Source organism: Myodes glareolus, chromosome 6, assembly GCF_982192425.1.
Source record: "Myodes glareolus chromosome 6, mMyoGla1.1, whole genome shotgun sequence".
NCBI lineage: Eukaryota > Metazoa > Chordata > Mammalia > Rodentia > Cricetidae > Myodes > Myodes glareolus.
Genome location: NC_142031.1, coordinates 26137403 through 26259298, shown reverse-complemented (window position 1 = coordinate 26259298; position 121896 = coordinate 26137403). Strand labels below are relative to the sequence as shown.

At 37.7% G+C, this 121896-nt stretch overlaps 1 protein-coding gene and 1 non-coding gene across 16 annotated transcripts; both read right to left on the bottom strand.

Moving 5' to 3' along the window:
* Positions 1-1164: 1164 nt before the first annotated feature.
* Znf638 (zinc finger protein 638) lies at positions 1165-74587 on the bottom strand. Of its 15 annotated transcripts, none has more exons than XM_085690542.2 (29): positions 74433-74587; positions 59546-60573; positions 59061-59347; positions 53772-53833; positions 48132-48170; positions 46109-46410; positions 44306-44580; positions 42543-42695; positions 40805-40927; positions 37552-37610; positions 37321-37373; positions 35870-35920; positions 32783-32851; positions 31917-32000; positions 31250-31318; positions 30444-30481; positions 28211-28333; positions 24963-25091; positions 23926-23967; positions 23250-23384; positions 21549-21671; positions 18734-18771; positions 8850-10065; positions 8185-8250; positions 6360-7284; positions 4540-4647; positions 3833-3931; positions 3088-3206; positions 1165-1480 (listed from the first exon to the last, which is right to left on the bottom strand). In XM_085690542.2, exons 2-29 carry the CDS (start codon positions 60369-60371, stop codon positions 1415-1417), a joined length of 5679 nt encoding a protein of 1892 aa, XP_085546668.2. In that variant the 5' UTR covers positions 60372-60573; positions 74433-74587; the 3' UTR covers positions 1165-1414. The 15 variants fall into 15 exon arrangements, with proteins under 15 accessions (XP_085546668.2, XP_048272458.3, XP_048272456.3 ...); XM_048416501.3 differs by adding an exon at positions 60675-60889 and having other exon boundaries at positions 59061-60573; positions 74433-74544; XM_048416499.3 differs by having other exon boundaries at positions 59061-60573.
* A 42719-nt stretch (positions 74588-117306) lies between these two features.
* On the bottom strand, positions 117307-117412 carry LOC125388570 (U6 spliceosomal RNA). Its single transcript, XR_007228284.2, has one exon. It is a non-coding gene; the product is annotated as a U6 spliceosomal RNA (small nuclear RNA).
* Between the last annotated feature and the right edge of the window lie 4484 nt (positions 117413-121896).

The window sequence follows — 121896 nt, the reverse complement described above, 5'->3', positions numbered from 1 at the left end:
ATTATATGCATATAGATGTGAGTGTTTTTGTTTTTTTAAAAAACAACCTTACAAAAAAATCTTCTGCGTCTAGAATCCCAGATGGGAAATTATTTGTGACACATAATAGTCATTATTGCCAGGCAGTAGTGGCAACACCTTTAATCCCAGTACTTGGAAGGCAGAGGCAGATGAATCTCTGTGAATTTGAGGCCAGCCTGGTCTACAAGAGCTAGTTCTAGGACAGGTCCCAAAGTTACAGAGAAACCCTGTCTCGAAAAGTCCCCCCCAAAACAACAAGAAGAAAACAAAAAAGTCATTATTGGTCATTAGAATTAAATAGCCCCTCCTCATCACTTTTATGCTTTAGCAGTTCCTTTTACTCTAAAGTGAGATTGTCTGAGCTGCTGCTTCTTCCACTCATCATTTTCCTTAATGTTAGTTATACAGGAGAGCTGAGGAATCAGACACCAAACTAACTTCAAGTCAGCAAGTATGTCTGAAGTATGGGCTAATTAGGCAGGAAGGGGTCTAGCACCTATTTAGAAAACACTCAGTTTTTAGTGCCTTTACAATTTCTTACACATTACTCAGATGGTTTAATAATTATATCTGAAAGTTCATTAAAAGTTAAAACTGCTCTGTATATCTAAACTTCCAGAATTTGGCAGGTGCTTTTTACAAACAGGAAAAAAAAAATCCTTCAATTACATTTAAAAATTAAGCCAGGTGGCACACACCTTTAAAAATCCCAGCACCTGGGAGGCAAAAGCAGAATTTTATAACAGAGAAAGTCGTACAATTCTAGGATTTTATTGCAAGATGGCTAGCTCAGTTGGCAAAGATCTCTGTGAGGTTGAGGCCAGTTTGATTCACAAAATGAGTTCCAGGACAGTCAGAGATACACAGAGAAATCATGTCTTAAAAACTAAAAAAAAAAAAAAAAGGGGGGGGGGGGGAGAGGCAGGATTTTACTCAAACTTACCTTGACCAAACATAAAAAACTGAACATATAAGAATCTGGCCTGCATACATGGAAAGCGGAGACAAAGTACCACATCATGCTATTACTTCCAGTAACACATGAAGAACTGCCAAATATTCTAAATCACAGGTTGTAGAGAAGTGCCCTGTCTGTAACTAGAGGCAAGCAAGACTTTACAAATCAACACAAACACAAAAGAGTTGAAATATACAGTAGGAACATTTATTTTAACACTTCTAAAAGGTATCTTTCCATGCCTGATGATTTGATATAAAAATCAAACCCATCATATACTTTTCCCATCAGTTTCTCTACATCAAGGGCGATCAGAAATTTGTACAACATGAATATGTTTCTGAAACAGAAATTACAAATTAAATGATAACAAAAATACACAAATCAACTGGACCCTAAATGAATTTCTAATGAATTTTCTTCTCCTTTTTCCCATCACCTAGAGCTTCTTTCTTCCGTCTCATTCTGCTCCTTTTCCTTTCTTTGCTTGGCCATGAACTTCTGTTAAAAGCAATTTTCAATATGAAACATTTTTTTTAGATGTTGTTTGCTGTATGTGCAATCCTAAATGAATCTAATTATATTTATAATCTAAAGCAGTGTCTTAATTAACATTCATTCCTTTCACTAATCATCCTTCTGATAGTCAATGCTATGTCAGACAGAGTTTATGGCTTGGAGAATTAGTAGTAGACAAGACCAATAAGGTATTTCCCTAAGTGCTAACACTGTAATAAAGGAACTGAAGAGAAGAACAATTGAAATCACTAATAATTACTCGAAAATTATATCAATAATAAAGGAGTGTGGTCATGTGTCTGTTCTTGGGTTTGATCCTTAAACATCACAAAATTAAAACTGTAACTGTGGAACTAGGAAGGTTCATCTTTTTGTACATGTAGGATGGAGTTTGCTTTATTTTTGGTTTCATGAGAAAGTTTCTCTCTATGCAGTCCTGGCTGACCTGAATCACCATATAAACCTGGCTGTCTTCTAACTCACACAGATCTACCGACCTCTGCCTCTCAAGAGCTGAAACTGAAGGCGTGTGCTACCCAAATGGCTTTGGAGTTTGCTTTCTTAAGCAAAGGTCTTTCTTAGCAGTTAATATTTAAGTAGAGACCAAAAGATAGGAAAAACTGGCCACTTGAAAGGTTTGGGAGGGGCACAGAAATAGTAATTAAGGCAATGGCACAATGGTAGTTGAGATCTCAGGTACAAAGTTGCAAACAGTAATGAGAGATTTCAGAGACACAGAAAAGAAGCAGGCCATGCAGCCTTACAGAGCCAGAGTCAGTATGGCTATTATTCCAAGTGCCATATGAAATAGTTGCAAGATTTTAAGTTTTTTTCTAAGACAAGGTCTCACTATATGGCCCCATCTAACTTGGAACTCTGTAGGAAGACCACCCTCAAATTCAAGAGATCTGCCTGCCTCTGCCCCCAGACTGATGGGATTAAAGATGTATGCTACCACATCTGGATCCAGTTGCAAGATTTTAAATGGGGGGTGGGGGGAGTAAAAAGTAGGATCTAACAAGTTAAAGGTACAGAGAAGGTAAAATATGTGAGGGATTAGACATAGAATTAAACTAGCTGGCTGGAAACCCAAGATCTGCTACTAACTAGCTTGGATTTTAGAAATTCATTGCAAAGAATATATGAAACAACCTTAGACATTCAGGAGTAAGAATTACCGATTCCCATGGCTAACAGTAACTCTCTAGAGCAGTATCTCCTTAAACATATACATGAAAAAGGAAGGCCTGTGACTCAATCAGTTTAAGAAACTGACATTTTCTTCTGACTACAAATTTAGAAATCTTAATATGTTAACATGCACAGCAATTTGCAATGGAATATTACGATAAGCAGAGTCTTATATTTTAAAGGAGGTCCACAAGATACTACTGTTTACAAATCTATTCTAGAGAATGCTATTGCTCCAGGAAAAGGAGTAGGGTTACATACTGTGACACGGAAAACCAGGGATTTTGGACTTAAGAGCAATGAACTGGAATAAATACCTAAGTTCTCATAAAGGAAAAGAAACATAAACGTTGGGAAGACTCTTTAAATCAAAAGACAGTGGCATTTTTATGCGTTACCTCTGTATTTTGTTTATGACGTTTGCTCTTGCAGTGATTTGCCATTGCTTTTTCATCTGAGTAGAAGAGGGAGCAAATTGGGCAGAAAAATCCAGCCTTTGGAACAAGGAAGTCCAAATCTAGAAAACAAGAAGAAAGAGAATAATCCACCAACAGTATGTCAATCACTTTTATCATATGTCAATCAAATTTATCTAAATTTGAAGATTGAACCTAGGGCCTCAAACATGTTAGTCAAGTACTCTACCACTTGGTTATAATCCTCCAGTAGTACAAAATATTTATCTTTACTTAAGAATATGCAATATGTATTCCAAAGCCTCCAGAGAAGCCAGAATGCTACTGTCCTGCTGGCTGAAGACTGAGAACAGAAAACAAATATCTTAGAAATACCCTATTAAAGTAGAAGATGGAAAAACAGAAAGATGGGCTGCTAAATAACTAAAAAATTCCCAACTCAGCTCAGTGGTCACGAGAAAAGTTTGCTATGAAAGCTTTTTAGCTTGTTTTGCCTAATTGGAATTTCTGTTTGGGGAAGTATAAATCAGTTTTTATCATGGCAGTAATTAAAAGTACATGAAAGAAAAAAAGAAAGCATATCCCAGCCTTCAAGAATGAAATAAAATATTCGTGCCAGATTAAAAAAAAAAAACCTAGATAAGCTGTATTCAAAATACCAAGCAAGGTTAACTTGTTCACTTTTTATTTCAGAGGAACAAGAAAGAGGAGTATCATTTTACTTTACCTCCCGGCACATCAGGTGACACTGATTTGCCTACAGGAGAGTCTTCGGTCTTCTTGCGTTTTTCATCAGGCTCTGAATCGTTTAATTCAGCTTCTTCAACTAAAGTCATTAAAAAGTTCAAGCAAAAACATGAAGCTATTTAAAATAAATTTGTAGACTTTGTGACGGTAATGTTGGATACTTTCTGATTTCTAAAACTAACTTAAAACTCATGGAACTATACCTTAGTTAATAATGACTCCTTGATCTAAGAAGTAAATGGGTAAATGTTTAGATATATTCAATGGATTTAAAAGAAATAGGGCTAAAGCCATTATAAAATTTTATAGCCAACAACAGGGAGGATACTGAATACAATGACAAGTATATATTGTATGACAATGTTCATGTTCCTTATTTGTATCAACTTATTACTAATGCTGTTCAGACATTGTTTAATTTACTGGCTGGCTGCCTGGAAGCAAACAAAAAACAGTTAATAGATTATTGTTCCCTGATACTGTAACATAGTCACAAATGCCTCTTGCGAATAATTTCCACAAATATCTCTTGTTCTAATGTCACTGTTCCAAAACCTCTCTAAGTTATGAAGAAGGATCTTATATGCCTGCCTTCTGCCTTTCTAGTTTCTTGGCTGGTTATCTGTGAAATTTCTACCATCATCTCACGTTATGTAGTTTTCGTCCCCACCCAAACTGCCCCTTTACCTCCTTCATTCATTTGGAAGGCTTCTTTGCCTTTTGCTGGTTCTGCCATTACAGCTTTTTGTGAGGGTGATGCTTTCCCAATTCTAACTCTCTTCATTGGTGTTTTAGCTTTAAAAAGAAAGCCTAATTTATTGCTCCAATAACAGTACTTAAATTGCTTTAAATTTAACATATTAAACTAGTAATTCTAATATTTGTTCTAAAAACTACCTAAATTTGGGGAGAATGCCTTTTTGTTATATTTCTGAGACAGGAATCTGCTTATGTAGTTGAAGCTGAGTGTTGGATTATAGGTATGTGCCAGCACACCCGGTCAAGAAACCTATTCCTACATAGAAATCTATTTATTTTATTTTATTTTATTTTACTTTATGTGCATTGGTGTTTTGCCTGAATATATGTCTGTGTGAGGGTGTTGGATCCCCTGGAATTGGAGTTATAGACAGTTGTGAGCTGCCAGGTGGGTGTTAGAAATTGAACCCAGGTCTTCTGAAAAAGTAACCAGTGCTCCTAACCGCCCAGCCCCTTAGAAATCTATTTTAAAAAGCAGTTCATTCAAAATAATCTATGTTTCCATTTGTGTTCTGAACACAAATTATTCCTTCCTATTCTTTTTGCAGAGTGGCTATACATTTTTCCCTGAATTGTTATCAATCCAGTGAGATGTTCCTAGTATTCCATTCTTAGTCTGGTTAAAATTTTCAAGGTTTTTCTTTTTTGTTATTGTTTTGCCTCCCCCTACTTCCCACCCAAGACAAGGGTTCTCTGTATAACAGCCTTGGCTGTCCTGAAATTTGCTTTATATATCAGGCTGGTCTTGAACTCAGAGAGATTCACCTGCCTCTGCTGAGAGCTGGGATTAAAGACATGCAGCACACAACACCTAGCTTTCTTTTTTAAAAACTTTGCAAAGTAGATATTCATTAATGCATTGAGTAATTTCATTTGTAACATCTAAGGGAACAAAATAAACTACTATTTGAATTCACTCATAAAGGTGACTTTATTCTATAACAGTGTGTCAACTGGGTTCACAGTTTTCTTAATGGAAACTATTTTTGTCTCATATACTGCAAGCAAGTAAGCTGCTCTATTATTCCAAACAACCAAAATATTACACTATGCCAGATGTGGTGACTCTCACCTGTAATGTTGGCACCTGGGAGGCAAGAATATCGCATGATCAAGGCAACATTTTGAGTTCTAGGCCAAAAAGGGCTACAGTCAGACCTCATCTCAAAAGACCAACATCTGTCAGCTGTGGTTGTTCACACCGTTAATTCCAGGACACAGGAAGCAGACATAAGCTGATCTCTATGAGCTCAAAACTGCCTGGTCTACATAAGAAATTCCAGGCCACAAAGGGTCACACAATGAGACCCTAACTTAAAAGAATATATATAAATAAATAAAGTCGAACAGTACCTCGATAATTTGTTCTCCTGCTTGTTTTATTCTAAACCCAAGTTTAAGCCAGAAGTAGGAGGCAGTGTAATGTGCACACTGGTCTGCTCTTTAAAAGCTTGTTTCCCCATTCATACACACTGTTTTCACTGTGGCTCTGCATTGGCTGCTTCGGTTTGTTTCCTGGTTTTGCCATCCTTTCTTGAGGTATAACAACTTGGGACAACCTGTACTCTGCAAACTAAGAGAAATGTGTGCAACCTGTACTTGTTTCTATGGAAAACTTGAGTGATTATAACTGCTGGCTTACAGAAGGAACATCAGCACGATGATATTACTCCTACTGCGGCACTGTGTTCAAACCAGTTTTAAATGTAATTTCATGAAACAGAAAAATGAACACTTCAAGTATCTACCTGCCGTAGGTCTTTCAATCATGGTTTTCAGATCTTTTGTAACAGTCTCACTTCCTGGACCTACTTGGGAGAAAGATTCAAGTTTTGTCTTCTTTGGGTCCACAGCTCTCCTCTTTCTATTTCCTTTTTTATCTGTATGGTGATCAATTTTGCCTTGTGCTAACTCAACTTTTGAATCATTGTCTCCATCCTCTTCATCTCCAACTTCATCCACAGTAACAAAATTAAGTTCTTCTTTAAGATTTTTAAAATCAGCCAGAGAATCTTCATCCTCTTCTGTTACTTCATCCAAAGTCACTAAATGAAAATCACTTCTGTCATCTTGTATTTCATCTACAGTAACTAAAGTAGAAGGGTCTTCAGGCACCTGGGAAGAAATGAACCCAATAGAGTCCCTTACAGTAGTTCCTTCATCTCTTTTCGAATTTAAAGTAGCAAAAGTTATGTCTGCTGATTCTTCTACTTCTCCAATTTCATCCACAGTTACCAAGCGTTCCTGTTGAAGATCTTGTTCTTCGGCCATGGACAGAACAGTAACATCTTTAGATTCACTGTGGGAAATGCAATCATCTTGGTCAATTAGTTCATCTAAGGTAAGAAGGGAGTTAGAATTTTTTACCATTTCTTCCACATTGAGCTCTTCTTCATCAATGACTTCATCCACAGTGACTAAAGCTTGTGCAGCTGCATCTTCTTCTTCCCCAATTTCATCTAGCGTTACAAAGGACAGTTCTCCCTCAACACTGTGAGGGACAGAGGTTTCCCCCTTTTTCTTTTTTAAGTTAAGTTCGGGGGAAGGAGAAATTTTGAGAGCTTCTTTTCTTTTTCCCTTTAATGGGTTCTGCTTGGCTTGAGAAGGAGTTACTTCTTCTATGACTTCATCCACAGTAACAAATTCATCCAAATTAAATGTAAATAATGGTTCCTGTTGGAAAGTTAAGAAGCAGTACTATAAACTTTGACTGACTGGGCATTATTAGTCACAGTAAACTAATATGCGAATCATCCATGAGAATTTCTCTGTAAAGCCATTTCCTAAGACTAAAATAAATTTAATGTTATATTTCAAAGGGTTCCAAAGTGATAAGACTAGTAAGACAGCTCAGTCGGTAAAGGTGCCTGTCACCAAGCCCAACAACCTGAGTTTGATACCAAGAACTAATGGTATAAGGAGAGAAGTGACTCACGCAAATTGTCCTCTCATCTCCATGTAAGAGCACATACATGTGAGAATATGCATATATAGCACACAAATAATTTAAAAAATAATTTACACTTTGAAACTACATTTAAAGCACTTGTCAAAACACTGTCATACAAAGAATCTACTATTTCACACGTTAAGTATCAAGCAAGTGTTTACTTACTAGACTTCTAAAAGCACCTCAAACAAAAAGGTAAATAATTAACCATATCAATCAGTTTATATATAATATGTATTTTGACTTATAGAATGTTATGAAAGTTTGAAAGTTTTATATTGATAAAATTATCTGAAAAGATTACTAAAACTTAACAGCTGATATAGCTGTTTTTGAAAAAATCATTTTAAAACTGGTACCATAGTAAATAAATTTCCAGTAAGTTTCTGGATTTTATATGCTGTCAATGACCCAAGACTAGTACACACAGCAAGAAAACTATTTAGTCTACCTCAGTGACAACACCAGAATACAACAAGAAGCACTTCACTCCTTATCCTATGCCCTGTATGTTTCACTCTCAACTTCCAGGTTAACTATGAAAAGATAAGTGCAAGCATGGAAGATAGGTAGACACTGCTATGGAAGGACTGATATAGAGAATGTGGATATTTTCCTTTTACCTCTTTCGATTTGGAACTTCTACCAGTAGTACTTTTAGAATTCTTAGTGTTCTGCAAAGCCAATGCCTAAAATATTAAGAAATACAGAAAAACAGAGTTTATACCCAGATTATTAATGTTCTTTAAAAAAGAGAAAAGATAATCAGCAAATATCCAAATATGACCAATTATGCAAATACTTAGCAAATATATAAAACTAAGTCAATAATTATTTAATAGTATAGGCACAGTCAATCTCTAAAAGTTAGAGCTAAATTCAGCTTCCAAAGTCTTTTTTCCTCTTTGACCACAATGTCTAAGTAGGTGCTCAGTGAACTGATAAAAGTTTCAATTTTAGAGGAATAAGAATGCCAAATCATCATCCTAGGAGCCACTACAGACCTTTCCTTCAAATCAGTTATATTTCCGACCAAATTTTAGTTCAGCTACATTTGTGATCAAGTAAGACTTTCTTTCCAAGCATGTGAATAAATGGGAACTTTGAGCTCAACACTCCAAATGTCTACCGGCTTAAATCAATGGAATTGTTTCAGAAAGGGAAACAGAAGCTTGGGACTAGAGTGAAGAGATGAAACTATGAGTCAAACTACACTTCCTACTTCACAGCTATAGCAGCAGAGCTACGAACTTCAAAGACACAAGAGTCATTCTTCTACTCTCCTCACCTTATTGTTGCTGTCATCCCGTTTCATGGAGGGAGGTTTGGTCTCTGTTTCCTGAGACTGTTTTGCTATGTCCTTGTAATCCAGTTTAGAATCCTTGCATTGAAGGGCTGCGATCCTTCCTCTGCTAACACCACTCTGAGTGGGTTTGGATTTACTGTTGCTTTCTGCCAAGTCTGATCTGGTATTTTTAAGCAAACCAAATTCCTTGGCTGAAACTTTCTTTTCAGCAATTATTTGATCTCTAAGCACAGGTTTTGGAAAATTTTTCTGACTTTCAGTTTTTGAAGTTGTATTTTTTGCTTTAGTGGAAGACACCACAGTAGCCTTGATGCTTGTTTTACTATTACATACATTTGATACAGTCGGCACATTAGTTTTACCAGTTTCATCAGGATTACTGCTCTCACCCACTCCTTTATCTGGGTCTGCCTTGAGTACAGCACTTTCTACTGGCTTTTCTCTTATTGCTGCTATAATCTTCTCCAATTTTTCTACAAACGTGTCAGCTTCATTCTTCTCAGTTTTCTCTGTTTCTACTTGTAAATCCATTCTGGTTTCCTCAGTATTGAATTCATTTTCCTCCTTGTCATCCATGCTAATTTTTTCAGAAGTATCCTTTTTGCTCACAACCTTCTCATCCTCAATGTAACTTCCTGGTTCTTGGGTCACAACACAAGCAGATGGCAGTACTTCTGAAACAGTTTCATGTTTGTTCACTTCAGCTATGGCTTCTACTGTGGGTTGTGCAATTCCAGAAAACGATTTATCTGCTTCAGATGGAGAATCTTCTAGAATTCCCTTGATGTTCTTTTCTTCTAAGACACTGTCAGATATTGATAATTCTGTTTCAGGGTTTGTAACTTCTGTCTCTTCCTTCGCAAAGTCACTGGTGTGCATCTGCTGATTTAAGGCAGATTCCTCCATATTTTCGCTGAATAACTCAGTTTTAGCTGGAGTGGATGCTACAAGAGGAATTTCTATGCTGACCTCTGCTCCTTGAGCTTCCAGGTCCAGTGTTTCAATTGCAAAGTCAGACTCATACAAGGCTTGTTTGGGTTCTTCCTTACCAAGTTCTTCCTGCTGCACTGAAGTTTCTGTTTCAATATTGCAAGTAGTTTCTTCTTCAATCTCACTAGGTTTAACAGAGGGACTATCGGCTGCTGTTTGTACCTCACTTTCATCAACAGGACTGTTTTTCAAGTCAGGGCTAAAAGTACTTAAAAACAAACAAAAAGAACACAAAAACAAACAAAAATCAAACTATGATGAGAATTCAACCACTGTAAAATAATCCTGTTGATGCCAACTGTAAAGGTTTTCTGATGCACAAATACTAAGCACTGGGAAATCCAGTCAATCAACATTAAACTGGCTAAGATATTCTGATGGAAATCAGAAGGTAAAAGATCTAAGAGATCATCCACCTTTTTAATTCAAAGGAAGTAATAGCAAAATTAGGAGTGTTGATATCTTCCTTTTACTTGTGCAAATTAAGTGTTTTTTCACTCGTTTCAAGTTTGGACTTGAAAAGGCTGAACAAAAAGACCTCAAATTATTATTAGGCTCTATACTCATGACAGTAACTAAACAAAATGTGCACAGTTCTACAATAAAGCTAGTGATCCTTTCATGGAAATTTAAAAATGTATAGATGAACTTTCATAAAAAGAAAATTGGGATTGCTATGAAGGATAATGCCATTTAAATATTTTGGGTACAAAAGACCTACTTTTAACTTTTTAAAAAAATGTACTTATGGATGATAATACTTCAAGGAAACTTTTCTTTAGAAGGACCTACATAGCTTTTGGAGACTTACAATTTTAAGTAAAACTGTTAGAACCACCTTAACATGAACATACAATCTAACTACCCATAAATTGCTCACTTAGTTATTATATAATATTTTGATTATTCAGAAGAAATGAAGAAAATGAATGGACATTAATTATTTTATGTCATGGTCTTCCCAAACCCACAAAAGTCTATAATTTTATAATTCAGTAACGTTCACAGAAGCAGAACCGGAATAAACTATTTTAAATTAACATTCCACATCAAAAGTTGTCTTGGAAGAAAAGAGTTTTTCTGAAGACTATGTCTAACACAGTCTAAAAATACATTCCCATACTTTTGTTACTAGCAGCAGGTTAGAGAAAGAAACTAGAAAGTGATTATATCACATTAACACATCGTAACAATCTTAACTCATTTTCTTATTTCCAATAAAAGAAAGGATAAGCTGTCATCTCTGACATGCTTCTCAGAGGATGGCCACATATGCTATAGTTCACAATACTAGATAATGTCTAGCTCTGTCCTGAGAAAATACTTTTATTTCAAAGATTTGGAAAAGGTGCTAACTGCGTCCCGCTGGGATCTAGTCATTTCATTAAATAAACTGGTTCTCCCAGAAGAATAACTGTAAGTTATGAGAAATTTATGAACACCAAGGAATCATAGATCCTAATAACAATACATTCTAATTTCTGTGTAAGATATGCAGTATATTGAAATACTTCTATTTGAAATTATTAACATCTCTAGCATTGAAGATACTAGGGGCTCATATTAGGTATCCCAAATTCTTGGAACTAAAGTAGAATCTGTGGTCAGGAACAATATGTCAAAGAAATAACCATGACATTCATACTTATATGGATATTTCTCAAAATACAAACTTTTGAAATTATAAGATTCATATCAATAATAAAGAATAAATTCGAACTCCTGCTTCATTACTGAGTTATATATTAATCCTAAAAATTGATAAATTTAACTACACAGAAACATTTGAGGCTGAACAAACACAAAGATTTTTTAATCTCATCTGAAAGATGTTACAAGACTTTCTCATTTACCACATTTAAAATTTATAAACACTTATTATCATTCAGCCAAAGAGTAACTATTGCAGCTCTACATTTGAAACAGAACACAGGCCTGTTTGTAAAGATGGCTCGATTTCATACTTCTGTACAATTATTTTAAAATTTATTGTTAATTTGCGTGTGTGTGTGTGTGTGCATGCACCCCGTGCCTCCTTGAGTTTATGTGCATTATGTTAGTACAAGAGGCCCTTGAAGGCCAGAGAACAAACAGCACTGGGCCACTGGAGTCAGAACCACAGGCAGTTGTGAGCCTCCATGTGGGTATTGGTAATAGAACCTGGGTTCTTTTCTGCAAGGACAGCAAGTACTCTTAACTGCTGAGCCACCTTTCCAGCCCCACTGTGTATCAGTCTTTAAGAATTATAGTATTTTTTCCAAAGAAATTGTTTTAACAATAAGTATCTGTTTATTGGCTAGAATGAAGGAAAGTTTCAAAGTTGATTTAGTTTGGAATGCCACTGAGAGCTCAAATAAATGACACTAATACCATAAATAAAACGGCAATTTTTGTTTTTCTTTTAAAGAGATCAAAAGAAAACAGTTACATTCTGAGAAACAACACACAAGCAATTCCAGAAAGTACACAGGTATCTAATATCCCATTCCCAATCAGACCAACTGAGAATTTCACAAAAGGCATACAATAGAAGTTAGGCATGAGCATAAAGGATGACACCATAACACACACATCTCAAGACATTTTAGGATGAGATTTAACAATACCAAAATTTAGTATTTATTTGAGAATTCCACCAGATATTTATCAATATTAATGAATAAGGGAAATTTCATCTAGCATCCTTACTTAAAGTCTTAATCAAATTGCAAATAAAAAGGATATGCATGAGGAGAATGAAGGATAATGTAAGTTATTACTAAACTATAATGTGAAGTCTCCTCTAAGCAATCTACAATTAGAATTTACATTAATTAGAAACAAAAGAATCACACTTCAAGATGAACTGGCAAAAACATTTTTAAAAAACTCAACAAAATTTTTGATTTTTTATTGTTGTTGTTTTTAAAGCAAAACAAACACGACCACCGGTTTTCTTTCTTTTTTTTTTTTTTTTGGCGTAAGTTTACTCCAAAAGTAATGTTGTATACTCTGGTTATATCCCACATAATTTTATTCTTATTTTTTTTTCTCTGTAATACAAGTCAGAAAAAAGTGAGAGCAAAATTGGAAGAGGTTTTAAAAAATTAATTTAACAAGACTAGAAACTATCTGTTAACATGTCAATATTTTAAGTCTTGAAAAGAAAAACAAAACAGACAACAAGCATTGTTTCTGATAAAATCTTATAAAATAGAATACACAAAAACAAATTTTGTGGGAAATCTATTTCTTGTGACCAATAGAGAAAACTGTAGGTCTATCCATAGGACCTACATGTGACATTGTTATTTATTAAGCTCTCTGTAGACTTGTAAGTGAGTACTATTGGTTTAAAAATGAACTTTAAGAATTTTTGGTTGTGAGCCTAGCCTTTAACAGCTGAGCCATTAGCTAGGCGGTGTACACCTTTAATCCTAGCCCTCCAGAAGAAGAGGCAGGTCTCTGAGTTCAACACCAGCCTGGTCTACAGAGCTAGTTCCAGGATTGGCTCCACAGCTATTGAGAAACACTGTCTCAGAAAACAAACAAACAAACCAACAAACCAATAAACAAAAGAAAGATGAACTTTTTTTTAAAAGTATGGACTGACATACGCAGCAACCCAGAAATGTTGCTAATGAGTTACCAATGTATTTTAACAAGTTCATGATCATTTTAACAATCTAGAATAGTCTGATTTTACAAAATGCTAGTTAATAAGAAAATCCATAATAGTTTGTGAATCAAATAAATACCTTTTTATTTAAACATTTTCAAATTGCTATTTCAAACGTAGATGACCTTAAAACATAGACTAATAATTTCAAACGTAGATGACCTTAAAACATAGACTAATAAATAGTAGTAATCGATAGTAAACACCATGGCTAAAACAAATCTGTGAGTCAGTAGTTTGAAGAGACTCTGAAAATTAAGTTTTCATAGTAAACACAAAGTAGTACCTTTTTTTTTTGGACAAATGTTCCCATTCCATACTCTAAATGTTCTAAAACTGTACCAACTCTTTAAAAAATACATTGAAAACTATACTTTTAAGTTAATGAAAATTTAAGTGTACGGAAACTGCAGTTTACTATTTTGGTACACAATAAGCTAGCAAAGAGCACATCACACTTATGGATTAAACTGCTCCAGGGTGTTTACCAAGCATAAAGAAGCAACAATTCTATATGTAATTCAAACTTATACATGCAGTTTCTCTAAATAGTCAATAAATACATGAATGAGATTAAATATAGCTACCAACCAAAACAACTTTACACATAAACAAAAGGAACAAGTATGATGGTGCTAGGCTTCCTGAGCCTCCTTATTTCCCAGGGAAAAGTGAGGGCAGTCTGCCCTTTCTGCAGTCCACAACCCAGGATGCCCATTCCCAGCCCCACAATGCAGGACAATCAGAAGCAACAGAGAGTCGTCAAAGCAGGAAGAACTCAGTTTGCTACTGTGTCAGCTTATATATGTTAAGTGACATAATGTGATGTGGGGGTACCTCTAGCCAATGAGAGGAAGCCAAATCCTCCCCCTAATAGGAGGGGCATCTACCTAGTTTTGCTGTATCATCCTCACTCAAATTCGAGCCAGGCTTTTCTCTGTCCTACAGGCCTCCAAGTATAGGCCGTGAACTTGAGCCTGGCTTTTTTCTGTCCTATAGGCCTCGAGGTACAGGCCCTGAGATAATTTGGCCCAACATCTCCCCATTTTGCTTTATATACCGCCCTCTACCCTGGTCACCAAGCCGGAAGAGCCCACCAGGGAGAGAATAAGTCTCAGGGCCACCCCTATCCAGAATTTCAGCCTGGACACCCTCAAACTGAGAGTTCATCCTTGGGATGAGATGTATCGAGCCTACCATAATGTACGTGAAAGGCCATGTTCCTGTTGTATCTGTTTTGAAATCTTTTGAAATCTTTGCTTCAGCTTTTGGGAAAACAAATCAGGTCTCATAGGGGTTCCTATGAATGAATTACTATCTTTTCTTGATTCATCTAGGATTCTTCTGACTATCCCCAAATGGTCAGCATAGAAGCAACATTCTTCCCCAAATGCCCTGAAAATTCCTCCCTGTTTCATAGACAGCAAGCCTTTCCTATTTTGTAAGGTTACCCTTGCTAAGGAATCCAAAGACTTTTGTAAATAATATAATGCAGTCTCTGTCTTTTCTAATTTTGTCCAGCCAGTCTGTTCACATCACCAGTAAGAACAATAGTAATCATGAGCTGCCCCACAGTTTCTAATAGTTGAGGCAGTCCGGTTGCTTCCTGGGCATACATAAAAGGGTATCTGCAGGAGGGCATGTCTCCTAAGGACATGAGAACACCCAGGCTCATTACGGTAAGATGCCTGGGGTACGGTGTATCCCTGAAAGCCTCTGCATTCACGTTTCCCTTTGATCTCCTGAATCCAAACTCCCACAACCCAGCTCCCATGCGCTAAATCACGTAAGTCAAACATCAGGTCAGATCACCATGTTCAGGGTGTCGTCATCTAAGAAGTCTGGTTTAGGATCCCTCCAGTGCCAGCACTGGACAAGACCCACGACACCTTCTGTGGTTGGTGGGGGCTTGCTGCCTGGACCTTGTTCCCCACTCTCCTCAAGGGTTAATCTCCCCTTGGGCAGTGGTTAGTTTTCTTTTCTTGTGTTTGAATTTAAGGGCTGTCCACCATAATCTTTCTTTCTTTATTGGTCATCTTGGTCTTCCCTATTGTCCTGAGGCAGTAATTTTAAGTTACAAGCGGGCAGCCATATAGGTGCTTCCCCTCTGTTTGGGAAGAAACATCCATATCCTCAGCCCTGTGTCAACAAGGGATCTGGGCCCCTCCATTGGGTAGTGAGAGGATCCTTCCACCTAACCTTTAGCCTGGGCCTCATTGGTAGGGATCCCCAATGTTTCTGGAATCTATTTTGTTCACCCGATTTTTGAAAATTTAAAATATTGATGGTTAATAAAGCCTTCTGCAGTTGTAGGTGGGCGGGGGGGAGACTTCTCCCCCTTTTTGTTTTATAGGCATAAAGTAAGTGTGGCAGTAGGTTCACCACATAAGAGCTGTCTGAATAGAGGTTGCAGGGTTCTGGGATCTCTTGTGGGCAAATGCCCAATTATTAGATCATCCATATAAACATATAAGAGGATATTATCTTTGTCAAAATAAGGAGAGGATACTATACAAATACTGTAGGCAAAAGGCCGGACTACTGGCCATTCCCTGCGGAATAATAGTCCATTCATAGTCTATCAGGTTGAGAGGAGTTAACTGTAGGAATGGAAAAGGTGAACTTTTCACAATCCTTCTCATGAAGAGGAATTGAGAAGAAGCAGTCCTTTAGATCAATTACAGTGAGGTGAAACTGGGAAGGGATTGTTGGTATCCAAGGTAAGCCCCTAAAAGAGGCTTAATTCCATACGGGAATTAATTGTTCGCAGGTCCTGTAGCATTCTCCAGGTCCCATTAGGCTTATACGTCACAAACACAGGACTGTTCCAGGGGCTCATCGAGGGCCTTATCCATCTTTCTCTATGCAGATTTCTGGTGATTTCCTTGAGCATCTTAAGTTTAAGTTCAGGTAATGGCCACTGCTCTACTCAAACCAGTTTACCAGGTATCCACCTAATGGAGGGGATCCTGGGGACAGTGGCCTCTACATTTGGGGTTGAATCCAGGTGTCGGGGGGTCTGCCTAATGGCACCTTGTTCAGTTTTATCATAAAAGGCTAGATGGTCAGTGGTAATAACAGCATCCATTTGCCTAACAAATCTTGTCCCAGAAGGTGCACAGATAACTCTGGGAAGATCAGTGGCCTAAATTTTCTTTGTCTCTGTCCAGCCCCACGCAAGTTATGGAACTGACCATTTCTTGGGACATAGACCTTCTCCCAACCCCTGTGGATAGGTGGTAAGAACCTCTTCCTTTCTGAGGGACCGTCCTGTCAGCTCCTATGTCGTTCAGGAAATCTTTGTTTCCCAATGATCATAGTCCTTTGGTTAAGGGGACTGGAAGGTGTCCCCCCCATCCAGTTTAAAGGTTGATTTGCGATGGGTTTCCCATTTATACCAAATTTGGAGCAGCATTCTGAGCCCTAATGGCAGCTAGGGCAGAGAGACAGAGGGGGGTCCCTTTTCACACCTGGGTCTTATTGCCCTTTTGTGGGCAATCGCTCTTAGAATGCCCCAGTTGACCACATAAGAAATATTTCCTAGGTGTTTGCCTTGAGTAATAGAAGAGGCTAGAGTTTGGGTCTGGGCCTGACGGGCCGCCACAAGAGTCTGGTTGGTATGTGATTGGGTTCTGACATTCTGCGATGCCACAACCCATTGACTCATGGATCCTTCCTTAATGCCAGCACAACCCATCCTAGTATCTTGGTTCATAACTTCCCAGACTAGGAGCATAGTAAATTGGTCTCTAAACCCATGGCCGAGGGGTGGGGGGGTGGAGGCAATTTTCTCTCAATAAAGTCCAGAAGCGGCTCTGCTGGTTTTTGCATCATGTCAGCGATAGGAGATTCAGTGGGTCCCTCCTCTAGTGTGGCCCAAGCCTCCAGGCCTGCTTGTCTAACTTGGTCCCAGTATAGAACCACAATTCCAGCTTATTGGACCCCAGTGGAAAAGCCTTTTCCCGTGCCAGTTACCACTGAATAAGTGATAGGAATAGGGGGGTCGGCCGTTTATTGAACTCTGCCCTTTGCAACAGGCCTCCTTAAAGAAGGCTGTCCATTTAACATAGCGGGGTCCCCCACGCCACAGGGTGGCCTTAGCCAGATCTTACCTCCTGAAGGAGGGTCATGGCCCAAGGGGAGTTGGGGCCATACTCGGCTAATGCCTTCCTCAATTCTTTCAGGTCGTTAGATTCCCAAGGATACCAGACTAGGGGGCGATTAGGGCCAGGGGCAACAATAACCAAAATGGCTTGGTGTCTGTAAAGCTTAGCCTTATAGGCCTGGGCATAAGTATCACCAGGAGGCTCCGCCCCATGTTCCTGCAAGAGACTGGTATATTTATTTCCTCCTGGCAAGGATGGAGCCCTTTATTTGTCCCATTCCCCTCTCCATTTTATCCTTTCCAGGGCGGCTGGGGGCATAAGAAGGCGGCTACTCCTTGTCACAGGCAATATCTACTTTCTGTTTTTGTCTTTGTCTCTGCCTGATGTATTCCTTCCCCCTGGGAACATTCTTCAGTAAATTACACCCATTTTTGATCTTTACTCGTCTGTCTCCTTTTCTCCCGTTCTTTTGATTAATTGGTACTTTTGGATTCTTCAGACCTCTCTCGATCTTCAACCTTTTCCTGCTCCTCCTCGCCAGTCTCCTCCCTGAAGTTGCATTATCCATCGTGGGGTCCCACTCACCTTGAAGACCGCTTTGCCCTGGGACCAGTTGCCCCATGTTGGGTGCCAGTTGCTAGACTTCCTGAGCCTCCTTATTCCCCAGGGAAAGATGAGCATGCTATCTGCCTGGTCTGCAGCCCCATGATGAAGGACAATCAGAAGCAATAGGGAGTCGATTCAAAGCAGGAACTCAGTTTGTTACTGTGTCAGCTTATATATGTTAAGTCCTGTGATGGGGGGGTACCTCTAGTCAATGAGAGGCAGCCAAATCCTCCCCCTAATTGGAGAGGCGTCTACCTAGTTTTTGCTGTCTCATTCTCACTCAAACTCGAGCCAGGCTTTTTTCTGTCCTACAGGCCTCCAAGTATAGGCCCTGAACTTGAACCAGGCTTTTTTTTCCTGTCCTATAGGCCTTGAGTTACAGGCCCTGAGATAATTTTGGCCAAAAAGGATGAGAACTTTCTGTAAGGATGAGAAAAGTTACTTCAAGAATCAGATATACCTAAACAATACACAAAAACAGAAGAAAAGAACTAAAAGCAACATACCTTTCTTTTCCTAGTTCTGGATCACTCTCCGTTTGAGCCTACAATATAATTCACATTTCATTAGAGGTTATTCTAGTAAATTTTCACTATTGAATACACTAACTCAATATTTTCAGGTAAAATATAGTTAACAAAAGTAAAAACAAAATGGGGGGCTACTTCTTAAAGAAAATGAGTTAATTTTAGTTTTCTGTATCCACATAACTATTACGTTACAGAAAAAAAAATTCTCATTAAAAACTACTGCTAGGTTACAAAGAATATCAAGTAATGAGATATTTACAAAAACAAGGAAGTTTGTGAATTTTAAAAGCCTGAAAACATGTTTTGCTTAGAATAAAACCAATACACATCTTCCTTGTAGATTAGCTTTTAAAGCCTTGTATTTTTATAAGGAAAACTTTTTATAAACCATCTCATAAGTTGTGCATGGTATAGGAGGTCTATCCTAGCTGCTTGGAGGCTAGAGCAGGTGGATCCTGTGAATTCAGGAACTCAAGACTAGCCTGGGCAACTTCAGAGAAAACAACTCAAATATCCCCTACTTAAACATGCAGAAGTGGGTATGAGCAGAGGGCTAAACTGGTACATGCTCATTGTGCAAGCACAAGATTGAGTTCAGACTCCCAGCATTCAGTTTTAAAAAACTGGGAGCAAAAGTATACTCATAATCTCAGTGCTGGGGGTAGACAGCAGGATTTTGGGGTCTTGCTGGGCAGCCAGTCTAACTTAATCAGTGATTTCTAGCTCAGTGAGAAAACCTGTGTAAAAAAGAAGGTGGAGAAATGATTACATCTACCTCTGGCCTTTACACTGACACAGATACAGACACAGACACACATACACACTAGAAATGCTACAGCAATAATCCTTTTAAATATTATCTGAACACTGCCAAAAAGCAATGTTATGGAACATCAAAATAAAAGACTCAAAGGGTTATTTCAAAAATTAAAGCTAATATTTTTTTTTTTAAAAAAAGGAAGAAGGTTGCAGGGAAAGTAGTAGTCAATATGGAATGTGTGAAGAAGAGGAACTGGAAGTAAATGTGATCAAAACACATTTTAAGAATTTCTCAAAGAAATAATTAAAAACAATAGATCAAAAACAATAGCTTTCAGATTTAAAAAAAAAATCACTGAATGATTTTCAAACTAGGATCACTGATGCCTCTTAGAAATTCTTTTAAAATTTTGCATGTTTGTGTAAGCATGTGAGCAGAGGTACAGAAACAATGTAAGAGAACAACCTACATGGGACGTGTCCCAGGAATTGAATTCAGGTGGTCAGGCTTGGGGGTAAAGTGCCTTTACCGAGCTAGGTTGCTGGTCCAGAAATTCTTCAATTACTGAATATATGCCTAAGGCCTTTGCTTGCCGTTCTGTGTAGAGTATCTTCATATATTCATATAGCTTGCTTTCCTATTTTCTTCAAGTCTTCCAAATGACTCATCTGTTGGGGGTTTTAACTTACCATTTTAATGTACACAATTCCCCATTCATGTGTGTCTTTTTGAAGAGCTGGGTGGGTTGAGGCACGTTTTTTGTGTGGCTTAGGATAACCTTGAACTCAGGATAGTCTAAGTGTTGGAATTGTTGCAAACATCACTGTATCTGACTTTGTAATTCCTTTTATCTTGTTTTCACAGCACTTTTTACCATTTGATATTTTATTGCTTGATGTATCTCTCTCTCTCTCTCTCTCTCTCTCTCTCTCTCTCTCTCTCTCTCTCTCACACACACACACACACACACACACACACACACCTTTCTACAGTTAGTTCAAGAATTTGGAAAAATTAGCAAAAAAGCATGAGTACTAAATATAAGGTCCAATTGTTTACCCCTGCTACTGAAATACAATGGAACTATTTGAAAAACACAAATCTGAATTTGATTTCTTTTAAAGATATATTTATTGTTTTTCTACATACTTTCTACTACACAACTATGTAAAGCAAGAATATGTAAAATTTGTTTTCTTATACAATACACTAAAATATAAAATGAAAAATGAAAAAACAAAAACATTTCCATTCCACGAAGCAACAATGGATCAAAAACAGCACCTTGTTTCCTAGAGATAGTCACAGTAGACATACCAAGTAAGTCTCCACACCCCTACTCATTCTCCCTCCCTCCCTCCCCCACCCCTTCCCTCTCTCTGTGTATACCAGGCTGGCCTCAAAAACTAAAGAGATACACCTGCATTTATCTCTTAATTGCTGGGATTAAAGGCATGTGGCTCCACTGCCTGGTTTATACCAAGTCTCTTTACACATTGGTATCTGAATAAAGTCACATATTTTAAAATTACCAATTTGTCTTGTATACCCTGTTTTTCATAATCTCAAAGCTGTAAGAAAGTCAAACAATTTTTAAAATAATCAATATAAAGAAATATCTAAATTCAGAAGTCTGACTACTATCTGAGCCTACTCTTGAAACTGTATTCATAATGTATCTTCTGAGTTTTTAGAAAATGTCCTTTATGCTTTCTGATTTTTCTTGATTTACTTATTTACTCATGTACATTTACTCATGTATATAACTTACATTTCATGAACATGAGTGCTTTGGCTGAGTGTATGTGTTTGCACCATGTATGTGCCTAGTGCCCATGTAGGTCAAAAACGGCCACTAGATCCCTGGAACAAATGGTTGTGAGTCACCACATGGGTACTAGAACCAAACCTGGTCCTCTGCAAGAACAGCCAATACTCTTAACTGCTAAACCATCTCTCCTGCTTCATCCTCTTGATCTTCTAAAATAACACAAGTTCATTAAATAAATACACAAACAAAAAACCACTTACTTCCAAGTCCATCTTTGAAGATAAAGTACAGGTCAACACATAGTCGCCTATGCTTTGTGGATACTGTTTCAGAAAATTGTACATTGACAGAGCAGATTCAGGACTTTCTAACTGAAGAATCACCTTTAAAAATATTTTTTGAAAGCATGAATTTAAAATTTACACATAGAATTAGGATGTTATCTACTTTTTACTGTATACCCAGAACTGAAACCGGGGACCCAAACATCTATTTACTCACTTATATTCCAAGAAATATTAGTCACAATCATTAAAAAGAGACATTCAGATATATGTTAAATGTATCAACGTAGAACATATGTCAAGTGAAATAGGCCAATTGCAAAACAGAAAATAAAATTCAATTTCTATACGGAATCTACTGTTATTTATAGAAATAGACATAAGGTGGCAGGTGAATGGGCAGGGTAGGTGGGTGGGTAGGATGCTTAGAAGCTATTGTTTAATGGACAAGAACAATTTTAGAAGTCACAAAAAAATTTTTACAGATATGTTTAATGGTACTGAACTGACACCTAAAGATAAAATGGTAAATTTATAATTTAAGAATACATTACAAAGGCTAGGCAGAAAAAAAAGTGATATTTAAAAACTCTTTTCTTTTTTAAAACAGAGAACTAATGTGAAAGGGCTGGAGAGATGGCTCATAACTAACTCATAACTCTAGCTCCAGGGGATCCAACACCCTTTTCTATCCTCCTCTGGTCACACACACTCATGGCAGCACACAAAATCCACAAAAAACTTAAAACACATACACACAAAACAGCCTAAAGATCCAACCAATCAACCAAACAAGCCCAGCAACTACAGGGGATTAATATGGAAAGTTTGAAAAGTTAAAATGTTTATGTGCCACCTGTGCTCTATCTTCCCATCCTACGCAGAATCTTACCTAGAGTGCCAGGCAGGCTCTATTTATCAGTTGAAAAGATATCAAAGAAAATTAGGAGCTAGTTATTAATTATATATACTTCTTATAAGGCAGCTATAGTCACCATTATACCATTACAAACTTGCAATAAATTATGAAATAAATTATTATTTTGTAACAACACAGTAACTTTGATACAAAGTCCTCAGTCCTGCCTTTATAAGTAAAATTCTATTGACAAAAATCTAATTTTTTAATGTAGGCACAGTAGTGTCACCTGTAACCCCAGTAACTCAGGAAGCAGAATTAATAGTGAATAAAATTAAGTATTAGCATGGGCTACACAAGAAAATCTGGTCTCCATCAAAGACTATTATACATATAACAGAAATACATACTAAATATAGAAGGCAAATTTTAAGTATAAACACATCAACAATTTTAAGTACAGAAGCCAAACCATGAAATAAAGTTGACAAACAGATCTAAATCTGTATTTTACAGTTAGAAGGAGGTATTAAAAAATATATAGCATATCTTTCATTTTATAAGGTTAAATAGCTTTGCCATGGTCATAGACAATGCCCTTTGCGCTATATTACATTGTTCTCTCTGTGAATCTTGTTTCTTCTTAAAAGCTAAAGAGAGAGATCATTTTTTTTGGTGGGGGGGGGGGTCACAGTCCATAAGTAATTGTCCTAGTCTGTTAGACTTCTGCTTAGTGGCTGGTTGAATAATGTTTATAGATACTTCAACACAAAAGCCAAATTAGAAGTTATAGACTGTAAGGACACAGGGTTCATTACCTTGTTTTTGTTACTCATGAACACATAGCGATCCACTTTTCCAAACTGATGCCCAACACATAGCACACACTGAAGTCCGTCTTCAGGTACATTGTCAAAATGTACAAATCGGTCGTAAATCTCATCAATATTTGCCTGTATTTTGTTGGTTTTATTTTTTTTTTTGAGACAATGTGGGGGAAAAAAGGATAGGTATCAAATCATAAATCACTGATTAGCACTAATTTAATATTACAGAGGTTAGGTGATGCTTTTTCCAAGAATAAGAAGGACTACATAGAAGAAAACAGGGGTAGGGGTAGGGATGGGGATTGAACCGAACCTCATATGTGCTAAAGAAGCTCTTTATCATTGAATTGACCCTCCAGCCCAACAGTAAAGTCTTAATCTGAGCAATGAATAAAACAGTAAAATAAAATGGGACCTGTATTTCTACTGCGTTTATAAAAAATTCTCAAATGGAACACCACCTATATGGTTACTAACTATGCATTTCAGTGCATAAAAAAATTAGTAAATATCAAGGACTATGAGATCCTTTTCATTTTTACCAAGAACAACCTGATAATCTCAGTCAATTAAGTGTTAAAACTGCTAACACAATTTTAATTCATAAAAAAACCAAATTTTTCAATTAAATCAACAAAAGTATAAAGTATTTAGATATGAAACTCACCTCTGGGTTACTTTCCTGAATCAAGGTTGTAAAGACAGCTTCCTAAAAAGCCAAACATTCAAAAGTAATAGGTGAAAGCTGTCTTATTTACTTGCTAATACTTGGTCATGATTTGTTACACAATGACTTATGCATTATTCAGTATTTCATAAAATCAGGTAGGTAAAATTCTACTCCTTTAGAAATTTCCTCCCTTTTCCCTGAAGATGTTATTTAAGTCTCACCCTATCTATCTAACTTAATTCTTCCTGCTCCCCTAGGTTCATTTAAAAAAAAAAAAAGTGTAGTAATTTGTTACTATCATTAAAAAGAGCAAAAGTGGCACAAGACAAGAATAGCAAAAATTGGCAAAAGATACTTTAAAAGGTTTTGTATAAAGAAAAGTAACTTGGTCTTTATCTAATGGAACTATGGTTCCTAAAATTTTTCTTTAATACTACTGTCATGTATAATAATCCCCACTAGAAAGTTACGGTGACTATCAGGAAAAGGCTTCTGCATTTTGCAAAAGGATATCTGCATTTCCCTTGGCTTTTACGAGATAATACTGTATCCTTTTAGGTAATACAGACCCTAAAATGTTTCTGCATCAGCTGAATTTGAACAGATTCAAATTTCATGTTAGTTTTATGACTTTGTGGTTGAAGCACTAGATGGAAACAAACTGACGGCGGCATGAGGAGCTAGCTACTCTATTACTTGGGCTGTTTTAAGAGATTAAACAATGAGAAACAGGGAGGAAACTTGATTATTTAAAATAGACAATCTTTACTGAGTGACCAAGTGTGACAAATGAGGAGGAAAAATTAAAGAGAACTGTCAGTATTCTGTTTTGACTGTTGGTTTTCAAATAGGATTCCCTCTCAAACCATGAGCTTAGGTGGTCACTAAAAAAACAGGATACATTGTGGTCTAAAAACAGTATGTGACCTAAAAAAGGAAACTAGTTAACAACAAACAAACAAACAAACATACAAATTTGATCTTAATGATTTAGTAAGAGCTAGGAAAAATGATGGTTTAAACCTATTATTTACCTCATCTTTTATGTCCATATCTTCAGGAGCCATACTTATAGAGAGCTGATTTCCATCCATGGATACTGGGAAGCTAGTATAAAATTTTACCATAGAATCTGCAGATTTTTTGTTTATTTCTATATATGCCTTTAAAAATAAGAATTACAAAAATGAAAAACATTAATTCTTCCCTGAAAAGACCTGAGTCTTTAGAGTCAAATGACTTAGTAAGAAAACCAAAGTCATAGAAACAACAAAATTCATAGGCTAAGACTAACATAACAGTAAGAATTAGGTGGATAGGCAATCTTAAGAAGAGAACCAAAATGCATTCTAAATCAACACTGAACAGGCATTTTATTTATTTTTGACACAGGATCTTATTCTGGACCCTACCTAGTTTTATTTCCACCTTAAGATGCCGGAATTACAATAAGACACTAAATTCAATGCAGAAAATGTCTTAACAAGAGCAATTAGCATTCACAGACATTTTATTTTAATTTTTAAAAAGATTCAATACGACATTTAAATAAATAATTTCTTAGATTTAAATTACTTGTCATTCTTACTGATATAATGGTATTTCCAGTTACTCTGCATGGGACATCCATGAACCCATCATCCAGTGAGTCCACACTGTAATTTATGCCCATTAGTCAGTTAATAACAATCTGTTACCAACTGGTCAAATGCAGCACCTATGTTCATACAACCTTTATTTTATATTATGGTCATGAAGTAAAATAATAGTGATATTAGCAATCACGAGTGCAAAAAAAAGTCTTTACAGATGCTTCCTGTAAGTGAAAAGGCAGAAGTGATCAGCATAACAGAGACGATGCATGAAGCCTGTGTAAGTACTCAGTGGGTAAGGGCCAATCTGTGGGACTAACATTGGTGGAAGTAGAAAAATTATTCCTCCAAGTAGCCATCTGACTTGCATGTGCATACTGTAGCATGTGCAATTCATATATGTGTGTATGTATATGTGTATATATACATACAAATAAATAAACGTAAATTAAAAAAAATAATCATGCTGAGTTTGGTAAAACAATTATGGCAAGAAATAATCACAAATCCTTGAGATTGTAAAGCTGAGGAAAGAAATTTGTACCAACTTTGCATTAATACCTCAAACTACCAAAATTACAGTGTGTGTGTGATAGGAACACTTCATTATAAAGGAAGAGACAATAAAACTATATATGTATGAAATGTGAAGAATACAGAATACCTAAGGTTCAGTACCATCTAATTTCAAGTATCAACTAGGGTCATGAAAAGGCAATTCTCATGGGTAAGGAGAGACCACTATTAGCAGAGTCTGGTATTTTCCCATATAATTTTAGAGAAGTATTACATCTCCAAGAATTTAATAATTCTACTCAATACTAAACAAATCTGGGCATATAATCTTGGTTTATTGGCTTAGATGCTATACATATTAAAATCTGTGTTTATTACATGTTTTGGTATTACAATATAAATTCATCAATTTGAAATTTTTAAAAACTCAAAATTTCCCATTTCACTTTATCATACAAAACACTTTAAAGTTAAAGAATGCATAGTTTCTATTTTTATCTTCCTTGAAACTACAAATAACCAACATTTAAAAATAAGTGTTATGGGGCTGGAGAGATGGTTCAGTTCTTAAGAGTACAGGTTGCTCTTAGAGAGGACCCAGGTTTGATTCCCAGCACTCATACAGTGGCTCACAGACTCCTAAGAGGATCTGATGCATTCTTCTGACCTCCACAGGGACCAGTCACACATGTGGCAAATAGACATACATGCTGGCAAAACATTCATACACTAAAATAAAGATATAGAATTACACACACACACACACACACACACACACACACACACAAAGAAAAGCTGTATTACCATATGCTGTGCACTGTCTCTTTAAAAAGTATGTATAATTCAGTCTCTAGTCTACTTGGAGAGCTATATAACTATTATACTTATTTGAAACTGCACATAATTCAACTTGTATTCTCCTTTGTTCAGAAAGCACACTCGCTAATGATCCTGCTCCATGTATCCCACTATTCTTAAAAATCGAATGACTATTAACTTGGCCATATCTTAAGACTTTCTACTCCCAAAGAGTACTTTTAGGTTACATTTTTGCCCCCAGAAAACTCCTCTCCTGTAAGGTTATTATCACAGCACCTCCCACAAGTTGTTTATTAATCAGAAATTCTGCTGAACTGTCTTAAAAAAATAATACTTAAAAAAAGATTTAATTTATCTATGTGTATGTATGCATACTTACATGAGTTTTTATATGTACCATATGCTTGCAGGCATCTATGTGGGCTAGCAAAAGGGTATTAGATTTTTTTGGGAATAGACAGGTAGAATAAAATGAATAACTGAACCGAAGTCCCTGCTCTGTAAGAACAGTGAGTAATCTTAACCACTAAGCCATCTCTCCAGACTTTTATTAGTCTGTTATTTTTCCAATGATATTTAACGGACATTAACCACTTTCTAGACTCAAACTAATGCCAACAACCATACATACATAAAATAAAAATAAATACATCTTTTAAAAATTTAAATTACTGTTTGTGTGTATGAGTGTTTAGCCTGCATGTGTATCTGGGTGACATGTGCTTTCAGTGTCCTTGGAGATCAGAAGACGGTATCTGATTCCCTAGGACTGTAGTTAAAGATGGTTGTAAGCTGTCTTGTGGGTTTGAAATCCAATCAAACCTGGGTCCTCTTAAAGAGCAACCAGTATTTTTAATTTCTAAGTTATCACCCCAGACTCCCGAATAGATAAATCTTTCTCACACACACACACACACACACACACACACACACACACACACACACACACACACACTCTTAATTAGGACAATGCTGAAATAGAAGATACCCGTGCTTTTTCATTTTAAAAATCCTTTAGCTGGGCTAGGGATATAGCTTAGCAGTAAAGTGCCTAGCCCTAAGTTCAATTCCCAACACCTCCCCCACAAGGACAGATGAGAGAGACAGACACTGGTTGGTTGACTGATTATAAATCCAGGTTGTGATAGAGGGATCATGAATTTGAGTTTGTAGTTAGCCTGAGTAAGACCTGTTTCAAAAACACAAAACAAAAATAATAACATACAATAAAGACTTAAAAAAAATCTCTTAGCTTAAGCAAGTTTAAAGATAGTCCCTTAAATCTTTGTTATTTTTTAAATTTCAGTGTTTTTACCAAAATGTGTTTATAAATAATAGTTATCATAAATTCTTACCTTTCTATGAGACAATAAAATTAAAACATCCTTCAAATTACCAAATGGTTTTGCTAAGTTGTAAATTTCTTCTGTAGAATATCCTTTAGTAGGCAAATTAGAAATAAAAACCACACTCATTTCCTTCAAAACAAATTAAGAAAAGTGATTAGCATTCAATCTGTATTTACTACTTGAGAAAAACCAGATATAACAGGAGACTCTAGAACCTCAAATTAAATGCCCAGTGTAGTGGTTTGAATGAGAAAGGCCCCATAGGCCTATACATTTGTTTGATCCCCAGTTAGTAGAATTGTTTGAGAATGATTGTTGGAGAAGGTATGATCTTGTTGGAGGGGTTCACCCCAGATCCAGTCTCACTTTCTCTGCCCATGGTCAGGGCTGTGCCTGCCTGCAAACTGCCATTTTCCCCACTGATGTAGTAGGGTCATCTGTCTATGTGTTACTTTTATTGGTTAATAAAGAAACTGCCTTGGCTTTTGATAGGACAGCAGCTTAGATAGGTGGGGTAGACAGAACAGAATGCTGGGAGGAAGAAGGCAGTGAGGCAGTAGCCATGACTCTCCTCTCCAAGACAGATGCAGGTTAGGATCTTTCCTGATAAGCCACCACCTCGTGGTGCTACACAACAGAATACTAAATATGGGTTAAAGCAAGATGTGAGAATTAGCCAATCTCACAAGGGCTGTTCTCTCAAGAGGCTGAAACTAATGGGCCAGGCAGTGTTTGAATGAATACAGTTTCCGTGTAATTATTTCGGGTAAAGTTAGCCGGGTGGGCAGCAAGAAGTGGCCTGCCGCTCCTTTTTACACCCCACCATGATAATCACAGACTAATCCTTTGAAACTGTAAGCTTAGCCCCAATTACACTCTTTTATAAGCTGACAAGGTCATAATGTCTCATTCACAGCAATGGAAGAGTAACTAAGTCAACCTTAGAATACACAAACTTACAATTTTAAATTAGTAGAATAATTATAGTCATACAAAATTTGTCATCTAGTCCAGGTCTATCAGTCTTCTTTTGGTTGAGCATCTTAAAAGTGACGTTCATATCTCTGACTACAACTCCTTCTTTCATATACCATTACTAAGCCTGTGCCTTGCAATGTGATGTGTATATCTAACATCCAAAGCAATGTGTCTTCTCATCTTCTTGAACAACAATTACTCTTATTTTTAATTTCATCTACCTTAATCCTTATAGCACAAGTAAGTACTTACCATAAGTAAGTACTTTACTGCTTTATTTTGCCCCAATCTACTTATTCTCTAAACTTATTCTTTTATTGCTAGCTTTTTCTTTTGTAGATACGGTAAAATTCAAAAAGCCTCTATGATAAACTTGGCATATTTTGATTTTAGTGACAAAAAGAAAAGAAAACTTGCTAAGAGTCACAGCTTTGAAAAACAAGTGACTAACACAACAGGTTTCTTGGGTGCACTGGTGGATGACTCCTGCTGAAGAGTTTTGTTGGAATGCTGTATTACACTGACCCTACACCAGTGTTTAAAATACCTTTCTTAAAGTAAAACATACTATTTAGTGATTTCTTAATGAGTGGATTATTAGACAAAAATGAATTTAGGCATAGCATGTGAGCAATCTGAAATTCTAACCAATAACCTTGATGAATGACATTTTAGCATACTATTAAACATGTAAGTAAATTTTATGTCCTTTACATAAATCAGAAGGTCAACTTGTTTCTTCAAAAATGTAACACAAACAAAAAAGCCTTGATGTTCAAAATATTCACATATCTTACTTTTCTCAAGGCTAGAAAAATGCACAAATTATGGATGTAGCTTAGCTGGTGGAATGCTTGCAAAGCATATTCAAAACCCTGGGTTTATCCCCAGCAGTGTATAAACTGGGCTTGGTAAAATGCTCCAGTAATTCCCACACTAAACAAGTTGAAGCAGGGAAATTAAAGTTCAAGTCATTCCCTGCAAGATTCAAGTTCAGTCTGGGATACAAAGAAAGTCTGTCTCGACAAAACTCTTCCAGTGAAATAAAACAAATTCCCAATGTGCTTAGGTTCTAGTTCTTTCTTCTAGTTCCAACAAGGTATTTACCCCAAATCCATTTCTCATAAATACACAGATTTACTCAAGTTTTTAAATCAACATCATATCTAGAGAGTTGAAAGTGGCTAAGAATTTTTACCATGCTACAAAGTGAATACAGTTGCTTAAGAGAATTTTATATAAATAAAATATAAAAACTGACCTTGTTCATTGGTACATTTTCTGAGGTCTCCAAAGTACCTTAATACCAAAAAAATAATGAAAACACAATTTTTAAAAGTTTATATGATCTTCAAGATTCTACTTTATTCCATAATAAGAAACAGTATAGAAGTGACACCAGCCTTCTGCCCCTTTCTTGAAAATAGATTCTTTTCTCATACAATATATCCTGGTTACAGTTTCTGCTCCTTCTATGCCTTCTAGTTCCTCCTCACCTCACCTCCTATCCAGATCTACTCCCTTGCTGTCTCTCATTAGAAAAAAAGATTTCTAAGAGATAACAACAAAACATAACAAAATAAAATATAGCAAGATAAAACAAAAACATCACATTGAAGTTAGGACAAGGCAAATGAACAGAAGGAAAAGAGTCCAAGAAAAGGCACAAGATCCACTAGATCACACATTCAGGAGGCCCACAAAAAACACTAAACTGAAAGCCATAATATATACACAGAGTAAATGGTCCAGACCCATGCAGACTCTGTGTTTGCTATTTCAATATCTGTGAGTCCATACGAGCTTTTTTCAGTTGATTTAGAGAGTCTTGTTGTCCAGCTTTTAAAAAATACATTTCAATTATTCCTCATGAGAGTAAAACTTCAGAATTAAACAGAAACAGAATGTAAATCTGAATTGTCATATATTTAATTTTACCTGGGATTTGACCCTACTATTAGAAAAATCAACACATATACAAACATATAACCACAAACACTCTTTTCTTAAAAATACTTTCTTTCATCTTTAAATGTAAAGCACAAAATAAAATTTCGGCTGGCCTACCTGAAGTAGTTTCTTCAGCACTCTTTCCAGTGGCTTTGGCTTCTGAACTAGTCTTGATTTCAGAGTTTGCTGCACAAAACAGACTACTTTAATTTTCTAGGAAAATACTAGTATAATCAAACTAATGAATCTGAACTAGAATTTAAACTAGTAATACTATCACTTCAAGTTCTCTCTTTTACTTGAAGAGAGAGTAAAACCACTCTTTGGAAAACAAAATATTCCCTGTTAGGCTATGTGGTTCTGTGTGTGCATGCATGCATGCAGGTACATGTGCACTTGTGTCATGTATATGGAAGCCAGAGATCAACATCTAGTGTATACCTCCATTGTTATCAAACCTTATATTTTTTTGAGATAGGGTCTCACTGATACTAGAGCTCATCAATTCAGCTAGGCTAGCTGACTAATGAGTTCCAGGATCTGCCTGTCCCCTTATTACCCAACCCAGCACTGGGATTACAGGTGTGTGCTATGCCTGGCTTTTATGTGGGTCGAGTGGGAGGCAAATAGAGGTTTTCATGCTTGTATACCCAACAACTTTTTAACAAGTGAGACATCTCCCAGGCCTCCCTTTGGAACTTTTAAAGAAAAATTTCAAATTATATCTCAAATATAAATCAGGATGATCCAAAAAACAACCCCCTAAGTGATAGCACGTTGTTACCTGGTACAGTCACGAGTTTATTGGAGTCTTTGTTTTTGATAGTCCCAGACCTTTTAGCTTCTAGAGACTTCTTTCCAGATTTTGCTTTTAAAAGTAGAATTAAACCATTATTCTAAGATTAAGGGCCTACTCGTTTAGCATATTTTATATTAATATATCAGAAACCAATAACCTAATCTGAATAGCAATTTATTACATTATTTATTTTCAATTTTTTACAAGTAATATTAAAAGCAAATCTAAGTCGAGACATATTTTTGTGGCTTTAAATTAGTCCCAAGTTTATTTCTCATTTGAAATATAAAATTAAAAATATGTATTTTGACATTTCTACTACGGTTCCTTCAAATTAAACTATTAGAAAAGATAATGTTAATAGGGCCATGCTATTTTCAATGTACAACAGCTATGTTAAATAGCGTTTAATTTCTTTATCAGGGAAATTAATCTGTTTTAAAGTAACAAACATCAGATAAACTGGTTAAGTTGTGAAAAGGAGTATAAAAATGATAGTTGTAATGAGAGAAGGAGGGAGGAAGGATTAAACCATTTAAAAGGGACAATGACAGAGCAATCTATGACTATATTACTGTCAGACCATGCAGTTACACTGATGTGTACATATATTGTATAGCCATAATATATATTAATATAGAAATGTATCTTCAATAGTAAATATTGTTAAAAACCAAAATATCAATGCATAAAAAATCCTATACTGTAAATTTTAAATATTAATGACTCTACTAAATTCTTCAAGATGTTATCAGATACTAGAAATTAATGATTCTAAACTTGGTTTCAATAATGTATTCTTTATATTCATAAAAAAATTCAGTAAAGCCTCTCTCCCTCAGTTGTCTTACCTGTTTTGATAAAAGCTTTACCTTTTGCAGCTACCGTAACCACAGATTTTACAGAACCCGCTGATTTCCCTAAATCACAAAAGCTATAGTCAAAACTGTTTTACTTAAATAGTGTCAATCTCCAAATTACCTTATTAAAACAATATAAGAATAACATATTTTATTCAAAACATAAAATGCTACTATATTTTGGGACATCTAGCAATAATTTCTTTGGGGGAGGGGACATAAGTTATGTCTCTCTAGATGTATGAATCAACTAGAGGCTGAAATACAAAGTACAAAGTTAAACCACAAAGCAATACCATGTTCTCACTGGTTCCAAAAGCAACTATGGAGAACCTCTCAATGTATGATTCCCTAGATCATACCTGAATGAAATCCATTTAATCCATTTTATGAAGGCCACATAAAGTTCTAGTTGATCATTAAAAAAAAAAAAAAAACAACCCACTGCCATACGTGGGACAGGCTCCAAAATTATCAAATAATATATACAGGCTCTTGCTGGTTCATCTTGGTTGCCCACCATAACTAGATAATATGACCCCATAGCCGAAGCCACCACTCATCTTCAAGAAATAAGAGAACTGAAGTTGGAACTGAGCTGAAGAGTTTATCCTTCCTGGTTAGTTTCCCCAGTCTCAGAAAGTACTATGAATACTACTTGCAGAGAAAAGGTACCAACAGTCTTAACCAGCTGTGAAACCTACAAACTGTAATACAATCTTGGAAGGCAAGATGTGCCTATGGGTGCAAGAAGAACCATGTGTTCTTTGAATCTGAGGTACTCTCCATGGGAGGAAATTCACACCTGGTACTGTAAACCAGGGCAGTAACTCATGGCTGAGATGGTTTTAGGGCCTACAGGAAAATTAAATATTGTGTGGCTAACATGGGCCAAACATTCTAAACATTAATATTTATACCATAGACAAGGGTATTCTCAGTCTTAATCAAAAAAGCTAGTCTTTGCAAAGGATAGTATCAAATGCTATTTCATGGCTATACTACGTGATGAGAATAAGCAATGGCTCTCTCCCTCCCTCTCACTTCTCTCTCTCTCTCTCTCTCTCTCTCTCTCTCTCTCTCTCTCTCTCTCTCACACACACACACACACACACACAAACTGTAGAAGAGGATATGCAAAGAATGTAAAAGCCAGAAGAAGGACTATAATATGATATCTTTAGCACATGGGATGGCCACTGTAAACACTATATCATAGCAGCTGAGATTGTATCTATTGGGCCAGTCATTCGTTAGTCATGAACCAGTGAGGGATTCAAAGGACCCTATCCTTCCTTGTTGAACTAACAAGTACTACTGGATTTAATTATTATCACCAATTGTTTACCCACAGAAGCCCATCAAGGCTCCAAAGGATAGGACAAACTAAAACAAAAGAAAAAGACATAGATATAAGAAAGGCAGTGGTGGTGCATGCCTTTGGTCCCAGTACTCAGAAGGTAGAGGCAGGTGGATCTCTGAAAAACGGAATGTCAAGCTTCAGACAGCCAAGCATATGCATACTATTCCCATTAGTCATTAACAGTCATCTCTATTATACCTTTGAGATCTCACAGTGATCCTTGTAACTCATACATTCATACAAGAAGGCATAAAGTGCTTTCTTTAAAAACAAAAGAAAACAAACAAAAAAATAAGAGCATGAGACTGCTTCATAAAACTTACTGTGCCTAATTTATAAATTAAACTTTATCATAGTCAGGTATGGCATACCCCTTTAATCCCAGCACTCAACAAGCCAAAGGCAGGTAGATCTTCTTGCATTTTGAGGTCAGCTTGGTCCTCTTAGGAAGTGAAGCTATCCTGAGATACACAGTAAGACCCTGTCTCAAAATTTTAACTGTATGTGTATAAGTATATATGAATATATATGAGTATATATGGTTCAGTATTATCGGTAATTTCAGACATTTATTATATGCCTTGGAATGTATGAATGTATCCCTATCCATAATAGGTAACTATGACACCAATTCTTAGAATTTGGCACTTAACTAGTGAATTCTTATTAATTTATAAGTTTGCTATTCTGAAATAAACTGATCCGTAGTAAGCCAGAAAAGATTTCTTATGGTAACTCTGCTATTATCACAGATAATTCATGTTGCCACTTATATGAAGATGCTAGAAATTTAAGGAAAAATGCCTAAGGTTTATCTGCAGGAGTTAAGAGATGGCTAGCAGCTTAGTTCATAGTCCAGCTACCACCATTTGTGACTCCCATAAACTTTAAATCAAACTCGTTGTTAAATAAATGAAATTTCAAAATTTCCTAAAAATATATTATCATCTCAGAAGCCTCAGAATACTACATGAAAATTCCAAATCTGTCAATTACAATGGTATTTCCCTTTTTAACACAGAAAAGACGATTTAATATACTACTCTCTACCCTGAATATCCCTTCCCATAACCTGTATTTAACAGAAGTTGGAGGGAAAGGAGAAGAGAGGAATAATACCAGAGTAAAGTGAAAAGAATCTTAATCGTTATTTAAAAACCCACTACAGTGAGCCAGGCATGATGGTGCACACCTATAATTCTAGCACTCGGGAGGCTGAGGTAGGGGATCAGGATTCAAGGCCAGTCTTGACCACATGGCAAGTTCAGGGCCTGTGTAGGATACATGGGATCTTGTTTCGAATAAAGAAAACAAAACACTATAGCTTATAAAAACTATATGTGCATTTATTGAACTAGTATATAAAAGAAAATAAGCCCTCAATGAAAGAGGGAAATAGCTATGATATTCATGCTCAGAAATACTTCTTCAGTTAAATTATTATTTAATATTAGAGTACCATGCATTAAATCTCATTCTGAAAATTATTAAATGACTATAATCACAAAGATTAATAAATATATTTAATAATTATCACATGAAATACAAGCCAATTAATTCTTTAGCAATTTAGTTAATGACTACAATCTTAATAAAAATATACGTCAGGATAGGCAGTGTAGCTCAATAGCAGAGCACTAGCCTAGAACACACAAAGTTGTGTGTTCAATCCCTGGCATTAAAAGAAACAAATAGGCAATATAAAAATAACATACCTGTAAATTTGTTCACTTTGAATGCAGATGGCTTTATTCGTCCAGTTTTGGCTAAAATTATGAGAAAAATGTACTTCAATAACACATTACAAACAAAATTCAGATTTAGGTAAGAGTTAACCTTAATAATTTTCAAAGAGCACTGCAACCTCTAATCCCCTCTGTTCTGGGTGTTATTACTTACAAATATTCTTAGATAAGTCAAAATGCACATCTAGTATTGGGTGGAGATGGGAGGTGGCTCAGTTGACAATATATTTGCTTTGTAAACATGATTATCTGAGTTATATTTCAAAAATACCACATGACTAAAATATCACATGTCCTAAAGGAGGACAGCATTCCTGAGGATGAGACCTGAGGCCTTCAGATTTATATGCACATTTATATGTATTCACACATGCACAAAAAACAAACTTCTAAACTATTCTCCATTCTTTCATTTAATAAAATTTAATATTATCAAACTTTCCTTCAGAAAGGTTATATAAATAGTTCCATTATTATTGATTGAGAGTTGGGTGGCCTCTATTTCCACACTAACAAACTCATCAGTCTATCCTGATAACAAAAGATTATCATCTTTTACCGTGAGAAAGAGCCTGATTCTCTTTTTCTTTAATTTTGCAGAGATACATAAATTTTCACATTAAAAAGTCTCTTGTAAAACAGATGTGGTGGCACACACCTTTAATCTCAGTAGTAGGGAGGCAGAGGCAGGAGGATCTATGTGAGTCTCAGATCAGCCTAGTCTACATAGTGAGTTCCAGGACAGCCAAGGCTATGAAGAAAGATCCTGTCACCAAAAAAAAAACAAAAAACAAAAAACAAAAAAACTAAAACAAATATATACACCAAACCAAAAGAAACAGTAACTGGGTCACCTGTATTAAAGGCTGACTAAATAATGCCTTCCTAATATCATTTTACAAGAAGTTTAAAGTAAACTGACAAAATACATCCATTTGAATGTGTTTTAAAAGTTAACAACTTGGTCTAAGGAGTGGCTTAGTGTGTCAGCATTATAAACATAAGGACCTGAGTTCAGGTCCCAGGGCCCATGTAAAGTTGGATGTAGTAAACATTCATCTGTATCCCATCATGCATGAGGCAAGCTAGAAGAAAGAGAGAGGAGGCTGGTTGGTGGTGGCTCGTGTCTTTAATCCCAGCACTCGGGAGGCAGAGGCAGGCTGATCTCTGGGAGTTCGCCTGTTCTAAAGAGTCAGTTCCAGGACAGGCTCCAAAGCTACACAGAGAAACCCTGTCTTGAAAAACCAAAATAATAATAATAAAAGGAAGAAACAGACAGGAGAATGAATCCTCAGAAGTTCAAAGGTCAGCTAGTCTGGAATACACAAAGAGCAAACAACAAGAGATTCTACCTCAGAACAAGTTAAAAGCAAGGACACATGGACACACAGACACACACACACACTTACTTTACAACTTACCAAAAGAAGCTGAAGTAAGAGTTTTAATGGTTTTTGAAGCATCTGTCTCTTTTCTACTCAAAAGAAAAAAAAATTAGAAACATTGAAATATAGTTCTAACTTCTATAAATTTCTAAAACTGGTTTATGTTCAATTTTATAATTGTGGTGGTTAAAGATGTAGTCCTAAAGATTAAAATTTCTTAACATATATACACATTAATTTTTCACATGAAAACAAAGATTCACTTACTTTAAAGCAGATGCAGATAACTTCTTAGAATCTGATGGTTTCTTCTTCACTTCTTTATTCTAAGAAGAAAATATTATATAGAAAAAATGAGCTTTCCCCCAACTAAAAAAGGCAGTTTACAGAATATAAAAAAAATGCTTAAAGTTCAACAATAAAAATTAAAACATTTAAAAACTTGGAAGTTTAAAATGTTCATTTCCTTTTCCTACTTATATTTCGTTTAATTTGTGATCATGTTATGGTCATTACGACAGTTTCGGAAGGGCTTCTGATTTTGTCCTCCCTTTCTATATACCCACATTCTTTCAACAATATAAATGAGATTGAACTTGCTGTTCCTACTCTTAAAGCTTTTAATCATACTCAGGGGAAAAAAAATTAAAATAGCCTCTCACTTTTTTTGTGTGGAATGCACTTCAAGAACTCTAGTAGATGAAATTATGCACAATATGAAACCATATACAGTTTTTCACTATACATACAGTTGAATGCATAAATTAGGTAGAGTAAAAGATTAATGGTGATAATAGAACACAATATACCACATGTGGTCTCTTAAAACATCATACTGTTCTTTGCACTTCAAAAAATTGGCATATATATATACACCACCAATATTTACCCTCAGAATACTTGAATAAATTAAGAATAACTTGAATAAAAGTATCATGACCTCTTGGGAGAATAGTGTATGCCTTTAATCCCAGCACTCAGGAGGCAGAGGCGCAGAGTCACAGAAGGGATAGGTAGGCCAATCTCTGTGAGTTGGAGGCCTGGTCAACACAGAAACTCACCAGAGCTACAAAATAAAATCCTATCTCAAAAGGTACCAGTGGGCGCCATGCAAGCTTGCAAAGGAGAGATGCAAAAAAACAGTCCTACCCAGCAATGATGCCTCTGAACTACAACAATGAATAGTCTCGCACAATAACCCTCAGGGTGCAGTACTGGCATGCGTATCTTGGCAGTAACCATCAGCTCTCTACTGGACTTAAAACCCATTCAACAAGGTGGAAACCATGCCTATAGTACTGAAAACCTAGCTAACAACTGTTAGTCAAGACCCATTTACTACACCCACATAATCCCTAAAAACAATCTAAACATTTGTCCTTATACTTAGATAAGTGCAGCTATCACCCGTCAAAAAGAAAACTTTTTTGCAATGGAAACAACCATTATAGAAAACCAGAAGCAAGCAAAATGCAGAGTTTGTGGAGACTAGTCTCAATGGATATATCTACAAAACATTACCCCAACTAAGGCTTGGGGAACATTTCAGAAGAGGAAATAGAAGGAAAAATTTAAGAATCAGAAGGATAGGGAATTTGCCGTCAGATTATGTCTCCTAGTAATGTCAGAAGCCATACCCAAAGTCTTACCAACATAACTGCCTAAACATGGATTGATGACACCAACAGACATGCTCAAGTGAACAGGGGAAAGTTTATGAGGTCTCAACCCCAGACAAAGAACTATAGGTAACTAAAGAATACTGAGAGTGGAAGAAACAGCCTTCTCCAGAAAGAGTACACCAACTGGTTATCCAATACAAATTGGTTAGTCCTGAAACATGAATAACAGTAGATAGACTGAGCAGATTATATTTAGGAACACACACATGCACACACCGTATTATATATATGACATATTATATTACATATATATTATATTATTGTATTATATATTAAAATATATACACACTAATAACAGCAAAAAAACACTATAATTTTGGCAATGGAACAAAGATGATCTTATAAAACATGACAAGTGAGAGAGTAAAATGTACAGAAGAAAATACATGCAAATGTATTCAAATATATGTAAATTTAAATAGTTTTACATTTATTTCATTTGTTGTGTCTTTTGTGAGTATGCCTATTCCACAATACATATGTACAGATAATAGGACTGGTGCAGGAGAATTGTCTGTATTCTGTGAATCAAGTTTTAATAAACGCTGATTGGCCAGGCAGGAAATATAGGTGGGTCAACCAGACAGGAAATAGAGGCAGATGAGAACAGGAGTATTCTGGGAAGCAGGAAGCTCCCTCACAGTCCAGTCCAGACCACCAAAGAAGCAACATGTGAGCTGCCCAGCTAGAAAAGGTACTAAGCCATTTGACTAGCATAGATAAGAACAATGGGTTAATATAAGTGATAAGAGGTAATTAGAAGCCTGAGCTAATGGGCCAATCAGTTTATAATCTTATGGAGATCTCTGTGTGATTTTCTTTGGGGCTTGCCAACTTGTTGGGGTACCGGGAGGGACAGAAACCCCAACAAGCAGGTCCCTCCATGTTACAGAATGGTACCCACGTGGATAACTGAATCCACAGAAAGCTTGAGAAAGCTTGGAAAAGAATAGAGTAAAGCAGGTTTTCTTGGTAGCAGCAATTTCTCAGGTCTGCTCTGCTTGCTAGGGAAAATTAATATATATATAACAAAAGAGAGCTTACTGGAAATTTCTAATTCTATAGATATTATCTATGAACATTTACACAATAAAAAAGGGTCTAGAAAAACTAAACTCAAACATTTATATTTTTTTCAAACATTTATATTTATTTCATGTATATGAGTGTTCTATCTGCATGTACACCTTTATTCAAGAAGAGAGTATCAGATCCCACTACAAATGGTTATGTGCCACCATGCGATTGCTAGAAATCGAAGTTAAGACCTCTGGAATAATAGCCTGTGCTCTTATTAACCAAGGAGCCATCTCTCCAGCCCCCTGGAACATTGATATTGCTAAAGAAACCAAAAGGCTGTAGAGAACAGAACAAATTATATTAATATAAAGTTCAAAATTATGGTTCCAGAAAAGGATTACCTGTAGGCAGAGGAGAAGGTTTAAGAATTGGAACAAACCAGTTATAGGGACTTCTACAATGCTTTCAATATTATTTCTAGCAGTTTCAGGTTTGTTAAATTGGTACAATATTACCTTAGTCTGTTGCTCATCACTTAGTACTACACTAGTTGTGATGGCACATATGTATTGTTAATCTGAGAGGCACAAGCCTTTAATCCCAGCACTCAGGAAACAGAGGCAGGCTGATCTATATGAGTTTGAGGCCAATGTGATCTATAAGAGCTAGTTCCAGGACAACCAGGACTGTAATACAGAGAAATCCTGTCTCGAAAAACAAACAAAGTTCTCAATCTTTTGGACCAAGATTTATGTATTTTCTACACGTCTCATACATTTAAAGAGTTAAAGTAACAAAAACATCTAAATTTAATTTACCTGTGCTTTTTTCCTTCCTGGAACACATACTTTCACAATTTTTCCTTTTATTTCAAGAGGAATTATTTCAGTGTGCCTCATGACTGCCGTAACTGCTTTTTTATACTCCATCTCCAAGTAAGCCTAAAATAAAATTTTTGACAATGAAAAAAAGAAAACCTATGTTTAAAAGATCCATTTTATTCATATTCAAAAATGTTTGAGACAAGATCTCTCATCCAGGCTAGCCATGAATTTCTATGTATCCCAGACTGTCCTTCAAATTCTGACCCTATTGTCTCAGCATCCCATAAGCCACCTCACCTGGCTTATATCTCTGCGTTTTAAAATGGACTTAATGCTTTTCTGTGAAAGATAAAACTATGAGGTTATCTCAAGAACTGGTGGCTTTTTTTTTTTGTTTTGCTAACCTATAATTTGATGTTTCACACACAATACATATTTTACACACAATACATATTTAACTTTATATAACTTCTAGACCATTACCAAGATAAGAGATGAGTCCATGGAAGGCTCCTGGAATAGGAAGAAAGGGGAAGGCATGTCTAACTGAACAACAGGAGGGTAGGCAAGATCTGGCTTAGCTTGCTTTAAGTTAGATTTAAAAACAGAGCAACAACAACAACAACAACAACACACAAACACACTTTTTTCACTAAAGTTGGGAACTACTAAACAAATGCTAGCTATTTTTACTGAATCCACACTGACCAAATAATCCTAAGTGATAAGAAATGAGGAATAGGGCTGGAGAGATGATGGTTCAGCAGTTAAGAGCACTGGATGCTTTTCCAGAGGATCTAGGTTCAGATCCTAGTACTTGCTACAGGTACCATACATACATGTGATGTGCAGACTACATGTATAAAAAACACTCATACACATAAAGATATACTTTTAAAAACTTAAAGAAATGTGGAATAAATTACCGGCTTTTAGTTTCCATAGACATCTCTAAGAAATATCCTGGGTCAGTGAAAGTTTTATCTAGTGAAATAAGACTCAGTTTTGGTCTCTAGGTATCACATCTGACATGATCATCAGGATCTTTTCTTATGCTCTCCCTTTGCCTTCCTAATAAGTCTTTTCCTTATGTTCATTTCTTTGGTTTGTAGTCCATGGCATTTAATTAAGATTGCATGCATGAGCATAGGTGGGACATGTTGACATGAGGACCAAACCTGGAGCCTAGCAAACACTCTATCACTGAGCTAAATCCCGAATCCCAAGCCCAAAACTTTTAAAGCCTCCTGCTTAAAAGCAATTACCATGTCTTCTCTTTGCCTCAACTCACAAGAATCTTTTAATCTAGGGTTAGTCTACAATTCACAAATTTTACTAGGAATACAACACATATGTAAACAATACTAACTGTACAAAGGAAACCATTTATTTTATGTAACTTGTGTACCTAAAATCATGTTTATTTTTATAATTTTTAGAAACATAGCAATGCTTTCTCATTTACATCATATCTACCTTCTATATCTCAATGGCAAAATACCTATGACCCGATAAAACTTCAAATAATTATTATCTGGCCCTTTATTGTATAAACATGTCTATTCTCTGGAACCTTAGTCTTTTTTGGGAGTCTTCTGTCAATACAAATACTGTGGAACATTTATGTTAACCGTCAATGAACAATGACATAACAGCACAAGCAGCTAAGATACCAACATCATCACAAAAGCAACAAGTCTGCCTGAAATTTCACAAACGATATATGACTCACCTCATTTCTACAAGGAACAAGAAGGATATCGGTAATGTTCCCAAATGGATGAAATGCTTTTCTAATATCTTCCTCAGTAAAGCCATCCTCTGGAAGTTCAGATACAAGAAGAATTGAATTGGAACTCAAAGACAGATCTTTCCGAGGCCGAATCTGGAATGAAAGAAAATTAAAAACACGTAAGCCACAAGGTACAGTAATCATAACTCCACATATAATCTCTACTACTTATCTTAGTATCTTTATGGATATCTTATAGACATTATAGCTTTGTTCATTCTACATTCTAGTAATTCAAAGGCTGGGCCCCATGTATGCCAGATATGATGGCACAAACTTCTAATGTCAGCACTTGGAAGGATGAAAAGAGGATATCAAATTTTAAGATCAACATGGACATTATACCAAGATACTGTCTTTTAAAATAAAAATGAAGGGCAAGCTGTTTGTCTGTACTGTCCTAAGACTGGGCCAGAAAGGCAGTATTGGTTATAAACTAGAGGACAAGGAGCTTGCATTCTTTCTGAGGAAGATCAAATCGCAGAAAAGTGAACAAGTCATCATCTGTAACTCATAATAAAAGTGTTTTTGTTCAATGTTTATTTAAAAAAAATAAAGAAACAAGGCGGAGTGGTACACGTTTTTAATTTCAGCACTCAGGAGGCAGAGGCAAGTGGATCTCTGTGAGTTCCAGGACAGTATATAGTGCGTTCCAGAACAGAGTTACATAGTCAGAATCTGTCTCAAAACAAAACAAAACACAAAAAGCAAAAAGAAAAAGGTATATTATATGTAATATATAGTATATATAATCAGACAACATATACTATAATACCAAATTTACCAAAAATCAACTAAAAAGGGAAAACTTCTTGAAAATTCTGTTAAGAAGTCCTGACTCAAAAAATCTTACCAGATTAATTAAAATTTTTCCATATACTCAATATTCCTTCCTAATGATCTCAAACTTTTGCAATTACATATTGATTGTTTTAAGGTTAACAATTAAAATATAACCTTTTAGAATAAAGAATACAATTGTTGAAGGTCTTCAACATATTTGGATAATTTCAAAAGTATATATTATAACACCAAAAAAATATTAGGCTTATTAGAGTCATAATGATAGTTTAGATCTAAATAAGATCTAAATTACTGTTAAATAAACAGTAATTCAACAAAAGATACAGTAAAACAGCACCTCAATATAGTAACAAGTAGGTTATAATCAAAATACACCAGTAAACCAGGACGAAAAAACCCACACCACTACATAGAATGTATAAATAGAAATGATCAATTCTTACATTTCTAGCTAACAGAAATTACTAAGACTCATTAATAATGATAACACTCATTTCACCAGTCATATAACTTCCGAAGCTAACAAAAAGCTTCATCAATATATCAGAGCGTATGTTTCTATTCTGAGACAGTGTCTGTAAAAAGCCTCCTGCCTCAGTATGCCTTGCTACACTAAAGGAGCATGCTACTATACTACCGTGACTATGACTTCGTTGGGCACTTTAAACACTAAACATCTGGTATTTCTAACTACATAAAATACTAACACTGACACTACAAGACTAAATTATTAGGCTTTTATCAGTCATAAGAAAAAAATTATCTCTCATCAAATTAATTTAACAAATATTTACTTGAAATTTACTGGAAATGTGACTCCAAAGATCCAATTTTATTTTCTGCTTTTCATAGTAACAAATGCAGGTATACTTGCTCTAATCCACAAAAGAATTACTGACCTTTTGCTGGATAAAAGCACTTTTACTAGACACCTGTTTACCTTCTGGTAAGGTGTCATCTTCAAGAGTCCTAGACTTGTGAGCAGCATGTTCTCCTAAATGTGAGTCACTCTTCATAGAACTTACAGATTTTACTGATGGCTTTGTTCCACTGGCAAGTTTAGGCTTTTGGGCTGGTAACAATCCTTTATCAACTGCTTCTACGTTTTTCTGTTTATTAACTTCTGTTCCATGTACAGAACGCTGTCCCACATCTTCTACTGCCTTTTTTCTATCTGATTAAAAAAATACATATATTCATATATATAAATTAAAAAGAAGCAAAAGGCACATAGCACTCTTATGACAACCCAGCCCTTTTGTATCATCTTTTTGGATCTTATTTTCAAGAGGATGTCATTTATTTATTCAACCATTTATTAAGTAAACATTTATTTAATGAAAGATTATGTTATAAGACAATGTTCATAAAACCATACTATGTGACCTAGTAAATAATTTTTAAAAAAAGAAACTTAAAAGAACCACTTCAAGAAACTACGAGTAACATGATTAAGATTACAGAGCCATTCTCAAGCTTAGTAGAGAACACACACTACATACATGCTGCACACGGGCACACATGCATAGAGTTCTCAGTCTTCAGCTGCTCATTCTTCAAGCTCTATATGCAGCAGTTCCTTTGTTCAGTGAGTTTTCCTTATGTCAACAGTCCTCAAAATTTTGAATGTAGAATCCCTTGGCAAACTCAGGAAGCCAGAGTTTATTTTTGTTATATTCTTTTTATTTAACAGAATTTTAAAACTGCTAAATCATTTATTAATAAACATGCATATTTATATATTTTATAAAAATTAACTACTTATCAAAAGGATAAATGAGTACTATTTAGAAAAATGTGGAATTTTTCTAAACATGTAAACATGAACTTGAAAGAAACCTATCCCTGACTTTTTGTAAATCCCTGCTTCTGTACCCATTATGTATGGTGGATGCACAACTTTGGTTCGAAGTACAAGGAAAGTCAACTAGGACACAAGTATGTTCTTGGGAGAGGAAAAGAACTCACACAACACTGAAAAGACCTTGTGAGATCCTATGGGAGACTTAGGGTTTTGAACTATACTGAGATTAACCAGCTTACATTTTTTAATTATTTCCATTCAATTTCTTAAAATATAGAGTAGAACTGAAGACATGCTCAAAGTACTACTTTAACATGAACAATGGTTTCTTTCATTATAAGCTATGTGTATGTATATGTGTGTGTATGTATGTATTTTAACAAATGAGCTTTTAGAAAGGTCATTAAACAATTATTAAATAATCAAGAGACAATTATTCAAAATATAAGATTGGCCTCAAATTTACTACATGTAGCTGAGAATAACCTTGAAATCTTGATCTTCAATCTCAGCCTCCCAATTTGCTGAAATTACAGGTGTATGCCACCCAGTTTATCGTTGGTCCTTAGTTATTACTTTTTATTCATTTTTGTTGTTGTTGTTTTTGAGATAAGGTTTCTCTGTATAGCCCTAGCTGTTCTGGGATATGCTCTGAAGACCAGGCTGGCCTTGAACCCTCAGAGATTCACCTGCCTCTGCCTCCCCAATACTGGGATTAAAGGCATGCACTACCACCACCCAGTTTTAAAATGGATGCGGATAAATTAAATTTTCCATACATCTTGTCAACTCTCAAATATGAGTCCAATTTCATACAGCAACTTTAAAATTACATAAAATAGAACCATTCATTTCTAAAATTCCAATCAAAAGGATAGCATCAGGATCATTATTGTACCTGATCTCACTGATCTTCTTGATGTCCTTTCAGGGCTAACTGACCGATAAGACTTTGGACTTCTCCTAACGAGATTTCGACTTCGATATGGAGAACGGGATCTGGATCTGGATCTGTATTTAGAAACGAAACTATGGCAAATTCTTGGACTTCGACTCCTTGGTCTATATCTATAACGAGCTGGACTTCGAGATCGATGGTATCTGTGACTTGAGCTTGATCTCCTAGAATGCCTGGGACTGGGGGAATGAGAATGAGAACGTCTTCTTGGAGTTTCATTTTCTTTCCTATTGCTCTCATTTCTAGAGAGGAGAAAACAAAAACAAGACTCAGCAATTCAATGTAGATTTAAGCTATATTAAATAACAGAAGCAGCTTTTTAAACAAACATTTATTTTTATTACTTATTATTTGTAAGTGTGTGAGAGTGTGCATTTATGTCCAGGTGCCCACCAGATCCTTTGAAGATGGAATTATAATTGTTGTGAGCTACCCCACATCAGTGCTAGGAACTAAACTCAGGTCCTCGACAAGAGCAGTTAAATGTTTTAACCACTTAGCAATTTCCCCAGACCTTTTACTGTATTTTGTTTGTTTGTTTGTTCGCTATTCTTTTAGAGATAGGCTCTCAGTATGTAGCCCATCCAGACTAACTCTAAACTTGTGGCAATTCTAGGTCTCGGTCTCCCAAATGCTGGGATTATAGGTGTGGACCACCATGCCTGGCTCAGAAGTAGTTTATTTAAAAGAAGCTACTGGGCTAGCAAACTAGCTCACTGGGTAAAGATGCTTTTGGCAAGCAGACCTGACAACTTGAGTTTGATCCCCAGACCCTTTAAGATTACAGAAAACCAATTCTGGAAAGTTGTCCTCTGACATCCACAAGCACCATGGCACATGTCACACACATTATGTGCATATGAACACACACAAAATAAATGAATGAAAAATGTATCTCCCATTACGAATAGAGAAAAAGTTATCTGAACAGATAGATGATTAACCTCCAGTTTGCTAGAACCCTCTTTTTTCTAGCTTACATTAGAGTATTTCTATCCTCTTCTCCTAAGAAGGTATCAGTTATTTTGCAACTATTTTAAGTTATGTAAAGAATTTAGGAATTTGTGTTTGTTTTTTGAAAAAGGGTTCCACTGTGCAGCCCTGGCTATCCTGAACTCACTCTGTAGACCAAGTTGGCCTCAAACGCACAGAGATCAACCTGCCTCTGCCTCCCAAGTGCTGGGATTAAGGTGTGGGTTACCACCACCCAACAAAAAATTATTTATAGAAACTGTTTTTCAATGACTATTCCCTGAAACATTATGCCATCTAAACATACTTCACTGACTTCTGTACATTTGTGTACAGATCCTAAAGAACTCAGAACTAAGTAAGATAATTCTCAGTATTCAAACTATTTAAATATTAATAATATGCACCCACAAACACAAAATAATAGGATCAAAAATAAAATATCAAGACTAAGCCGGGCGGTGGTGGCGCATGCCTTTAATTTCTGCACTCGGGAGGCAGAGGCAGTTGGATTTCTGTGGGTTTGAGGCCAGCCTGGTCTACAAGAGCTAGTTCCAGGACAGTCAGGGCTACACAGAGAAACCCTGTCTCAAAAAACAAACAAAAAAAAAAAACAAAAACAAAAACAAAAAACCAAAACAAACAAGCAAACAAAAAGACTAAAGTGAAGTGAAGTCCATAAAAGAAAGCACATTTAAATTGAAATAAAAACTCATCAATTTTTTCATGTGCCAACTGTATAAAAATAAAAACAACAGCAGGGTGTGGTGGCATAAATCTTTAATCCTATCACTTGAGAGGCAAAGAAAGGTAGATCTCTCTGAGTTCAAGACCAGTCTGTTCTATATAGAGTTCTAGGCTAGCCAGGACTTTGTCTACAACAAAACCCAACACAATAAAATTAGGACAATTCCAAAACAACTTAAAAAAAATTTATTGTTTACTTTTAAAAGGAAACAAAGTTGTAATAATAATATTAAAAAAACATTACCTTCTAGATGGGAGGATCTCAGGATTCCAATCAGGGTATCTATTTGAAAAATAAACACTATTAATGACAGTTCAAGCAATAATAATCTTTTAATCATTTAATTAATAAAATTAATTATCTAATTAATAAACAACTAATCTTTACCTGAACTGTGTCAGAACTGCACAAACTTAAGTCTATATATAAGTTGAAATATGGCCAACTGGTAGCGACACACGCTTTTAATCCCAGCACTCAGAAGGAAGAGGCAGGCAGATCTCTATAAAGTCGAGGTCAGCCTAGATTTGTCTACAGAGTGAGTTCCTGGATAGTCAGGGCTACACAGAGAAACAATGGCCTTAAAAAAAAAAGTTTTCTTGATAATAACATTTTTATGTCTAATTCACCATCTGATTAAGGTGCCACGCTAGTAGATACATCAGAAAAACATTCACCAAGACTTCAATTTCTTTTAAAGACCTCACTTTTAAAAGTCAAATAAATAGTATACACAAAAGTTTTTTAAGGTATAAAAATATTAGTGTAGGTAGGGGTAGGCAAAGAACAGAGAAGAGAGATGCTAGGCATGGTGATTCATGCCTGCTTTCCCAGCATTTGGGAGGCAGAAAAAGGATAAAGAAAGGCTCCAAACTACAGCAAAACCCTGTCTTGAAAAACCAAAAAAAGAAGAGAAAGTTCAAGATTATCTTCGTGTATATTAGCATTCTTCCCTTTCTTTCTTTCCTTTATATTTAAGATCGGGTTATAGCTGACATGGTTTCTCTTTGAAGCCTTGGCTGTCCTGGAACTAGCTCTATAGACCAGGCAAGCTGGCCTTAAACTCAGAGATCCATCCACCTGTCTCTGCCTCCAGAGTGCTATGATTAAAGGTGGACACCAATTGCCCATACGTTATTAGCATTTCTCATGTGGGTTAAGACCCCTTTGCAGGTTGAACAACCTTTTCATTGGGTCACATAACATATTTACATTGCAATTCATAACAGTAGCAAAATTACAGTTACAAAGAAGCAATGAAAATATTTTGTGGTTGGGGAATCACAACATGAAGAACTGTATTAAGGGCTGCAACATTGAGAGGTTGGGAATCACTAGTTTACATAAGACACTGGCTAAGAAGATAGCTCAATCTGTAAAGAACAGAGTTTGAACTACAAACTCATGTAAAAAGCTAGGCATTATAAGCTGTATTTTTAATATCAAAGCTGAGAACATAGAGATCTGCAGATACCTTGTGCTCATGAGCCACGCAGCCTAACATAACTATGAGACCCAGGTCTTGGAGAGAGATAGTCTCAAAAAAACAACAACAAACTGGGAAGGCTCATAAGGATCAACATCCAATGTTGACCTGTGACCAACATAAGCCTACAAACGCACAAATGCACTCCTCCATTGCGTACCTACTCCATACATACAGGGAAGACAGAGACAAGTATCTTAAAATTTTGCAAAATTCTGGAAGAAGGCTAAAAAGGATGGCTTTTCAAAGTTAAGAAGGCATACTGCTCTTGAAGAGAAGCGTTCACATCAGGTGGCTTATAGCCACCGCCAAGTCTTTCAAGAGGACCTGATGTTTCTGGTCTAATAGGTACCTATACTTAAATGTATGTACCCACATACAGACATATTCATATACATAATTTAAAAACAAAACTCCAAGCATTTTCACACTTTCTGTTGGGACACATAGAATACAAATTGTATCATATGCTTTTAAGTTATATCCAACCGTATTTGGGAAAATATATGTAAGAAAGAGAAATTGAAAGAAAAGATTGCTTTTCTTCAAGTAGCCCTTTAAAAATGTATTGATGTTGGCACTGGAGAGGCAGAGGTAGACATTATCTCTGTGGGTTCAAGGCAATCCTGATTTATATAAGCAAGTCCCAGGCCAGCTGGGGGTACTTGGTGAGAACTTGTCTCAAAAAGAAAAAGAAAATCTATTAACAGGCCTGGTCTTGGTTACAGCTAACATGGTAGAACAAAGAAAACCCTAAGTGGTTCTACTCCAGGAGGTGGTTGCTGCAGCACAGAAGAAATGGAGGGCATAATAAAAAGGAAGAATCTAGAATGATTTCTTTAGAACAGTGGTTCTCAACCTTCCTAATACTAAAACCCTTTAAGATAGTTCCTCATGTTGTAGTGACTTCTAACCATAAAACTACTTTCATTGATACTTCACAACTGTAATTTTGCTGTTATGAGTTGCAATGTAAATATCTGTCTTTTCTGATGGTCTTAGGTGACCCCTGTGAAAGCATCATTCAAGCTGGGTGGTGGTGGCGCACGCCTTTAATCTCAGCACTCAGGAGGCAGAGGCAGGCGGATCTCTTGAGTTTGAGGCCAGCCTGGTCTACAAGAGCTAGTTCCAGGCTATAAAGCTACAGAGAAACCCTGTCTTGAAAAACTAAAAAACACCAAAAAAAAAAAAAAAAAAAAAAAGAAAAAGAAAGAAAGAAAAAAAGAAAGAAAGGGTCATTCAAGCCCCAAAGAAGTAAAAGAGCTGTGGCCCAAAGGTTGAGAATCACTGTACTAGAGGAAGAAACAAATCAGGAAGACCCCTGAAATCAGGTTATAAGTTTGCACAAAAATAACAAGTGGCTGGGTTGTAGTGGCACAAGTCCTTAAACCCAACAATTGAGAGGCCAGCCTGGTCTAAAAACAAGTTTCAGAACAACCAGGCTACACAGAGAACCCTGACTCAAATGCCCCCGCCAAAAGCAATGGGAGTTCGTGAACATTTATTTTTTTCAATTAAAAAATTACTATATGAGTATGTGTGCAGCTGTGTATGCCACTGTACACATATGGCCAGAGAACTTTGTTGAGTCCATTCTGCTTATACCTTTCTACCTTTACATGGCTGCCAGGGATTGAGTTCAGGTTATTTGGCTAGCATGGCAAGCACCATTAAGCATCATTGCCAACAAACCAGCTAGCTGGCCTCCTCATAAACATTTCTAAAGCAAAGATAGTAAGGGAGTGTTTCAAGAATAGTTATAAATGAGTATCTGGAACTAAGGGGAAAGATAAAGACTGAGATATTTAGAAATTAAACATAAAGAATTCATAGCTATACCCTTATGTGTGAAAGTAACACAGGATAGATGTATAAATTGAAGGGGTGCTGAGAATAGATTCTTATGCTTGCTAATACTTAAACAGAAAAAGAAAAAACAATGTAAGAATAAAAAAAAATCGGAGAAAAAGAGGTAGCAGGAACAGGAAGGAGTATCAGAGAAGGTTAAGAAAGCCTGCATCTTCATCCTCAAATTTACCAATCTGTAACCTAATTGTACATAGTGATTACATTAATTTACTAACATTCAAGAATTCAATCTCAGCAGAAAGACAAAAGGTACAAAATGGACTATCTGCTGCTCCCTGAGACACAGTGGCAGAAATCAGAGGGAATATATAGCTGTACTGAATGCCTGGTCAAATTTGACAAAGTTGATATTGTTGCCATCAATGACCCTTTGTTGACCTCAACTAAACATTCTACATGTTCCAAAATGACTCTACCCACTTTCACAGCACAGTCAAGGCTGAGACTGGGAAAACTTGTCATCAATGGGAAAGCCATCTCCACCTTTTAGAAGTGAGATCCCACTAGAATCAAAAGTGGTGATGCTAGTGCCAAGCCTGTTATAGAGTACTGGTGTCATTGCCACCATGGAGAAGGCCCACTTGGAGGGTAGAGAAAAAAAGATTATGATCTCTGCCCCTTCAGCTGATGCCATGTTTGTGATAGACATGAACTGCAAGAAGTATGACAACTCACTCAAGACTGTCAACAATGCTGCTTGCCCCACCAAATGCTTAGACCCCTGGCCAAGGTCACCTACAACCATGCTGGCATTATTGAAGGACTCGTGACCATAGTTTATGCCATCACTGCCACCCAGAAGACTGTAGATGGCCCTTCTGGGAAGTTGTGGCATGATGGCCAGAATAGTATCCCTCGATCCACTGGCATTGCCAGGGCTGTGGCAAGGTCATCCCAGAGCTGAACAAAAAGTTCACTGGCATGGTCTTTCATGTTCTTATCCCCAATGGTCCCTGATGGATCTGACATGCCACCTAGAGAGAATTGCTACTACAATAACATAAAGATAGTAGAGTAGGCATTTGAAGGACCCACTAAAGAGCATCCTGGGCTATCCTAAGGACCAGGTTATCTTGTCTACTGCAACTTTAGCTGCAACACCCACTCTTTCACCTTTGATGCTGAGGGTGGCATTGCTTTCAACAACTTTGTCAAGCAAATTTCCTGGTATGACAATGAATGTGGCTATGGCAACAGGGCCGTAGACTTCATGGCCTACATGGCTTCCAGGGAGTAAGAAGCTCTGTGTGGTGGTTTGAATGAGAATAGGCCGCATAGGCTCTTGTGTTTAAATATTTGGTCCCCAGTTAGTAGAATTGTGTGGGGAAAAGTAAGAGGTGTGACCACTAGAGTAGAAGTGGCCTTGTTGGAGAAGGTATGACACAGGGAGTGGGCTTTGAAGTTTCAAGTACTCACACAAGGCCCAGTTTGTCTCTGTCTCTCTTCTCTCTCCCCTGTCCCATCCCCACCCTCTGCCTATGGATCAGGATGTAAAGCTCTCAGCTACTGTTCTACTGCCATGCCTATCTGCTTCCCACTGTGATGATCATAGACTAACTATAAAACTGTAAGAAAGTCCTCAATCTTGGTCATGGTGTCTCTTCATAGCAACAGAACATTAACTAAGACAACCTGGACCAGCTACCCCAACAAGAATATATGAGAAGAAAAGAGAGAGCCTCAGATGCTGAGGAATTCCTGTCCCAACTCGGCCTCAAACCTTGAGCAATCTATACTCAGTTTCCATCCCAGGTCCTCAAAACAAGGGGAGTGGCCAGGAAGTGATGCCTTTAATCCCAGGACTCAAGAAGCAGAGGCAGGTGGACCTCTCTGAGTTCAAGGCCAGCCTGGTCTATAAGAGATAGTTCCAGGACAGACAGGCTCCAAAGCTACAGAGAAACCCTGTTTCAAAAAACCAAAAAAAGAGAGAGAGAGAAAGAAAGAAAGAAAGAAAACAACAACAACAAAAACAAAACAAGGAGAGTGACTTAGGAAGTCCTACCCTCTTGAATATCAATAAAATTCATTGCACCCACCAAAAACAAAAAACCAGATGATCAACAAATTATCTTTCAGAAAAGTAAATGAAGTCAAAACCCTTGGAAAAGGTAGTTTTATTTGTTATTGTGTGCTTCAAGTGTTGTTTATAAGGTAGTAAGCTGAAATCTGCATTCACATCTCCACAGAAAAATGGGCAAGATAATGGAAAGAATAAAACCTGTCTTCAACCATTGTGGGAAAGGCAAACAAGCAAGGAAAATCAATTAAATTTGTTTGTAATTACCTATTGGGGATTAAGTTAGGAAAGAGACACAAATTAAGTTAATGGAAGATTACATGGCACTCTCCTTTTGGAAAATTAAACATACTTCTCTAGAATTATTTTAAATAAGCAATAGCTTTAAAAAGCATTTTTAACAAATTATCACACTAAAAATATTTAATAGTTACATGTCATCATAGGCCATTTTCTTCTAACTCTGCTGCTTATAAAAAAAACAAAACAAAACGGAAGAAAATGTTCTTACTGTTGACGTAACTGCCGACAACTCTCAATATGGGTGGAAGTATTTTGATGCTGAATCCAGTCCTATTTTAAAAAAAGAAAAGGTTGAAATTAAAACAATCCTCATGCTCACTAATGAATTAAGTTTTTTTTTTTAAATGACAACGGGTATTTGAAAATTTAACAAACATAATTACAATTTAGATTTAGGATTTAGAAACAACATAATTTTCACAAACAAAAATTAAAGTACTCCAAACAAATGCATTTAACCCCACACCATGTTAACACTTTTTTTTAAAAAAGTAGAAATTTTTAAAAATCATATCCATAAACATTCATTCTGAAATGCATACGCATATTTAGACTTGAAGAAAAAACATAAATTCAAAAATAACATCTCAAATATAAAAACATTTCAAAGAACACCAAAAATTCTATCAAGTAGTGTCTCTGAGATGGTGCCTTCCAAAGACAGCAGCTTGGTGACTTACTCCTCTAAAGGTCAAGCAAAAGACACTGATCACCAAAACAATGACTTCAAATGCTAACGGCATTCCAAACAAGGTGCTCACTATATTGGGAAAAAGATGAGTAAAATAGTGGAAACTACCACTGACCAAATCTAATTTATTTTCAAGATTTAATGGAAAGTAACACAGTTTCAAAGACATAGTATCCCTTACACATACAGCTTTACAATTAGCAAAAATACTTCCCTATACATTTTGTTTACAAATAAATGTCCTTAAATTACAATATGTAACAATAAATACCTCCTGAAAGACATATTTGATTAAAAGAGGGGCAGAGAAGAAAGACAAGGAATATAGCTTTGAACATAACAGTCTTCAAGGTGAAATGTGTCTATCGCTCAATGTTTTATTGTTCCTCCAGCATTTGGAAAGGAAAAAAAGAGAAAGAAAAAACCCAACCCTCACTAAATAGCTCTCTGAATTTTAAAACTTCTGAGAAAAACTTTTGTTTTCACTTCAAAAACATTTTAAACAAAAAGTTTAAACAATTTACGAAACAAAGTTTCTACAATTAAACTACAGTTGACATTAATCCTGAGTTCTACCTTGGCAGAAACTGCCTAAAAGTCAAGTTACTTCCAACACTGTGCATCTAAGTTATGATAGACTAAAGGATTTCAATAAACTTCCTGGCTTAATTGTACACTGTAAAAACAAAGTCTGCATAGACTCCTTAGTGCTACAAATAAAAAGCTAAAAGAAACCATCAATCAAGAGTCTATAGCAGTGTCCAATCCAATCCATGTCTTTGATATAAATTAGGTATTGTTTTTACCAGACACACCAGCAGGCAGAAAGTTAGGCATAATTTATTTGCACCATAAAATGTTTTATTTGAATAAGTTGTTAACATTTATAAATCCAGATTGTACCCCCAAATCTGATTTTCAGCTTTTCTTGAAACGCATACAAAGAAATGATAATAATGGATATGCTTCTTTGCAATATCTATATAAGCTGAAGGTGGTAATGCCCTGCTTACTAAGGCACTTTCTCTAATTCTACTCACACATACACACTGTCTTCCAACAGCCATCCTTCTTGATTCACTAAGTAAGCTCAGTAAAGGTATCTATACAACCCCAATTCCTAGACTTCATATCATAATACCCAGATAGCTGCTCAAAAGGAGCACTGACTCTATAGGAAAAATAATTACCTAAGAAGCAAAGACACTCCAAAAACTAAAATAGACTTGGGCTAGCTCTGAATCAGTACGAAAACACCAACTTCTATCAAAGCTTGCCCTTTATCTTCTGACTAGCTTCAATAAAAAATATTTGTTGCCCAATGATCAGAGTTAAATACCTACCTGGACCTACATGACAGAAGGAGAAAGCCTGACTGTGGACACATGTGTACCAACACACACAAAATATATAAATGAGTAAATTGGGGGACTGCCTTGAATCAAGTTATTTCAGTCAGAAGGACATAGGAAATCAAGGCAAATTTTTTTAAAACCTGAACGCCAGTTTGTAAGGAAACAGTCTATTACTATATTCTTAAAAGTGCACCTCAGGCTATAGTTTGAAAGACTCAAATGTAGAAAGCAAAATGTTGTAGGATTTACCTTGTAGGAAAAAAGCCTGAAATTAGAAATCCACAAGTACTAGCTATACATTCCTGATATCACAAATATGCACATACACACAAGGCAATAAAATATTTCACAAAAAACAAGAGGCAACTTGTATATCTAAATTAACATTCACATGCCCATCACTGTCCATCAAGCAATGATGAATTCTTTAATTAGATGAACCCCAATCTGTAATGCTGACTGTTAAGACTGGGAGCAGGGAAATTAAGCATGTGCATACAATGCACATTGGGTGTTAACTCAGCGGCACAGAAGTCATAGCAAACTTGTGGAAGTGAGAGGACAAGCTTAGAGGTCAGTCATAGTCATCATCTTCTACCTTGAGACAGGGTCTCTGCTGTTTTCACTGCCATATACAGGTTAGCTCCCAATAGGAGTGCTAGGATTGACACAGATGCTCGTGCCATCTGACTGACAGGCTTTGACAGACTTTGATCCTGGGGACTTGAACTCAGGTCCTCACACTTGTGTGGCAAATGTTTTCATTCACTCGGCCATCTTCATAGTCCAAAAGAAGTGCTTTTTAACGACTGCATGATTTTTCTCTGCTTTCAAAATTTTGTTTTATTTTATTTCCCCAGGGTTTTCCACCTTACACTTGAATAGCTAGGAAAGCTTTCATTTAAATGGCCTAACCGATCTCCCGTTTTCCTATTTATCTACACTTAAATCACTCTGAAATGCTATCAATGTGTTGCTTCACATATCAAAAATTTAATTAGCTTCTCAAAGTCTTCCACCTCAAATCAGAATTGACAATTGCTTTTCAAGGCCTTGCACATTTATTTCTAGTATGTTCTTCACTGCCTTTTACCAAAAGGCCTTCTTTATGAACTTTTGTCTCTCTACGTGTTGTTGTTCCCATCTGAAATGCCATTTTTCTTCTTTAGAAAAAAATGTCTTCAAACTACTCCATAAAGAAAATAGTGCATCTGGTATAAGCCTTATCTAACTAGACGGAAAATGTTTTCTCAAACCAAAAGCAGATTTATGCTTTTCTTGTTCATCACAAATTGCTAGATACTTTACAGGCATTGTAATTGCTGGCCTGATTGCTACAAATCTGAAATCAACATAGAAACAATATCTTCCCCTAATGTCATGAACAAATGGTTAAATATCACCAAACCACTCTCTTCCCATCCCTCTTCTGAAGAGGTAACTACTGTCTCTCTCTCCCCTCACCCCCTTCTAGTTTCCCCCTTCCTCCCTTTCCCCTTCCCCTTTCCCATCCATAAGCCACTAAATAAACTCTATATACCGCTCCCCAAATCACCAAACCATTTGTTCCTTTTGGTTATTCCACACAGGATTTCTCAATGTAGCCATAGTTATCCTGGAACTCACTCTGTGGATCAGGGAAGCCTCAAACTCAGAGATCCACCTACCTCTGCCTTCCTAGTGCTAGCACTAAAGGTGTGTGCCACAACTGCTTGTTTCTAACTTTGAAAATATCCTTGGGTATCTTTTCTTGATGAGACTGCATAATCTGCTTTACAAAACAAATTTTATATAGTTCTTTATTTCTGCTCACCATCTACTGTAGAATCACATACAAAACTAATCAGTATATACACAATGTATACTTTTTCTAAAATACAAAATAAAACCATCACAAGATATATATTTTTAAATACATTATGACTGATTAAAAGTTCATAATAAATATAAGTGTTAGTGGTATGCCCAGTTACAATAACAAAGAGCACCCAACGCTCAAGTCTAGGGCTAGTTACCGATTACAAAGTGCTATGAAAGAACTATGTTGAGAGCTTTTTGAGTGACAAACAACTCTATCTGCTTTGGTGGAAAAACGTAGCTACTACCATATTAAAATCCAGCATAGGGCTGGAGAGATGGCTCAGAGGTTAAGAGTATTGCCTGTTCTTCCAAAGGTCCTGAGTTCAATTCCCAGCAACCACATGGTGGCTCACAACCATCTTTAATGGGTCTGGTGCCTTCTTCTGGCCTGCAGGCATTCACACAGACATAATAAATAAATAAATATTTTTTTTTAAAAAAACCAGCATATTTGTCTAAAATGGATAGATTGCTGCTTTTTTATTGAACCCAGGGCCTGGTATGTGCTAAACATGTGCTCTACCACTGAACTACACTCCCAGCCCAGAATGATGCTTCCTTTCACTAGTGTTAACTTGAAGACAAGAGCATTCAATTCAGGTTTTCCTATTATTGACTGAAAACTGATAAAAAGCATACAAAGGCAATAAAATGGCAATATTTGCAGGAGAGAAAACAAGAGAACGAAAACCTACACATAAGTAAGCCTCTTCAAGACACCCAAGAAATTCAAGGCTAAAGCTTTAAATTAAAGCTTCTTTTAAAGTACATTCCCTTCTCACCATCATCTATATCTACAAACTGCATTAGTAAACAAAAGAACCAGTGATTCCTGTGCAATACAAGGGGTGGGGGGGGGGTGATTCCTGTTCAGATTTACCAGAGGTTACTATCAAACAGCACATACTATACAATACTATTTATTCTTCAGCACCTATGTAAAATTTTCCTTCTGCCTATACTAACCACAAAGGCATCTTAAGCATATATTTTGGACTTTCCTCTCTCAATTTCCTGCATTTTACTCTATTCTCTATTTTCTGAGCCCATGGCTGGCTCCATAATCATTACAATATCCTGAATAATTCTGTTATGAAGTTATTTTAAAAGTGCCTTCTCAAGAAAAACTGAAAAACTTCTGGTCCATACAAAACTCAGAAACAAAGCAACATTAGTCTCTTTATCTCAGAACAGATATATGCAAGGCTAAAATATACTGTCCTTTCAAAGTGTACATTACAAATAAGACATAATTTTAGTCTAATAAATCTGAAACATACTTTCTCATGTAGCACTGTTATGAGTATACAATTTATTATATAAATTGATGCTGTATAAGTGGGATAACTGAAAGTTCAAAAAAAAAAAAAAAAACGGCAAACCATATAGTATACTAAGTAACAGGAATACAGAAAGCCTAACATTCATTTCAATACTAAGGTTACTTACGATTACAAGTAGGTGCCAGGGTTGCAATCAAAATTAATTAGTCACTTACTTAACGCTTTGGTAATAGCAGCATACATAACAGAATTTAGAGAAAACCTGGGCGCTGAGCATCATTGTACAGCAATCTTTTAAAAACACTCACCTTCAAATGACTACATTCTACGTTACACAGAGAACACAAATGTGGAAATATTCTTGGAGATGCTGCATAATAATCATTCATCATAGAAGGGGTTGGCAGTCTCTTCATTTTCTGGGCACCAGCTTGTGTAAACTTTGGTAGCCACGAAGCTTTCACAATCCCAAACGGAGACCGAATGGGCAGGTCAGCCTCTGATTGGTAACTCTTTTTACTTCCTCTAGGTCCAACATGTGCATCAGCTGAACTGACCACGGGCTTCTGTGGGATCCGCTCTTGCTGGCTTAAAGCTGAAATTAATTCAGAGGAAAAGGATGGCTGGTTCACAGATGGAGGAACAAGAGACTGACTCATTGTCTGGCTAACTGTTTGGCTAAGAGACTGGCTGACAGACTTTACAGGCTCAAGGACTGACTGTCCTGAAATGTGTAAGCCTGTCATTTTGGTTCCACTCTCAGCTGGGAAAAAGGACTGACTTGAGGACTCACCAGGGAAGTCCATCTGACGAAACACATCTTCCACAGGAAACACGGAATTACATGTCACATTTGGAGAGGGAACAGTTGCAGAAGTGTTCTCCTGCGACCGAAATTCATTCTTGACCTCATCAGTTGGAATTTCAGGATCATAAATACGTACTTCAAGTGGATCTTCGGTATAGCCATATTTGCTTGCATGCCCATAATCAATTACATTACTTGAAACTGCTTCTTTACCAAGAGTTTCCTTATTTCTGCTGTGAGAAGGTAAATTAGGTAATCGGCGCCCCATTTTTCGCATTCTTATATCCCTCAATATTAATGGCATATTTTCAGGCGTTAGCTGTTCATCAGGATAGCGACTAAGTTCTTCTAGGTCTTCATTTGATAATCCAAAACTTGCTAAGATACTTGAGGCACTCTCCTTTGTATAGCGGCTCTGTACTTTAGGACTCTGCTCTGTAACCTGGGTTACAGAACTCTGTTTCACTTCCACTGGTGGAGTTATATGAGGCTCATCATCCCACCGACTACTATGAGGTTTCCCCTTCTTTTGTTGTGCTTCATGAAAATCCATTTTTTCTTTGGTTAATCTTGGATCAGTTCGGTGTTGAGTTACCTGAACATTCATTCTCTGTGGTCCCATGTTCTGATAAGATTCATGGCCAGGAAATCTGTGTGGAATTCCACGGGCTCTCCCTGCTGGGTAAAATCTTGGAAGACCCATAGATCCAGGCCTCATAAATGGTCCTGGAGGCCTCATCCCAGGAGGATTAGGTGCTCTCGGCCTTTGAAGTGGAAAGGTCCCTCGAGGATTAAACCTGGGTCTCGACATGGCTACTTTCAAGAATGTCTGATTTAACAAACTATAAGGTGTTGTTGAACCATGTGAGGCAACGACATTCAGCTGCTGAAGCGCCAACTGAGTCTTAATCTGAGCAAAGTGCAAAGGAGATGGGCCCAACAGAAGTGGGTTTGCAATGCCCAGGCTCAAGGGATTCACAAGTGGTGCGAAATTTTCCAAGAATAACACAAAGCTGAAAGTTAAAACACAAATATTAGATCATTTTAACTCAAACTACTTCATGAAGTGGGTTCTACAGCCAGAGTAAAACATTTTGAAATAAAGCCATGATACCATTTGGCACTGCATATACTTCACAAAGTTTTAAATTTTCCCCTAAAACTTTCTCTTCTTTTCTGAATCCAGAACACAAACCCCAAATCTCAAGCCAGAGTTCGTGTATATTGCCTTGCACGATGTGCGGTGCTGTCCTAGGTGCTGAGATGTAATTCACAAGTCCTTTTACATAATCTTGAAAAAGACTTGAGGATTTATTTTGTGGTTTTATACTGAAAAAAAAAAGATGATGGCATTAAAATTCGTAGAAATGCACACAGACTCAGTATTGTGTTATCAAACATAAGAAAATTTAAAGAACTGTAACTTTAAAATTTTATTCAGACCCATTTTTCGAAGACATATTCTTCCTCGGAATCAGTCTTCACATCTACTAAATTCCACATGGCAATTAAACTAAATACTTATATTCCTGATACTGAACAGTCGACTCTGGTAAAGTAAAATTGTGTCACCAAGAATCTAATTACAAAAGTCTAACAAAAGAAGTGCAATGGCATGAAATTCCTTATAACATACAACATAACAAATCGCCCTGATCTTTCCATTGTTGAGAATACAGACAAAATACACAGGTAACAATGATTAACTTTATAGACAATGTCTATAGTGTTAGTTACTGTTCTAAGCATTTAACATGGATTTATTCATTTAGTTCTCACAACTCCCAGAGAGACACATTGTTTTACACTGAGAGATTAAGTAACATAGACATATGATGCTGGGATTTGCATTCAAATCAAATTCTGACTTAATTTAGCCCACAATCCATGCTTACAACCACTAACAGATGTAATAACACTATCCTACAGGTCTCAGACATTAAATTTGCTAAAAGTGGTTGGTTACTGACCAAGTTCTCACATTGCTATACTACCCAGTCTAACCAACTTCAGGGAAAAGCAGTACTTCAGCTATCATTCAGGACCAAGTCAGCAGCCAGAGTGCGTGACTTTCCTCATCCATATACCTAAAGATTTACTTACTTTTAAATATATTCATGTGTTTAATTACATACATGTAAGTATGAGTGCCTGAGGAAGCTAGAGGCATCATATCCCCCTGAATTAATTACAGGTGTTTATGAGCTGTGTGCCACATGGGTGCTGGGAAAACTCGAATCATCTCTGCAGGCCCAGTAGTTAGTTTTATAAGGTTCTGGGGATTAAGCTCAAGTCCTCATGCTTTATTTATGCTTGTTAGTAAGATGAAAATATATTTGGGTAAAGCATTCCCTCTTTTCAAATCCAATCATTTTGCATATTGCCAATTTTCCCCCTGGAGCTGAGACCTAATAAGTACTCTACCACTGAGCTAAACTGCCCAGCACTGCATTTCTTTAATTTTTGTAAAAGAAGATTTTTACATTATTCCTGTTCAAACACCTAAAAGGATCCCATCCTTTTTAATTTTTGTATGTATAATGTCCAACAATCTAGGGAACCTCTCTTTACCACCTTTGTAATTTAGAAGGTTATTTATTCCAGCTAGGCCTTTGCACCTTTGTCTTCCCATTAAAATAACCAACTTGCCCTGGATGGTGACTTATTTGATTTTATACTTATTCTGTATGGTCAGCTTCCATTAAATTTTCCTTGACCACTAAGATCAGGTGAGTCTCAACATCTTAATTATTTCTTGAATCACTTTTGGTATCTCTAGCTTATGATTTGTGCTAATAAAATGCATGCCCTTCCCAACAATGCAGCACCAAGTGAAGTTATATGTTCACTGAAAGACTTTTCTCCCAAGTATATAAAATCCTATTCAGAAGAACCTCAAATTTTTGTTCAAGTATTTAAAAGATCACATTCAAAGTTGTCATTGTTAATGTACATAAATCAGTTTTTTATATTCATCAATCTATGCATGTGTTTGTGTGGATGAATGTGGGATGTTCCTGCTGCATCACATATGTGGAAGTCAGAGGACAATCTCGGTTGTTACAGGTCTTTGCTTTCTACCTTGTTTGAGACAGGGTCTCTATTGTTTACTGTTGCATATGTCAACATATGCAAGATATGTTGTAGGCCCAAGACTTTCTGGGGATACTACTGTCTCTATTTCCCATCTCCCTACAGTAATTCTGAAATTACAGAAGCTGGATACCACACTCAACTTTCCATGAGTTCTGGAAATTTGAACTCAGATCTTCCTGCTTGAGTAGGAAGTGTTTTTCCCACTGAGGTAACTCCCTGGTCCCTCAGATTTCAAGTTAGAATGAAACACAAAAATAAAAATTGCTCAGGCTATGAACTCACCACAGCAAATTCAAAGTCACTATTTTAAAAATGCTATTTGTAACAAACTCCAGAAATCACAAATCATTAAATTAGTTTACCTTTGTCATAGACTCGCTTCTAAAAACAACTTTGTGCTCCTTAAAAAATAAGAACTGCTCGGTAAGCAGTTTTCAATTAGCTATTCTTTTAAGTTTTTTGAGGGTGGTATGTGTGAATATGTTCACATGTACATGGAGGTTGTCCTCAGTCTTTCTCCACCTGATTCATGTTCTTTGAGGCAGGAACTCAACTGGGTAGCTCTAGTTGGCCTCAAACTTGCAGAGACCTGCCTGCCTTACAACAGGCAGACCTTTTTCAAGAAAGGGTCTCTCTCATTATTTTGCAACTCAATATTTTGGCTTTGCCAGTGAGCCATAGGGATTCTCCTGTTTCTGTCTCCCTAGCTCTGTATTTTATAAAAGTCTACTTCTGTACCTGAGTGCTGTGGATCAAACTCAGGTTCTCATGCTTCTTCTACAAGCACTTTATTGACAGAGTCATCTCCCCAGCCCCTATTCTGACTCTTTATACATCATCTTCTCCAGTTGATGAAGACTGCTTTTACACAGCGAGAAGCACTAATTTTTTCAAATAACGTTTCCTCCCCCAAGTAAAACACAAATGGTACGATTTATCAGTCATCTAATTACTATATGTAACTATGGACAATTTTAAGTTGAAAAGAAGTATACTTGAATTCTTTAAAAAGCAAAACCTGATATATTCTTCAAAGTACTTAGCATCTTGGTCTTGTGGTGATATAAATGATACATTTATAGAATACAGATACCAGTTGTTTTACAAACTGTATTCTTCAAACCTCTTAAGGGTAACAAGTGCCCTTAATCAATAAGCCATTTCTCCAGCCAACAAAGTATTATTTTGAACCATGCTAGCTAAAAGCTGCCACTGTATCCCCAGTCTATTTGATGCTTTCGACTGACATTTAGTCTCCATTTAATACTTTTCATAGCAGAATATTAAATGGTAAAATCATTTAAATTGTTTTTCCCTGATGAATGGCAATCTTAAAATTCTTTTCAATGTCCTTTAAAAACAGAAACATTAATCTGAAACAAAACTTCAGTATAATCAATCATTATAATCAATTATAAAAAAATCCTTTTAGGGCTGGAGAGATGGCTCAGCAGTTAAGAGCAATGCCTGTTCTTCCAAAGGTCCTGAGTTCAATTCCCAGCAACCACATGGTGGCTCACAACCATCTATAATGAGGTCTGGTGCCCTCTTCTGGTTTGCAGGTACACATGGGGACAGAATATTGTATACATAATAAATATTTTTTAAAAAGGCACTTTGTGACAAACGAACGTTTAAAAAATCCTTTTAGCAAGTAATAACAATGTCAATAAGAAAGCTCAATGGTTAAGGTACTTGTTGCCAAGCCTCAACTTAAGTTTAATCCCTGGAATCTACAGGGTAGGAGAGATCAACTCCTGAATGTTATCCTCTGACCGCCACACAGAGATTGTGGCACACCCACCCACAAACATATACACAAAATAAATAGGTACATTTAAAAAAGAAGAAAGAAATCAATAGCAGAAATGAGTTTCTTGGCACAAGTATTAAGAAATGGTTACAGAGATTAAAAAGACACTGCCATTAGATCCCATGAAGTATTTCTGGAATATCCACTTTCTTGGAAAATCAAGAACTGCCTATATAATTTGTATCTTTCAGAAGGAAGGAGGGATTGATGTTCTTTCTAAGTATCAATAAATATAAAATTTCTTAGACTCTAGATCACCAAAAGTTAGCCAGTCAGATCATGATGGCTCTACTAAGTTGATTATGAAAGAATTTATATCAAATCCCACACTTAGGGCAGTGAGATGGCTCAGTGGGTAAAGGTATCTGTCACACAAACATGATTACCTGACTTAGATCCTCAGAATCCACGTAAAGGTGGAAGTACATAAAATAAAGCTGGCTTCTAGCCTCCACCTGTATAATCTGACACATGTGTCCACACACATACATATTAATACATTAATTTTTTACAACCTTACACTGGAGACTTTATAGAGTTTCATGTTTTCAATGCTGTTTAATAGTCATCACTTGAGATAAATCCCTGAAAGCAAATAGTTCCTACAACACACCGGTTTACAGATTAAGCCTTAGAACAGAACTAAGAAGTAACCACATTTCAACAAAACCTACATTCTCCCCCTCACTGTTCTTTTCATACTGTATCCCAAATAATAAAATAAATTTATTTTACAGCTTTTTTCTAATTATTAAAAAAAATGTTCTTTATCTTTCATCAAAAGCAAGGAAAAAGAAAAAAATACCCCATAGACACCCAAAGAAAAGTTTTCTATAAACTCATCACAAAAGGAAAATATTATTTTAACATTCTTTTTCTAGGTCTATTACCTCTATCTTACTTTATGCTGGTCTGTTAGAACACAACTACAAAATATATCGATTCACTTTGGCCCTTAGGAACACAGCTACGACAATAGTCACTTAATACAGCAGTCCAACTGTTTATTTAATTACAAAAATAACATGCATTCTGTGCTTTCTTCCATCTGTTGACCTCTTCTAACATACAGACAGATCCATTCAGACAACTCTTTAATGTCATTAGTTCTGTTGTGTTGTGTTGTGTTTCTTAAAAGAGGCACAGTCACAATTTAAGTGTTTACATGTTTGACTTAGATTAAGTATCATGTTAGATGCCAAACTGGCAAAATGTATCATTTTTAAGGAAATGGTTAGGCAAACACAACCAAAAGCACTACCTGGCATCATTAAAAGCAGCACTGACATTCCTGCTACTTGAAAAGATGGATGAATGCTGCGGCCGGGGGGGGGGGGGGGGGGGGGGGGGGGGGGGGGGGGGCGGGGGGGGGTGCGGGACTGAGACACCACGAGGCTTCTTTTCAGGTGGAAGAACAGCAACCTTTATTTTGCCCAGCAACCTTTTATACCTCTATTCTTTATGTGGAACACAAACATTCTTGTCAATTACAGACCATAAGGAAGTTCCCCTGCCGGTCAGGGTGAGTGAGGGCAGCTGGATCACAACAGATGAATATCATGGCTTCAGATCTAAATTTTAAAACCAAAGATGAGGACTGGAGAGATGGCTCAGCAGTTAAGAGCACTTGCTGTTCACCATGCTCTTCCTAAGGACCCAGGTTTGATTCCCAGCACCCATGTGAGGCAGCTCACAAACATCTATAACTTCACCTTCTGAGGATCTGATGGCTTTTTCTGGCCTTTTCAGGCATCTGCACATACATGACATACAGACACACACATACACATAAATAGATCCTTAAAAGATTTTAAAACAAAACCAGCTGGTACCATGCAATGCAAGGGACAAATCACCATTAGACTAAATATTAAAAACCCCAAATAGAAGTAAATCTAATAGTTATTCCTAGGAAAAGCTTTTTGAAAAATTAAGTATAATAATCAGATAACTTTTTTACTAAAAAAAAATTCTACATTAATAAATGTATCTCCATAGCATAACAATGATTTGATGATAAAAGATACTCTCCTGAAAACAGGCAGATAGTCTCATCTACCTTGCTGTCCTTAATAAACATAGTACATTAGGATTGGGACAATGAATCAGTAAATATCAGGACCTGGATATGATTCTCAAAGCTGGGTGTAGTCATGCACTGGGGAGACAAACAGGCAAATCTTTGGGTACTCACTGGCCAACTAACTTGTTAAGTTCCAGATCAGTGAGAGACAAGGTCTCCAAAAAATAAAAATACTGGGCTTGAGAGATGACTCAATCATGTTAAGAGGGTTTGTTACACTGCACAAACATGAAGAAAGACCTGAGTTCAAATGCACCAAAGTCACACAAAGGGGGGGGGGCATCCCAGTGCTGCAGAGAGATAGATACAACAGCATCATTGGAACTTGCTGGCTACTAACTTAATTCTAGATTCAGCTAGACCCTACTTTACTGGAATAAGGTACAGAGTGATAAATACAGGGCACACAAAAGTAAACAGCAACTGAAGAACATCCAAAGCTGTTCTCTAACCTCCATTCACAAACACACACACACACACACACACATGTACATACAGACACACAAATAAATGAATTAGCTTAAGAGAAACTACCTGATTCAAGCTGGAATAAAAAAATCATCCCTGGGATTACTTAGTCAATTACAAATGAAAAAAGGGGTTAATGTTTATAAAACTCAAATGCTGCTGAGAACTGTATTTACCACCTTACTGAGAAAGCAAAAGCACTAAAACAAGACAAAGTTCCCACAATGCAAGGAAGTAGTATCAAAAGGTAAACAACACTGAAGGTTTGGATGCCCAGCTATAGTTGCTTCTGAGATGCAACTGCACCCTTGTCCACCGACCTTGTGGTTATATACTTCTCTCATGTAGAATATGGACCAAAATTGTTTCCATCTCCCCTAAGGGCTTTGGTTACAACATGCTGAAGTAAGAATACGTAACTAACTATGCCTTAAAGTGTCAAAAACATTAAGCTACAGAAGAGCACATAGAGCAGTGGTTCTCAACCTGTGGTCCATGACCCCTTTGGGATGGAACAGTCCTTTCACAAGAGTCACATATCAGATATCCTATATATCAGATATATACATTACAATTCATAACAGTAGCAAAATAGCAACAAAAGTAATTTTATGATTAGGGTCACCACAACATGAGGAATCATATTAAATGGTCAGAGCATTTGGAGTAGTGAGAACCACTGATATATAGAGTATCTTTCTTGGGGGCGGGGGAGGAGAACATTACTTATGGTTACAAAACACAAGAGTGATAGTAGAGAAAATCAGTTACTCATAAAATGTTAAATGTTAGTAATACTAAGAGGACATGGGAACATTTCAAGTAGGACATCTTTTGAATGGTTTTGACCTCAGGAGGCATGTGAAAACAAATCAATAAGAATGGAAAGGGAAAAAAAATACCTTTATCTAAACTAAAAGAAAATCGGCATAGTCATATTTTACACAAATAACCACAATCCACCTAAGGGGAAAAAGAAAACTAATCCAAGTAAGTCATGAATTCACTATCAATTTAAATATTCTTTTCAGTAATATGGACAAAGCAGTTCCAAAAAAGTTTATTGCTGCTGAACTGAACAAAAGTAAACGTTTTCATGGTGTTTGAAATCAGAGTTCTCACTGTGGAAGACAAGATATACAAATAAGAAGTGGGAGGAAGCAAGAATGAACTAAACAGTAATAAAGTACAAAATACTGGCGTCTATACTAACAAATTAACCAATCAAAGAGAAGGGGAAGTTCTTTGGAGAGAAGGTAGAAAATGAAAAGTCATCATTTTAAAACTATCAGTTGGTGTGGGAGAATTGCCTGTATTCTATCAAACATGTTTTAAATAAACGCTGATTGGCCAGGCAGGAAGTATAGGCAGGAAAACCAGACAGGAAGTGGAGGTGATGCAATGAGAACAGGAGAATTCTGGGGAGGAAGCTGATTCCTCCCAGTTCTGCTCAGACCACCAAAGAAACAAGATGTGAGTTGCCTCTCTGTGAAAGGTACCGAGGCATGTGGCTAACTTAGATAAGAATAATGGGTTGATAGAAGTTATGAGAGTTAGCAAGAAGCCTGAGTTAATGGGCCAATCAATTTATAATTAATGCAGACTCTCTGTGTGATTTTCTCTGGGACTAAACGGCTGGGGGACCAGGTGGGACAGAAACCCCACAAGCCTGGCCTTCCCCACTACAATTAGTAAAGAATATCTTAGAAAAAAGCCAGGCAGTGGTGGCGCCCCGCCTTTAATCCCAGCACTCGGGAGACAGAGACAGGTAAGGATTTCTGTGAGTTCAAGCCAACCTGGTCTATAAGAGCTAGTTCCAGGACAGGCTACAAAGCTACAGAGAAACCCCGTCTCAAAAAAGCTAAAAAAAAGGGGGGGTTGGAGAGATGGCTCAGCAGTTAAGAGCATTGCCTGCTCTTCCAAAGGTCCTGAGTTCAATTCCCAGCAACCACATGGTGGCTCACAACCATCTGTAGTGAGGTCTGGTGCCTTCTTCTGGCCTTCAGGCACACACAGAATATTGTATACATAATAAATAAATATTTAAAAAAAAACTAAAAAAGGGGAAAAAAGAAACTTAGATAAAAATCCGAGCAAGTGTTATACACAGAATGAGTGGGTGATGTACAAGACATTTCTTTGTTTTTCAAATGTCTCTCTCAGCAAACAATTTAACCAACATATGATAAAACAGCACCACCCATGAAGGGTTGATGAACATATGCAAGTGCAAGTCAGATCTGATACATAACACCACTGTGTTTAATCAAGAATATCAGACGAATCCAAAAGGACAAATAGTCTATGAAAGCATTCCAGGTTAAGCAAGTATAAAAGAGACATGACAACTACACGTAGTATCTGGCCCTAGACCGATCCTATACTTAAGTGAGGAAAAAAATCTATAAAGAGCACTAATGGGTGAAGCAACAAACCAGATTACAGACTAAAGAATATTATCAGTTCAATTTAAATGCTAAGTATTTTAGAGATAAAATAGCACGATGTACAAAATGTAATGTCAAATAATGAGAGAAAAGAAAAAAATTCATTTTCTTGTCACTCAGAGCTTAAATTCACTCAAAACTAATGATCCAACATTTTATGTCCATCACTGAACTGTATAACTTCTTAATTGTAACCTAGGTCAAAAAGATTACATAACAAATAAAACACAAGGCAGGTAAATTGCAATATAATGAAGAACATTAGCTGCAAATTTTATTTGGCCCTTCTTTTTCTACATCATGTACTCTCCCTAACTACTGACTGTTAGTCAGCCAGTTACAAAATCCATAATAATTTAATCTTTGGGGAAATTTCCACTGATTCGGACATACCCTCCCAAGCTAGGAGGAGTGCCAATGACTGATTTCATACAAAACTGGTTCACTCCCATTAAGTAAAACTTAACACATTCAACAACTTTAGAGAGGTAGCACACACACACAAAAAAATGTCTAAAAACTTAGACCCTAACAAAACATATAAAAGAATTTTGATCATATATTCAGTGTTTTCCATCCTGATTCTGCTGTTTATTAACAATGTGGCACTAAGAAAGCAGAGTGTAATTTGAAATGGGAATTTAAAGAGCCATTTGCTATTCTCGCAGAGGAACCAGGTTTAGTTTCCAGCACCCACATGGTGGCTTAGAATTGTCAGTATCTCCAATTCCAGGGGATCCAAAGTTCTCTTCTGGCTCCCTCAGGTACTGCACACACGGTGCACAAACATACATTCAGGCAAAACATTCATATACAAAAATAAAATTTAAGAAACCTCAAGAATATGCTGTAAAAATCAATTAATATTATAAATCCTGGCATGCAATAGGTACTCAACATTAGGTAAGTAAACAAAATGTTTTTAAGCAGATAGGGGGTTCTTTTATTAAGTTTTTAATGACATATGGGCAACTCCTGAAAACGCTGAATCAGAAACACTGAGTTTACACTCCTGCCTTTCTCTCAACAATTCCTAACCTAAGATCTAGCAGGAACATTTCTATCCACTAAGTACGTATTTAAAGTTACATCAAAATGCAAATGTTGATGAGGCAAGGGCCTTACTTATCTATTTAATGTATAGAAACAGTGTTTCTTGAATAAATAAAAAGTAGTTGAAGAACTTAAAAACAAAGAGATATATCAAGCAATTACAACAATAAACAAACTGCTCCAGTTACAAATCTATTTAGATCTTGACTTCAAAAACTTTAATAGCGCAGATGTGGTAGAGGGGAAATTTCAATACCGTCTGAATGGCTGATTATTAAGAAACTATTATTAGCAAAAATAAACATTTATTAGTAGTTGTTACTAATGATTTTATATAAGCAATTTTACCCCTAAATATTTTTTTTTAATTTTGATCTGAGTTGTTGGAACTGATATTAGATACCAGACCCAGAGCCTTTAATCCTGGCACAGGGAGGGAGAGGCAGGTGGAGCTCTGTGAGTTCAAGGCCACCTTAGTCTACACAAGAGTTCAAGGCCAGTCAGAGTTATAAAGATCACAAAGAGACCTTCTCAAAAAAAAAAAAAAATCAAAACAAACAAGAAAGACTTGCTTAAAATAGGGTAGAAGTAGAAACTTGACAAGACTGACCATTTGTTAGCAATTACTGAAGTTGGATGATAGTTACATGGATAAGTCATATAATTCTTTTTTACTTGTGATATTTACTTTTTAAAAAAATATTTATTTATTATGTATACAATATTCTGTCTGTCTGTATGACTGCAGGCCAGAAAAGAGCACCAGACCCCATTACAGATGGTTGTGAGCCACCATGTGGTTGCCGGGAATTGAACTCAGGACCTTTGGAAGAGCAGGCAATGCTCTTAACCCCTGAGCCATCTCTCCAGCCCCATATTTAATTTTTATGTAATAAACAAATTAATCTGGTAGCAGACGTTCATAAACGAACATCTGAGAGGCGAAAGTAGGAGGACCTAGAAGTTGAAGCCAGTCTGAGCTACATAGAGGATTCTGTTTTAAAATACAAAAATAAAATTCAAACAAAAAGATTAGCGATTTTCACTAAGCAGAGACAATTTAAAAAGGTACTTGAAAGCTTAATAAAAATAAAACTAAGAAAATAAAAAATATAAAGACTTACTGTAGGACTGGACCATAAAGTAGTTTAGTTTCTAAGGGCTGAATAATAATCAAAATATATATGCCCCAAGATAATCACTAAGATCACGTATGTACCTTGAAGCTATCTCTCCTGTGCTCCCCATTCTTATCAATCCAAATTTATTATTCTTGACCCTCAGGGAGTCCATGTGACTATGGGTTTTAATTCTACACCTTATCTTCTCTCATTATTCTTTACACTATTCTCTTCTGATTTTTCTATAGTCTTTCCTCCCATCTGGATTTTCAACCACAAATTTCAAATGGAACAAAGCTAAAACAACAAAAAAGTTGAATATAAATGAGGACTTAGTAACTTAGTCACAGCAATTTTTTTCCTTTTGCTGACCTCTAAACTATCACATTTCAATATTCATTAGCGCCTGTTTCCTTGAAAAACAACCCAAACTGTGGGGGTACCTATATATTAGAAGTACTGCTTCTTTATAGCTTTCATTAAGAAACTGGACAGTCTTATTCAAGCCTTACAACGGCAAGGCACAGTGAATTAAGTAGTTCAGGCTCTGACACTTAGGAGCTGAGTTCATGTATTCAATACTGATGCATCCAACACATGCCAGTTACTTAGACACAAAGAGTAACAAAACTGTTTAATTATTACAAAGCAAGCTCAAGTCAGCAATTCCAGCACTTGGAGTTATCACCCTGCCTAGGCCTCCAAGCCCAAGGGCACCCTCCTCCAATCTACTTAATGAGTTCTAGGATAGTCTGTGCTACCAAGCAAGATCTTGTAAATAAATAATCAACAAACTATTACAACAGATTCTGGTAAGTGAAATAAAAGGAATGTATAAACTTGATAGACGCAAAATATTGTCAAGTTTGATAACTTTCAATTCCATTAATTTAATCTAAATTCGTTTTTTAGTTGAAAAGGAGTATCTATAGGTTGCAATTTTCTATGAGACGATATTACCTAATCACGTTAAATTAAAAAAAAAAGTACAGCTGAAATTTATTAAGAAACATCTATGGATAGGAGCATTCCATACTCCATCTCAGTGGTCATGCATATAAAAAGAAATCCCAAGAAGCAAGTAGTGTTACTTTACAAATAAGAAAACAAAAGTTCAGAAAAACTAAAGCAATTAATGTCTCACAAACAACAGTAAGAACATAACCGATTTGAATCCATAACTTCTGGTTCCAAAGCCTATTCTCTGTACATTAAACTCATTTTTGTCTATTACATAAAAATTAAAATGTCAAAAATATCCTTAGAAAACTCTTAAGACATCCAGAAAGAAGTGACTGCGAAAACATTTTTTTTAAAACTAGAATGTAAGCACATGCCACAACAAATGCAAAAACTAAAATAAAATTAGTATAGAAGGTAATACATGTGTGTCAAATGAATACATTTTAAAACAGCTTATCAAAAGAAATGAAGGTGATTTCTTTCAGCTGTTTTATCTTTACCCACTGGTTTTAACACAAATAACAAGGCAGGGAATGGCCTAGCATATAATATTTTGGATCCCACATATCTGAAAGTACACATTACAGAATATGGGAATATAAAAGTCAAATTTTATAAAGCAGAATGCAATACATGCCCATTAAATCTGAATTGTATAATCATTAACAACATTTTGAAGAACGTAATAAACAAGTTTATTTTTCTGTGTCAACGTCCTTATATTTTTTGTTGAAATCTTTTTCCAGTTTATCATTTTAAACTTGTAAACTGAAGCAGTTAACACAACTTCCTTGAAAAACGAGTTAGCCCTTCATACACAACGACGGGAATGGGGTGGAGATTTTGTGTGTGTGTGTGTCTGTGTGTGTGTGTCTGTGTGTGTGTGTGTGTGTGCGCGCGCGCGCACGTGCACAGTTTTAAAACTGATTTAGGAAAGATGAATTCGCATGGTTAAATGGATCCTGGTAACAAGTTTTTTTTCTTTTTTCTTCAGAACTTTTCACACTGAGTATTCCTTTCAGAATTCCCAAACTGCCAAAGGGTAATTTTAATACTAAATAGCTCAAGGCTACAATCATTGTCTAGCTCAAAGATTTGGTAATACTGAGACTCCCTCACAGGCAATTACTTCAAATAACAAAGGATGTCTGAAACATCCTCGGGGATGAGAGTCAGTAGTATAGACATCTTCTCTTGGAACAAAACAAGCCTAAGCTGGAAACCACACCAACACTGGCAGTTATTCCTGACGTGCGGTGTTCACGACTCCTCTTAAGAATGTGGAAGTGTCACCGCCATTTACGACATCCTAGAGCCGACATTCTCGGCTTCGCGGCTCACTGGGGCGCTTGGTCCTCAACACCGCACGCCCCCACCTCAGCCCCCCTCAAGGACGCGGTTCCAGCAGGGATAAGGGAGCACGCGGCCCACAGGGGCTCCGAAAGGCGCCAGAGCGCGGCGGCCGCCCCGACCGCCTCGCTGTCAGGTCGGAGGAGCGGCAGAACCGCGGTGCAGAGGAAGGGGCGGCCGGACCTCCCCGAGGGCGCCGCCCGTTCCTCCGCAGGGCGGCGGCATCTGGCGGCTGCGCCCAGCGGCACTGCGGCGCGACGGTGCGGTCGGTGAGTGGCGAGGGGAACGGACTACGGCCGAGGCCCACCCAGGGGTCCCTCCGCTCAGCCTGCCCCCGCCGCCGCCATTTTGTGCGCAGCCGCTGCGACACATACAATAGTCGACCGCGACCTCAGAGGGTCGGCTCGGGGCCTGCGCCCAGGGCCTCTGCCTTCCAGCCCACGGCTCCCCGCAAGGCAGCCGTCCTACCTATGCCTACCGACTAACAGCTGGGTCTCATCCGTGCCCCACACAGTTTAGCACTCGGCCTCCAGTCACGACGACGAAGCAGCCACCTCCTCCATAGGGCTACACGCATGCGCATCTTCTCTTAGCTCCCTTGTGCCCTCATCGCGCCTGCGTGCCTCGGGCCAGGCGTTCGCTGGAGACGCTACCCGGGCAGGGCCGCACTCTGCCAAGAGGGGGCGATCGCCTGATTTGGCTGGCCCTGAAGCTGTAGCGGTCTGGGTACCATCATTCAGGTTCTTGCCCGCCACCCCTCCCCCACCCCATCCCCCATCCCGCAAACCATGCTGGTCTTCAAGCCTCCTCTTTGTCATGAACTCTTTCCTGATCATTATTTCCCCAGAATCACAAAGTAACGTTCACGTTGCACTTATTAGCATAATAATATAAATATGTTAGGCATCCTCAGCCTTCATCTCTTAACCTTTTTTTTTCTTTTGAGATTTCGGTCTCATCATGCAGCCCTGGATGGTCTGAAACTTCCTATGCAGACTAGACTGGTTTCAAACTCAACAGATTTCACCTGCCTCTGCCTTCCAAATGTTGGAATTAAAGGAATGTTCCACTACACCCAGACTTGTTTCCCTACCTTTTAAAATGGGAAATTAGAATCGAATGAAAACTCACCAAGATAAAAGCCTAACATTGGAAATCCTCTTATGTAATTTCACAATTCAAACAAACAAAATATCTGGGTGGAAAATATTTATCTTGATTTTTACCCATGAAAAATCTTGGATTAAGAAAAAATTTTTAAACCGTCTCTTCAATGCCCTGTCTTCTCAAGTTGACTCAATTATGCCAATGGAAACAGGCACTGCAAAAAAATAAGGCAAAATTCAACCCTTGCCAACTAGGTAACACGCAGTGACACTACCTACCTACTTTGAGACTTTCACATCCGTTTTACAGACCACAATATTCACATCAAAGCAAGCATAGGAAGCCTGGCTTGGTGGTGAACACCTTTAATCCCAGCTCAGGAGTCAGAGGCAGGTGAGTCTCTACTAGGCTAGCCTGGGTCTACAGATTCCATCTCAAAGGCCAGTCTGGGATATACAATGAGTTTGAGGTCAGGTGAATGAGAGGGTGAGTAAGACACTGCCTCAAACAGGAGCTTCTTTAATACCTTTCTCACATCTAGTGACTTGACTTCTTTTATCAGAAGATAATTCTTTAAAAAAAAAAAAAAGCTTATTTTTGTCAGGCATGGTGACACACACCTTTAATTCCAGCACTAGCACTCAGGAGGCAGAGGAAGGCAGATCTCTGTGAGCTCAAGGCCAACTTGGTCTACGTAGAGAGTTCAGTAATGGGAACTGAACTTGAACACTCTGGAAGAAAAACAGTACACATTCTTAACCATTGAGTCATCTCTCTAGTCCAGAAGATAATAGATACAAAGAATATCTTCTATGTATGTTGATGGTATAGAGGTATGCCTTACAAAGAATATTTATCTTTTGTTAAATTTAGTTTAACTCCTTTAATAGTCTCTCTCTCCCTCTCTCTGTTTTGTTTTTCGAGACAGGGTTTCTCTGTGTAACAGTCCTAGCTGTCCTGGAACTAGCTCTTGTAGACCAGGCTGGCCTCAAACTCACAGAGATTCACCTGCCTCTGTCTCCCAAATGCTGGGATTAAAGGCTTGTGCCATCACAGCCTAGCTAACTTCTTTAATATTCCCTGTCTCTGCCATTATAAACTTTAAATTTTCATGCAATCAAATCTATCTGTAGGACTCAGCCATGACAAGCTCAACAGAGGCCCAAATCTCAGTAGTTTACCCTAAGGCAATACCTGGTTCCAAGAAAGCCCACAAACAGAGACCACCCAGGCACCACCCAAAAATAGACCATCCAGAGGAAATTCCTAATGTTCCAAACATTGTAGATAGGATCACCGGTCAACACACACCCATTGCTTTTCACCAGGACATCCCTAGATAAATGTCAGCCAATCAGGGGTCCTGAACCTTAGAAATCCCTCACCCCAACCTTTGCTATTATAAAAACTCAATCTCAATTGAGCTCAGGGTTCTCTGATTACGCAAATATGTTGGACATACAGAGAGTACAAGTTTGAACTTGAATAAGAATAAAGACTCTTTGCTTTTACATATAGTACTCATACTCCTAGATAGTTTTTGGGAGACTCTGTGATCTGGGCATAACTATCTTTTTTTTTTCTTCATGACTTCTGCATTTTCTCTGTAGTCTAGAAAGCCTGACTCTATCTCTTATGTGGTGTTTTGAATAAGAATTGCCCCAAAGGCTCATATATTTAAATGCTTAGTTATCAAGGAGTGGCACTATTTAAGAAGGATTACGAGGTGTGGCCTTGTTGGAGGAAGTATGATACAGGGGAATGAGCTCTGAGGTTTCAAAAGACCACACCAGGGGAAACATGTCTTGCTTTCCCTCTCTCTGCCTATGGATCAGGATGTGCCTCTTAGTTACTGCTCCAGGCACTGCCTCTGTGCCTCCATGCTCCCTTCCATGATAATGGATAACCCTCTGAAACTATAAGCAAGCTTCCCAGTTAAATGCCTTACATGGTGTCTTTTCACAGCAAGAGAACAGTGACTAAAACTGAAGCTGGTAGTAGGGACTGGAGTATTGCTGAGACAAGCCTGACCATATGAATGAATATGAAAGAGTTTGGGATTTTAAACAAGAAAAGTGGTTACATGCTTTAAGCAGGGCTTACTGGGCCATACTAGTAGGATCATGGAAAACAATACTGAGGGCAATTTGAGCTATGGGGGTCCAGTTAAAGAAGTTTCAGAGGGGAAGAATATTAGTAAGTGGCCTAGAGACCCTTTTTGTGATATTGTGGCATGAATGTGGCTGCTTTTTGTCCTTGTCCTAAAAATCTTCCTGAGGCTAATCTGAAGAGTTTTGAATTGATGACATTGGCAGGGAAGATTTCAAAACAGCATAGTGTCATGTAGTTATTAGTCTAGTAATCATTCTTATTTAGATCCATAATGAAAAAGAGCAAGCTGGACAAAGAGAAATACAAAATGTATAATTTGAGGTAAAAAGGAGGACCAGGAAGCATAATGGAACTAAATCCAGCACTCAAGGAGATAGAAAGTTTAAAGAAAAATCTGATACTAAATGGGATAAAGGGTGTGGCAACCTCAGGGCAAGGACCTACTCAACTAAACTTCCAGCTTATGAAAAGGAATTAAAAGAAATCTTAAACTGGTAGATTTAAGTTTAACTGCGGCAACAGAAAACTGCGGCAAATGTAATAGAAAGAGGGAGACAAGTTCCAGTATCAGCAAGGAGCAGAACTAGGCAATGTCAGTCACAACAACATGGTTCTGATTTTAGAGTTAAGGATATAAGAAAGGGGTTATTGAATCTCACTCCATGTCTAAGAAAAGCTCCTGAGGCCAGGCTTATGTCAGGAGGTCCAGAGAGGTCATTTCATGAAGAAGCTGTGAAGGCAATGCTTGAATTTTGTTGGAGATGCCAAAGTCATAGAATGCCTGCCAAGGAGACCAGCAGACCAGGTATGGAACCAGCCCAAGAGAGAGAAGTGTGTTGCAGTCAATAAACCTGGAGGGAGATGGAGTTCTAAAGAGCGTTTTGACACTGAACATGGAGATCCAGAATTTGGTACTTACCCTGCTGGTTTGGGGTCTTGTTTTTGGTCCAGTATTTCCTCATTATGCCCCCTTTATTCCCCTTTGAAATGGTAATGTATATTCTGTGCCATTGTATGTTGGAAGTCTGTTATCTGCTTTTTTGTTTTACAGGGGGTTACAGTTGAAAGATTGCAATGAGTTTCAGAGACTTTGAACTTGGGATTTTTAAACAGTTTTGAGACCGTAACAGACTATGGGAACTTAGTTGGACTAAGTTGGACAGAATACATCTTTACATTATGACATGACTACAAGCCTATGGAGACTATAGAGAGTAAAATGTGGTGTTTTGAATAAGAATGGCCCCCATAGATTCAAATATTTGAATGCTTAGTCAATAAGGAGTGGAACCCTTTGATAGAATTAGGACTAGGAGGCATGGCCTTGTTGGAAGAAGTATGTCAATGGGGGTAAGCTTTGAGGTTTCAAAAGCCCTGCCAGGCACAGTGTTGCCCTCTCTCTTTGCCTGCATATCAGGATATAGCTCCCACACTTCTTCACCCTCCTGCTGCCATGCAACCTGCCACCTTCCTTTCTGTGGCCATGGTCCCTGCCATGATGATCATGGACTAAGCCTCTGAAACTGTAAGCAAGCCCCCAATTAAGTGCATTTTTTTATAAGAGTTGCCTTGGTCATGGTGTCTCTTCTCAGCAACGGAATAGTAACTAAGACACCTTAGAAGACCAAATTCCCAAAAATTATATAAAAGTCTCTAAATATTTCTAAATTTTTATTTACAACTGTCCTAGTTACTTCTAATGGTCTGTTTGACAGAGCCTTAAGTCATCTGAGAGCCTCACATGAGGAACTGTTTACATCATATTAGCTGTAGACATGATGAAATAGCAAATGACTAACAGTTTAAAATGTATATGGGGGTGCACATGTGTATGTGTATCTGAGTGAATCTCTCTCTCTCTAGACTGAGCATTCAAAATTAATAAGTCTCTGTGTCATGACTTGGGAGCTGGTTGGTGGCCCAAAAGAAAAGCTTGGTGCAAAGTATCTTTCTTATAATTGATAAAGAAGAGCCCTGACCACTATGGACAGTATTATCCCTAGGCAGGTGGTTCTAGACAATATAAGAAGGCTAGCTAAGCCATGAGCAAGGCAGCAAACACTATTATTCTATCATTATTTTATCCAAATTCATGCCTCCAAGTTTGGGCTTTGATATCTTCCAGTGATGAATTGTGACCTGGAAGTATAAGTTTAATAAACCCTTTCTAACCCAAGTTTCTTTTGGTCATGGTGTTTGATCATAGCAACAGAATGCAAAGTAGAACACCATCATAACTTTCTTGCCTATGCTTAAATATTTGATCAATATAACATTTTTGAGATAAGATCTAGCTTCATTTTCTTAAAAATGAATAAAGTCAGTCCCAAGAATTTCAAGTTTTAAAGGCATACCATCCTTTCCTCATCTGATTCATATCTTCTCTTTAAAATAAATAAATCATCCTCCCGTGGGCTCCATATTCTGGACCACACCTTCAGCAGAAGACGCTGGGTAAGACAACCACCCACTACCCATTAACAATCCTTAAAGCTCATCCAACAACCCCAAACTGAACACTTCCCCTGGGCTCCATATTCCAGTTCACACCTTAGGCAGAAGAATTCAGCTTTACTGGAGGCCACACCAGTCCTAGGGATACCAGAGACCAAGCTAGCTCCCAAAACCCCAGAAGTACCACAGATACATGGAACCCTAGAGGCAATATTGGCACCAGAAACACCAGAGGTCACACAAGAGGCAAAAATCTCAGTGGAGACACCCTACTGGACCTGAAGACCCCCTGGTCACGAGAATACCAGTCCACTCAGACAAGAAGGCCAGAGAGGAAACAGAAACCAAAGGGAAAAAACATTCATCTAATAAAATAAACTCAAAAATCAGCACATAAACATATAACGAACTCAAACTCAAATGACTAAAGGCCAGCGTAAGAACACAATAACAACAACTACGGTACTATAGTACCATCAGAGCCCAGCTATCCTACCATAGCAAGTGCTGGATATTTTAACACAGTTGAAGCACAAGATAATGACCTTAAGTCCAATCTTATGAAGACATTAGAGACTCTTAAAGAGGAAATTAATAAAGCTCTTAAAGAAATCCAAGAAAATATAAACAAACAGGTGAAGGAAATGAATAAAACCATTCAAGATCTAAAAAATGAAAAAGTGTTAACATGAGGGCTGGCTTGTTGGGGTATCTGTCCCGCCCGGTACCCCACAGCTGGCAACTCCCAAGGAAAATCAATCACACAGAGATCTCTATAAGTTATAAAGCTGATTGGCCCATTAGGTCAGGCTATTTATTAGCTCTTATAACTTATGTTACCCCATTATCCTTATCTACGTTAGCACATGGCTCAGTACCTTTTCCAGCGGGGCAGCTTACATCTTTCCTCTCTGGTGGTCTGGGCAGAACTGGGGAGGGAGCTTCCTGCTTTCCAGAATGCTCCCAGTCTCTTTGCTCCACCTCTACTTCTTGTCTGGCTTTCCTGTCTATACTGCCTGCCTGGCCAATCAGCGCTTTATTAAAATATGATTGACAGAATACAAACAATTCTCCCACACCAAAAATGGAAGCAATAAAGAAAACAAGCTGATTTGATACTAGAGATGAAAACTCTAGGTAAGCAAACAGAAAGTACAGACACAAGCATCACCAACAGAATACAAGAGATGGAAGTGAAAACCTTGGGCATAGAAAATATGATAGAAGAAATTGATACAATTGTAACAGAGTCCTGCTGAGCTGGCACATGACATACGGTGGTCAAGAAAATGTTAAATCTAAAAAGTTCCTGCTGTGGTTTAAAGAAAATGGCCCCCAAAGGGACTGGCACTAGGAGGTATGGCTTTGTCGGAGAAGGTATGGCCTTGTTAGAGGAAGCGGGCTTCAAAGTCTCATATATGCTCAAGTCATGTCCAGTGTCTCAGACCAATCCTGTTATTTATGAGTGAAGATGTAAAAACTCTCAGCTCCTTCTCTAGCATCATGTCTGTCTGCACGTTGCCTTGCTTCCCACCATGATGATAATGGACTAAACCTCAAATAGTAAGCAAGTCACCACAATTAATTGCTTTCCTTTATAAGAGCTGTCATGGTGTCTCTTCACAGCAATAGAAACCCTAAGACAGTCCCTAACAAAAAACATCCAGGATACATGGTGTACTATGAAAAGACCAAACCTAAGACTAATAAGAACAGAAAAAGACTCCCAGATCAAAGGTCCAGAAAATATTTTCAATAAAATAATAGAAGAAATTTTCTTAACCTAAAGAAAGAGAAGTCGATAAATCTACAAAAAGAACACCAAATAGATTGGACCAAAAAGAAAGTCCCCTGACACATAGTTATCAAAACCCTATGTACAGAACAAGGAAAGAATATTAAAAATTGCAAGGGGAAAAGGCCAAGTAGCATAAATGCAGACCTATCAAAATTACACCTGATTTCTCAACAAGGACTCTAAAAGTCAGAAGGGCCTGGAAAGATGCCTTGCAGACTCTAAAAGATGGCAGATACTAGCTCAGACTACTATACCCAGCAAAACATTCAATGATCACAGATGGAGAGAATAAGATATTCTGTGAAAAAGTCAAATTTAAACAACATCTATTCACAAATCCAATCCTACAAAAGATACTAGAAGGAAAACTCCAACCCAAGGATGTTAACTATACTGAAGAAAACAGAAAATAAATAATTTCATACCAGCAAAACCAAAAGAAAGGAAGTGCATACACACACTCACACACACACAGTATCACAAACAACATAAAATAACAAGAATAAACAATAACAGGAATGAACAATCATTGGTCATCAATATATTTCAATATCAATGTTCTCAATAAGAAGACAATAAATGCCCAATAAAAAGACACAGGCTAAAAGAATGAATGCAAAAACAGGATTCATCCTTCTGCTACATACAAGAAACACACTTCAACATCAAAGTCAGACATTACCTCAGAGTAAAGGGTTGTAAAAATATTTTCCAAGCAAATAGACCCAAGAAGCAAACTGGTATAGACATTCCAATAACTAACAAAATAGAATTCCAACCAAAATTAATCAAATTAGATGAGAAAATATATTCCATAGCCATCAAAGGAAAGGATACTTTATACTTATCAAAGGAAAAATCCACCAAGATGAAGTCTCAATTCTGAACATTTATGCCCCAAATGCAAGGGCACCCACATTTGTAAAAGAAACGTTAATAAAGTTTAAATCACACATCAAACCCCATATATTAATAGTAGGAGATTGAATACTCCACTCTAACCAATCGACAAGTTATCTAGACAGAAACTAAACAGAAAAATAATGGAACTAACAGATGTTATGATTCAAATAAACCCCAAAACAAAAGAATATACCTTCTTCTCAGCACCTCATGGGACCTTCTCCAAAACTGACCATATATTCAGTCACAAAGCAAATCTCGACAGATATAGGAAAAGTGAAATAACCCCCTGCATCCTATCCAACCACCATGGATTAACGTTGGATTTCAACAACAACAGAAATAACAAATAAGTCTACAAACTCATGGAAATTGTATAACTCTCTACTGTATGACCACTGGGTCAAGAAAGAAATAAAGAAATTAAAGACTTCCTAGAATTCAATAAAAATGAATGCACAACATACCCAAACTTATGGGACACAAGGAGAGCAGTGGTAAGAGGAAAGGTCATAACAATAAGTGTCTTTATAAAGAAATTAGAGCGATCTCATACTGGCAACTTAATGGTACCCTTGAAAGTTCTAGAACAAAAAGAAGTAAACACACCCAAGAGGAGTAGATAGCAGGAAGTAATCAAACTCAGGGCTGAAAACAAGAAAATAGAAATAGAACAATACAAAGAATCGATGAAACAAAGTGTTGGTTGCTATGGAACACTCCCTATGTACACTGTAAAGATTTGTTACTTGAATTGGTTTAATAACACAATGATTGGCCAGTAGTCAGGTAAAAAGTACAGGCAGGACAGTCAAACTAAGAATGCTGGGAGAAAGAAAAGAAGAATCAGACAACAGTCAGCTGCCAAGGAAGCAGGACATATAGAAAATGAGATAAGTAGCCATGAGCTACGTGGCAAAACATAGATAAAAAATGTGACTTAGGTTAAATGTAAGAATTAGGTAGTAACAAGCCTGAGCTATCAGCTGAGCATAAATAACTCATATTAAGTATCCAAGTCAGTTATTTGGGAAGTAGCTGCCGGTTCTTTGAGAACATGAGATTGAAAAAAGGAAACTTCTATCTAAAGTTGGTTCTTTAAGAAAATCAACAAGACAGACAAACCCTTATCCAAACTAACTAAAGGGCAGAAAGAGAATATTCAAATTAACAAAATCAGAAATGAAGTGGGAGACATAACAACAGACAGAAAGGAAATCCAAAAAAAATCATTAGGTCTTACTTCAAAAACCTATATGCCACAAAAATGGAAAATCTAAAAGAAATGGACAAATTTCTTCATATACCACTCACCTAGGTTAAATTAAGACCAGATAAATAATTTAAATAGACCTATAACTGCCAAGGAGATTAAAGCAGTATTAAAAGTCTCCCAACCAAAAAGCCAGGTCCAGATGGTTTTAGTGCAGAATTCCACCAGACTTTCAAAGAAGAGCTAATATCAATACCCTTCAAATTATTACATAAAATAGAAACAGAAGGAACATTGTCAAATTCATTTTATGATGCCACAATAACCCTGATACACAAACCACACAAAGACTCAACAAAGAAAGAATTACATGAACATTGTTGCAAAAATACTCAATAAAATACAAACAGAATCCAAGAACCTAACACAAAAATCATTTACCAGAAATGCAGGAATGGCTCAACATATGAAAATCTGTCAAAGTAATCCATCATATAAACAAACAGAAAGAAAAACCACATACATGATCATCTCATTAAATGCTGAAAAAGCCTTTAACAAAAATCCCATACCCCTTCATGATAAAAGTATTGGTGAGATCAAGGATACAAGGGACATACCAAAATATAATACAGGCAATATAAAGCAAACCAACAACCCAAATCAAATTAAATTAAGAGAAAATTGATGTAATTCCAGTAAGATCAGGGATAAAGTTGCTCACTCCCTCCATAGCTATTCAATATAGTACTGAAGTTTTAGCTAGAGCAATAAGGCAACCAAAGGAGAGCAAAAAGAAATTTACTAATTGGAAATTTACTAATTGGAAAAGAAGAAGTCAAAGTATCACTACTTGCAGATGATATGATAGTATACATAAATGACCCCAAAAATTCTACCAGGGAACTCCTACAACTAATAAACACCTTCAACAAAATGGCTGGACACGAGAGTAACTAAAAGAAAAAAAGAAAAAGTAGCCCTCCTATATACAGGAAATCAGGGAAACAACTACTCTTTACAAACAATATAAAATATCTTGGGGTAACTCTAACCAAGCAAATGAAAGACGTATATGACAAGAACTTCAAGTCTTTGAAGAAATTGGAGATGATATCAGAAGATGAAAAGCTTGCGCATACTTGAAAGACCCCCAGAGTTGGGAGACTCTCACTCAAGTCTCAGAATAACACAATCCCCCAAGAACTTATGAGAGACCATCCTTGCTGTAATCACACGAGGTTTATTGACAGGAACCAGTTCACTGGGGCCGAGATTCATATCCCATGCAAGGGTAGAGGAGTCCGGCCCCAAGTATCTGGGAGGAGGGGTATTTAAGGGAAGAAACCGCAATCCATAAGGGGTAGGGAGGGCGTCATTGGAAGATTCCGAAAATACCAGTGATAATCACAAAGGGCTAACTCCCCATTTCTCAAGATTATTCTCAAGATTATAATCTAACTTTGTGGTCAGCCAGTTCCTGGAACAAAGTCACTGAACCAGCTAACCTAGATTTTTGGCTCTACTCTTCCTGCTAGGGGGTCTAGATTTATCCTGGTCTTTCATACTCATGGAACCATAGGGTTAACATAGTAAAAATAGTCATCTTATCAAAAGCAATCTAAAAGTTCAATGCAACCCCCATCAAATTCCAACACAATTCTTTACAGACCTTGAAAGAACAATACTCAACTTCATACAGAAAAACAAACAACCTAAAATAGCTAAAACAATCCTATACAAAAAAGAACTGCTGGAGGTATCACAATCCCTGATTTCACACTCTTCTACAGAGCTATAGTAATAAAAAACAGAATGGTATTGGCATAAAAACAGAAACATTGATCAATGGAATCAAATCAAAGAACCAAACATAAATTCGTACACCTATGAACACCTCATTTTCAACAAGGAAGCAAATTATACAATGGAAAAAAGAAAGCATCTTCAACAAATGGTGCTGGTCTAACTGGATGTCAGGGTGGTGCGGGAGAATTATCTGTATTCTGTCAATCATATTTTAATAAAACGCTGATTGGCCAGGCAGGCAGTATAGGCGGGAAAGCCAGACAGGAAGTAGGGGTGGAGCAAAGAGACTGGGAGTATTCTGGAAGCAGAAGCTCTCTCTCAGCCATTCCTGTACAGACCACCGAAGAGGCAACATGTAAGCTGTCACACCGAGAAAGGTACCGAGCCCATGTGGCTAACATAGATAAGGATAATGGGGTAATATATGTTATAAGAGTTAACAAGAAGCCTGACCTAATGGACCAATCAGTTTATAACCTTATGGAGTCCTGTGTGTAATTTCTCTTTGGGATTTGCCGGCTGTTGGGGTACTGGGCAGGACAGAAACCCCAACAAGCCAGCCCCCTCATGTTACATATGGCGCCCAGACGTGGATAACTGAATCCACAGAAAGCCTGAGAAAGCTTGGGAAAGAATAGAGTAAAGCATGTTTTGTTGGTAGCAGCAATTTCTTGGGTCTACTTTGCTTGCTAGAGGCAAGCAAGCACTCTCATCTGAGAGAGGCTTCCTGACTCAGCTTTAGCTGCAAAACCTTGCAGCTCTTTAAAGAGGTCCTGCCGTGAAGCACTTAAACCGTGTTGATGAAAAGCAGAACACATGCTTTTCGGTTTTCAGTCGTAGCAGGAAAAACGCTGCGCTGTTTTAAAATGCCGGCTTTCTGGGCTGTCCTGCCAGGGCAATCTCTGACTCTTTCAGGCAGGCAGTCCGACTGAGTGTGGTCTGTGAGCAGAATGCTGCAGCTTGCTTGCTAGCAAGGACCTTGAAACGCCATAGAGTTGTGGCAGTAAACATAGCTCTGGCTGGTACCTCAGCCACGAGGATTTAGCCGTCAAAGCCACTGCTCTCCATATTGCTTAGTAAATTAAAGGCTCATGTGGTCAGAAAAAGAGAGATATACAGTAAAGAGAGATTCAAAGAGGAAGAAAACCTCTAAATATTTTACAGTGTGTTAAAAATATATGCAGGCTAAAAGTTAAAGTTCTTAATGTAAAAAAAAAGGAAGAAAGAGAGTAGTTAGGTGTGGTGGTACACACCTTTAATCCCAATGCCCTGGGAGGTAGAGGCATATTGACCTCTGTGACTTCAAGGGACAGAGGTAGAGATTGACCTCTGTGACTTCAAGGTGTGGTAGTGCACACCTTTAATCCCAATGCCTGGGAGGCAGGGACAGACAGATCTCTGTGAGTTCAAGGTGTGGTAGCATACACCTTTAATCCCAGCACTGGGGAGGCAGAGACAGGAGGATCTCTGTGAGTTCAAGGACAGCCTGGTCTACAGTTATTCCAGGACAAAGATATATACAGAGAACCTGTCTCAAAAGCAAAAAGTAAAAGTAAAAATAAAAGAAATAGAGGTTAAAATAAAGCCACATAAAGATGGAAAATGCACAGAGAATCTTCATACTGTATGCTATTATGCTCTCTTTAAATTGTTTGATTGTTGAGGAAGGAGCAACAACTGCTAAAAGACTTTTGTTTATAAATGCTGCTGAACTAACCCAAGATAGAAATTTTGAAAATACCTTGGCTTCAAAACTGAAGTCAAAAGGTATGTTACTTTGGAGAAGAGATTTTGCTTTTGTTTCCACAGAAAACGAGAGTCTCTGGATTTATTCAGAGTTAAGAATAATCACCTTTGACCAAGGGAGGCCACCTGAAAAATCTCCGATAGGAACAGATGGCCCAGATGACAGAGGTCTACATCCAGAACTGATCCAAGACTGCTGCCTGAGATGATCGAGACTCACAGGATACTCCAGTCATGACTTGATTATAACTCTAAATTTTCTTTAGGTCCCCTTAAGACTATCAGCGCCCCCAACCAGCAGGAAGTAGCCTGAAATACTACGCCCACATTCCCAACAAATGGATTATGGGTATTTTCCTTTGTTTAAAAAAAAAAGAGAGGGAAATGGTGCGGGAGAATTATCTGTATTCTGTCAATCATATTTTAATAAAACGCTGATTGGCCAGGCAGGCAGTATAGGCGGGAAAGCCAGACAGGAAGTAGGGGTGGAGCAAAGAGACTGGGAGTATTCTGGAAGCAGAAGCTCTCTCTCAGCCATTCCTGTACAGACCACCGAAGAGGCAACATGTAAGCTGTCACACCGAGAAAGGTACCGAGCCCATGTGGCTAACATAGATAAGGATAATGGGGTAATATATGTTATAAGAGTTAACAAGAAGCCTGACCTAATGGACCAATCAGTTTATAACCTTATGGAGTCCTGTGTGTAATTTCTCTTTGGGATTTGCCGGCTGTTGGGGTACTGGGCAGGACAGAAACCCCAACAAGCCAGCCCCCTCATGTTACAGTCAGGGTATAGAAGAATGCAAATAGACCCATATCTATCACCCTGCGCAAAACTCAAGTCCAAGTAGATCAAAGACCTCAACATAAAACCATACACTAAACCCAATACAAGAGAAAGTGTGAAATAGCCTTGAATGCATTGATACAGAAGACAACTTCCTGACTAGAACACCAATTTCACAGGCAAAGATCAACAATTAATAAATGGGACCTCATGAAACTGAAAAGCTTCTGTTAGGCAAAGGACACCATCAATAGGACAAAACAGAAGCCTACAGAATGTTAAAAGTTCTTCACCAACCCCATATCTGACAGAGCACTAATTTCCAAAATATATAAAAAAAAACTCAAGAAACTAGATATAAACCACCAAATAATCTAATTAAAAATGGGGGTACAGATCTAACCAGAGAATTCTTAACAGAGGAATCTCAAATGACAGAGAAACACTTAAAGAAATGCCCAACGTCCCTAGCCATCAGGGAAATGCAAATCAAAACAACTATGAGATTCCATCTTACACATGTCAGAATGGCTATGATAAAACAAACAAACAAACAAAAAACCCACAAGCTCATGGTGGAGAGGATATGTAGTAAAGGGAACACTCTTCAATTCCTGGTGGGAATGTAAACTTGTACAGCCACTTTGGAAATCAATATGGCAGTTTCTTAGAAAATTGGGACTCAATCTACCTCAAGACTCAGCAAATACCACTCTTGAGCATACACCCAAATGATGCTCCACCATACCACAGGACCCTTGTTCAACTATGTTCATAGTAGCTTTATTTGCAATAAGCACAAACTGGAAATAATCTGGGTGTCCCTCAACAGAAGAATGGAAAAAGAAAATGTGATACATTTACATAATGGAGCATTACTCAGCTGTTAAAAAGAGTGGAATCATGAAATTTGCTGGCAAATCGATATAACTAGGAAAGATCATCCCAAGTGAGGTAGCCCAGACCCAGAAAGACAAACATAGTATGTACTCACTTATAAGTAGCTATTAGCTGTTAAGTAAAGGATAACCATGCTACAATTCTCAAACCCAGAGAAACTAAGTAACAAGAAGGGTTCAACAGGGGATGTATAAGTCTCACTAGGAAGAGAAGAAAATAGAATAGAGATCACCTGTGGACATGAGAGAGGATCTGGATAGGTATGGGCTAGGGATAGGAAGAGGAGGGATCAGGTCAGGAAAGGATGGAGGGAGAAAGTACTGTGAAAGACAACTGGAATCATGGGGCATTTCTGGGATGAGTTATAAACCCAGTCCAATGGTAACTCCCAGGAATCTATTAGGGTGACCCTAGCTAAGATTTCTAACAATGGGAAATGTGGAACCTTGCTGTGGTCTGCAAGAAATCATCCAGTGAGATTTCACCTGATAGAGCAGAAGGCTTACCCACAAGAATGAGTGCATTCTGATGGAGATAAACCCAGTTCACAAGGCACTATCAGCTGATTCTTACAGTAGATCTCTTGTGAAGCTATAAGCACTCTCCCTTGGTGCAAGATTCAGCAGAGCATGGCTTATTGGGCATGATTCTTTCCCATGTACTGGTATATTAGGTCACACACTCCTACTCTGTGGGACCCCTAGTAAGAAATTTAGTTACACAGTCAACAACTTTTGTAGGCCCATATTTCTATATGGTGTGGCAGCCAGGGTTTGAAGCCATAGGCCCCATCTGAGGTGGTCACGTAGCCCTGCAAACAGGCTGCACTGCCCTAACAAAGGGTCAGGATGTTGTTGCTCCTTTCTTAGTAATTTGGAGGATGCCTGATAGAGATGCTAATTCAAACCTAAGTGACAGCTAGCATACACATCAGACAGGTAGTTGTGGACATCACTGAAAGCCATTCACCTGGTTACCTAGGAGACAGAATGTAATGTATTTCCCCTAAGTTAAGTTTTGGTATAAAGACTGGAGAAGAAAATGAGAGGAATTCTTCAGGATATGAACTCAGGACTTCATGAGGGACCACTGAGAAACTCCCTCCCAATAAAGCCATGCAAGTTATGTCTTTATTTCCGTGCCTCCATGCCAGTCCAGAGAGATAGTTTATGTTGGGGTCTGGGTTGAGAGACTTAATTGAGGATCCGGGCTGCCACCGGAGCCTGAAAAACCTTGGTTCCCACATTCTAATCTCCACTTTTTCCTTGACGTACATTAGAATCCACCTCCCTGCAACTCTCTTCCATTTGGCAGGACATACAGTCAGGAAGTGAGTCTTTCATATAGATCACATTTGGGACCTTCAAAGATAAAGGGACATCCAAGCTCAGAGAATTGCCTTTGTTTTGCATGTGTATACAAATTAGAAACTTTACAGAATAAGAGGAGAACAACAAGAGAAAAATAAAGAAACTAATGCAGAAAAGTACATAGTGGAGCATTCATTTCACTCTCAGATCTGAGTCCCGTGCTTGTTGTGAGTCTTCTTCTGAACCCTGAGGAGACACTGAGGCTGGCACTCAGAGGTCCCTGATAGAACCTAAACCAGTTGTCTCCTGTAATCAGGCAAGACTTCCAGTGGAGGTATTGGTACCCCAACCCAACCACACAACCTTCAACTTATAATTTGTGCTGCCTACAAGACATGCTTGGGTAAAGATGGTGCAGAAATTGTGGGAGATGACATGGGATTCCCCTCTGCATGCTATGAATATATTTTATTACCATTGGTTTATTGAAGAAGCTGTTTCTGCCAATGGCTTAGTAGAGTAAAGGCAGGCAGGAAATCGGAACAGAGATATAGAGAGAAAGTAGGCAGAGTCTAGGAGACACCTTGCACCTGCCAAAGGAGATATATGCCAGGCACCACCCAGAAACTTACCAGTAAGCCACAACTTTGTGCCAATACACAGAATAATAGAAATGGGTTAACTTAGGATGTAAGAGTTAGTTAATAAGAAGCCTGAGCTAATAGGTCAAGCAGTGTTGTAATTAATATAGTTTCTGTGTGATTATTCGGGTCTTGGGCAGCCAGGAATGAATGAGCAGTCTCTGTTTACAGTGGCCAGCCAATGACTGGTCCAGTTTGAGACCCATACCATGAGAGGCAGACCACCTCCAACATACCTGGAGGGCCAGGACCCAAAGGTTAGATATCCCAGAGACCTAGGATAAAACCAAAAGAAAATAAAAAAGTTGATGAAATGATTCCTTTTTTCTGATTTATTTATTTGTTTGTTTTAAAAATGTTTTTCTTTTTTTATTTATTGATTTTTATTGAGCTCTGTTCCCCTCCCTGTCAACCCTCTCCCAAGGTCCCCACGCTCCCAATTTACTCAGGAGATCTTGTATTTTTCTGCTTCCCATGTAGATTAGATCCATGTATGTCTCTCTTAGAGTCCTCATTGTTGTCTAGGTTCTCTGGGATTGTGATTTGTAGGCTGATTTTCTTTGCTTTATGTTTAAAAACCTCTTATGAGTGAGTACATATGATAATTGTCTTTCTGGGTCTGGGTTACCTCATTCAAAATTATATTTTCTAGCTCCATCCATTTGCCTGCAAATTTCAAGATGTCATTTTTTTTCTGCTCCATTGTGCAAATGTATCACATTTTCCTTATCCATTCTTCAGTCGAGGGGCATTTAGGCTGTTTCCAGGTTATAGCTATGACAAACAATGCTGCTACGAATATAGTTGAGCACATGTCATTGTGGCATGATTGAGCATCCTTTGGATATATATCCAAAAGTGGTATTGTTGGGTCTTGAAGAAGGTTGTTTCCTAATTTTCTGAGAAATCACCACACTGATATCCTGAGGGGCTGTACCAGCTTGCATTCCCACCAGCAATGCAGGAGTGTTCCCTTTACTCCACAACCTCTCCAGCATAAGTTGTCATCAGTGTTTTTTATCTTGGCTATTCTTATAGGTGTAATATGGAATCTCAGAGTTGTTTTGATTTGCATTTCTGACTAAGGATGTTGAACATTTCCTTAAATGTCTTTCAGCCATTTTAGATTTCTCTGTTGAGAGTTCTCTGTTTAGGTCTGTATTCCATTTTTTATTGGATTATTTGTTCTTTTGATGACCAGTTTCTTGAGTTCTTTGTATACTTTGGAGATCTGACCTCTCTCTGATGTGGGATTAGTGAAAATCTTTTCCCATTCTGTAGGCTGTCATTTTGTCATGTTGACCATGCCCTTTGTGTTACAGAAGCTTTTCAGTTTCAGGAGGTCCCATTTATTAACTGTTTTTCTCAGTGTCTGTGCTATTGGGGTTATATTTAGGAAGTGGTCTTCCGTGCCAATGCATTCAAGTGTACTTCCCACTTTCTCTTCTATGAGGTTCAGTGGATGAAATGATTCTTAATGGTATTCTGCTATACTCATAGATTGTGGCCTAGCCCAATTGTCATTAGAGAGGCTATACCTAGCAATTGATGGAAACAGATGCAAACATTAGGAGAAGCTCAGGGAATCCTACTGAAGTGGGGGAGGGAACTGTAGGAACCAGAGGAATCAAGGACACCATAAGAAAACCCACGGAATCAACTAACCTGGGCTCATAGGGGCTCACAGAGACTGAATCATCAACCAGAGAGTATGCATAGGACTGACCTAGACCCTCTGCACTTACATTACAGTTGTGTAGCTTGGTCTTCTTGTAAAACACTTAACAGTAGGAGCAGGGGTTGTCTCTGACTCTAATGCCTGCCTTGGGGACCCCTTCTTCCTACTAGGTTGCCTTGTCCAGAATTAATAGGAAAGGAGGTACCTAGTCTTCATGGCAACTTGTTATGCAATAGCTGGCTGATATCCATGGGAGACCTGCCCTTTTCTGAAGACAAACAGAAAAGGAGTGGACTGTGGGGAGGGAAAGTGGGGAGCAGCTGGGAGGAGAGGAGGGATCGGGATCAGAACATGCGATCAGGGTGTAAAAACAAACAAACAAGCAAATAAATAAAAACAAAAAAATGAGATGAAACAAATACATAAACAAGGGTCGGTGAGATGGTTGGCTGGTAAAGGCACCTGCTGCCAAACCTGACAAATATGAGCCATGGAATCATGTAACGGAAGGAGTCAACTAACTCAAGTAAATTCTAACTTCTTCACACACACATGGCGGCATGCACATGCATCACATACACACACACACACACACACACACACACACTTGCTAAAATAAACAAGTAAACAAAAGTTTTTACACTAACCACAAAACTATCTAGTTATAGTTTTACTGATGAATCAATATCATTTGGTCATTCATTTATTGATCCAATAAATATGTATTCTACATATACATAATATGAAGTTTCCTTTGTATTATGAATTGTGACATCCTAAAAATCCTGGATAAGGAGAACTTATATCTCCTAGGCCTACCTAGGGCTAGGAAATTCATAAAAACAAACTTTAAAAAGCATACTACTAGTCCAGGGACATCCTCCTTCATGGGTACTAACTACCCAAGAGGTCATATTCCTCAGCATAGATCAATCACCCCAGGCTCAGAGACTAAGCAATCAAGAATCATCTATATAGCTAGTAGCAATCCTAAAATGCTCATCCTATATTCCTCACCTTAAGCTCTCCCTTCACTCCTGCCCTGTCTACCTCAGGACTGACCTGAGTGCTTTTCTACACACATCATACTTCCTGTCTCCAAGACTTAAATATCTAGTAAATTCTGGGTCTCACCTCCATGACTACTCTTGGGACAGCACCTGACTTACAAAGTAACATAGAACAAAATGCCACTTTGGGGATTGTTGTTGAACTATTCTTAGCATCAAAGAGTCAGTGGCAAATTAAAAAGCAACACTAAGTCCTGCAGTCAGGGCACATGCAGCTTTGCACAAGAAGATAAGCAATTAAAAAGTATATGTCAAAGAAATTCTGTGCAGAAAGCCAAAACAAGATCCAAAAACTGAGACAAAAGATTCCGCAGGCTGTTTCAAAGAATGCATTGTTGAAGAAGAAACAATTGAGCAAAGAGCTGAATAAGGGGTGTGAATACATAGCATAGAAACCTGAGAGTAAAATCACCATGGCACAGTTGAGGGCCAGTCACAGTTTGAGTAAGAGGGGATATAGGAGATGGGTTTGCTTATACTGAAGAGAAATTGTTGTTTTCTGATATTAGTCTGAGTAAAGGAACAAAAGGGGATTTTAAGTGCCTCACAGCCCTTGTGGAATAATAGATCTAGTTATGAAGCATATCTTAGTATATTTTCTATGTATCAAAATTATGCTGTTTAATGAGAAGTCATCTTCCTGACCATCCACAGATATATGTATGCCCATTAGAAGGAATATTTTCACAAGTTAAACACACAAACAGTGGGAAAACACACAAAGCTATGCTTAGGGAAGAAATGAAGTGACTCATGAGAGAAATTACAGACAGAGACAAACAGTTATGTATAGCCAGGAACCCCACGGCCATTCCAAGTGAAGCTCCCTATTGGAGAATCTGTCATCTGGTAGGTCAGCCTGTTGAACACTAATTGTCACCTGCTATATACTCTCATGGCCTCCAACACCACCTCTTTGAGACTAGAGGGTAACTGACCTGCCGTGGAATCTTTCAAACATCCCCTTTCTGCCCTATTTATATAAAATAATCAAGCATCCCCTGTCCCTACTCCATGTCATGTGTGCACAGTCTCCACTTCCACAGAGAGACTGTGGTTCTTCAGTTGTTTTGATTAAAAACCAATTCTGATCCAGGCAGTGGAGGCACATGCCTTTAATCCCAACACTCAGGAGGCAGAGGCTGGCAGATCTCAGATCTCTGTGAGCTTGAGGCCAGCCTGGTCTACAAAGTGAGTTCCAGGACAGCCAGGGCTGTTACACAGAGAAACCCTGTCGCTAAAAACCAAAAAAAAAAAAAAAAAAAAACCCCAAAACCAAACCAAACCAAACCAAACCAAAAAGCTCTGCTTCTGGAGATGCCTGTCTCCATCCATCCCAAACTAACAGACCCAGTCTAGAGTTACCTATGTAGAGTCTCAATTAAAGAATTTCCTAGATAATATTGACTTATGGGCATGTCTGTGGGGGATTGTCTTAATTGTTAATTGATGACAATATATTGAATGAGATCAGCTGCATCATTCCATGAGCAAGTATGCCTTGCTTGTTATGAAAAAGCTAGCTAAGAATGAGCCTGCAGGGGACCCCTCAAACATCATTTCTGCATGGTTTATGCTGTACTTCCTTGGCTACAAGTGAGTTCCCGGTTAAAAGTAATGCTGTGTGAAATGGTGAGCAGACCTCCCTTAAGTTCCCGCCTTGACTTCCCTCAGTGATAGACTGTGATCTGGAAGCATAAGCCTGTAGCATAATTTCTAATTGGTCTTAATAATAAAAACTCGGAGTCAGCTATCACGGGTGAAAGCTGAAGGATCAGAGAAGCAGAACAGCCAGCCACTAGAGTCCTTACCAACGCTCAGACCAAAGGGGCGGTCCTGTCCTCAGACTGCATCCTAGACTGACTGCAATGAGCTCCTGTCTCCTCCCACCTTATGTTCCTCTCTCTGCCCAGTTATATCCCTTCCTGTCTCCACCTCCTTAGTGCTGGGATTAAAGGCACGTGACTTCCAAATGCTGGGATTAAAGATGTGAACCACCACCACCACTTGGCTTTGTTTCTCTTTTAGTGGACTGGATCCACTCATGTAGCCCAGGGTGGCGTGGAACTCACAGATATCCATCTGTCTCTATCTCCCAAGGGCTGGGATTAAAAGTATGTGCCACCACTGCCTGGCCTCTATGGCTCTGCACTCTGATCTTCAGGCAAATTTTATTTGTTAGAGCATAAACAAAATACAACCACATAAGCCAAATAAACCCTTTCCTCCCTTAAATTGCTTTTGGAGTGTTTTGTCACAGCAACAGAAAGGAAAGAATAATGTCCCAAAAGGAATGGTTTCCAGCTAGTGGTGCAACTGAGAGATGACAGATCATGAGGATGCTGATTTTAAACAATGGATTGATCCATTGAGGAAATTGTAATTTGATATCATTAGTGGGAGGTAGTGGGACACCATTTTGAGGAAGGAGGACCCTGGGAGTCATGTCTTTGAAAGGTGACTTTCTCCCAGTCTCCACCTGTCTCCATCTCTCTCTGTCTCTTCTCTATCACGAAGTAAGCCACTTTCCTCTACCACTGCTCCCTGCCATCTTGCTTTGTCTCACCATACACAAGTCTAGGAGCAAGAGAACAAAGCGGTCATAGACTGAAGCCTTTAAATCAATGGTCAACAATTCCTACCTTAAACTGAATTTCTCAGGCATTTTGTCACAGAAACGGAACATTAACTCTGTGTGTGTGTGTGTGTGTGTGTGTGTGTGTGCGCGCGCGCGCACGCATAAAAATGCTATCCTGCCACTCAATGTCTTCTGATTCTACAATTCTCCATTCTCTTCTTTTACCCACCCTGTTTTCAGATTAGCCAGGCAAGAATTGAGCAGCTTTCTCCAGAGCTCAGATTCTGCATGTTCATCACAGTCACAGCTTGGTGCCTGAAATCATTAGAAGAAAGAACAGTCATCACAAACTCCCCCATGATCTGCAAACATAATGGGACTTTGTCTTAGTAACACAGAGTAGCTTATTAGCATTTCAATTCAAATACAAGTGTCCTAATAAATAGGATTCTGACAGTTACTGTTTTTCCTTCTTCAGAATCCAAATCTAAGTATTAGGATAGATAGAGAGCCATAACAAACGAAAAAACAAAACAAAAAAACTTGAGAAGTCCCAGACTAATTTTTTTTCTTTTTTTAATTTTTTTCTTTTTTCTAACTTTATTAGATTTCTTAAAAAATACCAATCCAAGTTCCCACTTCCTCCCCTCTTCCCATTCCCTCCACACACCCTCCTACCCCACCCCATCTAATCCTCAGAGAGGATAAGGCACATTGCCTTGTGGAAGGTTCAAGGCCCTCCCTACTATATCTAGGCTGATCAAAGTATACATCCAAAGAGAATAGGATCCCAAAAAGCCAGTACAGGAAGTAGGGATAAATCCTGGTGCCACTGCCAGTGGCCCCTCTGTCTGCCCCAGCCATGCAACTGTCAACCACATTCAGAGGAACTATTTTGGTCCTATGCTTGTTCCTTCCCAGTATGGCTGGAGTCGGTGAGCTCCCATTAGCTGAGTCAAACTATTTCAATGGGTGAACCCATCATGGTCTTGATCTCCTTGCTCATATTCTCATTCCTTTCACTCTTCAACTGGACTTTGGGAGGTCAGTCCAGTGCTCCAATGTGGGTCTCTGCCTTTGCCTCTATCAGTTGCTGGATGAAGGCTCTATGGTGATATTTAAGATAATCATCAGTCTGACTACAGAGCAAGTCAAGATTGGGCCCCCTCTCCTCTATTGCTCAGAGTACTAGGTCGGGTCATCCTTTTGGATTCCTGGGAATTTCTCTGGAGCCAGGTTTCTGTTAACCCTCTAATGGCTCCCTCAATCAAGATATCTCTTTCTTGCTCTCATCTCTGTCCTTCGTCAAACCTCAACCAACCCATTCCCTCAAGTTCTCCTCTCCCCTCCCCCTCTCCCCTCTTCTTCTCCTACCTTCCCCTATCCCCACCCCCATGCTCCCAACCCTGCCAGTCAATCCTGTCCATTTTCAATTTCTAGGTAGGTCTACATATTTTTTCTTTGGATTCACCTTATTTCTTAGCTTCTCTAGGATTACGAACTATAGGCTCAATGTCCTTTGTTTATAGCTAGTATCCACTTATGAGTGGATATTCATCTTTTGGGGTCTGGGTTACCTCACTCAGGGTACTGCTTTCTAATTCCATCCATTTGCATGCAAAATTCAAGATGTCTTTTTTTTTTTTTTTAACCGCTGAGTAGTGCTCTAATGTGTAAATGTGCCACATTTTCTTTATCCAGTCTTCGGTTGAGGGGCATCTAGGTTGTTTCCAGGTTCTGGTTATTATAAATAATGCTGCTATAAACATAGCTGAACAAATGCTTTTGAAGTATGATTGAGCATCGTTTGGGTATGTGCCCAAGAGTGGTATTGCTGGATCCTAAGGTAAGTTGATTCCCAATTTTATACAAAAGTATACAAACATGAAGAAACCTAGTTTGGAACTGAAAGAAGTGACTTAGTGGTTAAGAGTACTTACTGCTTTTACAGAGTGCATGGGTTCAATTCCCAGAACCAACATAGTAGCTCATAACCACCTATAACTTGGATCCAGGAAATCCAACATCCTCTTCTGACCTCCACAGGCACCAGGCATACACATGTTGTACAGACATACATGCAGTCAAATCTCAAGCATATATAAAACAACAACAAAATTTTAAAAAGAAACCTAATTTGTAATTAATCCTTAACTTTTGGAGATGACAAGGAGTACCAAGGCATAATACAAATAGAAAGAAGTTCAAACACAAACTCAGAAAACAAGCAGTTATTTATTTGGAGTTTTATTAATGGTTACTGCAATGGCAACTAAAAATCAGTTTGCCTCTTTTTTTGTTTGTTTGTTTTTGTTTTTTGAGACAGGCTTTCTCTGTAGCTTTGGAGCCTGACCTGGAACTAGCTCTTGTAGACCAGGTTGGCCACGAACTCACAAAGATCCGCCTGCCTCCAACTCCCAAGTGCTGGGATTGAAGGTGTGTGCCACCACCACCCGGTTCAGTTTGCCTCTTTTGTTAAAGTGGCTTTTAAATATGATCACACATTCCTTTGATAGCCTTCACTTCAAAAGTTGAAACCTCATTACCTTCCCTTCAACATGAGGCAGATTTCAAACGCTGTTTTCAATGAAGAAAATATAGTAGAAAGGACATTAAGTGATGACAAAGCTACTTCATAAAAAAGAGAGCTGCTGCCTGCTGCCCCACTTGAGCTTTTTAAGAGCGTATAATGGGGAAAGGATGCTGGAGAGACAGCTCAGCAGTTAAGAGCACTGTTGAGGTGGAAGCTTGTCCAGGAAAACCTGTACATGAGCAGCATTTCCTGTGAACTCAAGGGTTCATGCCTGATCTCTACTTCTACAAGATCCCCAAAAGAATGAAAGTGGGGGAACAGACCACTGCTGAAAGGCAGTGGCCAAGGAGGAATTCATGCTGAATGGACTGCCCAGTCTGAGGAGACAGGCTGTACGGAGGTGCTTTCTGCTCCTGTTGCACAGTTCCCTACTGAGCTCAAGATTGGTCTGCAGTACCCACTGCTGAAGACACTGAATAACAAGCAATTTTTCCACATGCAAAGTCAGAATAAACTTGTTAGAAAATAAACATCAATTTCTCTAACTAAAAAACAAAACAAACAAAAAACTCTTCAGGTTCCAAAAAGGCAAACTGAAAAGATCAAAAGCTACCCACCAAGACTAGATCCTGCACCAGTGATGTCAATTTAAAAGTGGCCCACTATTCGTAATACCAGCTCTGCATCAGTGGCCAGAGACTTCTGTCCAGAGGGAATGGCAGGCCACAAGCATGGAGAACTCAAGCTGTCTTCAGTGAGGAAGAAAGGGAAAATGATTTCATTTAAAGTCAAGTTTAGGAAGTTTGATCCTAAGGGCAGTCTCAAAGACCTGGAGAAATTAGAAGATTGTAAAGGAAGCAGACAGCTTTGATGCCCATAAGCTATGCCATAGGCCAACAAGTTTACCAGAGACCAAGAATGGTAAGTGCTTCAGGAGACAGACACACACCAGAGACTGCTCTCAAAAACTATTCAAGCAAAGATATGAAAATTTAATTGAGTCAGACTATGGAGAAACTTGTACCTTGGGCATGATCCAGAAACAAAAGAGAAGTCACCATGTAACTAACAAAGCTTCAGGTTGACTGAAACCAAGAGATGCCTTGAAACAGAGACCTGATAAAACACTGTTATTCCAGGGTGACCGTACAGGTATAAAATTGTCTATCATAAAGAACACAGAACTCACTAAACTGTGCAGAAGAGACACTGAAGAAGCACAACCCCAGAGGAGAGGAAGAGCCCACACTAGATGTCACATGTTCAGTGACAAAAATTATAAGACATGTAAGGAAGCTATAAGTATTACTTGTGGGCTGGAGAGATGGTTCAGCCATTAAAGGCTAGGATCACAACCAAAATATAAAATATTACTTGTGCAGAGAGGAAAAAAGACAGCAAAAACATATTATGAATGGGCCGAGGTATTGGGTTTAAAAAAAGACCTCAGCTGGGTGGTGATGGTGCATGCAGATCTCTGAGTTCGAGGCCAGCCTGGTCTACAGAGTGGGTTTCAGGACAGCCAACGCTGTTACACAGCGAAACCCTGTCTCAACAAAACAAAACAAAATAAAAAAGACCTCACAGGAGCCATTATAAATATGTTGTAAAAAATAAAGAAATTTGTAATAAATTCTTTTTAAAGATATGAAAACAATGATGCAACAAGAACATTGACAGAAGAAGATATGACTGAAAGCTCTACTCTAAAAATTTCACATTCAGTACATCTGGGACCACAGGTTGAGAATGACTGCTATAGTCAATCTAGTCTCCTTTGAATTGCTAAAATAGCATGATGGTGAGTAGCTACAATTTGTTTCCCCAGCATTCATCCCAGCTTGCTTTCTTCCCTTAATTAAATAAGTTCCCAGAGGGAAACGGCTTTCAAGTAGTTTTAGGTGTGGCTGAATTGTCTTAACATGGCATGCCTGGTCAATTAGAATGTTCTATTTCTGAGCCCACAGTTATTGATTAAAGAATGGGAAGGAAACTAATGAAAATGCTCCCAGGACTTTCTGCTAGTGTAATCAGCAAAATAATACTCTCTTTGTACTGAGATGCTAAGCTGCTAAGTCTTGGGCTTCAGGTAGCCCTCTTGATTACCAAATGGAGAATGCCTGCTAGAGAGAAAAGGAGGAAATGCATGATAATACTTGAGACCTTATATCCAATGAAGCTATTGTGTGAACTTCTGAAGAGACATTATCTATTCACTCTAGGTAGGGAATCAATAATAAATGAAAGAGAATGATTCTACTCAAGAACAACAATAACAAAAATCTCTGACACCTCTCTCTCTCTTTCTCTCTCTCTCTCTCTCTCTCTCTCTCTCTCTCTCTCTTCTCTCTTAGCTTTTTTCTCTAACAAACAACAGCAGACTGTCTTGAGGAGGGGCCAGGCCTTATGAGTCCTCTACCTTACTAACTGTCTATAAATCCCTCGGGGAATTGCATAGCCTGTGAGCACCTCCAATGGCAGAATGCTAAAGGGCCCAGTCCTGTGAAGGTCTCCTTTGATATTTACAGGAGCTGACAGTTCAAGAGGATGATGGTTATGGCCCAAGGACAGTGTGTCACAGCAGATGCCAAAAAACAGACTCCCCATGTTGTTGGCGGAAGCTGCTTGTTCATTTCCGGGCTGCCCAGACCCAAAATAATCATTCAGAAACTATACTAATTAAATTACTTCTTGACCAATCCCTTAAGCATATTGCTTGCTAGCTCTAATATCTTAAATCCTGCAGTAATCTTTGAAGTTTCCAGGAAGACAATGGGGCCCCACAGAAACGACTCCACCTGGTTGATATGACATCATGATGTTGATAGTGCTACTTTAAGACCAGTTTTGGATACCAGTTGCTCAAGATAGTTCCAACTTGGTTAGCTGAATTAGTGTACCTTCTTAAATCATTCTGACCAGAATTTCAAATAGGAACCTCAGAAAAACCCTATCAACTACTCAGAAACTATTTGCAATTATACCAGACAGTAATCTTGAAATTAATCATCATTTTACTTATACAGGATTCCATAGAAAGAACATAGATGGAAGTAATTCTAGAAGACGACGTTCCCCTCTCCCAATAAAGTTTGTCCTCAGGGTTAGGGACATAATTTAGGGGTTGATTATAACTGGTACAGGATTGGGGGTTGGAATGGAAATTATGTAGGCTCAGGGATCTCTTTGAAAAAAAGGAAATTGGATGGGATAATAAGTAGATTAGTGAGAGTTTACTCACACTAATAATAATAGTGAACAATAGAGTGAATGCTTATGAGCTATTATTTATAGACAATTTACATTGGTATAGATTCTTCTATATTGATAAAAATTCAAATTATATTGAATATGCTCCTATTTCTGTTTACAATATTTATACACCTAGGCAAAGTTATTTTGTCATATTGTATGCATGTATACTTCTACCTCTGCTTAAGACATTTTGTATACAGATACGATTTTAGGATATATTTATCATGTTGAACTATTCATTTCTAACTCTGATCAAGATACTTACAGATTGTTTACATTTTGAGGTCATTGTCCTCATTTGTTGCAGAGTTGTTTAAAGATTGTTTAATATTCTACTATGAAGTCTTAGTCTTTAAGTTATACAGGTATTAAGAATTATAGGTCAATAGTCATTCATGTTTGTCATCTTATAGTTAGACTCATTAAGTTCTTTAGACACATAGAAATTGTATTCTGCATAGATAGGTAATCTTCAACCACTTCAAAGAACTGTAGAATATGGCATTTAAATAAATTAGGGGCCTGTTAACATGAGACACAATTGCTTCTGGCAACACTGATTATTCCCAAGAGAATGTTGAACATCAAAGACACTCCACTTGAAGCTTGTTTTCTTCTTGGCAAAACTGGTCTTTGGGCAAGGAACTGCCAATGTCTCGACCACTGAAAAATGCACAGTGTCCAGATAGGACAAGCAGGATACAAGAAAAAAGACTACCAAACTTTGCCAAGACAGGGTAAGATAGTTCTGAAAATTTTCCTGCCTCTTAAAATAGTCTGTCAATTACTCTAGGCCTTAGCCAAAGTTGGTTGCTCCAACATTGCAAATGAGACTTTGGGTGATTGCCAGGTAGCCAGTTGTCTCTGTCATTTATTACACATTTTGGAAGTTGCTTAATTGCACTTCCTATTTACTCAAGTAATATTATTTACCTTCTCAGGTCTCCAATGGAATTGAAGACTAGACAGTTGTAGTTACTTTCCTCTCATGACTTGGCCAAGCCATTTCTAATACAAGACTTAGACTTCTTAAGATGAGATAATTATTGAAACATTTAGCATATGTTTCTTGTTTGATATTGTTTATGCTGGTTGTAATTCAATTTTACACTTGATATTTGTTTTTATTGTATATAGTTTTGTATTGGGTTTAGAACTCTCTTTTTTAGACAAAAGGGGGAGGTGTTGTGAGAACTATTTCAGTCAATAGCCTTTAAGATACCAGCCCACTTGGGCATGGCCTTATACTATAAATGCAGCCATAAAGCTTGTGCGTGCATGTGCTGTCTCTCTGTCTCTCCACTGCTGGATTCGGTTCCTATTTCCTGTTCATGCCAAGGACTGTGATCTGTGAGTCTATCCCTGAATAAAGAACCCTTTATTATACGCAATTCTGAGCTAGTGTGAGATGAGTTTACAGTATCCATCTTCACCATGTCTTTTCCTGTTTATGTGTCAAACATTCCCATTTTGTTTAAGCTTGCTTGAGTTGAAATGCAAAAATTCCAAGACATCCACTAAAGAAGACTCTGTCCCCTATAACACTGGCTGTTAGCATCCAGGCACACCTGGCCCCGCCCCTTCCCCAAGGGACCTGGAAGAGTGGTCACCCAGTGCTCATGGCCTGCTGTGTGGTCTCACATGCCCTTTAAAAGGCCAAACTCCACCTACTCTTTCCTCTTCTTTCTTTTCCTCTCTTTCATCTCTCTCTGCCTCTCTCCCTGCCTGGCACTCTGTCTCTTTGTCTCTTCCTCTCTCTCTGTCTTTCCACAAAGCTGCTCTGTGCTTCCCTTCTCTCTCCCTTTGCTACCTTCCCTTTCCCCATTAAAACTCCTCATGTAAGCTGGTCTGCATGGCATGTTTGTCTCTCACCCACAGTGGAGCTCCTTGGACCTGACCCACCCACCAAGATACATCTCATGCCTTTTCATAACACAGGCTATGTATCTTTATAGCCATAGTTAATTTACAAAAGCCTCCACTGAGACTAGCAGGAAAAAAAAAAAAAGAATGAACATAACGATAACACTGAGTCATTGAAGTCTGAAGCTTACCCTACTTCGAGAATTCCTAATGGGAGATGATACCTGTCTTTGTTTATATCAGGATCTCCTGTGACATAATCAAAAAGTATGCTATATTGTAGAATATTAGTTTAAGATGTGTTACATTCATTTATTCTATGGAATGTTTGTTTAATGATACAAAGATGTGTTGCATTCTTTTATATCAAGTTTGTTTAACTCTGTAAAGCTGTGTTATTTTGCCTACCTAAAACACCTGATTGGTCTAATAAAGAGCTGAATGGCCAAGAGCCAGGCAGGAGAGGGGTAAGTAAGTGGAGCTGCCAGACTGAAAATATAAATAGGAGGAGAAATCTAGGCTTGAGAAGAGGGAGGAGAGAGAAAAGGAATAGGAGAGGAGGATGCCAGAGGCCAACCACACATCCAGTCATGGAGTAAGAAGAAAAGAAAGACATACAGAATTAAAGAAAGGCAAAAAGCCTAAAGGATAAACATAGTTAAAGAGAACTGGAATAATTTAAATTAGAAAAGTTGGCTAGAAACAAACCAAGATAAGGTTGGGCATTCATAAGTAATAATGAGTCTCCGTGTGTTTATTTGGGAGCTGGGTAGCAAACCCCCAGTGAGTAAACAAACAAGCAAATACAATGCTATGTTGTATAATTAGCTACTTCAGACATTTAACTCTTGTAGAAAACAACAATCTTTAGTTTAAGCCATCTGTGTGAAACCAGCAGGTAAGTTCAGAGTCCGAAGAGGGTGTCCTTAAATGCCTGCAGAGTAGTTTGAACTTGAGTCAGCCACTAGCATTGCTTGGTTCCAACAGCTAAAATTTCTGCCAAGCTAAATTAAGAAAGGGCCAGGTTCCCCCTGTTTAAATTAGACAAAGGCAAATACAAATCAATAGTGAATGGGTTTATAGAATGCACTTTAGGATCAGAAGATGGATAAACTGCTCCTTTTGACTTAACAGTGCTCTGAGATTTAGAGCAAAACTGAAGCCAATCAGGACACAGAGAAAGGCCCAGTTCAAAGAAACAGAAGTGTTGACTGGGGGTGCACTTATCCTAGAAGGAAGTTTAGTATAACAAAACCTTCTGGAAATGTCTCTGGCATGATGTAGTAAATTCATGGCTAGGAATTGAGCCTAAAAATAGAAGACAACTAGTTATTGAAATGGCCAGACTGGCAGCAGTGCCACTGAACAAACCCATGAGCCTCTATACAGTAAAAAAGGAGAAGCACTGAGGATGAAGTGGAAGAAGAAATCGTTGTCTACCTTCACAAGATTAGGCTATGTGCAAAAACCAAGAAGCAAGTACTCAGAAACTCGTTTTTGTTTTTTCTGAGTCAGGGTTTCTCTGTTTAGCCCTGGCTGTCATGGAACTCATTTTGTAACCAGGCTAGCCTCAAAAACACAGAGATTCTGACCTGACTCCTGAAAGCTGGGATTAAAGGTGTGTACCACCACCACTGGCTCAAAAACTTTTAAATCACCTTGACAGAGAAGTTTTATGTTTGGTTTTTTTTTTCTAGTAATTTTTTTTTTTTTACTGTATTTTACAAAAATACCGGTCTGAGGATGGGGGAGATAGCTCTGTAGTACTTGCTATTCAAGCCTGAGGACTTTGGTTCAATTCCTAGCACCTTCAGAAAAAAATAATAAAAGCTAGGTATGATAGCATACGCTTGTAATCCCAGTGCTCAGACAAGTGCATCCTGGGGATTTCTCTAGTCGGCTAGTCTAGCCTAAACTCGGAAACAACGGGTCAATGAGAGACTCTGTTTCAAAAAACACAGTAGACAATTCCCAAGGAAAAGGGATGAAAATTGTTCTCTAGCCCTCATGCTTATCACATGCACTCACTCACAAACAAGCACAGAAATACATACTACCACGCACACAATTGTCTGAACTGGATTTTTTTTTTTTAAAAAAAACGGTCCTTTCCCACAGATACTTTCAGTTGCACCTATAGATGTTTAGAACAGGGTGCCTGGCGGGGTGTAAGGAGAGAAACTGGTCTGACCAAAGACAAAAGCAACAGCTAAGATGTTGGCAGTGAGGATGCTAAGAGATGGGATAAAGAACTATTAGGAAGAAATTCAGTCTGATTTTGGTAGCACAGTATATGCAAGGAGGAGTGTAGGAGGTATCAAAGGTGCTCCTCAGCTTAGGCTTACTTAGCAGACAGATGGTTGAGCCTTTCATTTCATAGGCAACACTAACAGACTGTTATGTTGAGAGAAGATTCATTAGCCCTATCATGCGTAGGTATAGAGAATCTGAAATGCATTTGACACAAGCAAGTACAAGTGTAATGTAGCTCATTACAAATACAGTCCAGGGCTCAGAAGAAATTTAGAAACTAGAGATGTCAGTTTGTAAGTTATTGGTTTGTATCTAATAGTTGATGGCTGTAAGCCAGCAATGAAAATACTCAGGGAGAAAATACTGAGATGATGTAGAGGCCAAGTACACTGCTCAAGCAATACTTAATAAGAATACTTAATATTTAATAACAATGAAAAAAGGGTTGATTTGCAGAAACAACAGAGGACAAACCACACAACTGTTTTATATCTACCTAATAAAATATTACCATTTTAGATTTTTAAGATAACTAATGATATTTAAAAATATGTATGCTATTTTCTCACTTTCAAACAAAAGCCATATAAATGTAACTATATATTCCAAAGTCTATATAAAATGTCTGGTGTTAATACTGAGGGGATTTTTTCCTACATTCTTTCTTTTTTTTTCTTTCTTTCTTTTTTTTTTTTTTTTCGAGACAAGGTTTTTTTTGTTGCTTTGTAGCCTGTGCTGGAACTAGCTCTTGTGGACCAGGCTGGCCTCAAACTCACAGAGATCTGTCTGCCTCTGCCTCCCAAGTGCTGGGATTAAAGGCACGCACCACCACCACCCTGCTTTTCCTACATTCTTTTTATTTCTACCTTCTCAATCTTTTTACTGATCATAATTTTTCTTTGTGGTAAAATCAAAGTTTTAAAAAAAATTTTAAACTTGTATGAAGTTGTGAAGTCTACAATTCTTAGATTTTTTAAAAAAATGAGACAGGGTCTTAATATATGATGTGGGATGTCCTTTTGTATATATCTTGCTTTTATTAATTAGTGAATAAAGTTGTTTTGGCCAATGACTTAGCAGAGTAAAGTCAGGTGGGAAATCAGAACAGAGCTAGAGAGAAGGCTGAGTCACAGAGACACCATATAGCTGCCATAGGAGACAGATGTTGGAACCTTACCGGTAAGGCCACAGCCTCATGGTGATACAAAGATTAACAGAAATGGTTTAATTCAAGATGTAAGTGCTAGCTAGAAATACACCTGAGTCAAATGGCCAAGCAGTGTTGTAATTAATATAATTTCTGTGTGATTATCCGGGCCTTGGTGGCCAGGAACACAAGTGCAGTCATCTTTTACAAAATAGCACCCACCATCTGGGGCATGAATCCACATAAGACCTAAAAAAGCTTGAGAAAAATAAAGAGGGCTTCTAGACCCACAAAAGTGGCTGTCAAACACAGCTTCTTGGTAGCCACATTTTTTCAGAGAGGCTCTGTTTGCTGGCAGCAAGCAGAGGTGTGGCTCCTTTAAGAGAAGGTTTCCTGACTCGGTATTAGTAGCAAAAAATACATTAGTTTTTTTTTTTTAAGAGACTGTGACTCTGGCTCTTTCAGGAGGTCCTGCACTTAAATGCGATTTGTGAGCTGAGTGCTACAAGTTGCTTAATGGTGACATAGATCTACTGCATCCTTGGAGCTGGCGCAATGAGCATGGATCACAGAGCTGGCAGTAAACACACCTCTGGCATATTAAAAAGCCAAGAGAGGCAGAGACAGAATCCAGGATCACTGTGACCAAGCTGCTTACCATTTTAAAAGCATTCCTGGTCAGAAAATGACTACAGATACACAATAAGGGTGATTCAAACAAAGAAACAAAAAAAAAACCTCTGAATGGGTCACAGTGTTGTACAAATATATATGGGCTTATGTGATGGAGGAGGGTTATCTGTATATTGTGTTATTTTTATTGGTCAATAAAGAGACTGCCTTGGCCCTTTGATAGGACAGAAAATTAGGTAGGCGGAGTAAACAGAACAGAATGCTGGGAAGAGGGCAATGAGACAGAAGCCATGGAGCTGGCCACCAGGTCAGACATGCTGAATCTTTTCCGGTAAGCCACCACCTCGTGGTGCTACATAGATTATTAGAAATGGGTTAATCAAGATGTGAGAGTTAGCCAGTAACTAACTCTCTAGAGATAATGGGCCAGGCAGTGCTTAAATAAATACAATTTGTGTGTGTTATTTCTGGGACTAAGCTAGCCGTGCGGGAGCCGGATGAGGCGAAAAGCAGGCCTGCCCACAGCCCCTCACTACACTTATGAGAGAGAAGAAAGAGTACAGAAAGTCATATATTAAAAGAGTAAAGATAATTAAATAGTAAAAAGTAATAGAGCAAAAAAATAAGCCACATAAAGATGGAAAATACACAGAGAGTCTAGATTATGTATAGTGTACATAATTTTCTTTGAATTTTTGACTGTGAGCTGAGCATAGAGAGACATTTTATTGTACAGGCTGCTAAGCCAAACATATATATATATATATATATATATATATATATATATATTAAAGTATCTTGGCTTCAAAATTTGAGAGTAAGTATATGTTACTTTGGAAAAGAAGTTCTGCTTTTGTTTCCACAGACGATGAGAGCCTGTGGATTCCTTTTAGGCTAATGTAGTTTGATGCAACATGATCCCCTGAAAGGTCTCCATAAGCCCTAAAAATATTTTGCCAAATAAACAGCAGGAAGCAATTTGGAGAAAACAGTATTCAAATTCCCAAAATTATTGTTTATAAATATTTATTTTCATTTTGAAAGGGATGACTATAATTGATTAATGGTCACAGTCAATTTCTTAAAAAGGGGGGATATGATATAGAAATGAATACTACATTGGTATGGACTTTGGTTTATTGCTACAAATTAAAGAACACTTTTGTTATATGTATAATTCTACTCTTGTTTAAGGTATTATGTTTATACAGCTCATTTAAAAATGTGATGTTTAGCTGGGTGGTGGTGGCACATGCCTTTAATCCCAGAACTCAGGAGGCAGAGGCAGGCAGATCTTCATGAGTTTGAGGCCAGCCTGGTCTACAAGAGCTAGTTCCAGGATGGGCCCCAAAGCTACAGAAAAACCATGTCTCAAAAAAAAAAAAACCCCAAAAAATGTAATGTTTAATTTAAAAATATAGATTAATAGATAGTCATTTGTAATAGTCAAACTTGTTATCATATTAGTTAGGTTTTCTATATGTACAGAGATGTATTTCAGATGGATAGGTAGTCTTGAAATCTGTCAAAGACCTACAGAATACGGCTTTTTTTCCTCAACAATAAGACATATCTGCTTTTGGCAGCACCAGTTACTTCAGAGAGGTTGATGGGCATCAAAGAAACTTGTTATGGAATTTGCCTTCAATATCTTAATCATTTGGGCAAGAAACTGCTCTTGCCTGGACTGCTGGATGGTATGCTATATGAACTGGACATGCAAGACCCACAGAAGAGTGACTGCAGAACTTTCCAAAAGATGGAATGGGGGCTGGAGAGACGGCTCAGAGGGTAAGAGCACTGACTGCTCTTCCAGAGGTCCTGAGTTCAATTCCCAGCAACCATTTGGTGGCTCCCAACCATCTGTAATGAGATCTGGTGCCCTCTTCTGGCCTGCAGGCAGACATGCAGGCAGAACACAGTATACACAACAAACAAACAAACAAATAAATAAATAACTTTTTTTTTTTAAAAAAAAAGATGGAATGGTACTTTAGGGTTCCTGCTTCACAGAGAAAACTGCCAGCCATTCTGTAAGACACAGAAGAAAGTGTCTAACAAATTGCCAATACAGGCTAAACAGTCTTTCATATTTCCTGCTTCATGAAAAAGTTTGTCAGTTACTATGGGCCTGTAGGCTGAAGATGGATGATGCCCCAATACTACAAAAGAACTGGGTGATTGTTCAGGCAGCAAGATGTCTGTCAATTCTAGAATTTTGGAAGTTGTTTACAATGTACTTGCTGTTTACTTAGAAAATATTAACTCCTTCTGGGGTCTTTGAAGGGTTTAAGACAGATAGTTATATTTACAGTTTTTCTTAGTTATGGTAAAAAATAAACTAGATATAAAACTTTAGACTCACAAAGATAAGATAGATGATAGAATATTTTCCTTAATTTGGCAGATGTAAATGGACTGAATGTTGTAACCATAATTCTTGCTTGATATCTGCTTTGTATATGTAATTTTACTACATTAAAGTTAAAACATTCCTTTTATTTAGACAGAAAAGGGGAGATGGTGTGTGATGTTTTCCTGTATATGTGTTGCTTTTATTGGTTAGTGAATAAGGCTGTTTTGGCCAATGACTTAGCAGAGTAAAGTCAGGTAGGAAATATGAACAGAGACTTGGAGAGAGTGTACATGGAGTCAGGGAGATGCCATGTAGTGGCTGATGGAGACAGACGCCAGAACCATATAGGTAGGCCATAGCCTCATGGCAATACACAGATTAAAAGAAATGGGTTAATTTAAGATGTACGAGTTAGTTAATAAGAAGCCTGAACTAATAGGCTGAGCAGTGTTGCAATTAATACAGTTTCTGTGTGATTATTCAGGTCTGGGCAGCTGGAAATGAATGAGCAGTCTCCGGTTACAAATACATTCATTGCCCATGCTGGTTTTGAACTTGTAAACTCAAATGCTCTGTCACCTCAGCCTCCCAAAAGTAGGCACCACAGGTATATGCCACTGAACCTTGACAGATTTTAAATTTTATCAGAAACATATAAAGTGCAACAAATAAGAACCCTCAAGTTATGACTAAAGATTGCCAAAATCACTTAAGGATTCTTTGAAAACAAAATCTCTCAAGCATGCTAAGTTTGAATGTGTTTCTAGTCTTTGTCCCTATCTTAACATGTATTAACTATATAAAAAATACAATTTACAAAATTTAAAAAGCATGAAAGCATTATTACAGATGTGTAACTCACATTACAAAAACATCCATAAGAATAAAAGTAACTCATCAGGCATCAATGTCTATATCTTTCCACCGCTTACCTGGTGGCCTTCAGCACATTTCACACCCACCTGGTCAAGTATGATCTCAGCTTGACTCTTAGTAATAACTGCTCCAGATGTTGCCAACTAAGATTACATCCTGAGGTTCTAGATGGCATGAATTCAGACACTATTCAGACTACTACACCTTTTGTTATTTGTTTACTTTTGTGATTGCTGATGTTTTACAGTATGTGGGTGGTCCCACCTAATGAGTAAGACAAGAAGAAAATAAAAAGGTATAAAGATCAGAAATAGGATCATCACTCTGCAGACGATATGACCATCTAAGTAGAAAACTTTAATCTACAGGTGTAGAACTAGAGTTGATAATATAATTTAATGAAGCATCTTAATATAACATTAAATCACATCCAGCAAGATGGCACAGTGGGTAAAGTAACTTGCTACCAAGCCTAACAATCTGAGTTGGGATTCAAAGATGGAAGAGAACCAACTCCTGCAAGTTGCTCTTAACTGCTGAGCCATATCTGTAGTCCCAACAAGTTATGTAATACTCAAGGCAAGCTTCAAGGGATGTTAATAAACTTGACAATTTAGAAGTAAAACTGTTTATTCAAACATAAAAATATAATGAAAATTGTATGTTATGCCATAGAAGAAAATATGAATTTGTAAGGAACACCTAACAAATCAATAAGAAATCATGAAACAACCTAATAGAAAAATGGACAAAGTATTTGAGTAGGCCAATAAAAATACAATCTGCTTCATTAATAATTAAGAAAAGCAAATAAAATCTCAACGAAAATTATTCAGTTACATCTAAGAATGATTACTGAAGTCATCCTACTTGCTCTAAATTCCAGGTATAGCAGTGGGCTGGACCTGCAAACTCCCATTTACCACAATTTCTCCTGTGGTAAATATACACTGAAGAAACAAGTAAGTGTAGGGTTGAGGAAAGGGAGAAGGAGTATGGACTTTTAAAGGGGTTAGACAAGGAAGTCCTCACAAACAAGCTGAGGAGGCAAGAGAGAGCAAACAATAGGGGTTGTGTTGGTTGGTTTTCATCAAAGCTAAGGTCATCTAAAAAGAGGTCTTCACTAGTTTGGCCTGTAAGAAAGTCTATGGAACATTTCCTTGATAGATATTTGATGTGGAAAGGGTACTAGCCCCTGGTCAGGTGGCCCTGGTCCATATAAGAAAGCAAACAGCAAGTCATGGAAAAGCAAGCCAGTAAGTAGCATTCCTCCATGGCCTCTGCTTCTGTTCCTGTCTTCAGGTTCCAGACCTGCTTGAGTTTCTGCCTTAGCTTCCACTCAATAGTGGACTGTGATTGGGAAGTGTAAGCCACATAAACCCTTTTCTCCATAAGTTGCTTTTGGTTAGTGTTTTATCACAGCAACAGAAACCAAATTAGGAAAAGACACTTTAGGTAGAAGAAAAGAGTAAGTGCAATGAAAATGAAAATTCAAGAATTCAGAATAACTGAAGCAGAGAGACTTACACTGTATAAATCAAGTAAACATCAAAGAGCAGGTGCTGTGAGGAATAGGTAACAAGTCTTGTACACTATTGGTAGAAAGATACAGTGTAACAATCCCCTTACAAAACACTTTGTCTTTCCAACGTTACTGTCCTAAGTAGGTCTAGAAAACTTTTCAACATACTCCAGGATAGAGATACAAACGTTCATTTTTGTTAAACTCAGTGGTCACAAAAACAAAACCAAAGGGGCCAGGTTAGGGTTTCAATGACTTCAATGAAACACAATGACCAAAAAGTAATTTGGGAAGGAGAGCATTTATTTGGCTTACCCTTCCATGTCACTGCTCATCATCAAAGGAAATCAAGACAGGAACTCCATCAGGAACCTGGGAGGCTGAAGCTGATACAGAGGCCATGGAGTGGTGCTGCTTAAGGCTTGTTCTGCCTTTCATCTTATACCACCATCCCAGGGATAGCATTACCCACAGTGGGCTGGGCCCTCCCCCATCGATCACTAATGACCACTGAACTTCATCCCAGAGATGAAAAGGATGAAAGGGATGTAAATGATGGTTCATCATACAGAAATCTGTTAATGTAATCTACCATAAAAACAAACTGAAAGAAAAAAAAATCACATTATCATCTCATTAGATGCTGAAAAGACCTTTGACAAAAAAAATCCATTACCCCTTCATGATAAAAAGTCTTGGAGAGATCAGGGGTACAAGGAATATACCTAAATATAATAAAAGCAATATCCATCAAGTTGACAGCAAACATTAAATTAAATGGAGAGAAATTCAAAGCAATTCCACTAAAATCAGGAACAAGCAAGGCTGTCCACTATCTCCATATCTATTCAATATAGTACTTGAAGTTCTAACTAGAGCAATAAGACAACCAAAAGAGACTGGGGGATACTAATTGGAAAAGAAGAAGTCAAAGTATCACTATTTGCAGATGACATGATAGTATACATAAGTGATCTCAAAAATTCTACCAGGGAACTTCTATAGCTAATAAACACTTTTAGCAAAGTGGCTGGATACAAGAGTAACTAAAAAAAAAAAAAAATCAATAGCCCGCCTATTCCTTTTTTCCTTCCTTCCTTCCTTCCTTCCTTCCTTCCTTCCTCCCTTCCTCCTTTCCTTTTTTGGTTTTCTGAGACAAGGTTTCTCTATATAACAACCCTGTCAGGCTGTCCTCGAACTCCCGAAATTAATTAATTAATGGCACCACCACTGCCCAGCTAGACTTTTTTTTTTTTTTGGTCATAAATAAATCCTCAGAAAAACAAATCTTCAGCAGTCCATTAATCTGGTTAATAAATCAAAATCAAATTGAGGTAACTCCATATATGAATAGAAAAAAACCCTTAAATTTGAACTCCACAAAATTTTACATTTCATGTGCTAGATTTATTCTAAGTGCATTCATACTTTTCAACTTGACCTAACCCCAAGAATAATCCAGTATAAAGGGCACTATAATCTTTACCTTACAGAAAGAGAAACTGAGACACAAAAGTGAGTGATTGATGAATAACAAATAGTAACTTATAGGCTATATTTCAACACAAGCAAGAAGCCTCTGGAATCTACTCCCTTACCACTGCATTACACTGCCTTCCCTGGTTTATTGATGTAGGAAGTCCTTCTGTATATATGTTGCTTTTATTGGTTAATAAATAAAGAAATTGGTTCAGCCTAATAGGGTAGTGCAGCATGAGGGGCCGGCTTGTTGGGGTTTCTGTCCCGCCGGTACCCCACAACCGGCATGCCCCCAAAAGAAAATCACACAAAGTCTACATTAGGTTATAAACTGGTTGGCCCATTAGGTCAGGCTACTTATTAGCTCTTATAACTTATGTTACCCCATTATCCTTATCTATGTTAGCACATGGCTCAGTACCTTTTCCAGCGGGGCAACTTACATCTTTTCTCTCTGGTGGTCTGGGTAGAACTGGCTGAGGGAGCTTCTGCTTCCAGAATACTCCCAGTCTCTTTGTTCCACCCCTACTTCCTTTCTGGTTTTCCCGCCTATACTGCCTGCCTGGCCAATCAGCGTTTTATTAAAATATGATTGACAGAATACAGACAATTCTCCCACACCATTTCCCTCTTTTTTTTTTTTAAACAAAGGAAAATACCCATAATCCATTTGTTGGAAATGTGGGAATAGTATTTCAGGCTACTTCCTGCTGGTTGGGGGCGCTGATGATCTTATGGGGACCTAAAGAAAATTTAGAGTTATAATCAAGTCCTGACTGGAGTATCCTGTGAGTCTTGATCATCTCAGGCAGCAGTCTTGAATCTGTTCTGGATGTAGAACTCTGTCATCTGGGCCATCTGTTCCTATTGGGAATTTCTCGGGTGGTCGTCCTTTGTCAAACTGGATTTTTCTTAACTCAGAATGAATCCATAGCCTCTCATTTTCTGTGGAAACAAAAGCAAAATCTCTTCTCCAAAGTAACATACTTGTTGACTTCAGTTTTGAAGCCAAGATATTTTCAAAATACCTATCTTGGGTTAGTTCAGCAGCATTTATAAAAAAGTCTTTTAGCAGCTGTTGCTCCTTCCTCAGCATTCAAACAATTCAAAGAGAGCATACTAGCATACTGTATCAAGATTCTCTGTATATTTTCCATCTTTATGTGGCTTTATTTTAACTTCTTTTTCTTTTATTTTTACTTTTACTTTTTGACACAGGTTCTCTGTATATCTTTGTCCTGGAATAACTCTGTAGACCAGGCTGTCCTTGAACTCACAGAGATCCCTCTGTCTCTGCCTCCCCAGTGCTAGGATAAAAGGTGTATGCTACCACACCTTGAACTCAGAGATCTGTCTGTCTCTGCCTCCCAGGCATTGGGTTTAAAGGTGTGTGGTACCACACCTTAAAGTCACAGAGGTCAATGTACCTCTGCCCCTTGAAGTCACAGTGGTCAATATGCCTCTGCCTTCCAGGCATTGGGATTAAAGGTGTGTACCACCACACCCAACTACTCCATTTTTTTCTTTTTTTCTTTTTAATGACTTTAACCTTTTAGCCTGCATATATTTTTAACACACTATAAACCATTTAGAGGTTTTCTTCGTCTTTGAATCTCTCTTTACTGTATATCTCTCTTTTTCTGACCACATGAGTCTTTAAGGAGAGGACTAAAACTGTGGCTTTTACGGTTGGAAAATATAATCTTATGGAGTCCTGTGTGTGATTTTTGTTGGGAGTTGCTGGCTGTGGGTTACCGGGCAGGACAGAAACCCCAACAAGCCGGCCCCTCATGCTACAGGGTAGAGTAGAGCTAGGTGGGGAAAACTAAACTGAATGTTGGGAGAAAAAGGGTGGAGTCAGGGAGAAGCCATGAAGTTGCCACCAGAGACAGACATGCCAAAATTTTGCCAGTAAGTCACAGCCATGTGGTGATACACAGATTAATGGAGATGGGTTAGTTTAGAATAGGAGTTAGTCAGAAATACACTTAAGCTATTGGAAAAACAGTATTGCAAATAATATAGTCTCTGTGTGATTATTTCAGGGCTGAGCAGTCAGAAACAAACAAGCTGCCTCCTACTACAGTTTATGAAGGGTTTTTGAAATTTAATCTAAAAATTTTATTTATTGAGATTATATTATAATTATATAATTTTCCTTCTAAATCCTCTCATATACCCTCCCTTCTATGTCTGCATGAGTTTATATGCACCACATGCATGTAAGAAACCAAGGAGGCCAGAAGATGGGTTGGATTCTCTGGAGCTATAGTTAGTTACCAGTGATTGTGAACTGCTACGTGAATGCTGACAACCAAATTCTCAAGAGCAATAAGCACTCTCCAGCCCTACGTTCTGAAGTTTTGTTGACAGGGATCAGGGACTAGAGGTCATAACAGAGACATAACAGAGGTCATAGAGAGAGTAGAGAGTTAAGGAGACAGTATTGATGTCTGTTAGAACCTGAGACAAACATCAAATTAACTCAGCAACATTGCTCTTCAGCAGTGTTATTTATCGAAACAAAGCTACACCTTGCAAAAACTAGCAGAGCAAGCATTGGAACAAATCCATAAATTCTAAAGGAGACTTTTTTTGTTTTGTTTTTTGAAACAGGGTTTCTCAACCCTAGCTATCCTGAAAATAGGTATTGTAGACCATGCTGGCCTTGACCTCACAGAGATCTGCCTGCCTCTATCTCCCAAGTGCTGGGATTAAAGGTGTGCACCACTACGGGACATTTTTAAACTTTTACTTTCATCAGGGCAATACAGGATCTTTTCCAAAGCTAGTTTTGGAAAGTATTTTAGAGTTCTGTCGCCATCTTGTGGACCTTTGCAATATTGTACTGGAAAATCTCAGCAAAGTGCCAGCAAGGGGAAAAAAAAAAGGGCAAAGCCAATAGTTAGACTAATGTTTTATCTGATTTTTATGTTTGTGGCCTATTGGTATGTGAATTAATCTACATCATTTTTAAAGCAAAGTGACAAGAACTGGACACATCACAGTCTATTATTGAAATACCAGGCCAAGATCTAGACTCCTTCTTAGAAGCCTGTGGGACTCTTCTGTAACTATCTGAAGATATTTTTAAAAAAAAAAATATTAGAGAGGTGGAGGGGTGTGTGTGTGTGTGTGTGTGTGTGTGTGTGTGTGTGTGCGTGTTTGATGTGTGTGCAGGTACCCATAAAGGCCAGAAGAAGATGATACACCCATAGGTTACATGCAGCTGTGAGCCACTTGCTGGGCAATAAACTTGGATCCTCCATTAGAGAAGATCACACTCTTGAAGACAAGTCCACCTCTACTGAAGATGGTTCTTTTTTTTTTTTCTTTAACGCTTCACGAATTTACGTGTCATCCTTGCCCAGGGCCATGTTAACCTTCTCTGTATCATTCCAATTTTAGTATACATGCTGCTGAATCGAGCACCTGAAGATGGTTCTTTATATCCAATTCATCCTGAGTTATTTTTAAAACCTAATCCAGCAGTGTGTTCCATCAGAACATTCTTTTTTTAAAAAAAAAGATTATTTTTTTATAATGTCTTATTATGTAGCTCTGGCTAGCCTGAAACTTGCTGTATAGACCACGCTGGCCTTGAAGTGATAAAAGATACATCTGCCTAAGCCTTTTGAGTGCTGGAATTACAGGCATAAGCCACAACATACATAGTTTTTCTTGTTTATTTATTTTTGAGATTTTTGTTTTGTTTTGTTTTTGAGACAAGGTTTCTCTGAGTAGCCCTGGCTGTCCTGGAACTCACTCTATAGACCAAGCTTTCCTCGAACTCACAAAGATCCCCCTACCTTTGACTCCCCAGTGCTGGGATCAAAGGCATGCACCACCACAGTCCAGCTTCATGTATACATTTTAATAGAGTATCTTTTGTTCATTTTTGGAAAGCTCATACATGCATACGATGTCTCTTGATCATATCTTTCACAAAATCCCTCCTTCCACTACCACTAGACAGGCCTAAACACCCTTCCACAGTGCTTCCTGAGTCTTGGTCAAGTACTTACAGATGTCCAGTTTAAGGCTAAGCACTCAACATTACTTATTCTCAGCACTTCAACCAGTTATGCATCTCTACATTAACTGCTGACCACTGCAAAGAGAAATTTCTCTACTATATAGTTACATTTCCAATGCTGATCTTTATTTTTATAAAATATTGTTGTTTGAACATATTAACTTATTGCTCTATTGTAGATTCTTGACATTTTCTACTAAAGCAATTGTGTTATCTCACTACCTGAACATATTTTCCTTTCTGATATTTTTTGGTCTTTTGTTCTTTTTATATGTCTTATTGCATAGATGAGAATTTTCTATAGAGATTGGAGGAAGCCCTGAGTGAATTAGGTCCTGAGTGAATGTTTGCTGTTGGCATGGGCACAGTCATTTCAAGCACCCCATTGTCTAGGGCTCAGAGGGATGGTAAAGTCTTCCTTGAGGGGCCATGGGCTAGTGTTGACTGTGTGTGCAGGAAATGTCCACTATAGTTTCTCTTACCTGTAAATATCTTCAGGATATTTACAGCCTGAAGACTGCTCTCCTATAGAGACTGCCCCTATGTAAATTAGTTAAACCTCTGTCCTTGGTGGAACTATATACTATAAACTATGTCTCCTTGCTTATCTGTATATAACAGTCCCACCTCCTTGTTCAGTAGTGTTCGATGACCTCATATATCTGTTAAACTTTACATAGTAAGCATGACGAGCTTCCAAAGTACTGCCCTTTCTCCATCAGAGTCTATCACCCAATCCCAGATTTTCTGTATAGACATGTGTCCAGCTGTCTGTCTTTTCTTCATTCCCTCACTACCACCCCAGGCAGGTCTATCTCTGGAGTCATGCAAAGAACATGGTAACTTTCTACACCATTTTTGGTTGTGATCTCATAGGGAAAGCATTCAGGATGACGAGATGGTCTAGTCAGTAAATCATTTCCCTTGTAAGCATCAGGACCAGAGTTCAATTAAAACCTACATTAAAAAGCCATGTGTGGTGGTATGTTTATAATTTCAGCATGGGGAAGCAGAAACTATCACTGGAGCTCTGTGACCAGCGAGTCTAGCTTAATTGGTGCGATTTCCCTCCATGACAGATACAGTTTCTAAGGGGAGCTGGTGTTCTGAGAATGATACCTAAGGTTATTCTTTGGCCTTCACATATACCTGTGTGGGCGTGCGCGCGCGCGCACACACACACACACACACACACACACACACACACACACACATAAAACAAGCATCCAGTATTTTACCATTCAGTATGATATTAGCTGTAGATTTTTTTGTGAATGCATCTTAACAACTTGAGAAAGTTCTCTCTTCACATTGTTTCATTCAAGTCTGAATTTAAATTTTGTGTTTTCTTTTCCTAGCTTTTCTATCATAGAGGTGCTAACTTTATAACTTCAAAGCGAAAACATTTGGTTATCTCAATGCAAAAAAATCATACTTGATTAAATTTTTCATCTTTCCAAGATAAAATTTCTCAACAAAGCTAGAAATAAAAGCAAACTGCCTCACCATAATGAAGGCTATAGACAAAAACTCAAAGCTAATGTCACCCAAAGATATGACAGGAACAGAAAAACAGTATGTTCACATCCGCCACTTCTATTCTACACAGTAGATGGGGTTTTAGCCAAAATAACAGGCAAGAAAAATAAATAAAAACATCCAAATTATAAATAAAAAAGTAAAAGTATTTCTATCCACAAACGATAGTATATCATACAGAAAATCCTAAAGATCACACACCCTACCCTCAACACCCCCCCACACCCACTCACCTATGGAACTAATAAATTTACTAATCTTGTAAGATTAAAACACACACACACACACACACAATCACATGTGTTCATATACACTAAGAATAAGGAATTTGAAAAAAATTGAGAAAACAGTGACTTTGAAGCACTGCTTGGTGGCTCACGACTTCAAGAGAAGGGGCAGGCAGATCTCTGAGTTTGAGGCCAGCTGGGTCTACAGAGCTAGTTCCAGGACAATCGTGGCTACCAAAGTTCGAAAAGCAAACAAAATGAAAAGGAAAGAAAACAATGACTTTATAGAAGCACCAGAAAGAATACTTGTAGGAATAAGCTTAAGCAAGAAGTCAAAGAGCTGTACACTGAAAAGTCCCAAAACTCTATTGGAAGAAATCAAAGACACAAATAAAAAGAAAAAAAAACCCAAGTTCATAGATGAAAAGATTTAATACTGTTACAAAGGTAATACCACTCCAAGCAGGCTACAAATTTAATGCAATCCCTATCTAAACCTATTTGTCTCAACACTTCACGTATTTATTTGCCTGGTAGGATATACCATGAAAACCATCTTCTCATTTCTCTTATCTCTTGAAGAATCTTTAAAAAATGAAAGATTTTTTGTTAGTAATTCAGGGTACAGTTCTAGGGTGTGTTTAGACATAAAGAGATCAGCTGAGCTATCAGTCTAGGCTGTATTTTTTTATTATTTTAAATAACACTCATTTTGGTGCTGCAGCATTGACATTCTGGTTCCGAGACAGATGTCTACAGCCTGTGAGAAGCTGCCTTGTCTCCCTCCACCTGGCAGTGCTACCCTACCCTTGGCTCGGATGCAACTAATAGCTCTGCCTTCTCAATTGCTCACTATGTATTGTCTTGTCATAAAAATGTAGACCGAAAAGAGTTTGGGAAAATCTAACTCCTCCCCTGTAAAGTTCTCAAGCTATTCCAAGAAAATAGAAAAAAGAAGGACACACTGGGATTTTTTTTCTAATTCTTAATTTGTAGATAATGAATTATGACAGTTAATGTATTTGGCCTTTTTCTTGCTCATGTTTGAGCTTTCTCTGGGATCAGGCAGGTATGGTGCAACTTACATTCCTCCTTTTCTTTTCTGGTAGAGATAGGATCTCACTAGAGGGGAACTGCTAGACCCTGTGGTGACCTTATGCTTAGGTTTAGTATCACTATATTATTCTCTTTTTTAAAAGAAAAAAAATCCATTTCACTTGACTCTATTTTGTTTGAGACAGTCTTGGTTTTTTGGTCGAGACTGGCTTTGAACTCTCTATTCTCCTGACTCCACCTATTGAGTATCATAGGTGTGTGTTTCCACATCCAGACTAAACTTTTTTCGGAAGGAGACTGTAGCAGTTCACATTTCCACCAGCAATTCACAAGAGTTTCATTTATGTCTATTGTTATGCTAATTTCACACTGTTTTAATTATTATAACTTGGTAAGAAGTTATGAAGTAAAATTATGAAAACAAGTGTGAATCCTTCATCCTTGCTCTTTAAAATTATTTTAACTCTACAGGGCCCTTTATGAGTCCATATAAATTTTAGATGAATTTTTATTCCTATTTCTACCAAACAAGCATTGGATATTTTTGTTATTGTTTTTTGAGGCAGGGTCTCACTATGTAGCCAAGGCTGGCCTGGACCCTGCTATATAGACCTGGCTTGCCCAAACTTATAGGGATCTACCTGCCTCTGACTCCCAAATGCTGGGCTTAAAGTCGTGTGCCACCTAGCCAGTCATCATTGGATTTTGAAAGAGATTTCATGAAGTGGGATCCTCTGGTATACGATACCAGACCAATAAATAATATGCTCACCACATTTTCATAGGCATCTACATTGGTTATTCTTTTCTTTTCTTTTTTTTTTCTTTTGTCAACTTGACATAAACTAAAGTAATCTGAAAAGAGGAAACCTCAACTGAGAAAGCTTCCATCATATCGGCTTGCAGGTAAGCTTGTGGGGGCACTTTCTTGATTGATTATTGATGTGGAAGGGTCCAGTCCACTGTAGGCGGTGTCATCCCTGGGCAGGTGGTCCTGGGATGTGTAAGGAAGCAGGATGACCAAGCCATGCAGAGAAAACCAATAAGCAGTGTTCCTC

What these genes read in the sequence shown, in the direction of transcription:
- Znf638 (XM_048416499.3), bottom strand. Translation starts at nt 60,371, where the DNA reads ATGTCGAGACCCAGGTTTAATCCTCGAGGGACCTTTCCACTTCAAAGG. An exon ending in TTATCTGCATCTGCTTTAAA is followed by an intron (nt 37,374 to 37,551) that starts GTAAGTGAATCT and finishes TCTTTTGAGTAG; the next exon opens with AAAAGAGACAGATGCTTCAA. An exon ending in GTCACCTGATGTGCCGGGAG is followed by an intron (nt 3,207 to 3,832) that starts GTAAAGTAAAAT and finishes CTTGTTTTCTAG; the next exon opens with ATTTGGACTTCCTTGTTCCA.